At 33.9% G+C, this 124,507-nt stretch overlaps 11 protein-coding genes and 1 long non-coding RNA gene across 17 annotated transcripts; 7 read left to right on the top strand and 5 right to left on the bottom strand.

The window, feature by feature from the left end:
* Positions 1-718: 718 nt before the first annotated feature.
* LOC132604536 (probable protein phosphatase 2C 40) lies at positions 719-5,472 on the bottom strand. Its single transcript, XM_060318081.1, has 5 exons — positions 5,302-5,472; positions 3,094-3,562; positions 2,189-2,787; positions 1,580-1,844; positions 719-1,105 (listed from the first exon to the last, which is right to left on the bottom strand). The coding sequence occupies exons 2-5, from the start codon at positions 3,554-3,556 to the stop codon at positions 978-980; spliced, it is 1,455 nt and encodes a 484-aa protein (XP_060174064.1). The 5' UTR covers positions 3,557-3,562; positions 5,302-5,472; the 3' UTR covers positions 719-977.
* A 6,049-nt stretch (positions 5,473-11,521) lies between these two features.
* Positions 11,522-11,962, top strand: LOC132601978 (uncharacterized). Its single transcript, XM_060315016.1, has one exon. The coding sequence runs from the start codon at positions 11,522-11,524 to the stop codon at positions 11,960-11,962; it is 441 nt and encodes a 146-aa protein (XP_060170999.1).
* Positions 11,963-12,403: 441 nt separating this feature from the next.
* LOC132604535 (WAT1-related protein At3g30340-like) lies at positions 12,404-15,819 on the bottom strand. Its single transcript, XM_060318080.1, has 6 exons — positions 14,589-15,819; positions 14,399-14,461; positions 14,008-14,124; positions 13,520-13,931; positions 12,886-13,037; positions 12,404-12,790 (listed from the first exon to the last, which is right to left on the bottom strand). The coding sequence occupies exons 1-6, from the start codon at positions 14,768-14,770 to the stop codon at positions 12,637-12,639; spliced, it is 1,080 nt and encodes a 359-aa protein (XP_060174063.1). The 5' UTR covers positions 14,771-15,819; the 3' UTR covers positions 12,404-12,636.
* Positions 15,820-18,858: 3,039 nt separating this feature from the next.
* Positions 18,859-22,796, bottom strand: LOC132604534 (heat shock factor-binding protein-like). Of its 2 annotated transcripts, XM_060318079.1 has the most exons (5): positions 22,639-22,796; positions 20,096-20,149; positions 19,617-19,640; positions 19,492-19,534; positions 18,859-19,231 (listed from the first exon to the last, which is right to left on the bottom strand). In XM_060318079.1, exons 1-5 carry the CDS (start codon positions 22,639-22,641, stop codon positions 19,089-19,091), a joined length of 267 nt encoding a protein of 88 aa, XP_060174062.1. In that variant the 5' UTR covers positions 22,642-22,796; the 3' UTR covers positions 18,859-19,088. The 2 variants fall into 2 exon arrangements, 1 of the variants encoding a protein (XP_060174062.1); XR_009568752.1 differs by lacking the exon at positions 22,639-22,796 and adding an exon at positions 21,733-21,808 and having other exon boundaries at positions 18,859-19,534.
* A 351-nt stretch (positions 22,797-23,147) lies between these two features.
* On the top strand, positions 23,148-33,846 carry LOC132604533 (probable histone-arginine methyltransferase 1.3). Its single transcript, XM_060318078.1, has 15 exons — positions 23,148-23,470; positions 25,081-25,143; positions 25,779-25,881; positions 27,146-27,289; positions 27,493-27,596; positions 27,728-27,826; positions 28,007-28,076; positions 28,581-28,677; positions 29,329-29,383; positions 30,161-30,244; positions 31,298-31,375; positions 32,067-32,170; positions 32,254-32,426; positions 32,508-32,638; positions 33,542-33,846. The coding sequence occupies exons 1-15, from the start codon at positions 23,270-23,272 to the stop codon at positions 33,629-33,631; spliced, it is 1,596 nt and encodes a 531-aa protein (XP_060174061.1). The 5' UTR covers positions 23,148-23,269; the 3' UTR covers positions 33,632-33,846.
* Positions 33,847-35,769: 1,923 nt separating this feature from the next.
* On the top strand, positions 35,770-37,617 carry LOC132602688 (uncharacterized). The gene is made up of 3 exons (XR_009567862.1): positions 35,770-36,091; positions 36,513-36,559; positions 37,381-37,617. It is a non-coding gene; the product is annotated as an uncharacterized LOC132602688 (long non-coding RNA).
* Positions 37,618-48,611: 10,994 nt separating this feature from the next.
* LOC132604532 (putative ubiquitin-like-specific protease 1B) lies at positions 48,612-54,875 on the top strand. The gene is made up of 9 exons (XM_060318077.1): positions 48,612-49,952; positions 50,040-50,119; positions 50,201-50,294; positions 50,802-50,900; positions 51,375-51,467; positions 51,553-51,672; positions 51,876-51,979; positions 53,331-53,403; positions 54,304-54,875. The coding sequence occupies exons 1-9, from the start codon at positions 49,011-49,013 to the stop codon at positions 54,364-54,366; spliced, it is 1,668 nt and encodes a 555-aa protein (XP_060174060.1). The 5' UTR covers positions 48,612-49,010; the 3' UTR covers positions 54,367-54,875.
* Positions 54,876-61,837: 6,962 nt separating this feature from the next.
* LOC132604531 (kinesin-like protein KIN-13A) lies at positions 61,838-71,353 on the bottom strand. Of its 3 annotated transcripts, XM_060318075.1 has the most exons (15): positions 71,243-71,321; positions 71,040-71,102; positions 70,040-70,126; positions 69,307-69,540; positions 68,435-68,656; positions 67,292-67,471; positions 66,529-66,633; positions 66,272-66,349; positions 66,033-66,114; positions 65,423-65,585; positions 64,666-64,995; positions 63,879-64,097; positions 63,202-63,796; positions 63,038-63,103; positions 61,838-62,359 (listed from the first exon to the last, which is right to left on the bottom strand). In XM_060318075.1, the coding sequence occupies exons 4-15, from the start codon at positions 69,487-69,489 to the stop codon at positions 62,177-62,179; spliced, it is 2,406 nt and encodes an 801-aa protein (XP_060174058.1). In that variant the 5' UTR covers positions 69,490-69,540; positions 70,040-70,126; positions 71,040-71,102; positions 71,243-71,321; the 3' UTR covers positions 61,838-62,176. The 3 variants fall into 3 exon arrangements, with proteins under 3 accessions (XP_060174058.1, XP_060174059.1, XP_060174056.1); XM_060318076.1 differs by lacking the exon at positions 71,040-71,102 and having other exon boundaries at positions 71,243-71,353; XM_060318073.1 differs by lacking the exon at positions 71,243-71,321 and having other exon boundaries at positions 71,040-71,234.
* Positions 71,354-79,701: 8,348 nt separating this feature from the next.
* On the top strand, positions 79,702-82,916 carry LOC132602686 (universal stress protein A-like protein). The gene is made up of 3 exons (XM_060315482.1): positions 79,702-79,988; positions 81,026-81,242; positions 82,524-82,916. The coding sequence occupies exons 1-3, from the start codon at positions 79,811-79,813 to the stop codon at positions 82,627-82,629; spliced, it is 501 nt and encodes a 166-aa protein (XP_060171465.1). The 5' UTR covers positions 79,702-79,810; the 3' UTR covers positions 82,630-82,916.
* Positions 82,917-84,473: 1,557 nt separating this feature from the next.
* LOC132604530 (uncharacterized) lies at positions 84,474-97,446 on the top strand. Its single transcript, XM_060318072.1, has 9 exons — positions 84,474-85,992; positions 87,419-88,132; positions 89,376-89,873; positions 90,596-90,687; positions 90,781-90,868; positions 90,959-91,073; positions 91,153-91,279; positions 91,354-91,528; positions 96,419-97,446. The coding sequence occupies exons 1-9, from the start codon at positions 84,526-84,528 to the stop codon at positions 97,112-97,114; spliced, it is 3,972 nt and encodes a 1,323-aa protein (XP_060174055.1). The 5' UTR covers positions 84,474-84,525; the 3' UTR covers positions 97,115-97,446.
* Positions 97,447-98,648: 1,202 nt separating this feature from the next.
* On the top strand, positions 98,649-105,974 carry LOC132604528 (chaperone protein dnaJ 49). 3 transcript variants are annotated; one of them, XM_060318070.1, is made up of 4 exons: positions 98,701-98,801; positions 100,238-100,325; positions 100,489-101,672; positions 105,398-105,974. In XM_060318070.1, exon 3 carries the CDS (start codon positions 100,622-100,624, stop codon positions 101,669-101,671), a length of 1,050 nt encoding a protein of 349 aa, XP_060174053.1. In that variant the 5' UTR covers positions 98,701-98,801; positions 100,238-100,325; positions 100,489-100,621; the 3' UTR covers position 101,672; positions 105,398-105,974. The 3 variants fall into 3 exon arrangements, with proteins under 3 accessions (XP_060174052.1, XP_060174053.1, XP_060174054.1); XM_060318071.1 differs by lacking the exon at positions 100,238-100,325 and adding an exon at positions 99,925-99,983 and having other exon boundaries at positions 98,785-98,801; XM_060318069.1 differs by lacking the exon at positions 100,238-100,325 and having other exon boundaries at positions 98,649-98,801.
* A 2,488-nt stretch (positions 105,975-108,462) lies between these two features.
* Positions 108,463-108,828, bottom strand: LOC132601977 (uncharacterized). Its single transcript, XM_060315015.1, has one exon. The coding sequence runs from the start codon at positions 108,826-108,828 to the stop codon at positions 108,463-108,465; it is 366 nt and encodes a 121-aa protein (XP_060170998.1).
* Between the last annotated feature and the right edge of the window lie 15,679 nt (positions 108,829-124,507).

Genomic DNA, 124,507 nt, shown 5'->3' with positions numbered 1-124,507 from the left:
ATTAGAGCTTATTTGTTTGCTAGCTTCACATAAAATAGTACTCCTATCTTTTTCTTTTTTGCTTCATTTATAACCAGAAAAGTACAATGGGTCACATTAGACTAAATCTTTTGATATGTAACCTTCACAAACTGGAAAGGTCAAGAATCATTTTAGAATAAAAAAGAAGGGGCAAATCTAGATGAGTCCTCTTCAGGCATTGGTGATATTTGTAAGCATTAAGATTCTTTTTGTTACTTAAAATAGGAATAGGAACATTTTTTTATTTTAGCACAATATCTGAATAATGGTGTTTGGATTTGCATGCACCTCGTCTAGTTCAGCAGATTCTTGTCATCTCTTCCAAACACAGATATTAAGTAACTTTATTCACAATGACTTATACAAATGGAAATAAATCACATGAATTTTGCATTTTTTTTGTTTTTGTGTCATGAAAGTTGAACCTGGTCCTTCTAGGTTGAGGGTTAGTTCACTTGGTGAGCTCTTTGTCTTCCACGGTTGAGGTGAAGAGTTCAAATCTCATCAGTTGGACAATGCGTAACATTCCCTTCCCACTTCCAACTCCCCCTCCCCGATACAATAAAAAACGACAGCTACTATGTTTCAATTTGAAACAAGTTGGGGTCGATAATATGAATTTTTACTGCTTCATTTAAGCTCAATTTATGTCATCAACGAACCAAATGAAATAAAAGCGACAAACCAAGTCCTACAATGCTCAAAGAAAATCCAACACTTCCTCTTATTCATGAAAATGATGAGCAAAACTATACATATAGTTTACAAATGAAGTGAAGGTCTTTTTTTTGCAGAACAAGTTCGAACAAATCCAGAAATGGTGAATAACATAACACTTCTAAATTCTAATATAAGCAAAAACAATTCCCCCACCCCAAACTTTCCTTACCGCAGTGTCAAACTACAAAATAAAATGGAACAAAATTGACAAAATTGTTCTTCAGATTGACAAAATTTCACAGACGCGTTGATGCTTTTGAGGTGCGTTTGTTCATTCCTAGGATTATCACAATTACTGTCACATCATCATGATATTTCCTCCTCCTACCAGCTGGTATGCTCATCAACTCTTCCTTGCTAAATCCTGCAAATTCATGGAATTAATTCATAATTTTACCGGATCCACAACATCACTTCATACAACCTCAGAGGATAATCAGCTCAAGATTATATACTTTTGCTGATCTCACTGCATAAATTATTAACTAAAAAATGCTTAATATGTGGCCAATGTGCCATGTGGTGTGTCTACTCTAATATAATGTGGTTTCATTGACCTTGTTGTACTTTAAGGAAGCAAGTGCTGACAGTCGAAATAGTAGTCGAATAGGTATTATTTGATTAAATTTAACATAGAGCACCCAAAGAAAAAGAAAGGTGATGTGATCGAATGTAGAGAATATCAATGCGTACGTCACTACTGAAAAACAGGACGTAGCTACGAACAAATTTTGTAGCTAAACAGCAAAATCCGTTGCTAATGCTATTTGGCGACGGATTATCAAATAATTCTGTTAGCTATGACAAAATTTAGAGTAGTTTTTGTAGTGGGACATACCTGCAGAATCTGCTGCTCGCATGACGAGCTGCTCCACGAGAAATTTGGCTGGATCACCGAAAGGGTGATGTAGGATATAAGAATAGACAAGCTTTACAACATCATCATTGTTGAAGAAGTCAAATAGACCATCGCTTCCAAGTACAACGAAGTGATCAGAACTTGATATTTCATGTACAGTCAGAGACGGTTGTACAGAAATATATGGAGGACTAATTAGATTCCGGACACGAAGAATGCCCATCAAAGCATCATTCATACTTTTCTGCAATAAGAAAATGAAGTGTTATCCTTTCTAATAGGTAAGAAGCAAAAAATTTAAAGATTATATCAATTTCGACACCAACACAATGCGACAACTGAAAATCTTCTAGTGTCTATTAGTAACAGAAATTGGCTACATAAATGCTAAATTTCAAAAGTCTAGGTCATTTATAACAAGAAAATGCATTTTGCTTGAGATATTTCAATTGAATCAATTCTCCATCCCAGTATTTAGAGCAAAAATATTGAACCGGTCTGCTAGCAATGCCAAAATCGTTTAGGTAGTGTCAGAACTGTAAGGTGAACTATAAGGTGATGCTGAAGTAAACGAAATAGAAGTTGTACCTTTTTCAAGTAACCGACTCCAAGTGCCCGAGTAACCTTTAGCTTTCCCTTAACTTTCCCACCCACGATTGTTGAGCGATCGTCGGGATGCTTCTTTAATAGTTGAATTTTTTCAGATTCATTATCGACAGTATGACTAATAGTCAGCTGCACAGCTTGCAACTGTCCATCACTATTAGTACCGAAGCCTTGATCACCAGAAGTTGCCAATACAGCTCGACTATCTCCTGCATTAAGCACATACATGTTCTTCCCAAGTAGAAGTACAACTAATACACAGGATCCAATCGATACTAAATCAGGGCGGTTATCCTTTTCTTGTTCAACCATGTGAAGGAAATCGTTCTCAGCTTGAATAAGAGCCTGTTCCATGCTATTAAGTACCCTTTGCTTAAAAGAGGTACACGACTTTTCCACCTCTAAATAAGGAAGCCCATCCCAGTCCAATAAACCGAGGTAATGTCTAATTGTTTCGTACAATGTTCCAGCCAGAAAATCAGCTGCATCTCTTCCATTAAATCCATCATATACGGCACAGAAAAGCGAGTCGTTCTCTTCTGAACAAACAGCCTGAACTCTGTCTTCACCCGCTGCACCGCCTGCAATTAGGAAGGCCAAAATGGTTAAGAAAAAACAAGTAACCTTCCAATCCTACCCATTAGACATGGGCTGGATAACTGACTTTTTAAAAATGGATCAAATATGGATATTATCCACTAAAAGATGGAGATCGAGATACCCATTTGTCTACATGAGTTCTTGCTTTCTTGCTTTCTGAGAGTCTAAGCTTATTTTGGGTGTCGATTAACCCATTTTTTTTTCGTATTAAATATGGGCGGGTCGGATATTTTACCCGTTTTTGTTTAACCCTTTTTCGACCCAACTAGCCTGTTTCACATTCCTACCTGCAATTTTAACTTCTGTTGCATTAAGGAAGCTTTCACACCTAGACGGAGCACTCGTGGATCTCAATGAACATGAATTGTCTTCAGCTAGCTCACTTGGAGAGGATGGACTACAACTTAAGTTTGACAAGCTACTCTGAAAAGAAGACGATAATAAATCCAACTTCGAGAAGGACGGAGACGAGAGTATCCGGCGGAAAGAAGTAGGTGAATCAAGTGCGGGAAGTATCTCAGCCCCGAGCAATCCGTTGCAAATATTTGTGTTTGCTAGTGTGGCATTGGCACTTAGAGCTGCCCCAGACAGGCAAGAGAAGGAACCGTTGGCTCTTCGAAGTTTACTTCCAGGACGAATGTCGCTAACATCTGATTCCTCGCCGGAATCATCCGTGCTGTTATTACAGTGATATCCAAAACTTATTTTGATTTCGCCTGCTGGATCAGTTATTACTTGTCCACCCAACATTTGTGCCTAGAAACAAGTAAACAATCTCCATTAGTTGCCATTCTGACAATACTATGTGAAGTTGAATGGAAAATGGATTCATATAGCCAACTCATGCCACATTTTGAGAATTAAGAACTTCTATATTGAGATCGCCATCGACTAAAACTAACGAAGACAATCTCATTCACTCTCTTCTTTTATCTTCTATAGATTTTCTATGTATTGATAACCGTGGTGTTCAGGCTAGCTTGCCTGCACCTCTGCTAATTTCACAGTGTACGTGCGACCTCCCACCAGCACACCAACAAAGGAATTTTTTATAGATTTTGATAGGTACAACTTCTTCTTTGGCATATATTGTGCACAACCTTTACCATTGCATTTCAAATAAGAGGCTGTTCCACTCCCTAAACTTAATGACCAACAGATTACTGAAGGAGTAACTCTACCATTGAGGTAATCCAGACATGCACTAACAAGCAAAATGCTACTTCCTCCGTATCAATTTGTTCGTCTTTTTTTTTTTTTTTTAGAAACTTGTTGTTTGTCTTATTTTTCTTTTTAGTCCGTTTAAAAAAAAAAAGTCTCTTTCCTTTTATGGCAACTCTTTAACCCAACTTTCCACATGACATTTTTAACACCACAAGACTAAAGGATATTTTGGTATATTCTACATATCTTTAGTTTTAAGACCACAAGATTCAAAATTCCTCTCTACTTTCTTAAACTCCGTGTCCAGTCAAAACCACACGAACAAATTGAAACAGAGGGAGTAAATGCCATAAAAAACAAATCTTTTTCAGAGAATTTCACCATTTTCAGGATTACTATTAACAATCCTAACCCCCCATTTGGATGGTTGTTTCCCGTGGTTCATTAATGTATGGTTTTCTATGAACCATGTTTGTATCCATTATTTTTAAAATTATGTTATATGGTGTTGTAAACCCGTTGTAATTTCATGGTTATATAACCATGAAAAGGTTCAATTTTTGTAACCACGGATTTGGTAGTTTTTGCGTGGTTACGTATTTCATTTCTCCATTATACCCCCACCCCTACCCCTCACCCCAACCCCACTATACCACTCACCCCTAACTATCCCACCCCTACCCTACCACCCACCACCCCAACCACCAACCACTACCCTCACCACCACCCAACCCCACCCCACAACCACTCATCCCCATCCTCATCCCACAACTACCCACCTCACACCACCCAGCCCTCCACCAGCCCCCACCCACTACCCCTCACCACCACCCAACCCCACCCTACAACCACCCACTACCCCAACCCACCACCTACTTATTTTTTAAAGTTCTTATTTTATTCTTTACCTGAGTTTTATTAATATACATAAACTAATTTCTAATAAAGAGTTAAGGATATTTTAGTAAACTTACAAGCTATTATACTTAACCATACCGTCAAACCAAACTACAAATGTTATTAAACCTTAACAATCGATACAATCATGGCACATACAAATTGACTACACAAAATGTGAAACCAATCTCTCATGGAAATCAAACAAGCAAATCCACACTAACCCCATTAATTGTAATAACTGAAAATCATAAAAGAATTGGTAAATTTGCCAAAATAACTAAAATTGAGCCCCAAAAACTAACCTTTCTTGAATCTATTATGGATTACAAAACAAGCAAATTTAAACTAACCCCATTAATTTAAATAACATAAAAACAGCAAACAAATGGTAAATTTGCCAACATAAGCTAAAATTTAAACCAAAAACTAACCTTTCTTGAATCAAAAATGTTAAAACCAGATGAGAAAAATACCCTGATAATTTCTATCAAGTTTGATTCTTTTTTTCTTTTTTTTTTTTTGCAAAGAATAGAGGAAAAATGAGAAGAGAAAAAAAAAAGTTTTTGTGATATAATGGATGGTGAAGAATGGTTTATTAAATGCAAAAATAAAAAATGGGGCGGCTCGATTGAAGAAATTTTTTTATGGATGATGTTGATGTGAGAAAGAAAGAAACAAAAAAAAGTCAAAATTTCTGTTTATGAGAGTCACTTTACTTCACTTGTAATTTTATTATTATAGTATACAGTTGATTGATTTGAGGAAAAATAGATGGAAAAAATGTGTGGACTTTTATAGGTATTAATAGTTTGAGAGTTTGGACTCTTTTTTAAAAATAATTTATATATAACGATTTGGTAACTGATTAAAATTATGCAGATATTAGTACTACATGTATAAGTTATGAGAATTTATGTATGTATTATTTTAGGCTTAATGCATGTGCGGTCACTTAAACTTGTCTTTTTTTTTTATTTTGGTACTTTAACTAAGTATAGTTCCTATTAAATCCTTGAACTTGGTCTCAAGTGTGTCTATCAAACACAATCCGACTTACATAATATATATGGTGAGTTTCAATTTTTTTTTTTTTATCTTGCTCGTGAATATCAATCGCATACTACATGAAAAATTCAACCAATTAAAGTATCCCACCCATTTTAATTATACATCTGATGTGAAAAATCGCATCTAATGTGTATATCTGAAGCCTAATATAAACTGAGTTTAGTGGTCATGAATGGCTTACCTGATCAATCAACTGAGTACTAAGTTTTCTTAGAATAATTAGGAACATCTCTTCCTATTAAAATTAGATATGCAGGCTAAAATCTTGCATATCTAATTCCTCATATGTATGTGCAGTCTTTTTGTGTATAATTAAATGGATGCGATGTTTTAATTGATTGAGTTTTTCACGTAGGATGCGATTGATATTCACTCGCAAGGCTAATAAAATTGAAACTCACCATATATATTATGTAAGTCGAATTGTGTTTGATAGATACACTTGAGGTCAACCTCACGGTTCAATAGAAACAACACTCAGGTACCAAAATGAAAAAAGAGACAAGTTTAGGGGGGCGCATATGCATTAAGCCATTATTTTATGCATGTATTAGTTATGCGGGATTTAGTTCTTCAATATCTATTATATTAGTTATTCAGATTTTAAAAGTACAAATCAGTTATCAATCGTTATATTAATTATGCATGATTTAATATATGGATAACTTCTTTCCTAATTTCCGTGGTAACGTTAATGGGGTGAAGAGAGAAAAGAAGCCAAAATTCTCTCTAATGAGAGATTCACTTCACTTCACCAATGGTGGTAATTTTGTTACGGTAGTTGATTGATTGAAGAAAGGGGGAAGAGAAAAAAGTGCGGCCTTTTTTTATTATATAAATTTGTTGTGTTGTTTGAGAATTTGTCTACGTTTTGGACTCTAATTTCAAAATGGCGGAATAATTTATGCTCTTTCCTATATGGCTAAGCGAGAGAGAGAGATTTGACCCGCTATTGTTTGGACATTTCAAAAATATTTTCGAGTCATTTGCACGAGGTCTTTAATTTTTGTCCTCAAATTGGTGGTCTTTTAATTTTTTTCCTTCGCCTAATACCTCGAGATTCCGGGTTCAATCCCAGCTCAATCAAAAAAAAAATCATAATGCAAAGTTTAGTAGCAAAATTAGGTCTATTGGGGCAAAAGTTAGGTCTTAAGGCAGAATTTTATAAAATTTTAACTGAATAAAAAAAATTACCCTAATGCAAACCTCTACTAAGGTAGAGTTTTGTCTTCAGGTATAAGGCAAAACTCTGCCTAATCAGGCAGAGTTTGAGACAAAATTCTGTCTTGCGAATCCAAACTCTACCTTGCGATTTTTTTTTTTTTACTAAGCGGGGGTTCGAACCAAATAATTTTTAGCGAAGGACAAAAATTAAAGACCACCAATTTGAGGGGCAAAAATTAAAGACCAGTGCTTTTGAAGGGCATTTCGTACAAAAAAATGAAATATTATCGGGCGTATTGATCTTCTAAAATTTGTATATTTTTAAAGGATCTGACACAAGCGCGATAACATTTTTGAACGATTCAACATAGAGTCCGTTTGGATGGTCTTATGGCTTTTGACTTATAAATTGAAATTCATAATTTAGGAATTCTAGCTTATGACTTTAGACTTATTTTGTTATTTTAACTTAAAAACAAGTGCTTAAAAGCACTTACTTATTTTACCCAAGTACTTAAAAACTTATATTAACTTAAAAACACCTAAAAATAAGCCAATCCAAACAGGCTCATAGTGAGGTTGCATTTTTGAAAAATCTTAACATATATTTGACCACATTTATTCGATGTACTTTTGGGATTTTTTTTAATACATCTTGATATTAACACAAAATTTATTATGATTAAGTAATAAGTCATCATGGGTGTCAAATTTACTATTAATTTTATCATAGTAAAAATTGAATGATTTACTCTAAGACTGTGTATGGCATATGGATGGAGAGAAATGGATGAATCTTTGAGAAAAGGAGCCGTGAATGGAGTATAGTTGCAAAAGAGATTGCCTATGTTACGTGTGTTTGAGCCCCAACCAGAATTAGGACCCTAGTACTTAGTTTCAGATTTTAGCTTCTGTATGTTGTTGCTCAATTGTTTTTTATTTAGAATGGCAAGCTGTGTATAGCTATGCCTAGCTTTGTAAGGACTCACTTTGGTGATTAATATAAAAACTTAGTTACCAAAAAAAAAAATTGCATGTACAAGGTGCGTGTCAAATTATCTTGGGTTTGCTATAAATACTTGGTATGTGAAAGTTTTTTTTTTTTTTTTTTTCCGTTCTTTTTACTAGATCGTAAAAAGAAAGGAAAAAGTTACTAGCACCTTGATACGCAAAGGCGGATGCAACGTTGCGACACCGAATTCATATGAACTTAATACTTTTGACATGAAGCTTACGTGAAAAATTCACTAAAATTACAACTAATGATAGGTCTGAACCCATAATTTTAAATATTTACGAACTCACTACTAAAAACTTTAAAGGTCGAGCCCATAGAGCTTAATTATTTTTTAATGAATTATAAATGATTATCAACATCATGATGCTTTTATACTTGCATTTATAGTACGTGTGAGATTTATGTCATCACATGGTTTTAAGGACCTAAAAGTAACATATTTCAAATATCTAGATAAATCATTTGAGATTTTGACAGTAAGAATTCATATCAAGAAAGAAAATAATAAAAAGTATTTTTGATTAAATAAAGATGATGGTGTATTTTAAATGTGAGTAATTTTTACCATTCCCAAAACGATAATTGTCAGATTTATATGCCCCACAAAAGTATGGAGGAAGATTTTATGCCTCTGCCTCCACCCATCCTTCTCAACACCTTTTAGAAGATTTAAGATATTTGTAGCTTTCTATCTCTACCTTTTGTTTTTTCCTTTTCAATAGTTTACTATTAAAACAAAGCCACAACTTCTAATTTAAGATAGCCTTTTTCCCCATTTGGTGTCTGATAGTTGGTCCAATTAAGTTTGAATTCGCGCCGAAAAATTCTACATTGAGCGATAATGCGCTCCACAACAAAATATATACATATGACTTAAAATCAAGATCTCTAGTTAAAAATGAAGAAGTACTTATTAGTCAACCACAACCCTTTTTGATTATTTAAGATAATTTTATTTTGAGAAATATGAGTATATGTTATTTTCAACCAATTAACAATCTTTGTCTCTTTCTTTTTATTTCTCTTTAGTTTTTCTTTTTTTGTCTTTAAGAGTGTATTTGGTATGAGTATGACACCAGTTTTGCAACAAAATATTCAACAATATTTTTTCAGTATTTGATTGGTGCATACAAAAATATCCTTTAGCATATCTTTATATGATAATAATAATAATAATAATAATAATAATAATAATAATAATAATATTACCACCTTGCTTTACATAGATAGTTATGAACTACTAAATGACTAGATTCTCTCGGAATGATAGCTAAGCTAATCGTCTTAGTTCTCTTCAATTAAGTAGACTGGGTTAGTGGGGGAGCGGGGATTGGGGGTGGGGGGACGACCCTCAGAATTCTACTTTAGAAATCTCCAACATTTATCAGCAAATGTGAGAGTGCTATAATAATGGAATTCTTAGATATAAAGATTAATGGTTATATACTAAATTAAACGGAAAAGGCTCAAAAATGCCATCGAACTATCGTAAATGACTCATTTATGCCACTTATCAATAGTTTGGCTCATTTATGCCATCGCACTATCAGAAATGGTTCATTTATGCCACTCATCAATAGTTTAGCTCATTTATGCCATCGCCCGTTACTAAAATGACCAATCCATGCCATTTTTCATTAACGTCGGTTTTACAATACCAGATATGACACGTGGCCTCCAACTAGATTATGGTTGTGGGTGGGTAGGGTGTATGGGTCGGATTTTTTTATTAATTTTGGATTTAAAATTGAGCTGGCTTAATTAAATGACGTAGACCTCTAATTGGAGGCCACGTGTCATATCTGGTATTATAAAATCGACGTTAATGAAAAATGGCATAGATGAGTCATTTTAGTAACAGGCGATAGCATAAATGAGCCAAACTATTGATGAGTGGTATAAATGAACCATTTCCGATAGTGCGAGGGCATAAATGAGCCATTTCCGATAGTGCGAGGGCATAAATGAGCCATTTCCGATAGTTCGATGACATATTTGAGCCTTTTTAAAAAAATTAAATGTTAGTTGTAGCATATAATATGAAGTTAAAAGTTAAGATGCAAGAAAAATGACTTTTGCTCATAGGTGAGGAAAGTCATTTTCTCTCTATTGATGATATTTTCAATAATAGTCTCTTCCAATAATCAAATATCAAAAATTGATTTTCTTTAAAAAAATAATAATCTAAAAAGTTTCTTCAACTACATGAAGCCCACTCTTAAAGTCTGGCAGAATTGAGGGGAAGGAACCATATTGGGCTAATGCTGTAATACAGGCCCATCATTTTATTAAGTAATTGGGCTCAGGTCAGGCTGAGTACAGGCCCAACATATGTAATGCTCTTTTCGTTCTATGTATCAGTTATTGTATTGTAAATCACCACGAGTGAAATGAAACAATGGGTGAATAAATTAATTTCGACCTGAAGTGGAATAAATTAAGTTGAGATACCATGGATGAAATGACTAAATTATTAAACATACTATATTAAAGTTTGGAACTGTCAAGCCAAACTTCAAATATTCATATAAGAAGCTTGCTTCCTCAAGCAATATGTCAAACTTTCGTGAAATTACTCACCAATACAACGTAACATCAGAACATGAGAATGAAAAACAGTTCTAGTTTTTCCTTTTCTTTTCCATGAAGATAGAGTGCAAATTGTAAGTGAAAAAAGTTACAACTTAGCAACCAATAAAATAAAGCTAATAAAGATGCTAAAGTAAGATGCATCCAGTGGACACCAAGTTATCATATCTCTTCTCTAAATTGTGTAGGTACCAGAGTGTGCAACTGTTTTAGCATCAGTGTTTGTTCCTAAATAATAATCTCATAACTCTATGTTCACATTAAAAGACATTAATCTATCATGGTTACACGAAAAATTGAAGTAGTGGCACATGCTAATTGTCATAGTTAAATGATAAAAGTTCATATAAAAGACATGTGACATGTACTTATTGGTTTGGTATAACATCAGACATAAGTAAGCTTTTCCTCGACATAGTTATGTAGTTTATGAACATTGGATATAATGTGTTATATTTAATTCTAAGTCATGTCGAAAAGAGCAGAGGACCTAGTGGTACTTTATACCAACTCACTTAAAATTCGTAAAATTGCGAACGTAGTGAAAGAAATTTGAAAGATGACAAAACCCTTGAACAAGCAATGCTTTTCTTGTTTCTTTTTTTTTTTTTTTTTTCATATCCAAGAATATTAGAAGAAATTCTTATATTGCCAAATAAGTAAGGCATTTGGTCCCTCAAACAACTTTAATCAAACAACATTGTCTTCTTTTCCTCTTTAAAGTCCAAGCCAATTTCAAACTATATCCATTGCATACAAAATTCTTGCTGAGTCTCTCAATTTTTTCCCATTTTGATCAAAATATTAAACCAATGGCTGACAATGAGATCAAAAACATGATATCTGATCTTATGAAACGACTTGGCAGCCTTAAAAATGTTCGTAATAAGGCTGCACCAGGGGACTCGAGCCAGAGTGAGGACGATGATCATGGCACCAGGATCATCACTCTTGCTGGAACTAATGTGGGGGCCAGTATGCGCGGTAAGACGGAGGAAAAAGTTGGCATTGAGGGCGATGCATCGGAGGAAAATGAAGCGTTGAAAACGTATGTAAACAACAATTTTCAATCACTCAACAATTCCATCATGTTGGGGGGTCGATATTGTACTAATGACCCTGGTGTTCATTTTGACATTAGTGATTATATGGAACAACACAAGCCGCCACCACAAGGGCGTGGAAGTAAGAAAGGCAAGAGAAACGTAAGGGAAACCTCCAAAAGTGACCACTATTCAGAACGATCAGACTAGCAGAGGCGGATTCAGAATTTTAATCTTTATAGGTTCAGGGTTCTGAGTCCTTTGAGAATACGAGTTCAAAACATAATATTTGGTAGTAATTTTTAAAAGCTTTCTCTCTCTCTCTCACACAGACACACACATATATATGGGGTCCAAATAAAGTTCAACAAAGCATAAAAGCTGAAATGTGAAGAAGCTGCTAAAAGTTCATTACATGTGTCTTTTACTGTCTCCATGTTTTCCTAACTTTTCACTTTCCTGATCTCTTGGAATGAGAATTTTTTCAATTGAAGTTTATAGATACTACCTTCGAAGTTAATCTGTCGCTAAACTGCTCGTAACTAACAAAATTTGTCCATCGCTAATTCCTGTTTTTAGTAGTTGAGCTGAAAACCATTGATAATAGTATTGCTTCTTGTCATCCTTCTATGCTTTATTGAGTCCAACAAGTATAAAAAAATGCAGAATATTATACATGTATTTTCAAAATGATAATTACAACTTGCTACTAATGATCTTTCTTCTGTGCAAGAATCTCTTATGTCCATCCAATTAAGGTATAGACTTTGATTCTTGAGCGTTGCAATTGACAGTTTAAACAGTTCTAAAAGTTAGTTCTTAAAGAACAAAAGTTGCATAACAAAAGTAGTTCATAGTTACAATAAAACATTGAAATACTGATATCAAGGAATCTCTGGTTCATCATTAGCTTCATGCACTTGGAAATTTAACTCCTTGTCCTTTTCCTCTCCAGTTTCTTCAACTTTCTGTATTTCTTTGGTCTTGCCCCATAGTAGAAAGTATAGTCCGATGATTACAATAACTGATCCCATCACACTGATCATATTCATTTCGCGAAAGAATGAGTCAGTTGTATAATATTTATGAATTGAATTCAATAGTCTTAGGAAATTTTTGAAGTTTTGAATCACCTTCCGAGGTTGAGTTGTTCATGTAGAAGTGGAACGTCTAACATGGCTGCCATAACTTGTACTAAAGGACTAAATGCTGCAGTAAAGACCGGTCCCCTCTGCTTAACACACCACGACATCCCAACGTAGCATAATCCTGAACCTATCAACCCCTGTCCACATGAAGAATTCGCAATTGTTAGCTCGGGAACTTGGACTAATCGATTATGAGTAATGGAGTTGATATCATAATCGGTTACAAGTCATGGAAGGACTATCAATCTATCATTCATCATATAGTAGCTTTGAAGGACTAGATTTTTTCGACTCTTGAAAAACTTCATTCCGACTTATTTATGTTCACAGGAATCAAGAAAAAGAAAGATTGGAAAATCCAATGAGCTTTAGTTTACTTCAAACATTTAAGGATTTTTCCATGATCCTAATGACTGAAACATATTCATTGTACCATTTTTTATGATATTGGTGGACAATGATCAATAACTAGGACATGTTTTAGCATGTGCAATGAACACTTGAAAGTAACATTAAAATTGATTCAAGTTTTCAGGAACGGATAGTTGCCGACTATAACTTGTTTAGGACTAAGGCGTAGTAGTAGTCGTCTTAAAGGAGGAAAATTAAGTGTACTTACCGTATAGACGACACTCAAAATGTCGATGGTCTTTTCCTTTGGAATCCAAATGGAAAGCCTTCTATCAGTGGACAACGTTAAGATAGCTGATTGTATGGCACTGAAGAAGGTCATAATAACCGTGCTCGAGTACTGACATGGATATTTCTTCCCAATCTTCGATTGAATAAGGAACCACGAGGACCACAAAATTGTTCCGGCGAATAGGATCATCGAGCCAAAAATCCATTGTTTATTTTTTTTAGAGGAACTGATAGGTTCTTCCAAAGTTTGAGATAAATCTTGTAAGTGTGAAAAATGGATTAAAGGTATGCCTTTGTAGAAAGTCAGTAAGAAGGCACCTCCAAGGCATATTGATGTACCAATCACTTTGGCTATTCCACTTCTATCTTTTATGTTAATTGTCTCTAATCTGCATAAACGCGTAAACGTGTTACTTTTCAGCTATTTTATTACTTGTTGAGACGAGAGAGGACGGTTTCTCATACCTGAAAGGTAATGCCATGAGGAATGTTACTACTGGAACCATGTTGACAAATGCACATGCAAATGTTGCAGAAGTGTATTGTATGCCAAGAAGGAATAAGTATTGTGTAAGAGATGCCCTGCAAGAAAAAAGGCGTAGGCAATGGTGCTAAATTTTAGCTAAAAAGAGATGTAGAGTAATATAAAGGACTAATCAGCATCTATATTGCTCGGACTCTTCAAAAATGTCGAAAGGTCTTCCAAAAGCAGCGCATTCTTGGAGGATCCGACTCTTGTGCGGGCAGAATATTTGGAGAGTCCGAGCACACATAGCTTAGCATTACTAAAAAAGACTATCTTGAAGATAAAAATGAAAGATGATAGATAAATCTAAATTATTCTTGTTCTACTTACCCAACAATTGCACTCAAGAAAAGATAGCACAAGATTTGAGGTGTGAGTTTTGGTCTTGTATTCCTGCAAAGTTCTCATAAGAAATAGCACTTATGCTAAGCAAGACAATAAGGTTATCATATCGTGAAAGCGTTTCCAAAAGAAGCAACATAGTATCAAATTAGTGAAAACTAGAAAGCATTCTTCATACCTTTCAAGAAAGAAGGCGATTGGGGCTAAAAACACGGTTGAAATGGACTGTCGATAAGTGATGAACACTAGATGGTTCATACCATCCATGATGATCTTCTTGATAAGTATATTACTAATCGCAAAAGCAAAATCAATCACCAACATAATAATGATAGGATACCATTCCGCATAGCTCTTCATCTTAGTGAATTACCCTGTGTTTTTTTAAGAAACTGAGACAAAAGGCAGATATTTAAAGTCTGTTTTAGGACTGTTCATTCCACTAAAAGGAGTGTGAAGAGAAATGGATTAAATACGGGCAATGACATCAATCTTTAACAGATTTGACATTTGTTAAACATTTTACTTTCCTTTTGGTTAAAAGATTGAACTATTTCCCTTTTCTCCTTACTGTTGATTGATACTTTCCAGCAGATGTTAACTGTAAGAGAATCGTTTAAAACACACAAAAATGTTCATAAACATACAGTATAATACTGTATGAATACTTTATGTTTCACAGAATGTTATTTCGGGAAAGAATTCATTTTTCTCGGTCTTAACTTAGCTAGAATGTTAGAACATTTTTAACATGTGAGTCAACTGGTACCTATTTTTCAATCTCTCTTGTTTAGTATATGATAAACAGTTCTATGGCATCTTGTTTGTGGGGTTCAATTAAAGATTTATTCTCTTTTTCCACAGCTCTATATGGCATCTAATGCAATATTTATGAAGTGTAAGAGGCATCTAATTCTACTTTTAGTAACTTGTAGTGAAGAATCTACAGATTACAACATTGAACAGAAAAATTATACCGTAAACATCATATATCCTGAATGGATAATAGCATCTGCTACTAAGGAATTCTTTTTAAGTCAGAAAGCACACACCCTTTGTCAAACATAGTATAATTCTGTTGATATGAATCGATAGGGGGGACGATATGCTCTCCAAGTTAATCAAAATATGCCGTAGGCGTACTAAGATGAGATCAACGTGAACATAAAATCTCATGTGGAAAACGAGGCTGGTAAAAGCTTGTTTGATTTCGATTTCCAGTATAAATATGAACCATGAAAGCGTGGCGTATTAAGCTAGCTCAAGAAATCAAATTCAAGAGTCCAAGACCAGTTGACTCATCAATGGCCCTAGGCAAAAAAGGAATGTAGAGTGTCACACCAATTGAACCATGAAAGGCATAGTTTGACTTAATCCCAAAATAGAACACTTTGTGTGGTACTTAATCCCCAAATAGAACACTTTGTGTGGTATCAACCTTTATGCCATGCATTGGATACAGTGACAAATCTAACAATGAGTTCACGTATTTGGCAGGACCTAGTGTATCATGGTTGAATCCTATATATATGTGCCAAAAAAGAAAAGGTATAGACGAATTAGATAGACATTTCAGAATTAATTAAGAACCCACAATGTCTAAATACTGAACGTGCTCAATGATTGGATAATGAATAAACACATAAGGTAGTGTTAGCATAAGTCATTAATCATTTGGCCAATGAATATATGGCAAGTGCATTGAACCAAATGGATCAAATGTTTAAATTCTTGTACCACTAAAAAGCTTTAAATAGAAATATCCCACTTTCTTAGTAACTATGAGGACTGCCAAGAAGTATTTTGGCTAAAAATCATATCACCAATGATTTTTTAGTAACATCCAAATTCTTTTCAATGGAAAGTAGAATAGACTTGCTTTCATGCATGCATTTGTCTTAATCCATATTCTTCTGTTCCTTAATCATGCTTTGAGCTGGAACCCTTCATCTTTATTAACAGGAAACACATGATTATGTGCTTTTGTGCTTCTACTTTTAGTTCTTTTATGTGTGTGGGACCTTTAAAAGTCTATGCATTATCACCCTAATTAATGGTCGAGAATTAATCAAGATTAGGTCAAGTTCTGCAGGGCTATAGCCGGAAAAGGGTGATCAGTTGAATATGCTTCGTCAGAAAATTATATTATATATATTGGTCAAATATTATCTTTTAATCACCATAGTGAATAGACAAGAATTACTCAAGATTACCAATACCTCTAGAGGACTTCAATGAACAAGTGAATCTAGAGTGAATTCTCTACAGGGGCGAGCTATTATCGGGCAAGGATGGTCAATTGAACACCAGGTCAAATATTTTGGTTGTTCATCCTAACAAAATGGTCAAGAATAAATCAAGATTATAAATACCTTTAGATTACATAACCCTACTTCAATAAAGAAACAGATATAGGGCGAGTTTTATATAGGGGCGAGCTACGATCGAGAAAAGGTGGTCAGTTGAATATCCTTTGTCGAAAAATTATAATCAAGATTACCAATACCTCTGGAGGACATAATCTTACTTCAATGAAAAAGTGGTTCTACGGCGTGTTTTGTGCAGGGGCAAGCTACAGCCGGTAAAGGGTGGTCAGTTGGACACCCTTTATCGGAACATTATACTGCTAATACAGGTCAAATGTTATTTTTTTTCTACATGTCTATTAAATCCTGAACACCCTCAGTGAAATTCCTAGCTTTGTCACTAGTAGTTTAACTGAACTCACCGCTCAACTTGAACTATGTATACATATGCAAACAAAAAACTATATACACATAACGCAACGATACTCGTTCTCAATTCACCCAGTATAAATCTTGAATTCGCCTCGCTTTTACACCTATATTGACATAGTAGATTCTCCACTTTTAGTCCCTTTTTTCTCATATACTTGTGTTTTTCTCCTTTTCCTCATCTTTCATTTAAACAGAATTCAGCGAGTAGTATGCAGTAACTAATTCGATGCCTTAAAACAGAAAAAAAATGTTATTCGAATAATTTGCTTTATCAACAGCCAAATCACCATTTAATGCCTTATTTCTTACATCTATACTTTATAAAAACGGGTCATCATAACAACTTTCTGTTTTAACTCCTTTTATGGAAAAAATACTTAAACATCAGTGTTTTTATTTATAGAGAAAAGTGATTAATTCTACAAAAACGATCATCCTTAAGTAAATCTGCATACACTTAGCTCCAGAGCTTGGTTCAGTGGTAAGAACGCAATATTAAGAATCTTAAAGATTAAATACATTGAATTAAATCCTGGATCAGCCTCCGGCTCAGACTATATAAGTACAAATAATTGATTTTGACACCTAACTACATGCCAAACATGTTTCTTTTCAAACAACCCCATGCAAATTCATCTTAATTCCATGCATAAACGGATATTAAAAGATTCTTTATAGCTGTATTTAATTAAAGAGATGAACTTCAGTATATGGAAAATGAATCATCACTCAATAATTCAAAAATAGATAAGACAACAATAACTGACAAAATAAGCTATAATTGGTAATTAAATATCCTAACCACACAAGTTATAATATCAATCATCTAATCATAGAATGCCAAATGAGAAAAGAATTAAAGCATAAAGATGAGATATATCTAAAAACTTAAAAGCATTAGTGTCCAGAGACGAATTCAGGATCCGAATATTATAGGTTCGAGATACCGCTAAACTAACTGACCATTTGAGTTAATGGGTTCGAAACTTAATATGTATACATACTTATAAGTAGATTGTTTTAGCACATTACATAATATGCAACTTAGTAACATTTTAATTAGCTGCTTATTTCAACTCAAACACCATAATTTGTCACATAAATGCTATAATTTCCTAGCACAGGTTTTGTTATGTTAAATAGTTAATTAAAGTAGTCAATTACTTATCTTAAAAGTAGATGGAATCTTATAAAGTATGATAACGTACATGATCCATCATGGAGTTTAGGCATGTCCTTCAATCAGTACTTGTTCCTGCATTCTTGAGTCAGCATCCACCACAACACTATATACATGCACGAGTTTGCGAGTTCATCATAATTCAATATTTTCTTGTCCGACTCTATATTTATAGGCAAAAAATTAGTATAGATAAACTAAACTTTAGGCCAAATTTGCCTTTGTACTTTGCATGGGACCTTTGCTCCGTTAGGAGGAGTAGATGTGACCCAAAGGCTAACGTCGAGGGCAAATTTATGCGAAAGCTACGGAAGGTAAATATAAACAATCTTTCGAAGTACAGGGGTAAATTTGGCCCGAAATCTAACAGAAGATACAAAGAGAGGAAGATTGTACAAAACAAGTAGAAAAAAAAAAAAGAGAATAACGTGTAGATATTCAAATTTAGCACCTTTACTGAAGGCACAAATCTCAACAAATAACTCTTTGACGGAAATGTATAAATTAAAGTATTTCTAAATCAAATCCACTTGTAAAAGCATATTTTGATAACCTCAACAATGACCAATAACACAGGTCAAAATCATTCTACCTGCGGAGGTCAAAATCATTCAACCCAAGACACCATGTACATAGTATATGTATCATATTACAAACCAAATTTCATAATAGACATAATGGGACAAGACTTTCAAAGCTAAGCAATTGTAACAAACATGGCCAATTGGCTCCAAAGCCAACTTGAAGTATCATCATTTGCTTATGCACTATCATCCGTTGTCTTCGGTTCCTCTTTCGGTTTCAAAGATGCTGAAGGTGATGGAGCACCATCTTGACCCATTTCACCTCTCAAATCATTGATGCTCTGTTCAAGTTCATCAATCCGGTTTCCCATCTCGTCAAGTGCAGCTTTGTCAAGGACTAAACATACTTTGTTCAAGCTTGATCTAATAATAGAGAGGTAGACGCCATTTACAATATAAAGACAAAATTGAAACAGTAAACGATGAGCCACTCAAGAGCCTCAGAACCAAGAGCGCAGTATACACATTCTTGAATTCAGAGTTCTATTAAATGCTACATATAAGTAAATGCATTTTATATGACACTAAAGTTAGCAACTATTGAATCAGATAGGGAACATCAAATTAAAGAAAGGATATTTTTTGAGATAACTGATTCAGACATTGTCTGAAATCTGGTTTGCTGCAAAGAGAAAAATATTGGTTAGATAATTCTAATTGATACTTGTGAAGAATCCAAGGGGTTGCAGAGTGACTGGACTCACCATTTGCTGAAGAAGATTCTGGACCTGGAAGAGAAGGAAGGACGATAGTAAGAGTTAGCCAGCATAAATGCATGTTCTAATTTCTGTAAATGATGTGCTAGTGAAAGCTGTCAGAGACTGAAAAAGGGATAGTGACACCAAACATATAATATGGCAAAGTGCATGAAAATTGATCTAAACGTCATGGCATTAGCATCATGCTAAAGCCATATTATGAATCGAGCTAGCTCTTTGAAGGGACAGGTTGCATGTTGCAATTATAATTTGATGATGAAAAGATCGCACAAACGAGTAATATTCCATTGGGAAAAAAATAACTTTTGATTCCAACTTTCCATGTAATCACGCTTCAATAACTCAGTGGTGAACAGGTTGAGATGACTAAAAACTTTAGAGATTGTTAGCGAATGCAGAAGAGTGAGATTAAGCCGCTTAACATCAATTAAAGAAATTTGAGTCGTCTTTGCCAGAAAACTTACAAACACAGTCATATCAGCAGTGCTTTGTTTTGAATTATCTCCATCATGCCCATCCTGCCAGAAAATTGTGATAGCTTACATTTAGAAGAGTGCCAATAAAGCAGCTCAGAAGCAGATGAACACGCATCTAAATGAAACAAACTACAGATCTAAAGATATGTAAAAATAGAGAGAGAGGAGAAGGGTCTGGATAAATTAATCAAATGACCCGACCTCTATTTCCACATGGACTACTTTCATCAAGATATTCAATGCCCAAGAACATATTTATCTTGACTTGCATGATCACTAAGTTTAATTCTTCAAGGCAGCTGATTAGACATCAAAACGAAGTGGCTCAAAGAGCTTGCTACGCCAATTCTTTTCCAAGTATTCAAAGCATGGAATTGTTATTGAAATTATAACCATGACATAAAGAAATGCTAAACAAAGATACCCAACAAGGGAGTACAAAGTAGTCTCGGGACAAAATAGACATGACGACAAAGCTGCAAGCTATACAAGTTTCAAAATGAACACAAGTACCATATCCCTGACTTCATAAGGAACTAGATGATTCAGAATACACTCCCACAAACCTTTTGACACATCCAACATAGATCTATACTCTTAATTCAGACATTATAGAGAAGTGGTATAATTTTCATTTGTATTAATAAAGTAATATCAGCAGTGCACTGTAAACTCTACGAGTTTCATAACAACCATATTATCCAATATCCAAGAGATAGACTAGAAAAAATAAGTAGGCGATACCAGCTAGTTGAGATTAAGCTTAGAGCCTGTTTGGATGGGCTTAAAAAAGCTGCTTATAAGCTGTTAGCTTATAAGTCAAAAAAAAAAGTTGGTGTAGCCCAACTTATTTTTTTGGCTTATAAGCTGAAAACCAAACGGGCCAAATTATTTTTTTGGGCTTATTTTAGCACAAAATGGCTTACAAGCTGGTCAGCCAAACACTCAAAAAAACTGAAAACAACTTATAAGCAACTTATAAGCCAATCCAAACGGGCTCTTAGTCGTTGCTGGTATACTTACATTAAATCAATTGATAGTCATCAGTCTTTAGTTTTGTTAAAGATTTGAGTGTCAATGCATGGACAATTAGATTAAGTGTGGAAGTTAGAGAACCTCTTATTTGCCTTAAAAGACAATTGACATCATTGCAAATAGAATGATATGGATATAGACAAGCATCCCCAACCCACCCCCGACTGTCCACCCAACCACTCCAGCCCACAGCCAACCCCCCAACCCACACACACAAGAGACGGAGCCCTATTTCCACTAAGGGGTTCAAAATATGAAGAAGTAAACACACGAAGAAGCCAAAGGGGGTTCAACATCTACTATATATACATAAAAAATAATTTTAACCAACAATTTGCCGCCGAAGGGACGAACCCCCTCAACCCTACGTGGCTCCGGCCCTGCCTCCTCCACCCCCCTTACCTTCATATATTTTATTTTACTTTTCTAAATTTTTTATAAAAATGGGAATTTTTTCTACCGCCACCCGCGGAGCCTACCTCCACTTCCCACCCCACCAACCCCCACCGCTAGAAGTTGCACTCCGAATTAAAAAATCTCACAGTGTTTTGCTTCGAATATATGAACATTTACCGTCATACCAAACTCACCCTTAATGTGCTCAATAACCACAAATTCCTTCAACCCGAGTCCTCCTTTAGCTTGAAAAAAAAAAGAGGAATTTTACGGGTTTAAATTTTTAAATCTTCATAATTGCTTAAATTTCTACATGATTAAAACAAATCACACCGAAATAAAAGCAGCAATAGCGTAAATATTTATTCATTCCCATTATATAAAAATAGAATTGGTTATAAACCCTAAATCTGATTTTAAAAAAAGATCAAAAAAGTAACTTTTTTTTCTATTTATTCACTTATTTAAGAGAATAGATCAAAATGCAAATAAAACTGTTTATAAAACCTAAATCTGATTCCAAAAAAAGAGCAAAAAAGTTTTTTTTTTTTTAATTTATTCACTTAATTGAACAGAGAATAGTCAAAATGCAAATAGAATTGATTATAAACCCTAAATCTGATTCAAAACTGAGCAAAAAAGGCAACTTTTTATTTATTTATTCACCTAATTAAGCAGAGAATAGATCAAAATGCAAATAGAACTAGTTATAAACCCTATATCTGATTCAAAAAAGAGCAAAAAAGTAACTTTTATTTATTCACTTAATTAAGCAGAGATTAATATATCAAAATGCAAGCAGAATTGGAGTCAATATAAACCCTAAATTTTGATTCAAAAAAGAGCAAAAAGTAACTTTTTTTAATTAATTCACTCAATTAGGCAGAGAATATATCAAAATGCAAATAGAATTGGTTATAAACCCTATATCTGATTCAAAAAAGGAGCAAAAAAGTTTTTTTTTTTTTAAATTTATTCACTTAATTGAACAGAGAATAGATCCAAATGCAAATAGATTAAAAAAAGAGCAAAAAAGTAATTTTTTTCTTGGATTTATTCAATTAATCTGAAAATTAAAATTGATAGAGAAATGAATTTACCATTTTTGTTCAGAATTGTGATGATAGAGAGAGAGCAATTTGCTTAATTTGGGAGCCCTAAAAATTGTGAAAATTGGAAGGTCGAAATGAAAGGGAGGAAAAAAGAAAAAAAACGATAATTTGAATTTTGAAATGATCTAGCGGGTTATTATGAACCGACCCGACCCGTACAAGTCACTATAATTAGAAAAAAACTCGTTTAGATTCGCTTGCAATAAATGAGAGCAGTGTGGTAGATAGTCGAAATTATTTCGGGATTAATTTATCTCATATAAAAAAGATGGTATAAAATAATTTCAGTATAAGTGGGATAAAAAAGTATAAACTGGGATATTCTAGCACTAATTTTTATATTATATTTGATACAAGGTATAAATTTGTTCCTTTATTAATTAATTTATAACCACACAAAATATATATGACTTATTTTACACTATAAATTTAAAAATCTTTTCTACTTTTTAAACTCTGTAACCAAATTAAAAAAAGAGAGTGAGTAGTATATATATTATATAAAAAAAAAAGAAAAAGAGAATTGCGGCGGCGCCATTTTTATTCCACTCAAAACCCTAACGTCACTCTCCTTTAACCTTTCAATTTTCACTCATTTCAGTTTGAATATTTGTTTTTAATGGAGGAAAATAAAAAACAGCAGCAATTTTTGGTTTTATCTGTATCGGAGCTTACAAGTTCTTCTTCTTCAACTTCGTTGTTTGCGAAAACCGAACCGGTTTTTGCTCGGTTCGGGTTAGATTCCGGTTCAACGGAGCTCCGGTTTGGACCGGATACCGAGTCAAGTGACGTCATTGTGTTTAACCTTCCAACTTGCCAAGTAAGTTTTTATGAAATATATCATTTCCTTTTTATGAATTTTGCATATTTTATTTTTTTTTAAATGAATTTGCATATATCATTTCATTGTAATGAATTTTGCTTATATCATTTAATTTTTATGAAGTTTGCTTATATCATTTCATTTTTATGAATTTTGCATATTTTAATTCGTTTGAGTTTTTTTTTTTTTTTTTTTAAAATGAATTTTGCATTTCTCATTCGAATTTTGAGTGTTTTTTTTTTTAATTATGAATTTTGCATTTTTCATTAGTATTTTTAGGTTTTTTTTTGTGTTTTTTCTTTTTTTACGAATTGTGCATCTCATTCGTTTTTAGTGTTTTTTTTAATGAATTTTGCATTTCTCATTCATTTTTTAGTGTTTTTTTTTTCTTTTATGAATTTTCTTATATCATTCGTTTTTTTTTTTTTTAGTGTTTTGTTAGTTTTTTTAATTGAATTTGGCTTATATCATTCATTTTTATGAATTTTGCATATATCATTCGTTTTTTAGTGTTTGTTTTAAATTTTGCATATTAATTATTGATAAAAAAAAATTAAAAAGCAAACAAGTAATCACATTTTTTATTAATTCAACGGTTACTTTTTACGAATTTTGCATTCATTTTTATGAATTTTCATATATCATTCGTTTTTTATGGAAATCGAGGAGTTTGATAAAAAAATTAATTAAAAAAAGAACTAGTAATCACAATTTCTTTTAAAAGAATTTTGCTTATATCATTTTTTTTTCATATATGAATTGAAATAGGTCCAAATAGAGCGGAACGGAGTCGAGGAATTTGATAAAAAAAATTAATGAAAAAAAACTAGTAATCATATTTTTTTTTTTATGAATTTTGCTTATACTCATTATTTATTTTCATTCATGATATTTTATGAATTTTTCTTATATCATTTGTTTTCTTTCGTGTATGATTGAAAAAATAGAGCCGAACAGAGTCGAGGAATTTGATAAAAAAATTATTTAAAAACTACATAATGTACTGTGTATTTAGAAACTACATAAAAAAATACTACATAGAACCACATTTTAAGTTAAAAAAGGTCGTTTGAATCATTTGTTTTTTTCCATGTGTTAATGGAACAGGTCCAATTGGAGCAGAAAGGAAATCGAAGAGTTTGATTAAAAAGTTAATTATTAAAAACTACGTTAAAAACTATGAATGACAATTTTTTTAATTTATTTTACGTAATCGACTGAATATTTAGAAACTGCATAAAGATACTATAAAGATCATAATTCATAAAGTTAATAAAGCCATTTGAATCACCAATTCATGTTATTAATGAATGAAAAGGATGAAGTAATAATGATGGTGGTCTTTTGGTTCTCACATTTTCTGCATTTTTTGACTAACTTAAAAGGTGTCATGAAGTTGCAAATGCATGAATAATCTTATGAATTTGTTAAACTTCCGGTGAGTTTAACGTTTTATACATTTCTCTCACGTTTTTCTTGTAACCAAACAGAATGACTATAAAACTGAAAAGATGGTATTTTTTTAACTGATACTCATTTGGAATTTAACTGGAGCTATGTGTTTGAGGGGCATTATCTTAGCTTTGGCTCTTCTCTCTTTTTTCCAGTTATTCAAAGTAGGCCCTGCTGAATCTCTATGCATATCTGAAGCTTCTGAAGCCAATAAAGAGGTATGATTTACAGCTCATAAGGTAGTATTATATATTGATAATTGACGGATTAGCTGTTTTCTACCTGCAATTTAAAGTCCTATTCAGTCCTGTAAGGATTTCTAGAAATGTTGCGTTACGTTTTGTCTATGCTGATTATTGTGGCGTATGTTATACCATCAACAGAATGAACAGACCATTGGGGATGCTTCAATGTCATTTATTTTTGATTAGCAAGAAACAACAAAACCTTATCTGGAGCAACTTTTTGGTTGATTGGCCTGACGACAACCTACCATAGTTGCATTACTATTATAAGATTATCTATTAGGCTATGCAGGCTCCATGAATCTCATGCTCATATATTTGTGTGTAGATGACCAAGCACTGCTCTGCATAATGCTGAGAACATGTAATACTGCAAGTTTGTGTTCAATGTAACATTAATAATAACGTGTTGCATTAGGATTAGACAGTTGCTTCTATGCAAAAATATTTGTATTTGTTATACATCACTTATCTTGTCCTGGAATACATCACTTATCTTGTCCTGGAAAAAAAAGTTAAAGGTACTTATTTTAAATTTCTATTGGAATATGTTTGTGGAATTTGATGTAATATTATTGTTATGCATTAACTTTGGTCTTTTGAACCAGAAAACATATTCAAGGGGAATCTCCATTCAATTTAGAAACGAGGAGGAAAGTAGGACCTTCCATTGTGCATTTGAGCAATGGAAGAAGGAAGTGGTTGTTCAAGGTCTGTTTTGGTGTATGTCTGCAATTGCTCTGTACCAAGTTTCCATGCCACATTGTGGAGTAGCCACATTCTCCTCCCCAATAACTGTCTTGTTTGTTGAATTTTCATGTTGATCTTTGCAGTTGTCTGATTGCTGAGATGCTAGTCTCATGGTTCTGTATGGTAAAATAATAGCTATTTGATAGCATTCTCTACGTGACATTTTCTACATAGATACCATTCTCTACGTGACATTTTTTACTTAGATACCATTCTCAACGTGACATTTTTTACTTAGATACCATTCTCAATGTGGCATTTTTTACTTAGATACCGAATTGTGAATGTTTGAAGTGTTTTGGAAAGAATCTTTACTGTCACTGGACTTTGTTTATGGCTTATCCTTTGCTTGTTAATCTTTCTCCAATTATGATAAATAGTAATGTCTGTGTAAGCTATACAAGGTATCACTTGTCAGGAGAATGCAGGTAGTGTTGAGACGGAAGCATAGTTATTGAATTGGATAGACTAGGTAGTTACTTTTCTAACATGTCCTGACGTAGTAAGAGCTTTATAGTCGGCTGAGTGTTATTAACATTTGATTAGTTATTGCCATCAAGCTTCTACTATTGGTCTTCTTGGATTACTGATTCATTTCTTGAGTTTTTCTAACTACTTGCTTTTAATCCCCACAGAAGTTAGAATTTTGACTATTAGTTTTAGATATTGGACTTCCTTATGAGAAAAGGCTGGTTTTAGATATTTGATTGTGTTTATCATATCAAAAAAGAAAAAGAAGATACAGTATTAATTATGTTTAGCTTAAACTAGGTATACAAAGTCAAAAGTTCAAAAATGTTGCTGAGATTCTCCATGTATGTTCTCCTTTTAGTATATAGTTAATGATTTTTCTTTCTTTAGCTCGTATAAATAAAAAGGGAACTTCTTTTACTGCAAATAAGAAAGAAACAAAAAACGTGGTCCTGTCAAAAACTTAGAAATGTTTCAGCATAGCATAACTTTTCCCATTTTATGATGAATTAATTACGTAAGATCAATTGCATTTAAGGACATGTTGTCATACTGCTCTACTCAGTGAGGCTAATTGTAATTACTTAATGAAAAAGAAATCTGTGATGTAACCGCTTTTCGATCTTTTAAGATTTTAAACTGATGTTTCTTACTCCACGAGAAGCACCACAAGAATGGGCTAATGAAATTGCTGATTTAAAAATAAATAATGCTGAACTTGTATAAATGTAACTTGTTTTTGTCTTTCTTTCAGAATGTCCTTTGATAAATGGAGCAGTATCAACTTCAAAAAGCAAATTTGATGACAAAATAGAGGCATCTTCTGCCAAAATGTACTTTCACTACTATGGGCAGCTATTGCATCAGCAGAATATGTTGCAGGATTTTGTAAGGACAGGTATTCTGAACTTTGATATTTTCTATTTTTTCCCTTGCATCATGACCCGGGAATTTCCTTATGGAGGTTCATAATGTGTCAATGAGATGATGTGCTCTCTTTTGTTGCTCCTAGAATATTATGGAACTCTTCCCTTTTTGCATTTCTTAATGTTATGGATCCCATTATGCAGAGTATGACTTGGCAAACATGAAAACTTGCAGGAACCTATTATTCTGCTGTAATTGAGAACCGTGCTGATTTTCTTGGTCGCGTAGTGGTTGATGTTGGCGCTGGTAGTGGCATTTTGTCATTATTTGCAGCCCAGGTGATCTATTTGTAACAAAGCATCTTGTGTTTTTCGATAATGATATCAACCATGGCAGCCAGTTATGCTGATATCTCTACTTTGTATCTTTTCTTTTCCTTACCTCTCTTCACATCCATAAACCATCATAGGCTGGTGCAAAGCATGTTTATGCCATAGAGGCTTCTGAAATGGCCGACTATGCAAGAAAACTTATTGCTGGAAATCCATCACTGAATGAAAGAATCACAGTAAGTGTTCTTTTACTTGTTTAATCTGACTCCACTTAGTATTGGATTGAGGTGTTGTTGATTGATTTATTGATCTTTTGCCTTTTCCTGTGTCTTTTCCAAGGCTATCCGATATTCATATAGTATCTTGGTAGTGCTTCTTATTTTTCTTTTGTTAATGTTTCATCTATGGATGTTTAGGTAATCAAAGGAAAGGTTGAAGATGTAGAGTTACCTGAAAAAGCTGATATTTTGATCTCTGAGCCAATGGGTAAGCTTGTCTCAAAATGCCAATTCTTGGACTTTCTTCTTTAAGTCCCAGAAAAAATTTCTGTTATTTTCTTTCAATTCAGGTTTTCATTTTAGTTATCTGAACAACATGCTTTTTGTTCTGTCACTTATCTACGTCTTTTTTTTTTTTAATAATGAAATTGGTTGTGGGGTGGGGGGGCGCAAAGCTGTAGAGAACTCTAGGAGTGGCTGCTTTGTTCATTACGAGTCGAATGCAGTCCACATTCTGCAAAAAGAAAGCTGGCTGTGTGTGGATGGAGAAGAAGAAAAAAATGGGCTATCATTTATTTAACTGGACATTCTTACTTTGCATGTGATATGAATTTTGTTGCTCTTTTCAGTTTCAAGCTGAAAATAAGATTTTAACCTTCCAAAATGTGGTAAAACGCGTTAATCCAGAATAACCAGAATTCCATGAATAAAATATTCAAAAAAGACATGCTTAAACCTGCTGAGTGAGTGACACAGTCCTTATACCTTACAGGTACATTGTTAGTTAATGAAAGAATGTTGGAATCTTATGTGATTGCAAGAGACCGATTTCTTGTTCAAAATGGAAAAATGTTTCCCGGCGTCGGAAGGTATTTTTTTTTTTTTAACTCAGCACATGAGTAGCCTTGCCTTGTCAAATCAATTATGATGTCTGCAATTTCTTATAAGGTGTTGTTTCTCATAGTCACTTTGTGAAATTGTTCTTATCCCTTTAAATGTCTCTGTCATGCCAAAACTATGAAGCTAATATTCTTTTATCTTATTAGCTTATCTTTCTGGAATATTGGGTTGGCTGTTAATTTTTAGAAATAAAACATGAAATTAGTACATTGTGAATTGCATTGTTAATGATTTCTTTCTTCATCTTGACAAAGTAGTGCAGCCTGTTCCTTAAATGGATTAGTTTGAGTATGTTGATATAACTAATTCCCATCTCTCCCCCCGTCCTCCCCCCCCCCCCCCCCCCCTTCCCCCCCTTTTTTTCCCCCTTTTGTAGAGTTCTTTTTGCCCCTCTTGCACATGCTTGCCTGATTACTCATAGCATCTGGGCTGAATCTAATGCATATTTTCTACCTTTCTTTATTTGTTGCATTTACATTTTCTGTACAAATTCCATCAAGTGTCTTGAGCATGCATTACATAAACCAGCATGTAACCTTTTTATTATTTTCCTTTATTTGTTTCGTATTGGATATGATGTTATTTTCATTTTTAGCTTACATCTCCTTTTATTCTTGTAGAATACACATGGCACCATTTAGTGACGAATTTTTGTATATGGAAATAGCAAATAAGGTACACAGTGGATTATATCACCGTTTCTTCTTGATCTCAGAGTTTGTTCTGTTCTAAAAATTTCTCCTTTCTTCTCTAACTCCATTTCATGCTTCCCTCCAACCGAGAGAAAGAAAACCATGTTTCTGTGCCGTACAAAGGTTTTTGAATGGTTTAAGATGTTTGTTGAGGCGTAGTAGTAGTTGTTGTGGTGGCTAGTAGTCTTTTGTAATTTTGGTGTTCCCAGTGAAGAATCTGAAAATTTTCTTCAATGCATTGTAGACCTCCTGTAACAGTTGTTCTTTTTGCAGTTTGCCTAGGAAAAACACTGAACTCTTTTTCATCTTTTGCTCTTGAGAGAATAAGACCTCATTGCTAAGGGGGAATACCTTATGAACTCCATGGCTGGGTAGATATTAGGAGAATAAGAGAAACAAATTGAATGCCGTCTAAAATCAGTGTCAGTGAGTGTGCCAAATAGAACTTTTGGTATTCAAGCTTCATGGTCCCCGTGGATGCCTAATTTAAATCTTCATTTTTTCTTTTTAACAAGTTTCTATTATTCAAGCAAAGTTTATTGACAAAGATCTCATTGTCCAAAATCAGTCTCCATTTACTACTAGCATTTACCACTAGCTTCTACAAATGTCTGATAGTTTGCACTTCGGGTTTCTTTTGCTTTTATAGACTTTATGTCTTCCTTTTCAATGGTATGATTTAGTGATCATCATTTTCATTATTTATTTTTTTCAACTGCGGGTCAATGTATTAATACTATTTTTATTCCCTGTCATCCAGGCTACCTTTTGGCAGCAGCAAAACTACTTTGGGGTTGATTTGACAGCTTTGCATGGATCTGCTTACCAAGGATACTTTTCTCAGGTCAATATACCAAATACTAGGAACTCTTGATGTAGACCGGCTTTAGTGACCATACTTGTCTGATCCATGAATACTTCACTTTGACTTGACAGCACATTTAGAGCTTTCTTGAATGTTCCATTTTCTTGTTGTGTGGAATTCTCTCATTTATTAGTTACTTTTACTTTTAAATATGCTATGCTAAATCCAATTTGTACTATGGAATCTTCAGAATATAAAGCTGTGTTGCATAATTGTCGCTTTTGTTTGACTTCCATCTTGCTACTACATGTATCTGCTGGTCAGTTAAAAACTATAGATGTTTTGAGGGTAAAAAGGAAATATACACAAAATGTATAATGATCTTGATAGTTTATCAGAATTCCTCGGCTACCTAACATAGTAGAACAGCTAGGGGCCGGGTTTTTGTAAAGCTCCCAACATACACTTTTATGCATTATCTTGGAGCAATTATCAATACAAGTCTCACTTATTTTTTTTTTTTAAAAAGGAGGAAATTTAAAGACATTCATCTAGATTATATCGCATATTTTATGGTCATTGCATTAATTGTTTAGGTGCTGAACCCCGGGGCAGCAGCCTCTCTACCTTCTCAAGATAGGGGTAAGGTCTGTGTACACACTACCCTCCCCAGACCCCACTTGTGGGATTACACTGGGTTTGTTGTTGTTGTTGTGCTCCCCAGGGCAAAGTCCATTTTTTTATGCTTACACTAGTGTTAAATGCAGTTCGGTTTTTAACATGAATGAGAGCGCTGTATTTTGTAATGGCTTTTCAGATATTTTCTTGGGATTTTTTAAACTACCAAAAATACTCCTTGAAAGTTCATTATACTAACACATTATGTACCACACCCCAACCCCCCCCCCCCCCCCCCCCCCACTTCTTTTTGGGTGAGTTGGAGCTTGGGCTTATTCAAAGTCAATGATTTAAGAAACTATTTTGTGATTTATATTCAAAGCTCAAATATTAGATATAATTTTGCTTGAGTTATGCATGCTTCTGACTCATACTCTTTTTCCATTTTCTTTGGATATTCTTGTCCTTTTGCAGCCCGTTGTTGATGCTTTTGATCCTAGATTATTGGTAGCTCCTGCAGTCTCCCATGTGATAAACTTCAGTTCGGTAAAGGTAATTTTGGATCAACATTTTATTTGTATGATGTGAAAATGAAGTTGATGCATTCTTTATTCTTAGCGGGCCTACTATTCCTTTTTTTCCCCTTCTAATACAGGAAAAGCACTATCCAATAAAGGATGGTGATGTTTGATAAAGAAAACACTTTACTGACTTGGGGTTCACTTGGTTAAAATATAAAGGAAATGAACGGGAGGAAACTATACGGATACTGTTTCCTAATTTAAAAATGCATATTTTGACTTAAAATGCACTGCAGATTAGGTCTTTATCTGGCCAAGACAGTTTTTATTGAAAAAAAGAATCTGTATAGAGATACAGTTTCTGTTCTTTATATGAAAATTGAGTAAATGTTTTCTAGAGATTCGATTTCAGGACTTAAGATAGTGACATTCGATGGATAATCATGGAAAGAGATAAAGTTAACATAAACACGAGGTAGCGGTAACCTTTAGGGTGTAGACTATGCTTTTCCAATCTACTATTGATGTGCTTTCCAATTATATTCTTTATGGTAGTTCTTGAAATGAACGAAAAATTTGTTGGAGTGGGAGGTGTTAATTAAGGGAAGATTTAGCTGAAGTGAAATTACACTTTAATTGTGGGTTATCAGATTTAACTCTATCCAGAAGTAGTTGAAACATACTATTTCCATGAAATGATATTTCCCGCATCTGTATTACAGGAAGAGGATCTATATGAAATTGACATCCCGTTGAGATTTCTCTCTACCGTTAGCACTAGAATTCATGGGCTTGCTTGCTGGTTTGATGTACTTTTTAATGGAAGGTAAACTTTTGTTAATGTCATCCTCTTGGTTCTGGCGCTTGGTCTTTTTGCTTTTGTTGCTAAATCGTTTCCTCTTTCTGCAGCACTGTGCAAAGGTGGCTGACCACTGCTCCGGGTGCACCAACAACTCACTGGTATCAGCTTCGGTGTGTCTTACCGCAACCACTTTATGTCATGCCAGGACAGGAGATAACTGGTCGGCTTCACCTAGTTGCCCATAAGGCACAAAGTTATACCATTTACCTAACATTGTCAGGTGGGTCTTTATCTCTAATTCCTGTCAAGTCAAGATTGCTGATATTTCTTCAAGAATCTAACATGTCATTAATTTGTATAGCTCTTGTTGGAGATATGCTCCAAACATCATCTGTTAAACTTGATCTGAAGGAACCGTACTACCGGATGTCCCAGCCCCAGGCATATTCATCAGCACAAGATCAACAACCTAACCAGCTATTACAAACACAGGTATTGCAGCTTTCATAATCACAATTTTCTCTGTCAAGCCCTCTGATTCCACGCGCCCCCTAAGTTTTCTAGGTGTACATAAGCCTTTAGTGATGATTTGAAATTATTTGAGGCATAGAGATTCTTACTGAATTCTTTCAAGCCTCACCTTTACAATGGTAGTTTTAGGCATCGGTTTCTATTAATAGCAAATGATGGCATCTTACCTTTTCCAAAAATAATAATAAAACAAATGATGGCGTGAGTTTAGCCACATCCTGAGCCTACTTCAGCTTGGGTGTTTTTATGCTTGACTGATCTAATTAATTTTTCTTTAACTTTTTTTTTTTATTCTAATGAGCCCCTAAGCCACCATCCTTTCGTCTTCTTGGTTAAACTGATTTTTTTTTATACGTATTTGGATGTTTCCTGGAGGTGCTTAATGTAAAGGCTCTTTAAATTTCTTAACATCCAAAAGTTCAAGTTCTTAAGTAGATGAGGGCAGAGGAGCTTGCCCAATTATCCACCAAGTTTTGAACTGTGCTCCAATAGCCTTCGGGGATTTCTTGATTATAAAAAAAAAAAATTACGTTAAAGAGCAGCTACCTTACTTACTTTAGTCGATACCACACCCCGTCATGTGCGATCTCAACCTTTTTTCTTGACAAAACACATGGAAATTCTTTTTGACTGGGTGGTGGGAGATTTGAATTCCGGACCTCTGCATATGTAAGATCACATTGAAGTTTGTCACTATCTTCTATAAAAGCTTAAATTGTTACACATTAGTTCATTTTAGATTTGCAACAAAAGCTCTAATACTTGTTTGTAACTTTAGCATAGAACTTTATAGGCTGGCCAAGTTCTATTTTATTTTTGTAACTGTTAGTGTGAGCTTAAGTTTACCTTCTCTATCTTGAACAGGACATGCAATTTCCATCTCGGGATGAAGACGGCTCAGTCCTAATGCAACCACCCTCCCCGACTTCAGGCCTTGAGCTACATTCTCTCTGATAGAAAAATCCAACTCGGGAGATGTGCATCTGGACGTGCTCTTGCATGTGTAACATTATTAGTGCTTGGCTAAGCTAAAGCATGCATCTTTATGTTAGTCCAAGTTTTGACTTAAATGATTTACCATCCAGTGTATTTTCCACTAAACACTTGCAGACTCCATGTTGAATGCTTCCATATTAAACTTGACATAAGTGGTTATTAGCTTTTCTGTAGTTTTCCAATTTCCTTTCCTTCTGGCATTTGGACGTTCAAATGCCATTTACGTGAAGGTTTTCTAACGTTGGCTATGTTGCTCAGATTTTCCAAAAATGTCACCACACTGTGTCGATGGGTTCTATAAAAAGTAATGCGCTTTTGGAGGATCGGATGAGTGCGGTGGTATTTTATTTTTGGAGTATTTCTTAGCAACATAGGTTGTGAGCCAAATGTAGGAATTCAAGATTTTGCTTGACATTTAAGATTTTTTTAAAATATTACCCCTCTGTTCACTTTTACTTGTCGTTTATAAACTTTACACGCTTCTTAAGAAATAATAAATGAAGTGTATATTTTACTATGATACCATATTAGTTGATGTATAATTGCATTGGATTTGGAAAATGATTTGGAATGAAAGTAAAAATCTATTTATGGAATAGTGGATTAGCCACTCTATTGGGCTACACAGCAATGGAAGTTCAAGGTGGAACCAAATTTCAATATTCAAAAATTTTCCAAATGAAATCTTGATATAAGTCTTTATAATATGAAAAACTTCAGAAAAAAAGCCAACTAAGTAGGGATTGTTTTACCTAATTCGTTCAACCAAAATACACATTATTTTTCTAAGGAGCCGTTTGGACATGATTTGAAATCATAATTTGAAACCAAGATATGAAATCTTGTTTGGACATGCAATTTGAATTTATTAAGTTGTATTTTTTCTTCTAAACATAAAAACCACAAGTTGTTAAAAGTATCAAAACTTTTTCAATTCTTATACAATCTTACCAAATGAGCAAGTCATTGTTCATAACAGAATTTATTGGGAAAATTTCATAAATGACTAACTTGAAATGCCTTATTTATGCATTTTAGCTACATTTTACCTATTTACATGACGTAGCAAAAGCAAACATATAGCAAAACTCAGCACTTGTTACTCATTGTATTTGCGTCGCTGTATTCATGAATACAATCATTAAAATTTGCTGAATTTTGTATTCAATTTAAATGTATTCAACTCAACTGTATTCATTAGAATTACTTTTACAATTATTCACTTTATTATATTTAATCGGTTGTATACAAAACACAGAATTTTGCACTAAAAAAAGTTAACGAATACACTCAAAAATTGAATACAAAGAAATAAAATCCACTCTATTCATTTGTATACACTTCAAAAATCAATGTATTCATTTGTATACAAGAAATAAAAATTAACGAATACACTCAAAAACATAATACAAGAAAATAAAATACACAAAACACTGAATTGTATGCTAAAAAATTAATGAATACGCTAAAAAAGAAACATGATTTTCCAGATCCGGCACCAGAATATGACCGGAAAAGTCATCGTCGGCTAGATTCCGGCAAAGAAAATCTGAGCAGAACTGAGTGTATCCGGTCAGTTCCGGATCTAACCGAACCTGACTGTCAAAAGCCACCGTCGGCCAGTTCGCCGTCAACAAAAACAACACCGTCGACCAGTTTCGCAGTCAGCAAAATCATTCTCGAATAAAATCTTATAATTATCAATAAAATTATGAAACTCCTAAATCAATGGTATTTTTAAAGTCAAACAGCAAGTTGGAGATGGCATCAATTCAGTTATGAGAAGGTTTATTGTTATACCCCGTATGTTCATACGTCAAATTATCCGCAAGCAAGTCGACCCAAGTTAAATGAAGAATCATTTCCGGACACGAAATAGAAATCTTTTAATCTGCAATTTTAATTAGAACATAAATTGTTTATAAATTTTATTTAGTGTAAAAATATTATTGGGTATTAGGAACTAATTAATTATGATTAGATTATTAAGTAAAGGATTAGTGATTAATTAATTAATTTAATTATAATAAGTGGGCCCCACCGAAAAATAATAATAATAATAATAATAAAAAGATAACACTTCATGAAAATAATTTTGGTGAGTCATTTAGTGGGGAGTACGTGTCACTCCATGAAGAAACACATATAAACATTTGGCTAAGGAACAATTCACATTTAGATTTCATTTTTGCAAAGAAAAGCAAAGTTAAAAAAAAAAAAAAAAAAAAAGTATAACTTCCATGGCTGCTCTCGGCCAGCCATGGTTAATGAGCAAAATAAATTTTGTTGCTTAATTGATCAAGTTCCAAGTGATATACAAGTTCAAGGAGGTGATAGCAACATTGGATATTGAATTGAGGAAGAAGAAATTGCGAAATTGGAACAATTAAGAGTAGAAATTCCTCCGAGAAAATTTAGGTAAGATTTTCTTGTTTTATGGTGTAATTATGTTAATAGTATTGTAATGGAGTTATTAAAATTGAATTGGACGAAATTGGAATTTAGAAAATGCATGAAATCGATGTTATAGGAAATTGTGGGTTGAAATGGATTAAGAGAAGTTGTTGGGTTGTTAAAATTGTTACGGGCTGAATTGTGAGAATTTCGTATGTATATCTCTGTTGTTGGTATTTCTGTGTTAACAGGAGGATAATTGAAAATTCGGGTTAGGCGAATATATAGGGGAAATGCTGCCCGATTTTCGTTAAGCCCTTAACTAATGGAAAACCCTAAACGAGAATGTATAGGTTAAAGAACAAGTTCTATAAAGCGATGGGCTACGGATTTACGAGCTAGAAAGTATAGCTACTGACGATAACGTTACTTTTATGTTAAATAGGCTAAAAGAGCGACAAAGCGAACGACTTTGCAGTTAGTCGTCAACAGGTATGTAAGGCAAACTTTTCTTCCTTTGGCATGATTCTTGTGCTATTCATTCTATATGTACTCCATATGATTCCATTCTTAGACGAGTAAGGTCTAAATGTTTCTTGTGATGACTTATTGATATTGTACTCCTATTCTGTTCCGAAGGGAACACCCATAAGGTGCTAGTTGAGTTATGATTTTACTAATGATTTCGAGGAAATTAGTTTTATACTAAAGGAAACGTAAAGTTAGATTTTCAAAACCACTCCGAAGGGGGTGCGAGATTTTACTATTTCATTTCATTTACGATTTATGTTTACATCCCATAGCATCATCTCTTTGTATTGATATATTGTGGATTAAGTTTGTGTTGACATGATTGTGATATTAAGCCGGAAGCGGCTGCCCGAAGGGGCCATCATTATTAAGCCGGAAGCGGCTGCCCGAAGGGGCCATCATTATTATGCCGGAAGCGGCCGTCCGAAGGGACTATTGTGATACTAGCCGGAAGCAGCTGTCCGAAGGGACTATTGTGATGCTAGCCGGAAGCGGCTGTCCAAAGGGACCATTTCGTTAACATGTCGGAAGCGGCATGTGTGTTAGATTGCATTATTTACTTAAAGAATGTGTGTTGGATTGCATTATTTACTTAAAGATTGTTTTGAGACTTCGTGTATTTATTTATGTTTCTTCCAGCGAAGGCTGCAAGTATTGAGTTAGATTGTGATTTCTTCTATCCTAAATCAAATTATGATTATAATTTGTTACCACCCTACATACTCAGTACATTATCCGTATTGACGTCCTTTTGCCTGGGGACGTTGCGTTCATGCCCGCAGCCCCAGATTGTTTGGCAGGTTAAGTGTATAGCTAGGATGCTTGGACGTCAGCTGGGATTGGCAAGTTCCACCTCATTCTGGAGCTGTGCTGAGTCATGTATAGATATGTATGATTACGGGTTTGTCAGGGTCCTGTCCTGACTCATAATGTTCAGTTTACTTCTTAGAGACTTCTGCAGACAGTGTCTTGTGGTATGTTTGTCGAGGTGTCGACAAAGTGATATCAATTGAGTCATTTATGGATTTTAAAAGAGTATGTATTTTAGATGATTTAGATTAGTCTAAAGTACTTATTGATTGAAAGTTTTCATAATCGTTATAGAGATAATGATTCCTATTTGGAAAAATTTTATGTTCTTAAAAGTTTTTGAAATGACAGGTTTTAATAGAGCGAATGTCTAAGGGTTCGATCGACTCTGATGAGAGTCGGGTGCCCGTCATGCCCTACCATTGCTAGGGTGTGACATTTATGAGAAGAAGGGACGCCAACTGGATGAGAAGGTTGAAAATTGAAAATTGCTTGACTGTTCCTCGCCGGAGAAGACGACGCTGGAAGCTCCTCGCCGGAGCAGTGGGTAGGGGGGTAGAGGAGAGGGGAGAAAGAGAGATGAGAGGTTTAGGTTGGAAGTAAATAATGTGATATGGGGTATTCTACTTTGTATATATATGTAGCTATAAGTTATATTTAAGTATGAAGAAAAGAAGCACGGGATTTTCGGGTTTAAACAATGGGTTGTAGGTGTTGGGATATATACTATTAACCATGTGTTTGGATATATTATTTATTATAAAATAATTATTTATTCATTTTTTAATAAAGAGTTAAATAGATCATGTGCTAGTATGTGTGTCCTTTACTTATATAGTAGATGATTTGGTGTATAGAGTTTAGCTTATACACGGAAGATTAAATCATCAGTTCTTATAAGTATAAAGTTTATGTTCACAATCTAAGATGGAAATTGGACAAAGCCATCAGTATGATTGTAGCACAAGATTAAATATAATGTATCTTCATTATGGGAACGGTATAGTTCCGTCTTCTTGTGCTAGTACATTTTGTATGTATTGAATAGACCAAGTAGAGATAAGTGTCTTTGTAATGAATATATAAAACAAATTCTCTAGTTCATTAAATGTACTTATACTCTTAATCTTGATATAATTATTACGATTAATGTGATTTGTTCATTTTGATTTATTAAAAGGTATGACTCAATTGCGGGTCTATGTATTCCTGGTAAATTGGATAATGGCAAAATACATTTGTGAAATAATAACTAGTTGATAGAATCCATGTCTCGACTTTGAGATTGATGATACCCCTTTATGAATGCTTATAAGTCTCATGTGAAAACCCTGCAGGTGGATTTTGTATCCGTCACATGATATAAGTTAAGCGGAAATATAAAGGATTTGATTAGTATTTAATTGATTGGTATTTGTAATATTAACATGGGGAGTTAAATAAGATTTAATGGAAGATTTCGACATTAAACTGAGGAGTGCAATTACAGTTTTTAGTGGAATAAATTGTAATTTATTGTGGTACGAATAATTCATTCATATTCTGAATTAATATCACAATTGGAAGCCTCGTTATTAAATCTATGGTCCCTGCTATGCCTAATTATTCTTGGACTTGAAAAATAACATTCTTTGGGGAAAAGCAAGCCCACATGTCTTTGAATAGGGTTTGCACCCTAAAACGTGGTTATATATAATATGCTTTTCAGCCCTAAGAGGGACACTTTTTCCTGAGCCGAAATACTTGCCCAAACAAGTATTCTCTGTCCAAAGGCTATTTAGGTTACATAGCAGACGACTGCAGACCTTGAAATTGGAGGATGATCTCGTAGATGGTTTCTACTAGTGATTGAAGGTTCGATTCGCGGTCGCAGTCACAATTCAAGAGATAAGTAGATTTTATATTTGATTAAAATTTGTGATTATGTGTTGTCTATATTATATATAAGTTAGATCCTGGCTATTTGCTTCCGTTGTTTATGCCTGTATTCCATCAGTAGGATGGTTAATGTATGGGAATCGAGAAATAGAGGATTTGGTATATTTGAAATTTCTTTTGTTGACTTCTTTATGTTAATTTTAATTATACGATTATGAGTATATATTAAAAGTGTTTTTATGATTTAACTAAATATTACGTAATTTGATCTAAAATTTTTGATTTAAGCATTCATCGGAAAAAGTATATTCGTTTTTCCAAAAATTGAACACCCGTGGCAAATTGGCTACTCCATTGCTTTCGAGAGCCTCTTTTGTTGGACCTTGTGGCTCCAATCGCAAGGCTAAATCGGGCAATTTGCAGGATTGGCCTTCACTGGGGGTGGTTTTTAATTTTTTCCCCTCAAATTGGTGGACTTTAACTTTCGCCCTTCGCTAAAAATCCCTTGATTTTGGGTTCGAACCCCTGCTCAGTCAAAAATTTTAAAAAAATTTGCAAGGCAGAGTTTTGCAAATTCTGACTGAAGGCAGAATTTGCATGGGCAGTGCGATTTTTTTTTTTTTACTGAGTTGGGGTTTGAACCCAAAATCTCAAGGTATTAGGCGAAGGGCAAAACTTAATTAAAGACCACCAATTTGAAGGGCAAAAATTTAAGACCACCCCAAATGAAGGGCAATCCGCACAAAAAAAAAATGGGCTAAATCCGGCAGAGCATCAGGAATTTCCTTGGATGATTCTCAAGAGCTCGGGTTCCTTATCAAGTCGCTTCAGGCGACATTAAGCAGTGACGTGTAAGTTAGACTCATGTCACTGGTTTAATTGAAACAACAGGGATACCGTTGGCATATAAAGCAAAAGGAAAGATATTTCGGTATTTTAGACTGAAAAATAAAAAAAATTGATAAACTGGTTAAAGGAGCTTATAAACACTTTTTGTCATAAATCAATGACGAAAATTATGAATTGGCACACATTGATACCAAATTCATACAATAACCCTAATTTTTAAACGACTCTGATTCCAATTTTACTCAATAATGCGTTATAATAAAATAGCTCATAACTGGTAATTATATTGTTGCATCACCAATAAAATAGAAAAACAATAATAGGAAAAATAACATCAAAGATAATACACAATGTTCAAATTGTTCATCGATTTTGACGTCTCTGTTGCTCTACGATACTCCTTGACCGTTATATTATAGAGCTCCTTTGGTAATAGATCGAGAAAATTTTCATGTATTGACATGAATTTGTAGCAACGTATCCGTCTCAGATTTAAATTTGATGGGTTCTCCGAGTAAACATATGTATGACTATCCTTTAGGATCAGGAGAGGGGATGACAATGATGATTTTGATGAATCCGCAAGGAATTTTGAAGGGTTATTTGAGGTCGTCGAATTGTAGTTGCGATTGAAGAAAAAGAATTCGACATTTTCAAATTAAAAAAAAAAAAAAAAAAAAACTAATCCTCAACAATTACTTGTCTGTAACACGTGATATGTAAGTTACAATTATATTGTTTTGATGAATACAAAGTTTTGATTGATTATACCGTATTTTTCTTGTTTCATAACGTCGCACACTAGCAATATGGAAAATAAGCATACAATGTTACCAACAAAACAAAAAAAGAGTACACGATAGAATTATTATAAAAATAAAATTAACTTCCCGACACCAATTAACTATGAATAATTAACTTCAAATACCAGCTATAGAACTAATGCCCAAAAATATATAATAGCGAGATTCTGATTTCTCCATTTCTCTGATGAGCTGAAGAAGAAGAATCTGAATTGGGATTTCACCTTTTTTCTCCAATTCTCCTAATAATTTTACCCGTTCCATCGATTTTGATTCCATAAATCGCAATAAAATCAACCAGAAATATTAACCAATTCAGGTAATGTACCCCTACCAAAACAACACCTCAAAATAATCAACATTGGTATAGCACAAATATACACAAATTTCGACTCCTCCATCGTTTTTAACAAAATCGAAATCAGTTTATGGAACTCATCTGGTGTTATGTTGTAGAGATCCTTGGGTAATTGATTGACGAAATATTTATGATATGGAGGTAGTGATGGGAAATATTTATAATGTTGTATTGTGAATTTCTTGCCTAGCAATTCTCGTTTTAGATTTAATTTGTGATGTAAATATCTATCATATTCTACGTGAATATGCATGCATGGTTTTGATGGTTTCTTGAAATTAGGAGAATCTTCTTCTTCTTCTTCTTCTGTTGGAGGAGTCGTTGAGTTAGTACTGTAATTGCGATTGAAGATTAATGAGGAATTTGAGAATTTTGGGACACAAGATATTTCATGTATCGAGCGCTGTCTTTTTTAAAACAAGAAATACCTGGTGTTGTGGAACTGTAATCCTGATTGAATAATAAAGAAAAGGAACTCGACATTTTTGGGTTTAGAGAGTGGTCTTTAGGATGGATGATGCATGAGAATCGAGAAACGAAGAAGAATAAATCGAGGATTTGGTAGAAAATCTACCAGCAAGAAGCCGAAAAGCCATTGCTATTGAACATTTAAGGTTTTAAGTTTTTTTTTTTCTTTCCCCTACAGTTTGCGATAGGCTGCAAAATATATACACATAGCTACCTAGTCCTCAAGCAAATAGGATTTCTATTTCTTGTCTTGCTAAACAAGATATTTTTTTTATTTTTTTTTTTAAAGGGGGGGGGGGGGGTTGGGGGTGGGGGAAGGGTTGTGGGGGGTTTGGGGTTTGGGGGGGGGGGGGTAGGAAAAAAAAGCAGGTGAATTATTCAATATTCAAAATCTTATTGACTTGATTAGTTTAAATTAGCATTGCATAAGGCTTATTGAATGAAAAAGTACCTTTTATCAATTTTTTTTTTTATGTTTTTAAAGCTTGAACCTGTAATTTCTGTTAAGAGCGAATTTTTTTTTATTTTATTCCATCATTAACTTTAGTTACAAATAAATCGAAATTAATATTTTATCGAGAATTGAAGGCTAATTTATTTTGTGAACTCCTCAATTATCTTTTACATTAAAAGTGAAAGATCCAAACCCCGTTAATGACGTACCATTCTATTTCATTATTTCATTTTCCCCGTCCTTCTTATGATAAAAATAAAAATAAAAAATCAAATGAATTTGTCCTAAAAATAATGTCATGTACTTAAAATTGGAGCCCCCAGCTTTGGGCTATTATCAATTAAACACTGATGGGGCATTTAAGTTGAATCCATAGCCCTTATCAAAGGGCTAAAACTGGCTGCACAATATAACCTCCGTCCTTTGGAAATTAATGCTGAGATAGAACGAGAAAATTGAATTTATTAATTCTAACTTATAAGACTTTGGAATAGTTAGAAAAATACAAACACGAAACGATTTAGTTTGAACAGCAAAGGGCGATTAAATAGAGATTGTGGACCCTTCTTTGGTGGAAGTAATTTTTTCTTTTAAAGAATCCACTTCGGAACTCAGGGTGGATTAAATGTTGTTAATGAAAATAGTAATTCATTGTTCTTAATAATAGGTCCTGGATAGGAGAAGCCGCCCTTTATAAAAAAAAAAAAATTATGCTCCTATTATTATATTATTTTTAATAATAAAAGGGGGTTCCAACATATATTAATATATAGTGAAAGTTATCGCACAATAACTTGAAAAAATCTTTTTTTTTAGTCCAACTAGATTTTAAAACTAGTAATTTCTACTCTATTAGATTCCACATTTTATCTTTCTATACTGTCCCATCCTTATTGATGATTGGGAGGTAATCAACCAACTTCAAACTTTATTTGCTTTTGCCTTACCAATCTTTACTGATTGCAGGTATCTCATTCACAAGCTGAATGACCCGGACATCAACCATGTACATAGAGAGCACAGAATATGATCGCTGATAGGCTAGTTTTGGAGCTAAAGGGAGCCATGGCAGCACAAGCATCTTTGATCATCCTCCTCTTTGATCAGGGAGGAGTCACTTCTATAAGGCGTAGCTCTATCGCACGACCAATGCAACAACAACTGCTTTTTTGTAATCCTCCAAAGAGAGGCGGAGCTAAGATTTGAAGTTTATGACTCGAGATTCTAGTTTTTTAAAGTTACTAGGTTCTGAACTAATAATTTATATATGTTCAATAATCTTTTTAAGACGAATACTGAGTTTGAATCAAAATTACTGAGTTCAGCCGAACCCGTATATTGTATACTGGCTCCGCCCCTGCCTGTAAACACCACTAGTAGCTTTTGTAATCCTGGAAACACCACTAGTAGCTCTAATACAAATCTTTGTAAAGCTAATGGTAGTGTAGCAGCTCAATCTAGCACCACTCACTCTGATGGTATAATATGTGATCTCTCATGTACACGTCCTTAATCTAATATACAATTTTTATCTTTCCTACCAAAAAAAAAAAAAGAACTATAAAATTAAAGATAGTAGCATGATATTTTGCTACACGTAGCAAGACATGTATGTTTTCATCTCGAAATATCGCTATCACCACTGACACCTATCCTTTTTTTTGGTGCCTCGATACATTATTCATCTCGAAAAAATTATGCAATAATACATAATCAGACCCTCAAACTTGGCCTCAGCTAGCAAGGATGCCTTCCAATTTTAGGTGTGGACAAGTAGGCACCTCAATTTATCTCCACTTTATCAGTTGAACACTCCAACTTATAAAATGATCATCTAGACACCTTCAAAATTTATGTGTCACATCAGCATTTGTGTTTACATGTTCAACTTTATACAATTTGAGGTGCCTACTTGTGCACACTCAAAATTGGAGGACATACTTGTCAGCTGAGGCCAAGTTTGAGGGTCTGTTTAGGTATTATGCCAAAAATTATCTATTGTTCATGTTTTTTATCTATTCACTTGTCGTGATCTCATACTTATATTTTTCCCTCTTCTGAAATAGGATTGTACCGTGTTGACGAAAAAGAAGAAGATCGGATACTAAAGGTGTAGACTATTGAAGCAGAATTGTGTCTTTAGTTATTGATTTTTAATAGTCGCCTTCAATACTGGGAAATTGAAGAAGAAGCTACTCCATCAAGACAGTGAACATCATATTAACCAATTTAATAAGAGAAGTTCCGCAACTTAACGTATCTTTTCTTGATCTTTCTCTTTAAAAAAAAAAATATTGGTTGAGGATTTCACCTTTGTAATTACCTATTTTGGAATTTGAATGTTTGATTTGTTATTCATACATATCAGTGTTAGTATATTCAACGAATTGTTGGTTCTCCGTATGTTATGTAGCTTGGAAAGCATATAAAAGTTCGATGAAGAATTGAAGTGAAGTTCGACGATTCGAGCTTTGATTTAATTTGGATATAATTGTTTCATTCAACATGTAGATTGCAATAAGCAAAAAAGATGCTAGAGATATAATGATCCGATGGCTTTAAAAGACATATCTTCTCAAACACATAATTACATTTTTAGCAAGTATTTTTGGGTATGAAACATAATTTTTTTCATACAACTTTATGGTTTCTCTATTCAACCTAGCATAACATTTTTTTATGATTACTTCTCTTTGATCGTGGGTACGTATACTGGTATAAATTAAAGTAGAGAAGCACTAAGACTGCTGTTGAGGTTGACAACCACGCATTTCGCTTTAAAATTTTCTCTGGCACTCTTACTTTGTGAATAACTCAGTGCTGTAACTTGCTTTCAGTGTAATATATGCGAGAAAAATAAGCACTCTTTTGTTAAATCTATAGTTCATTGCAAGTAATATTGCTATTTAGAGGAACGTAGGTGAGAATAGAGAAAAAGGATATTAAGCAGTAAGCAGTTGAGTACCCAAAAAAAGACATAGGACTAAATGTTGTGAATGGGCCTGGACAAATATTGACAAAGCAGCTCAACATCGGATTAAGTAGTTATGTTTGGGATTCGAGTTGATAAATAGCGGTTTCTGAGAGCAATTAGGAGTATGTTATTATGAAGAAACTGTATGTTTCTCTCATCCCCTTTCTCAGAGTATAATTTCTCATCCCCATTCTTATCTCTATCCTTCATTACTTGATTTCAGTATTTTCCATTGTAATTCAGCAGTTTGAACATTATAGTTGTAATTTGACTATCAAGTGATTATATATGTTTGCATGTGTTTAGAACTCTGGTTTGTTACATCAATTTCTGTCAATGAATTGTGGGAAAGGCCACCTTGTTTGTTAGTGTTGAAATCTAAAATTTGTGAGGTTGATGTGATTAGATGACCAGGGGTGGAATTCAAGCTGTAACACATTTGCTTTAGAGAAATTCTGTGGCCAAACACTTGTTACAAGTAGTCTCGTGTGTAAATTCAATGATATCCAAAGGGAATTAAGTTAGAGGAAAACTAAAGGTTGATTGGTACGTGGAAAATTTTCAATTTGAGGGACAGGCCGGTGAACATCAGGATTTCCTTAGATTCATTTTCCAAATCTCAAACAACCAACTCGTTCGAACAATAAAGACAACGTTAGTACTCAAAGATTTCTCGATTACAAACAAGATATTTACAACTTGTTATTGTATTATTTAAATGAATATAACGTTTGGATAAATTGTATCGTTTCAGATGCGATCACATCAAATAAGTTATTCCATAAAATAAATACGGTATAATAAATTGAAGTAACAATCTAGACGAACGTTGTATTTAAAGTAACAATATGATTCAATCCAAACTATAAGCTGTTAGATATTATTATATATTAGCCTAAAAGAATAGGCACTTTTTCACATAAACACATGATCAGAAGTACAAGAAGAAGCATCTTATGTAATGATTTAACTCTCCTATAATGACAATTAGACTCTTTCACCTCCTTAATGAGTTGGAAAACAATATTCTGAATTGACATATTGTTACCAATTCCTTAGCAGATAAACGCATATATGGACAATATTTGATGATGAAAACAGTACCTTTTTGAGCCTTTAAATCGACCGAATTCGCGACATGAAAAACCTTGGGTTTCTAATGGAGTGGATGATTTAGTGTGGAAAGAGAGAAAGAGAGAGTGTGTGTGTGGGTTTAGGGGAGAAATGTTTTTTAGGGGTATACGGATTGGGTCCATATAATTTGGGTGAAAACATTATATTCAGGTCGGGTTGGGTTAAATTGGTTGGTAAAAAATTATTTGAGGGAAAAATGGGCTGGATGTCTAGGATGATGCCACGTGACAGTCCGTTTAACATAAGGGTATAATTGGCTTCATAATATAACGGTAAGGGTATAATTGACTCTATAGTATAACGAAGGATATGAATGAACTATTTCCCAAAGTTCAGGGGTAATTTTGACCCTTTTCCGTTCTTGAAATCTTAATATATTTACTCACAGGGTTTAAATTTGTACTCTAATGCCTATTATAAATATTACAGCATTTTTAATAGTGTAAATAAACATTATTTTTTATATATAAGCCTCTAAGGACTCCGTAACCTTTTCCATGGAGATGTAGTCCGTATTTAGTTTAGGAATAATTTCAATAATATACGATCCAACATAAAATATTATATCCACATAGTTATATAGTTTATTTCTTTACAACAACATTTTTACACACGATATATAACATTATACAATATTATATACTTACTATAAACAAAATATAAACCTTGTATAAAAGTGTATGATATTGTATAAAAGGGCCATTTCGGATAATATTAGAAATATAGGCTATTTCGGGCAAATATTTTCTCCAAATAGTCATAAAGTGTTATTTTCCTTTAAAGCCTGTTTGGAATGCTAGTATAATTGGGTGTAATACACAGTTTGACATGTTTATGTGACATTACTTAGTCAACATGGAATTGAATGTAATTGAAGGAGTGTAATTACACTCTTCAATTCTCAAGGGAAGGTGAGATTTGGTGGTAATTACACCTTGTAGTTACAACGTCACTTTTTAATATATTTTTTAAAAAATTGACTTTTTATAATGTTTTTGTTTCTATTATTTGATTCTTATTTTATTTACTTTTTAATTTGTTTTTATTTTTAACATTTCATTTTACATTATTTATCTTTCATTTTCGTTCTTTTCATTTTCCAACCTTTACTTCTGATGATGTCATGTAATTGCAAGTACTTTTTTATTTCTTATTTATTTTATTTTATTTTCTTCATTTAGCGTAACTGCGTTATTATTCTAGTTTTTGAAACACCTCCTAATATTAGAAATAATGCATAATTAACAAACTTGACATCTAATGAGTAATGTCATTAAAGTAGAATTAGTTGTTGAATGAGGTTATAGATTTATTATATCTTCTTTTCTTTTGAATTATATTTACTTAAGTTATATCAGAACTTATTTATATTATGTTTGAAATTGACATGAGAGTATTATGCTAACTTCTTTTTTTTTGAATTTATGTTTTATTTACGGTTCTGACCTGCTATTTCACATTGCATGTTGTTCATTTTTTCGTTAGAATTATAGATTATTTTTTGTCAAATATTTGAATAATCTTATGACATTCTATTTATAAGTATTAATCCTTTTGTTTTTTTATTAAACATGCAGTAGATGATGTTCTTACAAAATGTGTGCTTTTAGTTTTTATATATAATTAATTAAATTATACTATTATTAATTTGAAAAACATACATCAATTAGTTTTACAATAGATTATAATTAATATATTTTTAAGAAACAATTTTTATCTTAAATACCAAATTTAGTATCAGTTATTAAGGCACATATTTGTCAAGTATTAACTTTTAAATTTTGATATTAAATTTATTTAAAATTTAATGTAACTGTATAATTACACTTGTGTAACCAAACAATACGTTTGTAATTACACTGTAATTACGTTATAACAAACAAACAAGTCGCCATAACTATTATACTGTGTAATTACTATCCTAGTACTCCCTCCATCTTGAAATATTTATCGTCCTTACCCAAAATACTTATCGTTTTATTTACCCAAGATAAAATTAAGCTATTTTTTCCCATTTTACCCTTTTATTAATTACATCAATGGATTAATTTTGTGAGTTTACATACCAACATTTAATAGGTTTCATCATTAATAGAGTAACTATGTACTGAGGAGAGAGAACATCGTGAAATTATTAAGAGGGTAAAATAGTAAAAATGTTACCCTTATAAATATTTTCTTAATGAATGTGTAACTGAAAAATACATAAATATTTTGAGACAGAGGGAGTAATTACACCAATTCCAATTAACAGGTGGCTTTCCATACAGACCCTTAGTTTTTTCCAACATTAGCGGACTTTTTACATTGTTGAAACCCACGAATCAAAACCGCGATAAACCCAAAAACCCTTTCCCCCAAAATCACAACTTTTTTACTCAAATTCTCTTCAAAAGTCAGGTATTTTACTGATCTTTTCATTTTTGTTCAAAATCTTGTTATATTCACTGATTTTCTCTTCAATTTCCAGTTCAAAATCTAGTAAATTGAACCCAAAATTTTCCATAAATGTACAAATTTACCATTCTTGATGATTTCTAAGCAAAATCAAGAATCACCATTTCTTTAAAATCCCTTCAAAATCTAGTAAATTGAACCCAAAATTTTCCATAAATGTACAAATTTACCATTCGTGATGATTTCTAATCAAAATCAAGAATCTCTATTTCTTAAAAACCCTTTAAATGGGTGCATTAACAATCAATAAAAAGAGAGGTAATGATTTTTTCTCATCAAATTACAAAACCCCACTTTCAAATTTCTCTAATTTTGATCACCAAATTACCAAAAAACTCAAACTTTCAATAAATCAAGAAACCCTAGTTCCAAGATTACAAAGTAAAACAAGTAAATCAACTGTACAAAGGTTTTTGAAGTACCCGAATCCGATTAACCCGATTCGAAGAGAAGTTCATGGTCCTTGTAGGCAATCAAGATTTGAGTACATTGTGAATTACAAGGGTGAAATGGGTAGTTCGACATCGAAAAAGTATGAGGGAAGTAAAAGAAGTGATTTGGATAAGTTGAGATGTTTTAAGAAAGATAGTGAAGTTATAGATATTGATGATGATGATGATGATGATGATAATGAGGAAGTGGAAGTTAGGGGTTGTGAAAAAAATGTGGAAATTTTGGATGATGATGAGGAAATGGAAGCTTGGGGGTGTGAAAAAAATGATGTTTGGGGAAAAAATGTGGAAATTTTAGATGATGATGAGGAAATAGAAGCTTGGGGTTGTGAAAAAAATGATGTTTTGGGAAAAAATGTGGAAATTTTGGATGATGATGAGGAAATGGAAGCTTGGGGTTGTGTAAAAAATGATCTTTACAAAAAAGATGTGGAAATTTTGGATGGTTACGATGGTAAGGATCCATCAGTGGTAACAACGAGCTTGGATGATGAAAATTTGAAGGAAGAGAGTGTAGGAAAGCTGATAGACTCGTTAGCGGTGGAGCGCACGTCGGATTCGTACTTTTATGTCCCTTTGTATAAGAAACTGCTTGGTTCAGTGGAGAAAATAAGTGATAAGTTGAAAAGGATACAGTTTCAGATAGGATATAATGAGAAGCGTCTTGAAACGAGTAGGTTGTTGCGCCCTCAGAAGAAAGGAGAAAAGGTTAAAGAGGTAGCATATGATGGAATTTGCTTTATGATGTGGTTTGCATGTGTTTATAGTTTAATGTTACTTATTTTGGTGTTTATTGACTTGCAGGATGTGGTTGAAGAAGCATTTGTGCCTCTTACTGAAGAGGAAGAGGATGAGGTTTCTCGTGCTTTTTCTAAATCCAATTGGTATGATTTATACGAATCTCATTTTGTATGAGGCTTGATTTGCAATCTATTCATATGTTTTATCTGTTTTATTCTGTGCAGGAGAAGGGTTTTGGTAAACCATGAAAACTCCAATATTGATATTACTGGAGAAAAATTGCAATGTTTGAGACCTGGCCAATGGTTGAATGATGAGGTGATACTTTATTCCCTATTGGTTTTGTGGGGGGTTAAGATTTATAGTCTGTTTGGCCAAGTTTCTAGGAAGCGAAACATGCTTATTTTAGAAAATTGAGGTGTTTGACCAAGCTTTTAGGGAAAAAATAAGTGTTTTTTAGTAGTATCAGAAGCTGTTTTTCAAAAGCTAATAAGTAGTTTTTCCCCTTGGAACATTGGTCAAGCAGAGTACTACTCTAATATTGGCAAAAGTGCTTTTCAAATTAATTAGCCAAACACAAACTATTGCTCTTCGAAAGTACCTTTTTGAAAAGCACTTCCGACAAAAAACATTTTTCAAAATTAAACTAGGCTAAGTGGAGCACTAGTTAGGCGCTGTGTTTTTTTGTCATTTAAAAAAAAAAAAAAAAATTCAAAATAAGTAGATTTTTGAAACTTGGCCAAACAGTCTATTAGTGAAGCTGAATATGGAAAAGAAAAAACAAAGTAATGAGTTTTGATGTCATGGATGGCTTGTTCGTTGCAGGTTATCAATGTGTATCTTGAACTGTTAAAAGAGAGAGAGAAAAGGGAGCCCCAGAAGTTCTTGAAATGTCATTTCTTTAATACATTCTTTTACAAGAAGGTCAGTTCTTTGACGTTCAGCTGAAAATTTGAGTTCTACAACTATTGTGGCTTGGTCTATACTAGTTATCTGAAAGTAAAAGTGGGGCCTTGCTAATTTATGTCTGTTATATACGTCATGAATGTCCAAGAACAATAATGTAATTTAACAATAAGAAAAATAAGTTCCACCATAGTAAAAAATGATACTAGTCATGAATAATACATTTTTTTTTTCCTAAATTGTGGAAACATCAGATTATAAGATAAATTTAGTACTTATGTTTATATATGTGTGTATAAATACATATAAGTTACTATCCATGACTCAGTCTGCCTCTAATGTTGTGCTTGAAGATAAGATACATGGAAGTTTCTTTGTCTTTCTTTTTAAGGTTGAATGTCAATTACTGATTATTATCACTTACTGAAACTATGTGTTGTGAATTTAAATGAAAATCTGCTCATTTTCGTGGAAATATTACTTCGTTTGCAGTTGATAAGTGGCCAAGGAGGATATAACTATCAATCTGTGAGAAGATGGACATCCCAAAGAAAGCTGGGTTACAGCCTCCTTGAATGCGATAAAGTAAAAGTTCTATCATTTGTTTTGTTTTTTCTTACGTTATTCTGCTATCTGCTCTGTACTAATTTGATTCTCCTAATTTACTTAGATTTTTGTCCCTATCCACAAAGAAATACATTGGTGTTTAGCTGTTATCAATAAAAAGGAAGAGAAGTTCCAATATCTTGATTCACTCAGAGGAAGGGATAGTAATGTGTTGAAAGTGCTGGTAAGTATGGTATCTGTGCAAAGGAAAACTTGTCCAGACATTTTTACCTTGTCTATTGTCAATATTAATATTTTTTGATATTTCCCATTCTCTTGTTTCTTGACCATAATATGCAAAGAAGGATCGTAGAGCAGATCTCATGTTTCTTGATTCTTTTTGTTCTAGCTTGATGGATGTTACAATTTGTTGATATCTATGTGCAGGCTAGATACTTTGTTGATGAGGTGAAGGACAAGAGTGGGAAACACATTGATGTTAGTTCATGGGAGCAAGAGTTTGTTGAGGACCTTCCAGTGCAAAAGAATGGGTATGTGACGCTTCTGTCTAATGATTCCTTCCAAAACTATTGGAGACTGAGATTATTACAGCTATTTTCTTTTGACCTCTTCAGCTGATTGAGTTGTATTGGAGATTGTTCAACGTTCTTATACAAGCTTATTCCTTATTAATTTCTACTTTACATGATAAAAAGGCGTTTTCTATAGGTTGACCCAAGATTTGCACTTCCCCTGCCATAGCTCAACCCATTTCAGATCATCTAAAAATTGGCTGATATGTTGCTCAAATTGGGCTGATGAATAGCCCAAATTGACCCATAGAAATTTTGTCAAAATATTTTTTTGATATGAAGAAAAAAAAACAGTTTTATTAGGTACTTAAAAAATTGTAAAAAAAACAAAGAAAGAAATTAAAACTTAGTAAGAATTGGGTGAGTTGGGTTATGACCAGCTTTTTAGCCCAACCCGTGTCAGCCCAAGTAACTTTTTGGCCCATCTCAGCCCATTTTGACCTACCCAAATCAAGTCCAACCCGCCCATTTGACACCCCTAGACACTTCGCTTTGACTTGCTAATTAGTGCTGCAACCGTGGCTTTCATTCGTTGCTGTATGGAGTGGATCTCTATAAAGCACGAGCAGTTGTCATTCTGCTAATATTGGCCTGTTTTAGTAATGGTTCAGCCTCATATTATAGATGGTCCTTCTAATCCATTTATGACATGTAATTTGGGATGGCCATGAGCTTAATTCTTAACTTCTAAATACTACGCTGCTCTTCTAGTAATGAAGAGTTTTTTCTTTTCATGACTTCTTTGAATCCTGTTATCTACACTGGATGAGAAATCTCATATTCTCCTGGTGTAGATTTACTTAAATGCTAAGTGGATTTCTTTCCACATTAGAATTGGTTACTTCACACAGATTCTTCTTGGAGTTGCACAAATTTTCAGAAGAATGAAATATCGTTTCTTTATGCTACGCCTACATGTAATTACAGTTATTTTGATTAAAGCTTGAATGCATAAAGGTATATACACAGGCTATATGCAAATTAGTTATCTGTTAGTATAATCCATGTTTGGTCGTAATCTTGTATGTGCTGTCCTTAATTTTGCTATGTGAAGGTATTATTCTCCTTCTTGGAAAGTAGTAGTAGTTATTCTCCTTTATGACTGTTGTCAATTGTTATAGCTAAACTGTATTGTGTTTAGAGATGTTCTGATGTTTGTGAACTTGAATTTATAGCCATTATTCCCCAAATATCATGAGGCTGTTGCTAGATTTTCCTTTTTGTGCAAGAAAATTGAGTCATTTCAGATTTTTTGTCAGTTTTTGTTGTGTTATCATTTGATCAAACTGGGAACTTTTGTTGTGAACAGGTATGACTGTGGTGTGTTTATGATAAAAAACGCGGATTTCTACAGCAGAGATATAGGCCTCTGTTTTAATCAGGTAAGCCATTTGCTGCATCATTATCTGAATGAGAAAAAGAAACTATGATTTTTGAGTAGGGATAGGAATTTAAGAGGCAACAATGAATTAATTAGATTATGACACGTTGATTTGGTATACTTATATTTTTCTCCGGGCCATACAATAAATTTAGCTGTGGTAGTCCAGCATGAGATAAGACCATTTGAAGTTTCATGATACTTACTGTTTTTCCTCTTCTAGTGCAATCTGTTCAGGAAAATAAAAGTATTTTCTGCAAACAGTGTATATTTCCATTTCACTGGGTATGTTGTTGTTGTTGTGTATATTTCCATTCGAAAATGTACGACTCCGTTAACTTCTCACAAAAGTTTGAGCAGATTATTATGTTTGCACTTAGTAAAGATCTGTCAATACAAGTAGTTGGAAGTTTGTTTTCAGCAGCCAGATTACTCCCCTGCCTCTCCTCAAAAGAAAAAAAAAATACTCATGTGTTTTATTTGATGTGACACTCTTTCCTTTTAGTATGTTCCAACAAAAAAAAAAAAAATTGACACTTTTCGCTTTTTAGAGACAATTGACATTTTATCCTTAATGACATGATTTTATACCCCACAAAAATGTTATGACATGACATGTTTAAGGCCTCAAGTACCAAAAGCCTTTTCTTTCTTTCTTTAAGTCGGTGCCCAGTGAAACACCTTCACATAAAATGAAAAGGAGTGGAGTAGTTTGTTTGCACCATTTGGCAAGTTGTATACTTTGAAACTCTCAAGGTAGATTAATTGAACTTTTCTCCCCTTTCCTTTTCATGTTGGACTTTGATTTCTTTTTTGTTGCTTTTGGTGGTTGGTGGAGGAGGTTGAGTGTTTTCTGCGTAAACATGCTAATCAGAAGTGTAAATATTGTTTCCTCTTGTAGGAACACATGCCATATTTTAGGTTGAGGACTGCCAAAGAGCTCTTGAGGTTGAAAGCAGATTAAACAATCTTGAGCAGGTCCCTTTTTTGTAATGTGGTATATCCTGTTTCAACAAAGGAATGATTTTGTAGCCCAATAGTTGGTTTTGGTATGATCGATGTGAGGCCAGCTATTCCTCGAAGACCCTTAGTGTATGATATGTCAAAAGTGTGTTATAAATCCTTTGCTAGTTATATGCAAGAAAGGCTTAATTTTGCAGCTTGAATTTGGAAGTGCTTCTCCCCACAGAGCATTAAAATTTCACTATGTTTATATGAATCTAGAGTTGTAAACATGTGCTTCTTTCTCCTTCTGTAACTAGTCTCTGTGTTGAAGCTGGTTGGTGGAAAGATTTTACACCTTGTGCACAGAGGTGGATTCAAGATTTAAGCTTTACAAGTGCAACCTTTAAAGTCTATAGCATTGAACTCATTGTATTTTTTAAGTTATGGGTTCATGTCGATGCGAATGCATCGGATGGATTCAATCGATTGATAAATAGAGGGTTTATTCCAAATAGTCATTTTGATCAAGTCCGTGTCACAACTTCCAGTTTGTTATTCTTATTCTTTAGTGTGTGAGTATGTCAAAGAAGATACATGATTCTGAATTGCTGATCAAGAAAATAAATCGATACTCTTATACAAACAATAACTCAAATACTTAAGAATATATGCGTAGTACAAGAAGAAAAGATATTTAAAAAATTGTCAATCGATTAAGATTTGTGAACAATTTAACAAAATAGGTAAGAATAAATGATACCACATCAAGTCTTGTGAATTTGTCATGACTTGTGGACGATTTAATAAGATATGCAAAGTGAAGATAGTATCGAATCTTATCGATCCGTGATGACTTGTATATATTATTTATCAACATATGCAAGTCTTGTCAATTGGTCAAGACTTGTAGTCGATTGAACATAATCGATAGGATGAAGATATTGTCTTGCCATGCATCCATCAGAAATTTTGAACTTGAACAACATGTGTAATTCTTGTCATGCATCCCTAGCTCTCTAGTAAACTACTCTAATATTCAGAGTTTATTTTTCTCTTAAGTTGAATCGTGAATAAATATTTTCATTGAGAATAGCTCCAAAATTTGAAACATTATTAGCAGATCATTTCAAACAACCATTAGTTTGTTATATATTGATCCATTATTTTAATTTAAACTTGAAATATATAATCCAAGATTTTCTCAAACTCTGATATGTTTAATGATTTTCTTATCCGTTCAAAACTTAGTACTTATTACTTAACCCTGTAAGCTAGCTTGTGTACACACATGGCTGTTCATTTCCAATTCTCTATTTCGAAGAGCATTAAAAGCTTTGTATCGATTTTATCAAATTACATCCCAGTTTCAAATTCATCTAATTTCGACCAGCCAAAAAAAAAAAAAAAAAAACCACTACTCTATCTGTTCAAATTTACTTGACACGTTTCGCTTCTCAAGAGTCAAACTACGTGGACTTTAACTAACATTTTAAGATGTATTTTTTAATCATATTAATATGAAACGAATTGCAACTTCTAAGTAGTAGTATTTTTGGTATACTTTTTGAACATCTAAATTTTAATTTTAAAATATTGATTTGATCTAGTCCGAAATGTGACAAGTAAAAGTGGACGGAGTGAGTATCAACATCTATAAATCTAACCTCAAATCCACCATTGTCCATTATATGAACTGTATGAAGGTTTTTCAAGTGGCAATAAATCCTATTCGAAGAGAAGTTCATGCTCCTTGTAGACAATGTCAAACATTGATTCAAAATATTGTACACTGGGTACTTTTCTCGCAAGAAAGTATGATGAAGTTAAAAGAAGAGCTTTGGATAGTTCAAGTTGCTTGATGAAAGATAATGAAGTGATATATAATGGTGATTTACCCCTAACAAAAGTGAAATATATTGGTGACTTTGAGGACTCAAGTTTTGAGGAGGTGAAACCTACCTGAAGCCTGGGAAAACAGTGATCTTTTAGGCCAGAAGGAAATGGAGGCTGATGGTTTTAATGGTAAAGATTCATCCGTGGTAACGATAGGTTTGGCTGATCGAAATTTGAAGGAAGAGAGTGTTGGAAAGATGTTAGACCTATTAGCTGTGAACCCCACGTCCGATTCGTACTACTATGTCCCTTTGTATAAGAGATTGCTTGGTTCAGTGAAGAAAATAAGTGATAAGCTGAAAAGAATACAGTTGCAGATAGAACATAATGAGAAGAGTCTCGAAACATATAGTTTATCGCTGCCTCAAGAGGAAGGAGAACAGGTTAATGAGGTAGCTTGATGGAGTCTGCTTTATGATGGGGTTTGCTTGTGTTAATAGTTTAATTCTCTTATTTTGGTGTTTGTGTTTTGCTTGTGTTTATTAGTTTAATTCCTTTATTTTGGTGTTTATTAACTTGCAGGATGTGATTGAAGAAGCATTTGTGCCTCTCACTGGAGAGGAAAAGGCTGAGGTTTCTCATGCTTTTTCTGAATCCAATTGGTATGATTCGTATGTCTCTCATTTTTGTATGAGGCTCGATTTGCAATATCTTCATATGTTGTATCTATCTTATTCTGTGCAGGAGTAGGTTTTTGGTGAGCCATGAAAACTCCAATATTGATATTACTGGAAAAATATTGCAATGTTTGAGACCTGGGGCATGGCTGAATGATGAGGTGATACATTATGCTCAGTTTCCTAACCCGGGGGCAGGACTGAAAAGAAGAAAAAACATTTAGTTAGTTCTAATGTCATGGATGGCTTACCTGTAGGATTAGTATTATTTTCAGTCTTTTTATTATTCTCGTATTTCTTTTCCTTATTACTACTTGTTGTCTTCCCTGCTTCAGTTTTCTTGCTATCCTACTATTATTACTGGCTTACTGCTTATGTTTTCATAATTGTTGTGCTTTTGCTTTACTTGAGCCGAGGGTCTATCAGCAACAGACTCTCTACTTGTCAAGGTAGGGGTAAGGTCTGCGTACACTCTACCCCCCAAACCCCAATTGTGGGATTACACTAGGTATGTTGTTGTTGTCATGGATGGCTTGTTCATTGCAGGTTATCAATGTGTATCTTGAACTGTTAAGAGAGAGAGAGAGAGAGAAGGGAGCCCCAGAAGTTCTTGAAATGTCTTTTTTTTAACACATTCTTTTACAAGAAGGTCAGTTCTTTGATTCTGAACTCAAAATATTTACTACATCAACTTTCAACAATGGTATGGTCTATAAAAATTATCTGAAAGTAAAAGCTTGGCTTGCTGATTTATATCTGCTACTCTGCTTCATGAACGTCCGTGCACAAGAATGTACTTCATCAATAAGAGAAATAATTTTTTTGAAGTCATTAATAATATGAGAATGTGTATGTCAGTTTTTGTCTCTTTGTAATGAACTCCTATGCCACTCTTCAAACATTACAGATAACAAATGGTTACAATAGTTGTTAGTACTTCTCCTGATTTGTGCAGATAAACTTAATTTATATGCAGTGTGGAATGTATTGACTTCTGCATGCTCTAAAATTCAATCTCAGTCTGCACTTATTAAAAAAAAAAAAAAAAAGTGCAATCCCTGTCTGCACTTACAACAACAACATACCCAGTGTGATCTCACAAGTGAGGTGTGGGAAGGGTGGGATGTACGTAGACCTTATCCTACCTCAAGAGAAGTAGAAATAAGTTTTTTGTCTTCTCTACCGCAGTCTTCTTATCGGCTCAATAAATTCTGTAACTGGAAGTTTCTCATCAGCACTTTTTTTTCCTAGACCTAATTCTTTGATGAATTATTTGCTTATATAATGATCTGAATATGATAACTTGTGCATTCTCTACAACAAAACTATGATTATTGACACCATATTTTATCTTTGAAGTGGTCAACTGGTTAATAGTTTTAATAGTATTATATAATCTGATTTTGCTCATTCAAGGTTGCGATGTTAATTGCTGATTATCATCACCTTATTGCAAACTCTGTATTGTTAATTTTAAATGAAAATCTGCTCATTCATTTTCAGTTGACTAGTTGCAAGGGAGGCTATAACTATCAATCTGTGAGAAGATGGACATCCCAAAGAAACCTGCGGTATTGCCTCCTGGAGTGCGACAAAGTAAAAGTTCTATCATCTGTTTTCCCTTTCTTACTTTGTTTTGCTATCTGCTTCATACTATTTGATTCTCCTAATTTACTTAGATCTTTGTCCCTATCCACAAAAAAATACATTGATGTTTTGGTATCATCAATATAAAGGATGAAAAGTTCCAATATCTTGATTAACTCGGAGGAACTGATACTAATGTGTTGAAAGTGCTGGTAAGTTAGGCGTCTATAAGAGGAATAAATTGTTGAGAGAATATATATTGAACTTTCTGTTTTCTTCAAATTGATATTATTTGATATTCTCATATTCTCTTCTTTCTTTACCGTAATATGCAACAAGGAAGAAACTAAGTAACTTGTGACCGAGAAAATGGTGTTGACGAGCTCATGCTTCTTGAGGTTTTTCTCTAGCTTGAGGGATGTTACAGCCTGGCATCTTATGTGCAGGCTAGGTACTTTGTTGATGAGGTGAAGGACAAGAGTGGGAAACACATTGATGTTAGTAAATGGAAGCAAGAGTTTGTTGAGGACCTTCCAGAGCAACAAAATGGATGTGTGACCTCTTCAGCTGATTGTGTTTATTCGAGATTGTTCAGCAGTTCTTATTCTTTCCCATGATTGCTTCACTGTCGTTATTTCTTTTTCCGATCTACTTTGATATGCTTGTTTTTCCTTGAGTCGGGGTCTAGCAGAAACAACCTCTCTACCTCCCAAGGTAGGGATAAGGTCGGTGTACGCTCTATCCTCCCCTGACCCCACTTGTGGGATTACATTGGGTATGTTGTTGTTGTTGTTCAGCATTTAAGCTTATTCCGTAATAATTTTTACTTCAAATGAGAAGGCATTTTTCTTTAGGTTGAACCTAGATTTGCACTTCCTCTACATTGATTTTGAGCCATACAACTTTGATTAAACTTATTTCGCCGTTTTTGTTACCTATATTGGAAGGCGCTTCGCTTTGACCTGCTAAATAGTGCTGCAATCTTAGCTTTCAATTGACTGATGTGTGGACTGGATCTCTACAAGGCATGAGTATTTGACATTCTGCTAATATAGTGGGAAACCTTGGCCTCTTTAAGTATAGCAATATTTAGCCTCTTATTTCTAAGACGGTATTCCTTAACCCATTTAGTGTGATATATAACTCCGAGTGGACAGGAGCTTGGTTATTAACTTCTAATTGATTCATTGCTCTGCTAGAAATGACAATCGGAAGTCCAAAAGTATGAAGAATTTCTGTTTTTTCTTTGCTTAGACGCTTCTTTTAAGCCTTCTAGCTAGACTTTGAACTTGGATGATAGATGACATATATATCCTGCTGTTGATTTACTCAAAACACAATGTGTGCGTCTTTTACATATTGCAAGTAACAAGCATGCAGCTTCTTGGCTGTGGACATATTGTTTTTAAAAGGGTGAATTAGATATGGTATGCTTTTTACATCTCAGTGTTTCTTTTGATTACCGTATGAATCCAAGTTAAGAGATGTTTGTGAACTTAAATTTACTTGCCATTTGCTTGCTCAATTATGTTGAGGCTGTTTCTAGATTTTCCATTTTTGCATGAAAAATTAGTCATTTCAGATCCTATTTGGTTCTTAATTTTGTGTTACTTTTTGTTTGTTATCTTTTGATTGAACTGATGAAATGTCACTGTGAACAGGTTTGACACTGGTCTGTTCATGATCAAATATGCTGACTTCTATAGCCGAGATATTGGCTTTTGTTTTAACCAGGTAAACCATGGGTTACATCATTAATGTTAAACACTAGCCTTTGAGTAGACAGAGAAATTTAAGAGGAGAACTTTGAATTAAAGTACCAGTGGCACATAGACATCGTACCAACTTCGAATTAGAAGAAAATTACCTGTAATTTGAGTAATCATAGTACCAGTGGCACATCGATTTTGAATACTTAATATATTTCTCCAGGCTATGATGCAATAAATTTTGTTTTAGCCAGTGCAGTTTCAAGTAGGACCATTTTAAAGTTTCATATGATTCTTTTTCTTCTTCTCTTTTTTGGTGAAGGTTGAACGAACTTATGATCTTCTAGTGCAATTTGTTTCACATGAATAAAACCTTTTCTGCAAGCTATGTACTTTCTCATCCCATATTTGTCCTACTCTATCAACTCTTTTGCAAAAAAAAAAAAAAAAAAAAAAAAAAAAATTGATATGAGCAGATTATTACAACTCCTAAACAAGAAAGTTTGTTGAACAAGATGGGACCGACGTGGTATAATGCTGTAACTTTCTTCCTTTCTATCAACCTATTTCTTTTTGGTTTGTGTACTTGTCATGGATGTTTTTCACTACCTTGATAGTTTACATGGTTGTCTTGCCCATATATTTCTTCCTTTTGGGTTATTACTTCCCATCTAGTACTACCTCTTGAACGTGTTGATCATCATGATGGCCGGAGTCTTTCTGCAAAAATCATGCTAAAAGTTTAAACATTTTTTCCACTTGTAGGACCACATGCCGTATTTTAGGTTGAGGACTGTCAAGGAGCTCTTGAGGTTGAGAGCAAATTAAAAAATTATGAAGTTCAAACAATAGTTGGCCTGATCGACGCGAGGCTAAATATATCTTGAAGACTTTTTATCTGATTTGTCAGTGTGTTCTAAATCTTTAGCATAGTTACTATCCAAGAAAGGCTTGATTTTGCAGGTTGAGTTTGAAAGTGTTTCCTTAGGTGAACTTTATTAATTCAGTCATTCGAAGTTCAATTGAATTCCAGAGTTGTAGAAATGTGTTTTCTCAATGAAATGAAATCTAAGCTTTGTATTGGATAACTACTTATGTATGTGCATGAAGGTTAAGTACGCAACAAAGAAAAAGGATCAAAAAATTCATACTAAGGAGGTGGGAAAGGGCCCGAATCGAAGGGCTTTTCTTTTTATCGCGAGTTTGGCTTGCATCATCTTAATTTTTCTCAATGTCCAAACTCTTACTCCCTCCGTTTCATAATAAGTGACATTTTTAGCTTGGCACACCCCTTAGGCAAACTACACACTCCTAGAAAGTAAGAAATATTTTTACTAATTTGTCTTTAATCAAATGACTTGAAAAAGAAATAAATCTAATGGTTTCTTTGTTATGTAAAACTTCATTTAATTAAATAAGGGTAAAATTGGGAAGAAAAGAATCAATGCTTTCTTGATTTTGTGAAATACTAGTTCTAACCATAGAAGTCATGCAGTACTTAATGAGACACAATAAACACACGCAAAAAATGAAAATACGAAAGCAATGCTAATCTATAGCTTCTTTATTCACAATTAAAACATCAAATCAATTTCGTTGCTGCAAGAAACATATCTTTAAAATGTTTTCTCAGATGTAATCAAACATCTAATACCACAAGCACACTAATACCTTTTGCAATACATACTTGAAATTGAGTCTAATCAATCTTTAGAAGTTTCATATCATGATTGTAACGAATTTACAAGTTCTGAAACACCCGTCTTGCATCGTCTCAGTACTAGAAGGTGCTTAACTAATAACTAGAAGGGCCAACATTAACATCTGTAGTTTCATTAGTTCATGCTCATGAGAGAACACCATTGTTTTTTTTTTTCCTTCTATTTAGTAAAATCTGCACAATGATTCTTCACCTGATTCATTGTTTGTTTACAATTTTAAACCTATCTTGCAAGAATTACAAAGGGACAAGTAAATACAAGTAAAATGGTGCAGTATTTGATGTAGTAACTAGATTTCATGCCTAACGCGGTACCCTCTTTCTACTCAGTATTTCCTGCTCTTTCAACCGATGCTGGAACCTTGCAAGTCGAGCCTGAAGGCTGACCAGACTTGCTGCTTTGCGTGATAGCACAAAGCTTAACTGTGTCACATAATTGTCTATACGACTTCCGGGTTGATCAACTTCTGCCAACAGTTTCATTTCCTGAGAGCAAAAGAATATATGTTATTAGTTAAATAACAGTCTCCTTTATGTTTCTACCAGGTCTAAACTTATCCTTTTCATTGCTCTTAAATGAGAACTCAGAGGACATAAAAACAAATTCACAACAAGCAGCTATCATCACGAGAAGAAAATGGTCAAAATATTGAAACTCAGATGTGTTCTTTTAAACAGCTAAAATCAGTTGGTGTGTGCGTGTCAGAGAGAGAGAGCGAGGAGGGGGAGGAGAGCAAAGTAATACTAACACACAAGAGTTATCCTACTATCCACTTCTTTAAATCCCTCTTAAAAAGCCAAAATACATACAGATAGCGAGATAGAAGATAACTGTGAAAAAGGAGGCAACAGACAAACAAAACAATGGTGAATTATATCACAAGCAAGTGTGAACTCCATAGCCACAAGTAATCAGTCAAAGAGTCGTGCAGGTTCACAGACAAAAGCATCCAACTGTTAGGTGAGGAAGCAGTGCATCCAAGGAAAACACTAAAGAAAATTCAAGAATTAAGAAACACTTGGATTCAAAAAGAATTAAAAAAACACTCAAGAGAAAACAATTTGCAGCTAACGGCAATGCATAACACAGAAATGCAGAAACCTCCCTGGGAACGATACAGGGAGGAAAACAATTAAACAAAATTAACATGGGATTCTGCTTACTTCACGAACAATCTCCATTGTATCTTCGATTTCTTTCCTGTGGGCAGCTATTAGGGCCTCTTCTTCCTGTACACAGCAAGAGGAAAATTACAACATCGTTGGAGAAGTTCACCAGACTTTATAAAGAGCAAAATTAACAAAATGAAAAGCAAAAGGCGACTAACCTCGAGTATTTCATTGATATTTTCATCACGAGGGGGTGAAGAAACTTCATTTTGTCTTGATCCAGTACTTTTTGTGGGGGTACTTGTAGATTGCTGTCTATAACTCGTAGAAGATGAATCAACGCTTGCGACATCTTTTCTTGACCAATTTCCTGGCCGTTCTGGCTTTTCAAGTTTCTCATCCCTATATGCTTTCCTTCGAGGTGGAGACACCTTCGGCACCTTGTCTACTACATCAGCTGAACTTTGCAAATTGGTTGTTGAGTACAGTTTCTGACCAGCTGGAATACCATAGGTATTCTTCACCTCAACCCTGCCCTCCATACCACCAGAATTTGCCCCACTTTCCTCCCAACCGTTGACAGTAAGATTTGAACTAAACCTAGAGGATTGTTTATCAAAATCACTAGATGGAATGTAAGATGTACTTTCTTTCTCCATAGCCCTTCTGCTTGTGTCGGGTATTTTAGATTCTTGAGGTTGCTCATAAACATCTCCTGCTCCAGCAGAAACAGCCAAAGGTGGCGTTGAAGACGGTATTAAACTTGCACTCTGATCTTTCTTTGTGTTTCCACTTTTGGATAGACTTTTCACCCTGTTAATCACAAGTTAGTATAACCCCATACTTAATGAAAGGGAACAATAAAATCAACACACGCTTAAAGAAAAATATTTACCTGTCAGCATATCTCAATGTGTTGAGTGTATGTTCACATGATCCTGCATTAGGAGAGATGCAGGAAATCATAACAGTTCTTGAGTTACCAACGAAGGAGTCACGAAGCACCTCAGTAAGTTTGCTCCCACGGAATGGAATATGAATCTGGTCATTGTCGAGAGCACGGATACACTCTTTAAGAGCCAACAAACTCTTATTGATTTCTGCTCCTTCAATCCTGAAAAAGAAACCAATATGTGAATTTCAAATATGCTACTTGAACAAATTAGCAGCAAGGCCCATAAAGTATGCTTGGGAGGGGGTGGGGGAGGAGAGAAAAAGAAAAGCAAGCATGACATAGCCTTTAATTAAAATTCTCAGAAGAAAACAAGCTTCGAAGTGCTGAATACTCATGTAAAGTACAATTTTAAACTGGCCCAAGTGGAAACTCGAAGATTTGCAACAGTAAAAAGTAAGGTACTTGACATAGCCAAGCTCTTTGTTTCCAGTTTTTGGAAGATCATCCTTTGAGCAAAAAATTCAGAATAGTAACATCAAATATACAACTAAGTTCATGACCTCGTACTTTTAATCCTTATAGAATACAATCGAGAAACATCCTAGCCGTTCCAGCTAGAACTCCCCTAGGACCTACGTTAAAATGGTTCAGTGGCATGACTTTTAAAACAGATGCACAACGTCAAGAAAACAAGTCAAAGGGAAAACAAAAGAAAAATAAAATACCATCTCAGAAGAAATTGGGAAGCATAACGAGATGCAGAAAGAAGTGGGCTACGAGAACATACCTTGTTTGCCGGTCATTATCAGTTGTGTCTGCACCTCTCTCGCTACCAGCAAGGTCAATAAAAGAAATCTTCCCGACAACTTTCCCAGCCTTGGTCTCATTTGCATCATTATTTCTTCTCGATTCCTTGACTTCATTATGTTTCTTGACAACAAGTTGCAATATCGCATGTGATCTTGATGATTCCTCATTTGCTCCAGTTGATCCAGTACTTCTTGCAGCATTTCCCCGCTCAATATACTCTTTTACAATCTGCACATCTGAAACTTCAAATTCCTGGAGTCCAACAATACACACCTGCTGCCGCCCATCTTCCCTCATACAGAGTTTCCTACATTAAAATTATGGACTGGCTGGTAAGAAATGGTGAAGAATAGATGTTCATAGATGAAAAATCATATTCATGAATGGAAATAAAGCAGTTTTTACAATGATTCATCTACTAGTTGGACAACCAAGACGATATGCTCCCAACTACCACATTGACTTAGCCACTAGTCATCAAACCATTTCGGACACTACAAGTTTCCAATGTCTTCCTTTCGGTTTTTACGTTCCTCTATTTTTGCAAGAAATTATTGGAGTGCCATTACTCTCCTGACACCATAGAATAAATTATATGGACCCAATACCAGGTTCTAGGTTATGCAAGTTTTCAATTTGTGTCATGCATGGCATTACCTAGTGCCATTTGAGCATGTGAAATAACCCTCAAATAAGGTGAAAAGAAACTTCCGAAGCATTATAATGATACCAACCTCCGATCACCAAGAAGATCAAACAGTTTCCCACCATATATTTCAAAAAAGCTGAGCCACAACTTGAATTTCTGACTACGATAAATGGGCTGATGCAACAATCTAACAAGATCCTCTGCTGCTCTAAGAGGCAATGGTTGCATTGTGTATGTCTTACCACTCCCTAAATCATCAGAGGAAAAAAGGAAAAGAAAATAAAATGAAATAACCAATTATAAAGCAGTTGAAGCAACTTTAACATTGCTAAAAACAGCATTGACAAAATACTAGTTTTAAATCCAATGTCAAATTACTGCTCCTCTACTTGAGAAGCACAACTATCTGCCAAAAGAGCATGCGAATTTCTTCAGTGATACCATCAGTAGACATGCATGAATATACTTGCTAAACTTAAAGGGAGAATTATCAAAAGACGGAACCAGAACATTTAAATTATGTGGGAGTAGAGAGCAAGAGTTTTTTTTTTTTTTGGAATAAGGTAAGATATTATTGAAGTAGTACCAAGAGAGTACTAGCACATGAGGAGCAACAATTAGCTAAGTGCTAGAAGATAGTAGTAAGCAGCCTCTGGAAACAAAATGAATCAAGCATATGAAGAAATGCAGCAGACCTGTCTGGCCATAAGCGAAGCATGTAGCTTTTGTGCGCTGAAAGATGGTTGGGATAATTGGTTCCACGGTGGCTCGATAAACCTACAAAGCAGCAGATATGGGATAAAGTTACAAGAAACTGGGTGGTAAATCATCTACTGTTGAAAAGATGAAAAATTGAAGATAGTCCAAATCAGTTTTGAAAAGTTTCCAGACAGCCTTTGTAACAAAATCTTCTATTTAAGTATTGAAATGATACCTGATCGTTCGTCACATACTCATCGAGAACAGCGTCAAAACAGAACTCGTGCTTCTCAACATAAGCAGTCAAGTCCACCTTCAATAATACAACCAAAGATCAGTTCCTCCCATATACAGAAAGGTCAAATTAGATGTATCCACCAAAAAAAAAAAAAAAAGGTAAGGTAAGGTCAAAATAAGTCACTATAAAGCCAACATCAGCCACTGATTCACGTGATCCATGAATCAAAGTCTACATGAAAATGAATTCAAAACCTTAAGTTTGGGTTCATGGACTGTGAGACAATCATTGTCTGATACAGTGACAGCATCATCCTCTTTCCGAGCAACTTCCTTCTTGTTTAAAGGTCTCTTACGCACCTGCCAAACACTAATATCAGCTTTGGAAATTGCAAAGAGAAAGAACCAACAGATACATGAACAACCAGGAAACACATAACGAAGGGGGTCAAAGCACAGAAATTTAGTAAAAAGATCTCTTATGAATCTAGAAGGTATATGTTAATCACTATACAGAAACATATAAGGACAAAAATATATGACTAGAATGTCATTTTCCAGTACTCCCAAGTATTCTGTAAAGTGGCACTCATTGAGGAAGTGACTGAAAAATGAATGTAACATCAAGCAAAACTCTAGAAAACAGTCATGCAGTTGAATTACCAAAGACTATGCAATATTATTTAAGCTGAATATCAATTTCAAATAAATGGAGGCTGTGAGAGCCTCGGAATCTTTTGTACGATGTGGGTCCTCAAATAACATCACGTTTCACCCATGTGAAGCAAGTGAGCACTCAGGCTCTTTACGTAAAAGAGCATTTGTTGGCGTAATAGAGCCAATTATCATCTTAGAAATGATAAGATAATGGTAAGGACTTAGGATCTCACAATCCAGTTTACATGCCAAATCAACACAACAAAGATATCTCCATCTCATCATTTCCTACCTACGAAAGAAAAAGAAAAAAACTGTTGCATTTCTAGTAGTGTCACATGCATTTGAAACAGCTACTTACCACTACTTTAATCTTCGCCACATTGTTTTCTCTTCCATTATTTTCTTTTTCAATTGTGGATAATCCAGCTGCAGCATCTGCCTCCGGTTGTGCTTTTTGCTGTTGATCATTGTCGCTGTCAAATGCTTTGTTTACCCCCGACATGAAAGGTGACACCTCAAACGGTTCAGAAATTACATGCTAAAATGAAAATAAGGCCAGAATTAGTAAGAAGAAATTCCTTTCTAATCACTATAGGACAAGAGAGTCAGAAACATTACGAGACATCTTGCCTGGTATTCATAAATAAGAAAGATTTGGACCACCATTAAGCCAACACTTACTAATGTAACTGTTAAGAAATGATCTTGATTCTTAATGAGAGTGATGATTATTGAAGAAAGAACACAGCCTGTTTAAAGCCAAGCATCCACTTAGTTATCCATCGGACTTGTAAAAGAAAGAGACTAGTTACCCAGCGGAAGACGACACGTATTTCAATGGATACAAATGATCAAATAAAATCAACTCATTGGGTTTCATCAAAATGCAGAAAATCATGACATGTGAGTTATTCCACATTTTAGTGCAAGGCAAGGAAGGCAAGCTTTTAAATCCCCCCACCCTATCTCAGAAGTCCAATTCCAGACATAAATTCAGTATTTATTGTCTCATAAGTCCACACTCTTAAAACTAAAACACTTTACTGTTGAATATAATCACGAATATGATAATTACAGCTCTCAATCTATCTAAACATGTTTAACCTAGTGATCTCTGTTTGTACAATTAGTAACAAAGAGAATGCTAAGTAGTTCCTTTACTGTCAAACACCTTTCTAAAGAAAGAATGTAAAGGCTCCACCGGAATGAAAAGGCTCCACCGGGACAAACCATGAGTTTCTTTAAATGAACTGATATTCAGTAATCCTACTGATTCCTTTTTGTCCCTCACTTTCACTTCTTTCTTGGGTAGGGTGGGGGCCGCAGGGCCAGATTAAGACTAGTATGGCAGAATATGTTATCAAATTATAAATATATTTGTATTAAACAAACCAGCTAAAGAATGAGGCCCAGCTGAAAACCCTACATTCTTACACGAGAAGTGGCAGAGTAGAGAAGGAACTCGATACTAGATAGGTCAAGACTTAAAAAAAGACCTTACCTCAGTTAAGAGTTCAGTGTCATCCATGGAATGAAGATCCAATAGCCCAGCTCCGAAGTCTCCTCTGAACTCAGGAGAATAAAAGCCATCCGTGGATCCAAACCCTCCTGGACTTTGGGCTGTTGGAGTATATGGATCAGAAGCAGATTCGCCATTAAGGTTCAGGTTTCTCATCAATTTGAAAAGCCTCTGTTTCTCTTCCATAGACTGTGCTCCATATCCCTTCAAACAATAACCAGGCTTCAAAATTATTAGCAAACTCAATATGGCAACATCCAAACAAACCAAGATTAACATACTAAACTCCGATGGTAAAGAACCACAAGAAAGAGAAGACAGGTAAATTGGGGAGAAAAGGATCAATATCGTTCTGCAAATTGAACTCCATGATCTGGATACTCAATTGCCATAATTGCAAGAGAGGCCAATGGAATTCAGGATTAATCAATGGTTGTTAGAAATAATTAGAATAAACTGGAGAATATGGAGTAATGTGTAATACTTGTGTATGAGTGCATTCTATATAACCACATTTGGCGGAGGGGTAAACCAAACAAAAGAAAAGGCCCTCAGGTACTACAGCAGGACATACAAGGACTAGTAATTTGATTAATACCACAATGTAAAATCTAAAGACAATGTGCGCATCTGAATATACAATATGTTTAAAGTTTTACTTAAAATCTTCTATATACATATTTTCCAGTCTGAGGCAGTGGTGAACTTACACCCACCCACCACCCCCTCCACCCCTGCTTATGACAGCTACTAATTTTGTCAAGTTAGATTCAAGCAGAAATGTACACAATCTTCATCTTGTACTTCAAACTTAGTACAAAAAACACAGGCAATTATAAAGTAAGGTTTTATACCTGCATAAGCAGGTTTGGAAGCATACGCTGATCCACGCCAGTAGATGCCAAATGCTGCAGCCCGGCAGACTGAAGCCATCGCGCCATGACGGCATCTCCCGCATCACCAGCTGGGCCGGCATTGCCCGGGTGATCGTATAGAGCAGTAGCCGCCACATTGCTCTGATGAGTCTGACCACCCATGTGGCGCTGCGATCGGCGTTGCGGAGCCAATTTAAAATCTGTTACTCAATACTTCAAACAACAACAGCAAATAGAGTTCAAAACATTAAAATTCTGCCATTAATCACCAAAAAAATATAGGACAAATCAAAATGGTTTAATAGCACTTTTGGTCCTTCAATTATTGGTAATTCTAATTTTGATCCTTGTGATGTCTGATTAAGCATATTTAATCTCCAATTAATTGTAATGTGCGCTTTTGATCCCTTTGCTTATGAATATTCACAAATTTACCATAATGTTTGGTCGTTCCACCACTTAGTTACGCATGTTTTATGTTAAGCTTGTAATGTTACTCCATATTTGACAGCAATATAGTTCTAAAAGTAGTTCAAATACAACATACTTCTTACATAAAAGGACTAAAACACATATTTCGATTAATTGAAGGTTAAATGTGGTTCATCAGATATTACAAGGACCAAAATCAGAATATACTAGGTATAATTTAGGGACCAAAAATGCTATTATCACAATCAAAACACTTGTAGATTTTGATCCAGGTGCTTACAAGGAGGCGAAAAGTCGAAATCGAAGCGGCACATTCACGTATAAATCCAGCAAAGTTGAAAGCAACCGAAAACCAATCGATTTCGACCTAAATTCAAAAAAAAAAAAAAAAAAAAACGATTACCATAATTCAAAATTCAAAGCTCTAAATTGCTACAATACGGAACGAATCATACAATGTTACTGACCGATTGCAGTTGTACTTTTGAATTCAAACATACAAAGTACCACTCCGCAATCCAACAGTACAACCATTCTTAACACAGAAATGAACAAATCTACGCGATGGAAAAACTAAAACACACAGAACAGAACCAAAAACATATCAAAACTACAAGGTACAACTCCGCAAGCCTATTGTACAACAAATCATAAAAGCATAGAAATGAAGAAATCTACGCCCAGAAACACTAAACAACAGAACATAACTAAAAAGTAGAATCTTAAAATCAAAATTACAACGTACAACTCCGCAAGCCTACGGTACAACAAATCATAAAAGCATAGAAATGAAGAAATCTACGCCCAGAAAAAACTAAACAACAGAACATAACTAAAAAGTAGAATCTTAAAATCAAAATTACAACGTACAACTCCGCAAGCCTACAGTACAACAAATCATAAAAGCATAGAAATGAACAAATCTACGCGCAGAAAAACGAAACAACAGAACATAACCAGAAGCATTACGGAATTGACAATTCAAAATTACAAAGTGCAACTTCTCAGGCCTATAGTACAACAATCCATATCATAGAAATGAGCAAATCCACGCCATAAAAGAAAACCAGAATAACATTGCAGAATCGTAAAAACAAAATTACAAAGTACAACTTCGCAAGCCTATAGTACAACCATCCATAACATACATATGAACAAATCCACGCCAAAAACATTGCAGAATCGTAGAAACAAAATGTACAACTTCACATGCCTACAGTACAACCATACATAGCACAAAACGAACAAATCCACGCCAAAAAAAAAAAAATTCGAAATACCTGAAAAAAATAGAGTAATTCTGATCGATGTTCAGAATTGAATAGAACTTTCTAGAAACAGATCTGAGAGAAATGTAGATAAATTAAACCTTTAATTTTAATGGATTGAAGAATGAAAATTCATTGGAATTGCTTTGAAGCAATGATAATAATAGAAGCGTAAGGCTTGTGATCATATACAAAAAAGAAATTAAATTTTCTACCTTTTTTTGTGAGAGAAATAATACTCTGTCTAATTTTTAATATATCTGTATCTGTAAATATGACCTTTTTATAAAATTGTTGACAGGTGTGATATTTTGAAAAGAAGAAAGAAGGATTAAACGGCTAAATTTTGAAATATTTGGGTGGACTAATATACCCTTCAAATGATGATAGTCTCTGATATAATACATTTGTAATTTGGTACTCTAATCGTTTCAATTTATGTGACACGTCTTATTTTTATGTCGTTGTTTTGAAAAGATGCATATCTTATTTATCTACGTGGTAGTTACTACTCCTTTTTTTTAGACTATTTTATTATGATTTTTTTCGCGTTCGTTATTTTCATTTTCATACTTTTTAAAATCGTTTGTCCTTATCTGACCTTTTTTTATTATGTTTTCTCTTGAGCCAAGGGTCTTTCGGAAACAGCATCCCTACCATCCAAGATAAGGTAAGATCTACGTGCACTTTACCCCTACTCAGACCCCACATTGTGAGATTTCACTGAATATGTTATTGTTGTTGTTGTTGCAGCAAATGCATAACTAAAATTTGTGATATTGGATTTACTAATATACCCTTCAAATGATCCGCATGTTTTCTTTTTCTCTTTTTGGTCCTTTTCAAGTTATTAGATACATGTTTTCATAGTAATTTGAATAGTCTTCCTAATTACCTTCTTATACATTTTATTCACATTGAAGCCTCATTAAGGCAATTGTCACAAAAAAAAAAAAAAAAAGCCTCATTAAGGTCAAAGCAAAATGAGACGCGATTTAATAATTTTTTTGCAACCAATGTGAATATTACCATTAACAAAACAGAAACATACAAACTAAAGAGCACCCATCCTCACTACCACCTTTCGGGAAGGATGCAGTGAGATGATAGGCCTCAAGCAAGACCAAGTCTGTTAAGTTTAAAGTCCACAAATGCATTAAGTGAGGGACTTTAAAGGTGAAGTATGAATTGGGAAATGAAGGGAAACAAAAGTGGAGGGAAATGAAAGTTTGAAAAACAACCTTTCAAGTGAACACTTCTCCCACATTAGTGGTTGAAAGTGTTATGTGTGTGTTTATATTAAGCAACACATTCTCTAGCTCATAAAGGGTTGAGAAGAGGACCACCCCTCGCGCCACCGTCGTCGCTTGGCTTCGGCTCCGGCTCAACGGAATTTTTCCTTCCAACGGACATAACGATGACCAACGGTCATCTCCTTCACCGAACAGGCACTTTCATACCTGTTCAGATCAAAATAAGCTTTAAGAAGGATTTGATGGCCACATTTATGTGGTGCAATAATTTACCATAAATGAAAAGCAAGGAATTGGACAAACTTTAAAGGAAGAGCTGTACAATACACTGAAATGGTAGGCAGAATTACAACTGAAATTGCAGAGAGGATAGAATTTTAAGGCAGAATTACAACTGAAATTGTAGAGAGGATAGAATTTTCGAGCCCACGGAAAATTGTGTTTACTTAAAGAATTTAATCCAATTGACAAAATTTTTGCCAGAAATCTCTACACCTACATGCTCTCTTTGTTGTGCTATAAAATTCTATCCTCTCTGCAATTTCAGTTGTAATTCTGCCTACCATTTCAGTGTATTGTACAGCTCTTCCTTTAAAGTGTGTCCAATTCCTTGCTTTTCATTTATGGTAAATTATTGCACCACATAATGCGGCCATCAAATCCTTCTTAAAGCTTTTCCAGTGCTTCACACAATAATAACGAGGATATGAATAGAGTATAACTAAAGGTAAAATTATAGTATTTTCACACAATAAAGAGATGTTTTTGACCAAATGGTAAAATTATAGTATTTTCACACAATAAAGAGATGTTTTTGACCAAATAAAATAAAAATAAAATGCTCTACAACGTCCAAAAAGAAAGCCACTGCTACCAAGACAAGTTAAAGGACTGATGACAATGGATAGATGGGGTGCAACCTCATCAGATCAATCAAGAGGAAGAAACATGAGATCTTATGGGAACCTCCTTAGTTAACTAGTCTAATGTCTACGTTAGATATAGTTACGGAATTTAGTAAGCTTGAATTTCTTGTTGTTCATCTTAATGACCAAAGATTCAAGCTCAAAATTACATTTGTCTCTTAAGATAGAGGACTTCTTTCATATCATATTAGGAAGTCGTTTCCTGTGGTAAACTCCCTCAGATCAAATGTAAGCTTTTGAAAAGAAGAACAAAATGCGAGACAATTCGCTTCTCAACTTTCGTTTAGAATAAAAAAGCTAAATGCTTAAAATATTAGTGGAGTTCACTATTTTCATGCTAAATTAGATTGTTTAGCGTACTAAAATCAAATTTCCACTATTCAATTGCTTTCAAATAGTGATTGGCTCAAATCAAAGCTCGCAAAATACATTTCCAATATTATTCATGACTGTACTAGTTTCTGAATCTTTTTCCATAGTAGTTCCTAAGAATTAATTACCCAAACACAAGGCTGTATTGGTCAATGTAATGGAATGTTATGGACAAATATGGATATTTAATCTGTTAGTAATAACAGGACTAATAATTATCTTCTTTTTTTTATCGTTTTCGAATTTTGGCCCTACAGATCTGGCAGAACAAAGAAGACACTTCTGCACAATATCTTGTTTAGACAGGATTATAGATTTTTTTTCAATTGGCATCCAATGTTCAATGCATCTACTATATAAGAAAAATCAAAATAAAAAATTTAAGTAGTAGTATTTAGAAAGTCAATTACTAATATTTTTAAAATATATTTTAATACTTTAATTATAAATTGATTATATAGTAAGTACAGTTTTTAACTTTTTATGTAATTCTCAAACATAGAACTTTTTATTCTAAAATAAAGTTTAGGGGTCAATTTCTTTTTGGACAACAAAGCAATTTACTTCATTTCATGTGGGAAAATTGTCAAAAATATCCCTTTATCGTATGAGATATACTAATTATACTTTCTGGTCTACTCTTTTTTATTTACTAGTAAATCATCTTGTATTTGTCTTAACCTAAAATACATTAAATATTAATTTTAATTTATAATTAAAAGTAAATGATGAGCATATTTGAATATTTTTTATACGTTTTGGCATGACTAGAATAGTACCCTGCCACGGTACAGACTCGGGTTCATTTCCTGCTGGTGCATGTCCTCTTGCCGAGGGTCTATCGGAAACAACCCCTCTACCCCACAAAGGTAGAGGTAAGGTCTGCGTATATCCTATCCTCTTCAGACCCACTTGTAGGATTACATTGGTTTGTTGTTGTTGTTGGCATGACTAGAAATCTGCTTTAAAAAAAACTAATACAACACGTCCTCATAATAGTTTTATTTTATTTTTAAGATCCGATAACTTATGCAGGAACTTTCCAATAGATCTGTTGTTGCTTCCACATCTAAGAAGACTTTATTGAAAGCTTTAAAAGAGCAGGAGAAAGGGAACGCATGAACATTATGCAACGAAAAGAATGTAGTATTATTCGGAACTTAGTAATCGATTTCTTTTTATCTACTAACGACAAAAAATATGAATGAATTAAAAAGTATAAATTTGGATATTTAGCCTTTTTCTTTTTTAAAACGTCATTAGCATACACATAAATCACAATCTAAGTAAATAAAGTTATAATAATGTGACTGTAATTCCCTTCACAGTTTAAATTTATTTTTATACTACATTATTTGTGAAATAAAAGTAATTAATACATGTAAGAAATTGACCCGACCATAACTGGAGTTTGTGTCATGATGGAACAGAGCCCCATTTATTCTGCATTCTGCACGGCAAGTCAGTTGCCTCAATTTACTCCAATTTGTAAGGTAGTCACTAAATTTTCCCAACAAAAGAAATAAATAAAGGGGACAATGAATACTTGTTGTAAAAAAAAAAAAAAAAAAAAAAAAAAAAAAAAAACTTGCTCTGTCCCATTTGTGTGATATTTTTTTAACTCAATTTAAAAAAAGTGATACTTCTTTCGTTTTAAATTTGATGTAACGATTACTAAGAATAGTTATCTCAAATTATTTGTTATTTTACAAATTCAAGGAACTATTAATTATTTTTTCTCATTTTGCCCTAAGTATAATTTTGTGATTAGTGGAGATGGTATGTAAATAGAGTAAACAGTTAATTGAGAGAGATTATAACTTAGATATAAGTAAGGTAAAGTTAGTCAAATACCCCTTCTAATTAATAATCTTTTAATGTGCATGTTAAACAAAAAGGCGACAAATATGAGACCGATGGAGTACATTTTTATGAAATACTCCATGCGGTTCAAAATAAGTATCCACTTTGCTTTTTTATTTTGGTTCAAATTTAGTGTCCACTTACACAATCAACAAGGAATTAACTTTATTTTTCAGATTTGCCCTTATTAAATGCTAAGTGATCAAATTCCAACATGTCAAGTTACTAGTAATATGCAAATTTTAAGTAAGGGTAGTTTAGTAAAAATATCTATTTTTTATAGGAGTTAGTATTTTCTTAAAGGGTGTGCTAAAGGTTAAGGAAGTAATTTAATTTTAAAATTTTCATTTCACTAATCCCTACTAATAAGATGATTTATAATCATACAAAAATCTTATAATTTATTTTAGACTGTGTCCAATCAAAGTTCATCATATCAATTCAGTGGAGAGTAGATTTTTTAGCAAAATTTGTAATTAGGCATAAAACGCACTCGTCGAATGCTCTTTATATTAGAAGATGACATTAAGTTAAAAATGGAAGCAGGATTTTTTTTTTAATTATTATTTTGAATCTTTTGAGACAATTAATAGGAAAGTGGGAAGTCAATTCCAGATTTAGTCGGTGGCTATAATCGAAAATGCTTATTTTTGGAAGCAGTTGGTTAGGTTATATTTGATTTAATGATGAGTTTGATACCTCAACATGAAGTCAAATCATATACATTGATGGACACATCCTAGAACCAAAAGCACTCCAACATGTTACTTAAAAAATAAAAAATATTCATTTAGTCCGTTTTATTTTGTAACAATATTACATAAAACAATTATCTGTTTATGTTAACTATCATATATATGTTATTTAATATGCAGACTAATTGAAATAATTTATCCGTAGGAATCATTAAAAAAGAAATATTTCCTATTTGAAATTTCATCATTCCTGATTCAAAGTCAAAAAATCTGACTAATTAAGAATGAAGAAATTTCATCTGTCTACCCAATTAGAATTTTCATTGCTCGGTTATCCTTATATTATGTTTATATAATAGGATTAGTTAAAAGTTAACTATAGATCATAGGTGTCAACTTTAAGCATAAGCATGTAATTTAGAAAAAGTGATGATAATTAGTACTCTATTGAAATGGATTAATTTGTAACATATTGAACGTGTAATATCATCTTTTTACTGTGTCAATATGCAAAACTTAAAAACTCATTGAAAGTTATTACTATCATTCAATCACTTTCACCTTCATGAGAATAACACAATAGTATATTGTATATATTATTATAATCTATAGACTATTGCACGTGAACTGGTCTCTTTATCTGACATCAACAAACATATTATAATTCTCCCAAGTCAAATATGGAAAAAGTAAACAAAGAAATACGCCCTCGCGAACTAAGAAATAATATAAAACACAATTAGAAAAACTATTAACATAATGTGGAAGAGACAACAATAATCATATATATCTTCATATTCGTATGAAATTAGAAAAAGATTTTTAAAGAAATCATCATATCTTGAGTTACTAAAACATATTAAGCACTCTTCGCTTTGTTCAATTCCTCATCTTTGTTAAAAGGTAATTAAAGATTATTATATTATTATATTATAAAAAGTGAAATTACGATTTGATAAATAAGACTAGTAACTTTATTATTGCGTTGATCGCATAATAATTTATTTATATCATCAATTAATATAAGTTAAATTCTTATTTTTTTTTAATTACTATATAATATAAGAGGGAATGTGAGGACTTTTGTAGTCCTCACAAGAGTTTCCCAAATTTTTAAAAACTTTTTAATTAATTACTTTTATGTCCTAATTTTATTTATTTAAGTAAATTTTTTGATTTTTTATTTTTAAGGTCTACTTTTCAAAAGCTATCGAATCTGGGGACTTTTGTAGTCCTCACAATAATTTCTAATTCTTTTAAAAAAAAATTAATTACTTTTAGGTCCTAATCTTATTTATTTAAGTCAATTTTTTTATTTTTTATTTTTAAGGTCTACTTTTCAAAAGCTATCGAACCTTCTACCTCATTTTTCATGTTCTTTGATTTTCTGGTTCGTGCTCGATATCCGCATTTAAGCCCAATTAATGTAGATAATTAGCACTGTATCGCGCCTATTCGGAGGGAACGCTTCCTCCAAAGATTTTTTCCATATCCATGTTCGAACCCCTAATCCCTAATTAAGAGAGGAACATCTCTATCCGCTGCACAAGTTAAATTATGTATTTGTCTTAAAAGTTCATTAACTATGTATAGATTATTTATTTAGAACTAAATAACTTCAGAAAATTAGGATACATAAGTTATAAATGTCAAATTCTGGCTCCGCATTTGATTTGAGGTAAATAATTTTATCAAAATGGAAGTTAAAATATTAAAGCAGTGGAATGAAAATTTTGCTTTTATATAATTACCCACTTGTGGGACTACAATGGGTATATGGTTGTTGTTGTTGTTGTTGTTGTACACTTGTACTAACACAGATTGTATTTTTTTAGTTAAAATATCTACTTTTATATCTTGAGTTTGGGCCCGGGCTTAGCACGGGCCTCACATAACTAGTAATATAATAGATACCATTGAAATGACAAGGACTTGGTATTGACATTTGACTAATACCTCTAATTAATTATTAAAATCAAAGTTATTCATGCCGAGAAATTATATATGAGAATAAAACGTTTTCTACTAAAAGTGACTTCATTCAAAGCTCGAATCGAGACTTCTAAATAAGAATGAAATAATTACAACAATTCTTGTCATCCCACTATGTCCTTTGATGCTACGTCTCATAGTGTTTATGTTATGTTACATATACAATTTTTGGCCAATCACCTAAAACAAAAGGCAAACTTTTATCTACTTGTTGCCTTTCAATGAGTTAGAAAAAAACACACATGCATGAAGTAGCATCAATCAAATTTAATGCAACCAAATATTTAAAAAATATTTAACGTAAAGCTGAACACACTATTAGTAAAAAAAAAACACTTTTCAAATGTTTAGCAAAATACTCAGTTATATTCTCTTAAAGTATTTTTCAAAAATCACTTTTAATAAAAAAAAATTGAATTCAACAATTTAATTAAACAGGCTGTTAGTATTTTTAAACAGTACTTTATGACATGCTTAATTAATAAGTAGTTAGCAAATTGTAGTTATATATGTACCACAAGTGAGTAGGAGCTACCTAATGTATGCTCTTTATGTTTGGTGCTGGTCATGCCTTGCATCCTACTTTTTAATTTGAAATCCCCTTTTGCTTTATTTTAAAGCATGCTCATGATGTGGAAATCCAACAAGACTTTAACTAATCTGATATTTATAAAGTAATTATATGTACTATATTTTTATAATAAGCATTCATGTTAAATTAGATTAGAATAAAAAACTATAACTAACCTATATAATTAGTTAAACTGTACAAATAGTTTAGATATATCTTATACTATCATTAGATATATCTTATACGTACTATCATTATATGACTTAGATATTCGTATGGTATTTGCATATATATTTTGAGTTACCATCAAAGGATGTGGTGTAGTGGATGAAATTGCTCCTCCCTCAACCAGAGATAGTTGGTTCGATACCTAGATATGAAAAAATCTTTGGTAGGGAGCGTTTCCCTGCGAATGGAGTCCTCCGCGGCGCGAATCTTGATATAGTAGGGTTCCAATGTGGATACCGGACACCGAATGGAAAACAAAAAAAATATTTTGAATTAAAGTCTTCATCGTAAATTAAATCATTAATCGTACCTTGAGGTCGATAATCATCTTTATTTTATTTAATTAAAAATATTATATGCACGTCTAAGTTCTAACCCATGCCTCCGAAGTTTGGAATAGTTCATCTATAGCCCTCGTATCAATAACACCAATTTAGTTAATTAATTTGATTAAAGTAAAAGATCCTCATTAAGCAGAATTTTTTAACATCTAACAAACCAAATTTATCTTAACAAATTCATTGAATATTGAAAATATATAAAACAATAATTAAAACCTGATAACTTAATATGACTAGAATTTCAAACCCATAAACTCTGTCTCGCGCAAGGCCACGATATGTACAAATTAAGACCAAGTCTTTTGCCTTATTAACTACCTCAGTTAATTAAGTTTTGTGGTGTCCACATAAAATAGTGAGATCCATGCTTGACGGTCATATATAGGGAGTAGTAGAAAACAAAATAACCATAAACTCCACTAATGTGAATACATTAACATTTTTATAGAACCAAAAGCAAAATTAAATCTTTTCTTTGGATTCCATAGCAATATAGAAACAGAGAAGGCAATTGAAAAGGAAATAACAACACAAAAAGAAAAATGAGTGAAAAATCAGTGCTGATATTTGCAGTTGATGATAGTGAACATAGTTTTTATGCACTTGAATGGACACTTGATCATTATTTTAGTTCTCCTTCAACTTCCATATTTAAGCTTGTTATTATTCATGCAAAATCTAATGCATATGCTGCTTGTGCCGTTGGAATGGCTGGACCAGGTATAATGCAACTCCAAGATCTAGAGTCAGTACGTTCAAAATGAGTGTAATTCTATGTATGCATTTGATTTTCTTGTTTTGTTTTTGCATATAATGCATTAGAGGTGACAAATGATAAGCCTAATTTTTAATAACCTGGCAAAGTTTAAACTGGTTAAGTTATGACCCATTTGTTAACTTGACCCAACAGATCAAAATGCATCTCAATTCCAAATATAGAAAATAAATTTGGAGACTGGAAATGATGTGAAGTTGGAAAAATTTAAGCCAACAATTTACTAGAAGTACATTCACTTTTTGTTTTTTCTTCCGAAAAGTAAAATAAAAAGGAAATATTGGGTCATGTTAGGCAAGTTGGGTTATGACGATATTTGACCCAAGTCATTTTTAGCGGGTTGTGTCATGACTTGATTATTGATTTTGACTCATTATGATCTGTCCAAATTTGATCCAACTTACTCATTGCCATATTTGTGTATAATTCAAGTGAAAAATATAGGAGTTTAGTTGAATCCATACAGGTTAGTTGGTAGAGCCACTTGCAAGGGAAGAAATCCTTCGTCGGAAAGTTATATTGCGTAAATAGGTTAACGTAATCTTTTTGTATATATAAAATTTTGAATCTCTTTATTTTAATAAAAATACATGTTTAAATCTCAAATATGACATTTTCGGATGATCTCCTTATTAGAAAATTTCTAGATTTGTTACAAATAGAAATCACCCTAAATCGGCCTGTATGTTGAACCTAATGGCTAATGTTACTATTAATTCCACATAGATGTGTTTCACAAAGCATAATCAATTCTAAGCTCGGTAGAACACAATGGATCAAGAGGATTCTTCTAGCAAATACAACAATAATAACATATTCAATATGATTTCACTGAGAGGGTAGTACGCAAACCTTATCCCTACGGAGGTAGGAGGTTGTTTCCAGAGAAAAAAAGAAAATGAAGAAGTCATGGAAATAAGATTCTTCTAGCAAATAAGACATATATCTGATTTATTTTTATTTGTTGGTTATTTTTGTGCAGGGAGAATTGATGTGCTTACACTTATAGAAACGGACATTAAAAGGGGAGCAGAGAAAGTAATTGAGAAGGCAAGTGAATTATGCAAGAGAAAAGGAGTAACAAATGTATCATATGAAGTATATGAAGGTGATGCTAGGAATGTTATTTGTGATGCTGTTGACAAGCACCATGCCTCTCTATTGGTCATGGGCAGCCATGGTTATGGAGCTTTCAAAAGGTATAAAAAAACATGGTCACAAATACGATAATTGGTTAATACATAATTCATCTTGGTTTATTGAGTTTAAGTTATATACACTGATAATATAAGGATTTTTATGCTATTACTATGGCTTTAGCCGATTATAGTATGTTATTGTTCTACCTTTATGTTACCCTATCAAACTTGATATGGATCGGACAGTTAATTACATATTATTTTATGTTAACTTAATATGATAGGGTATTAGTACATAAAACACACACTATGGTTTTTTCTTTCTGAGAATGTTGATTGAAAAATCATTTCAAGAGGTATAGAAAAAGCATGGTCTCAAATATGATAATTAATTAGTACATAACTTATTCTGGTTTATTGAGTTTGAGTTATATACACTGATAATGTCAAGAATTTTTGGCTGTCAATACAATTTTGATAAGTTATAGTTTAAGTTATTGTTCTATTATAGGATCACTTGATATGAAGAGTTAATTACATCTTGTTCCTAACTAAACATGATAGTGTAAATTAAGTTGTTTATATTGGTAGTGCATAAAACATATGTTGCTCGGATTTTTCAAAAATATCGAGGGGTGCGAGTCAAATTCTTTAAAGTTGGAGTATATTTTTGAAGAATTTGACACGACAATACCTTTGGATAATCCAAACAACATAAAGTAACATATGACATAAACTCTGTTTTTTCTTTCTAAGAATATTGATTGGAAATTCACTTGAAGAGGTATAAAAAAACATGGTCACATATATGATAATTAGTTAGTAGTTAGTACATAACTCATTTTGGTTTATTGAGTTTAAATTACATACATTGATAATTTAAGAGTTTTGTGCTATGAATGCAACTTTAGCTGATTATAACATGTTATTATTCTATTTTTCAAGTTATCATGAAGTTACATGCTATCGTAGGTGAACTTGATCTGAGAGTATAAAAATATCTTCATACTAGCAATCACAAAACATAAATCTTACTCCCTCCATTCCAAAATAAGTGTTCTTTTAGGCTTTTTATTTTGTTCCAAAATAAGTGACACTTTAGGATATCAAGAAGAAATTAACCCTATTCTTCCAAACTTACCTTTATTTATAATCAAGAATCATTAAATAACTTTTTTTTCTAAGCATTAATTAGGGGTAAGTTAGTAAAAATACTCATAATTTTCTTAAAGTAAGTAATTTCTTAAAGGGTGTGCATGAGCTAAAAGAGACACTTATTTTGGAATGGAGGGAGTATTTATTTTCTGGAAATATTGATTGGCAATTCTTTTTGCAATGCAGGGCTGTATTGGGAAGTGTAAGTGACTACTGCTCTCACCATGCTAATTGCTCTGTGATGATTGTGAAGAATAAGGCAAAACCCCAAATTAGCAACAAACAACATTAATTGGCTCGGTGGTGTTCAATTGTTCAGGTTTCAGGGTGATTTTTTTTTAAGATAAAATTTCAACATATTGTATTTATTTTGGATTCTTTTGGAGTTAAAACATTTTTGCTAATGTACCCGTCTATTTAGCTCTCATGATCAAATTGTACGTTGATACATATACACATCTCTGTCTTGCTATTATTATAACTTTAGGATTGTTATATGCAACCAAAAATAAGCGTTTCGATTAAGTCGATATGTACAATTCAATGCGACACTAGAGCATGTATTAAAAGATCTTGAGTTTGTGCCATAGCGTTGATAATCTTTTTTCCTATCATGTGAAAAATTCTCATCGATACGAATGCATTACAAGCCTTATACTGCAAATCATATTACAACTCATATATCCACGTGCTTGACCTAATTAAGAAGAAGATTCAAGAGCTCAGGTGAGTGGTTGCGTTGTAGACCTACTTTGTTCGCAAAAACTTACTTGAACTCAATAGATGCGTGACATGTATTTACGTTTAGTCTCTTATCACTCAACTTTCAAATAATACCTTTTTTCTAAGTAACTTCAGATATTACTTTTATTGCTCAGTTCATGTCCAAACGCTTACTTAAAAACTTTGGAGCGGAAAAAAACATTTAACTTAAAAACTCATCTTCAAAAACTAACTCATTCTGATGTATAATCAAACAATGTTTTGAAAAAACAAGAAAAAAAAATCTCATGTCAAAACGGACCCTTAGTTACTTGGGGCTGAATGCCCTCTAGTTTTAGTGACATGGAGTACTATTTGAATGAAAACCCAAATTTAAAGGATTATTTTGTAGTTTGTACTAGCTTTTTCTCAATTAAATAATTTTGGACAACCAATTGAGCGGGAAAAACCAAAAATTCAAAAAGAGTAAAATCTCTATACAGATTAGAACACACATTTGACCAAAAGTCAAGCTTTCAAAGAGCCTCAACAATGGCTTCCAAATTCTCCATGAAAGACACAATACAAAGAACAGTAAATCAACTCGAAATTCAAACACCCATTTCAGAACAATCACTAAAAGACTTACAAAACCTTATTAGATCACGCTTTGAAAACCAACGATCCAATAGATATTAACGACTTTTACGATGAATTGTCTTCAAGAAATCTCTCACCCACTTCATTAATCAATTCAATTGCTTCAACAATGGATTCTTCACCTTCAAATGTTTCAATTTTAGCCTCTAAAGTTTACTTATCTCTACTTTTAACCCCCTAATTTACTTGTTTTCACACTTTCACTCCTATGACTTTTCTCTCCCTTAAAAAGAACAAGTTACGTTAAAAAGAGTGAAATCAAAGTTCACGTAATTTTCAATTACTATATACTTACCATTTTGACGCAATTTAAAAAAGAATGTAGTGAAGTGCCTTATTTTTAATTATGACTATCCAAATATCGTGCTATTCTCCCAGAAAGAAAATTAATTCCTGATAACAATTCATCTCGTTTTCAACGTTCTATTATGAAACTGAACTCTATTTACGCTTTAGAGTGAGGGGTAAATATAACACGACTTTTCTTCTGAACTCTATAAGGACAAGGCTGCTTTTTCCGTTCAGTAAAAGCAAGACACATGACTTTTTAAAGCTGAAAATGATGGTTTAATGGGTGAGGGGTAAATATAACTAGTTTTAACCGGCGAGAGTTAAATATAACTCTAAAATATAAATCTTAAAGTATACTTATTGAAAAAGTATAACAGATGACAAATATAGCTTATTTTCGACGGTAAGGTACAAATATGACCCTTTTCCAATCCTTTTTTAAACATATTCAATTGAGCGGCAAAACCAAAAATTCAAAATCACAAATATAAAACACACATTTGACCAAAACTCAAGCTTTCAAAAAACCTCAACAATGGCTTCCAAATTCTCCATGGAAGACACAATACAAAGAATAGTAAACAACCTGGAAATTCAAACACCCATTTCACAACAATCCTTAAAAGACTTACAAACCCTTTTAGATCACACTTTGAAAACCAACGATCCAATAGATATTAACGATTTTTACGATGAATTATCTTCAAGAAATCTCTCACCCACTTCATTAATCAATTCAATTGCTTTAACAATGGATTCTTCACCTTCAAATGTTTCAATTTTAGCCTCTAAAGTTTACTTATCTCTACTTTTAACCCCTAATTCACCTGTTTTCACACTTTTTAGTCCTATGGGTTTTTTATCACTTCTTAGATCAATTAGACAAGGTTTTAAGACACCCTTTAGGGTTTCTGAAAATGGGTTAGGTACAAATAGTCAAGGAAAGAAGAAAAAAGGAAGGGCCCGAACGGGTAATAGTCGAAAAAGTGGGGTAAATTTTGAAAATGAGAGTGAATTTGATGTTAGGGTGTTGTTTATTGTGCTAGAAAGGTTGAAATTGGTGTTGGGGTTGGTTCATTTAGGTCGATTTCCGGATTGTTTAAGGAGTTTAGTACAAACTGTGAGTGAAATCGCGGTTAAAGCAGTTGATTTATGCGCGAATTCGGGGAATTATATGAGGTTTTGTGAGTTATGTAATGAGATTTTGAGTGAAGTGTTGAAAAGTGAACATGGTGATCAAGGGGTATCATCTGTTGAGATATTGAAGTGTTTGACACCTTTGATTTTATTAGTTAAATCACCTGCAAGAACTTTAAGTTTAGAATTTGTGGTTAATAGAATGATGGGGTTGGGAAAAGAATCAAATGATATTAAAAAAGCAGTCTTGAATTTGCCTAAGTATATAGTGCAAAAGGCACCCGAAAAAGCTGAGCCAAGGGGTGCAGCTGTTGAAGCTATAGTGGAAATTGTTAAAGTTATGGACTTTGAGGATCAAGACGAGTTTGCTAGTTATGTGGTGAAAATGAGCCAAGCGAAAGCGCAGTTGAGGTTATTAGCTGTGGACCTTATTTTAGCGTTAATGATGTCGTTAAAGGATCCGTTCGGGTGGGATTTGGATGTTGAGGTTGAGAATTCTTGGGGGTTGAGTTGTTTGGAGGTGTTGATTCAGCGTTGTTCGGATGCAACTGCTGGAATAAGGGCTCGTGCTTTGGCAAATTTGGCTCAATTGGTGGGGTTTTTCTCGGGGAATGATAAGAGCAAAGCTGTGCTGAAGAAGTTTATGGGGTTTGATAATAAGCCTGGAAGTGTAATGAATGATATTTTGAAGAAAAGGTGTATGGACGAGAAGGCTGCAGTAAGGAAGGCTGCTCTTCTTGTAATATCGAAGCTGACATCTCTTTCAGACAGTGCTCCAGATGAAGATTTTCTTAAGACATTAGGCATGGCATGTTCTGATCCACTTGTTAGCATAAGGAAAGCGGCAATTTCAGCTCTTTCAGAGGTTAAGTGATTTATGTGCAATTTTTATATTTACTAAGCTTGTTTATCTCAGTTAAGTAATCTAGCTAAATAGATGAAGTCAACGTTTAGAATCCAATTATGTCAATTTGCTGATGACTTTCTGAGGCATATGTAATTGTTGACAAGGAGGATCACTTCGAACAAAATAGTCTCGACTTTTTTGCTCTAACAGTGTGACATGAGATTGACTTTTGAGTCTACTTTATATTAATAGCATAATATAACAAAGTACGTGGAAAAAAAGAAGTATAACAAAACATATATGAGAGAGAGAAAGAAGTGGATGAGGGGACGATGCCCAAGACATACATTTTTTTTTTTTTTTTTTTTTTTTTGTGGTGGTCTAATCTTTAACTAGTTAAAATAATTAAGAAGACACGGGTTCAAGCTGTGGAAGCAGCTACTAATGCTTGCATTATGTTAGGCTGTCCACATCACACCCCCCCTGGGGTTGCGGCCCTTGCCCTAACCCTGCTAATGCGGGATGCTTTGTGCACTGGGCTGCCCTTTTTTGTTATCTCATGGTGGCCCCAGTTTGTTCTTTGCATGTGGACACGACAAGGTTTCTAAAATGAAGAGATTTGACTTAGAACCTAGCATCTGTTGCTTAGAGAAGTTATAAATGTTCTAATTTTTCAAGGCACAATGGTTGATAGCAAGTTAGACATGTTAAATGTTTTCAGTCATATAACAATTGGTTTGGATTTCAGGCTTAGTTGATTGATTGGTATTGATGTTGATAACAGTTAAGTGGGCCTCCACTTAGTTTCTTGTGTTTCCTGGATCATCGGTTAGATAATTTAAGTTAATTATGTACAAAATAAAAGACAAATTGGGGGACATACTATTATGCAGCTTGTGACAGATTCTGCTCACACTTTCCTAAACATACTTAGGTTTAACTTCCATTCTTCTTTAATTGGCAGTAAATACGCCATTGATCCAGAAATGGAAAAAATGCATTACACTACCATTATCTCGACATGGTCATGGAGCAAGTTTACTCCCCTTATTTGAGGAAAGAATACCGATGTCTCTTCTTCAGCTACTTCTAAAATTACTTGTGGTGCCTTTTTTTTTGCCAGTGTCTGCAAACATTAGTTCGCTTTTGTCTTTTCCACTTTTACGTATTATGATTACTTACTTGACTTGAGAATGACATGAAGCAAGCCTGCATCATTCTCCTTTTGTCTTTCCAGGTTTCTGTCGCCTTTCAACCTTTTTTTAGGAAAATGGTCCACTCTGTGCCTTCTGCTTTTCCTTTAATTCTAGCTTTCAAATGTCAAATTAATATATATATTCTTCCGTATTTATTATATTATTCACTTCCCTCTCTGCTCATTTTGTGATAATATAGCATCTATTACCTGATTTGGTCTCATTCGACGTCTACATTTGCTTTACAGGCATTTAGGATATTCACAGAAGGCAGTGTAGTTAAGGAGTGGTTACATTCCATTCCCCATCTAATAACTGATAATGAATCTAGCATACAGGAAGAGTGTGAGAATCTGTTCCTAGAGTTGGTCCTGGATCGCATATCTAGAGCTGGATCCATTAATTCAAATGGCAAGGCAGCAGCTTTAGAGACGGAAATGGAATTGTTATATCCTCAGGGAGCTCTAGGTATATTGAGAGAGATAAGTGACGGAGAGGTGACACCCTGGGTGAAGAAGATCTGCACAAATTTAGGAAAGAAGAAAAAACTAAAGCCTAAGATTGTTACTACACTTCAAAATATCATAAGGTCGTCCGAATCTCTGTGGCTGAGCAATTCCATGCCAATAGATAAGTGGACAGCTCCTCCAGGTGTTTGGTTTCTACTCTCAGAGGTGTCAGCATTCCTTTCCCGAGCTACGGATTGGGAATTCCTCCATCATCATTGGCAGCTCCTTGACAAGTATAAAGGCACCACTGCAGATCATGGTAGCTCATGGGATCCAGGTTGTCCGGAGGAAGGGCTAAATACAACATCAAGCACTTTTTCATGGGCTGCAGATCGCGTATATCTTTTGCAAACAATCTCTAATGTTTCTATGGATCTGCCTCCTGAACCTGCAGCAGATCTAGCTCATAACCTTCTTCAACGTTTAGAGGAGTTCAACATGCATTCGACAGAGGTATCTGCCATCAGTAACATCTTGCATTATACTTCCATGTGTCCTGCCCTTCTTGCAATTGATAAGAAATTATATGTACTCCCTCTGTTTCAATTGTCTTAGTTTGACTCGGCACAAAGTTTAAGAAAATAAAGCAAGCTTTAAAATCTTGTGTGCTTAAACTAAAGATGTGTATAATGTACCAAAATGCTTTTGAATCTTGTGGTCTTAAATATGCCATGCAGAATGTTGGATTTAAAGAGTTAGTACAAAATATAGAAAGTGACATTCTTTTTGAAACAAACTAAAAATGAAAGTAAGACATGTAAATTGAAAAGGAGGGAGTGATTTGCACGTGAGTTGCTTCATCCGACTTCAAACAAGGTTGACAGGTCTCTTTATTATCTAGTTGTTTCATTTAACTTAACTGATTTCCTGCAGTTTGATTTCAATTTTCTTGAAATAAAGCATTGATATGAAAGTGCTCGACTAGATTCTTGTTTCTGCTTCCCTGAACTTTCAACATCAAAATGCCTAACCTCTAGCGATCGATATATTGTTCGGTATTTCGGAAATTCCACCAGCTACTATGGTATATTACATATGTCTATGCTCTAATAGTCAATTGAAAGTTTTCATTTATGAGAGATCATAAACTTAAGGAATAGTGCACGAGGGAAAATGCCTGGAAACTTTTGATTTGCAGAGGATAATTAGGTGCAGACTGCAGAATTAGTTCTATGACTTGGTGTAGCAACTTTGCATAATTAAGAGATGTTTTTTTATCTGTGAAACTCTAAAGGAGTAAAATTGAGTTTTTGTTATTAGTAAGCCTACTTCAAACAGTTAACGATAAGACAACAATAGCATTTCCTAAAATGGGAGAGAACTTGGTTGGTTGTGTGCATTATATTTATTTCAAATTATCATCAATAGTTGTTGTAGTTTGAGAACATAAATTTGCAGTTTTGATGGATAGAAAACAATCAAATTACAAATGCAAATGTAGCCGGTTTGGTGTTTAATAAGATTATGCCTTCCGAGGATGGGGATCAGTAGTAGAATAAAAGTATTCGGTGTACTATATCAAAACTTCCTGAGCTTAAATTAACAATTTATGTAAAAAATCCTTTATACACCCCTCACCCCCCACAGAACAAGAAAGAAAAAAAAAATCATTTTCTTACTACTTACACTTTGCATCACTATCGATCATTTTCTTATGACTTACACTTTGCATCACTGTCGCCCTTGACTGTGGCAGGTTAATGCTCACGTGAAAGCACTCAGAACTTTGTGCAAGCGGAAGGCTCTGAACCCTCAAGAGGGTGATTCCCTTGTTGCGAAATGGGTAAATCAGCTAATATCCAAAGCTTCGAGATTTCTAGATGCATACATGTCAAAGAATGTGGAAGAACACGGAAATGATATCTTTCTCACACCACTTGGGGGTACGACTGGAAAGGGAAAAAGAGCAGTGGCGTCAAACTCTAAATTGTTACCAGAAACAATAACTGCAGTTCATACTATTGGATCTCTTGTTATTATTTGTCCTTCAGCTAATGTATCAACCATTGTTCCCATTTTACACACGATTATCACTTCCGATACCAGTAACACTAGAGCTAAGAAACCAGCAGAATCTTCGATTTCCATAAAGCGGACTGCTCGTTCCTTGTATATTCAAGCTTGGCTAACCATGGGAAAGATCTGCCTCACTGATGGGAAACTTGCAAAGCGCTACATTCCTCTGTTTGTCCAGGTATGACTGTTACGACATTGCTTTACACTCAAGGTTCTGAATGACTGGAAAAACAACTATTACAGAAACTAACAATTTGGACGTGAATGGAAAGCAAATATATGTCTCTCACTTTGATTATTTTCTAGGTATTTCTTGAAGGTGAATATACAGTTATATGTACATGTCATCACTGTCACTAAGTTCTTTTAGCTATATAGAGGGACAAACGGGTTTGATGAAACTTGGATCCCTTTGGTTCAGAGAAAAGGCCAACCACCTCTTTGGTTCATATGGATTCTGCCCATCCAAAAAAGTTACTCCAATAGGAGTGTCAAACGGGTGGTTCGGGTCGGATATAGGCGGGTCGAAAAGGGATAAAATATCTGACCCGCCCATATTTAACATGGATAAAAAATGGGTTAACCAACATAAAATATGGATATCCATATTATCCATAGTTTCAGGAATCGTCAAGTGAGAACACAAGCTAAAAGTCAAAATAAGCTTAGTCTCTTAGAAGCAAGAACTCATGAAAAATAACAAGCAGACAAATGGATGATAACATGGACATCCATATTATCCATCTGGATATCCATCTTATAGTGGATAATATCCATATTTGATCCATTTTTAAAAAGTCAGTTATGGATGGTTACCTGTTTTTCTTAACCATTTTGCCAGCCCTACTCTACAATATAATTTCTGCTACTGACAACGTTCTCTATTGTTGTGTTTTCCAGGAGCTTGAGAAGGGTGATTGTGCTTCCCTCCGCAACAACATAGTTGTAGTGATGGCAGATTTCTGTGTACGCTATACTGCTCTAGTTGACTGGTAAGTCCATTGGTACTCATAAACATGTCTATATCAGCTTGCGCATATAGTTTTCCCTGACATAATTTTTATGTGCAACTCTTAATCAAAAAGTTACCTATCAAAGATCACCAAATGCCTACGTGATCCATGCGAACTTGTTAGAAGGCAGACATTTATACTACTATCCAGACTATTGCAGGTACACTCCTGAAGTCATTCTCTTTCTAAATTTTAGGCAAGCGATATTGATTATGCTTTTTAACTGTCATCTGTCCTTTCTTGTACTCAGAGAGACTACGTCAAGTGGAGAGGAGTGCTTTTCCTTCGGTTCCTGTTATCTCTTGTTGATGAATCAGAGAAGATAAGACAATTGGCTGATTTTCTATTTGGAAATATATTAAAAGGTGAATCTCCGTAAATTTAACAATTAAAAGTATATTTACCTGCTAAACTTATTATTCCCTTTTTGCAATTTCTCTGCAGCCAAAGCACCACTTTTGGCCTATAACAGTTTTGTAGAGGCCATGTTTGTGCTGAATGACTGCAACGCTCATACTGGATCCAGTAATCCTCAGAATTCACGAAATGAGACCCGGATTTTTTCTATACGGTAAGGATGTCGTTGTCTATTGTTATTTTCTGGTTGGTAACAAGAAACTCTTCTAACTTTTAGCTTTTGTACAGAGGAAATGATGAGAAGTCGAGGTCTTCAAGAATGCACATATATGTGACATTACTAAAACAAATGGCTCCAGAGCACCTACTAGCCACATTTGCCAAAATATGTGCGGAGATCCTTGCTGCTGCATCTGATGGTTTGCTTAATATTGAGGATGCGACTGGACAGTCCGTTCTGCAGGTACCAATTCCTAACCAATGACCTCAGCCTCCATAAATTGTTAAACGAGAAGGACTCACATAATGTTTATTACTGGTTACGATCAGTATTTATTCTTAAAGTACTGTTTCTATTGTTCCAAAACAGAGGATTGCTTAAACCGACCTACATATAGGTTCAAGGTTTAGGGTGTGTTTGGTATGAAGGAAATATTTTCTAGACAAGTGGGCTAGGGGTGGGGGTCGTGGGTGTTGGGTGTGTGGGCTAGCAAAACATTATGGGCGTGTGATGGTGTGGGAAGTGGGGGTGGAGGGGGGTGAGATGGTCAAAGGGTGGGGGTCGTGGGCGTTGGGTGTGTGGGGAAGAGAATGAACTTGGATTATCACTTATTGAACTTGTTTTCCCTACTTTCATTAGGGAAGTCATTTTCCTCATTTTGAAGAAACTTGTTTTCCTAAAGAAAATGTTTTCCAGAATATTTTGACCAACCAAACATGGGAAAATTGGAAACCATTTTCCTCCATGCCAAACACCCCTTAGTGAAAAACAACGTAGCCTTTAGATTTATATAGTGCATATCACTTGAAACCACAATCCTCGGCTTTCCTTAATTTTGGACTACAATAGAAGATTGTCTTGTGTTCACCAATATTGAGCTTAAATCTCATGTCTTTGCTCGTTTGTGTGAGGATTATGAGGATTCCTTCACCGATTGGTGAAATTTTGTTGGTTAATAAACTTGTTTTGGGGAGAGGTGGTGTCACGACCCAACCCAGTAGGCCGTGACTAGTGCCCGAATTGGACACTCATGTCACTTGTTAACTATAGTCATTTACAGCTAGCATATCATGAACTCATTTGTTTAGAAAAGACAGGACGTTATTCTAAAGCTGTCACAATTCTGTATGTCATATGCACATGTCTTCTGAGGAGTTAAAACTTTTCAACAACAACACATATATATATATATATATACGCAAGCCGACAAGGCTGCCACTACACGCAACATTCCAAACATACACACATATGCAAGCCGACAAGGCTGCCATCACGAATGGGTACGCCCCAAACATAAGTCATGTTCATACAACGCAACAACAACTATATACAGACCCACACAGATGTCCACAGACCTCTAAGAGTAGTGATAGTATCATATGACGGGACAGGGCCCCGCCGTACCCCGAGTAAACACTTATATATACCATAAAAGGAAGTTATACCACAGGCTAGGCTCCGGAACAAAGGAGCAGTCCAAAATAGCTGAATAGGTACCCTAAGCTGACGGATCTCCAAAACGAGCGTCTGTACCTGCGGGCATGAACGCAGCCCCCCGAAGAAAGGGGGTCAGTACGGAATATGTACTGAGCATGTAAAGCATGAAATGTAGTAATAGACTCATAAGGAGACAAAGTATGTAGGACCCAATGCAACAATCAGAAATTCATAAAACTTGCCTTTGGACATATTTCATCTGTATCATTCTCATATCAATATCGTTATAGAGTTTTGTAATCAAAGCTGCATAATCATTCTGTATATAACATATATATATAACGTGTCCCGGCCCTTTAATGAGGGACTCGGTAATTAAAATCATAGCATCATAAACATAAACATAGACGTGTCCCGACCCTTTAATAAGGGACTCGGTAATAGGGAATATGCCCTCCTGGCCACCATCTCCATATCATCACATCATCATATCATCATATCATCATATATATATATATATATATATATATAACGTGTCTCGGCCCTCTAGTGAGGGACTCGGTGATTAATATAGTAAATATGCGCACGAGAACGTGTCCTGGCCCGGGACTCAGTGAAGGATATAGCGGTAAGCACGAGCAGAATAATAAGCAACCACATATATGCAATTCATCTTTTGAGACTCAATAGATAAGCAACTAACCAACTCTAAAGTATTGGGATAATAATCATATTCAATTCTTTTCAACTCTCATTATAAGTTATAGCAAGGAACATTTCAGCTTTCATGTACATGTATCAAATTGACATGGTGTAGTTTTTGAAAGTCAAGTATGCTTCTGTTCATGCCATTCTTTTAAGAGTAAGAACTTCTATACATCATTCATTAGTCAATCATGTAGTAGACTCGTGACAATAGCAAGGGATAATAATCATATTCAATTCTTTTCAACTCTCATTATAAGTTATAGCAAGGAACATTTCAGCTTTCATGTACATGTATCAAATTGACATGGTGTAGTTTTTGAAAGTCAAGTATGCTTCTGTTCATGCCATTCTTTTAAGAGTAAGAACTTCTATACATCATTCATTAGTCAATCATGTAGTAGACTCGTGACAATAGCATTAAGGAAATATAGAATCATAAGTCATGCATGGAACTAGAGAGTAGAATTTACCCCAAGGTTCATATCGTTTCATACTTACGTCTAGGACATGCCAAAAGAAAGAAAGAATAGGCTTTACATACCTTTAGCGTTTAGTCGTATTATACTTGTACTTGCTTCCCAATAACACTTATCCTATATCAAGATATCAAGAGCTACAATTAGTCTACAAAGGAATTTAATATGTATTTTGACGCTCACAATCCCTTTCTAACGTTTAAACGACGTTTCGTTCGCATTCAAACCAACTACATGCAACCAATCCAACATCAATAATCATATGTTCAATACCAATCCGGACAGCCCACATAACATTCCAAATACAACATTCCATAACGATTCACATACGGCTACTACATTCTCAAGTTACTCCTAATAATCCGTAGCCTTAACGTTTTCGTGTAACAACTTTACAACAACCCAAACAACGTAAATACAATATATATTCTTAACTATCATTAGTCTTTCCAATTTAAAGAAGACAACATTTCCAAAACAGTCCCTAACCACAACACGCCCAAAACAGTCCCTAACCAATCAACACGCCCAAAACAGTCCCTAACCAACAACATAAAGGTGCCCGGAATTCTTGCAAACGTTTACGAACATACCAAGCAAACCACATATGATTCTTACACATTATTTCATGTCTTCATTTCATATAATTTCAGTAAAATACGACCAGCAGTCACACAATAAATATATCACCAAATTCGTACGCGAATAGCTACATTGTCGACACTAAAACCTTACAATGACAACAACATGTTTAATGACATTACTTTCATGATTCTTGGAACTGTTTTAGCATCATTTCCATTCTTATAACAGCCCACAAATCCTTCCAATTTCGACCTGAATCATTGCACTTCACTTTCACTAAACGTTCACAACAAGAATCAACACTCAACACATACAAATTCACTTCTAGCACTAAAACAGTCCACTGTTTTGGACTGCTTGTATGCTTCAACATAATTCATTTCTTTAACACCTTAATTCACATATTCAACATGCATACAATACACCACAATGTCCATAACAACAACAATCAAAATGTGACACAAAACAGTCCATAATCTCCCCTAAAACAGTCCCTTTACACGGCTTCAACACTATTCCAACAACTTCATGATTTTCATCCTTTTATCCAAACTACAACACATTCAATCCATTTCCAATACATGTACAAGAAGATTAAACATGATTTCATTAGAGTCTTCAACACATGGCTCATTTTAATTTTTAGAAAAACAGTCCAATATCCAACATGCCACATCACAAACAAACTTCTACAATCTTTGTTCATTTACCTATGTTGATACATATTCAATTCATCAACAATACAAGCAAAATGAAATCAACCATGACTTCACCAATACTCATGGCTAACTCTCTACTTCAACTACAACAACAATCCAACAACAACATGCATGAACTATACATTCAAATCGTCATGAAACACAAGAACAATAAGCATTCTTACCTTACAATCTTGTTCTTCACTTTGGCCGAATCTTCAACACTATTGAGGTGCTACACTTCTTTGTTTCGTTTCAACAACTACTACATATTCTTGTACACTAAATGAGGAGTTGATTTGAGGAAGAAAACTGATTTTTTTTTTGGAGCAAATTTGGACCTCACTCTCGGCTAGCTCTAGGTCAAGAGTTTCCCTTTCTCTCTCTATGTGTTCTTAACTTGTAAGTGTTGAAATGATGTAGTGAGTTGTGGAGTGAATCAGATTTTTCACTATGTGTATTCCCTACAAGACTTGGACATGTGTACCACACTAATCTTGGGTCAATAACCTTTGACCATGGCACTAATCTACACGGCTACACATGGAAAAAAATATGGGCAGATTTTTTTTGTTCCCAATCCCACTTATGGTTAGTTTAATCCCAATTTTCCATTAATATATCAATGCCAAACGAAATTGTAGTTAAATTATGACTTGAAACGAAACCGGAAGTTAAAATCTCTACTTCGTATCTTAAAATAGTCTTGTCTTTAACTTGTCACGTTTAGTTTAAAACGTCCCAATGTATGAAAATATGGGATATAACAGGTGGTTAGACAGGACATGGCACAATTTTAACTTACCGAGGACATGACCTTAGATAGGAGGTTGTGGAGGACTCAGATTAGGATAAAAGGTTAGGAGGTAGTCTCGCTTACTTCTTTCGTCCTAGTAGTTGTAGTTTGCTCATTCGTTTATTGCCATCTGATTTCTACTTATATTGTTGGGTCTTGTACTTCGAGTATCTTATTTATTTATGGTAGCTACTGTTTATCATGACTATCTCGCTTTTGTTGCTTCTTGTTTCATATTGTTTTGTTATGCTTGTCCTTATCTGCTCTTTTGTCTTGTTCTCTTTTGAGCCGAGGGTCTTTCGGAAACAACCTCCTCACGGTAAGGTCTGCGTACACTTTACCCCCCCCCAAGACCCCACATTGTGGGAGTTTACTGGGTATGTTGTTGTAATAAACTTGTTTTGGCACTCATTTCGAATTGTATTATGATCAGGATGCATTCCAAGTTCTTTCTAGTAAGGAGATCCGAATTTCCACTAGCCGTGGGTCGACCACAGAATCAGCAGATGTGGAAGAAGATGGGGCAGATGGAGGAGCATCCTCAGCAGCAAAGGGAAGAGCAGTAACACAAGCAGTCAAGAAAAGCTTAATCCAGAATACTATCCCCATTTTTATAGAGTTAAAACGTCTACTCGAGAGCAAAAATAGTCCTCTCACTGGTTCGCTCATGGAATGCCTTAGGAACCTCCTCAAGGATTACAAGAACGAGATTGATGACATGTTGGTTGCTGATAAGCAGCTCCAGAAAGAGCTGGTTTACGACATGCAAAAATACGAATCGATGAAGGCAAAGTCAGCTGCTACTGAGGCAGTTGCAACCATGCAAAGATCAGATCTTTATCGGTCACCAATTAATACTAAGGCAAGTTCAAGCTTCATGAACAAGAAATCCGATGAGGGCAATACGAAAATTGCGTCAGCCATGGCAGATGCAGTGGCGGCTGTCACAGCTCGATCGGTGCTAAGGGAAGTTAATAGAGGAACATTAACTCCACCACTTAGTGCAATGAAGGCACCTAGGCTCAAGTCTCACTCAGGTGGTGGAGGACTAAGCAGAGGAGACAAGCCTCCTGAAGTGATTGAATCTTTAAGAAGAAGGCAAAACTTTGATTCTGATGAGGAAGATTGATTGCTCATTCACATTCCATCATACATTAATGGAGATTAGTAGGATTAGAATTCGGAGCTGTACAAAAGTTAGTCTCATTCTTGAAAGCTTGGAAGTTTAAGTTCTTTTGCTATAGAAGTGTAGTTGCTTTTAGCCTTTCTTTTTGAAGAGGAAGAGAGCATTGTAAATTCTTTTGTAGCTCAGCCTCACTATCTCAGTGTGATGCTGAAACATTCCTTCTGAACAATAAGAAGAAAAAACTTCTCTATGGCTAAATTAGGTAGAGGTTATTTCTTTTCTTCATGTAATATATATTCTTAATATTTAGTAGTGTTACTAGTACCCTCCTAGTATCTTACCCTCCAATTTTATTACTAGTCGCTTTTTTGCTTCGTTTATCTTACTATTTTTGCGGCCGATAATTTTTCTTTCTAACTTGATTTGAAAGCACTTCTTGAGATGTGGGTCTATCGGAAACAACCTCTATCCATGAAGATAGGGGTAAGATCTACGTGCATTCTATCCCTTAGTGAGATTATACTGCTTTGTTGTTGTATAGAGGCAAGTAGTGTTAGTAGGTTCTTTTGACAAAAATGTAGCCAATAACAGGGTTAAAAAATAAAATCTTAAGGCGCTATAAAGGTTTGAGGCTTACATGCTATATCAGCAGAAGGATATACTATTAGGGATCGCTTAGCTCTTAACAAACAAGATTATCCCAATTATAATTTTGGAATTGTAATCCACCTTCTATACGGAACATATAATTCTTAAATTTTTGTCCTGATTTTAGCTAATATATCTACAAGAAAACATTGGACAGATTCAATACCAAATTTTACTTTGGGATAATCCCCTAATCAGGGATTACCAAACGATCAACAACAACAACAACAACAACCCAGTGAAATCCCATAACGTGGGGTCTGGGGAGGGTAGAGTGTACGCAGACCTTACTGCTACCAAGATAGGATGACTGTTTCCGAAAGACCCTCGGCTCAATGGATTACCAAACGATCCTTAAGACAAAATATGAAATTATGCCTTGAAAGAAAAGTATATTACAATGCATATATGATATAACTACTGTGGTGTAACTTTTTAAAGGGCTAGTTTTGTAAATGTATATAGGTGGTAAGGTAAACTACCTTATTCCTATTTCCTCCAAAGGTAAATGAAAAAATATCCCCTTAGTTTTTTTCTTCTTTCCTTAAATTGCCGCTAAACATAGTAATATATTCCCTCCGGATCAAAAAAAGTGTTCACTTATCAAAAAATTAACATTATTTTTCTAAATTTGCCCTTATTAAGTATTATGCGATCAAATCTCAATACTTATTTAATTAGAGACAGTTTAGTCAAATTAAGGAGTTTGCATTTTCTCAGGAGATGTGCGAATGACTAAGTGAACACTCTTTTTATTCGGAAACAGTATGAAATATCTACATGATTTAAAAAAAATCAAAAATATCATGAATATCGTCATCATTAATGAGTCTTTAAACTGACGTGGCTTGTGTGAATTGGTTGGGACTATAAAGACCCCAAATCTTCTCCCACACACATTGAATGTATCATCATCATCATCATCATCATTTTGCCTCTTTTGCGACTCAACAAAAAAGAGACGAAAAACAACCATTTTCTTCTCTCGCCTGTCGGGTCGGGTCGGGTCGGGCCGGGTTCCAGGGTTCACTTCCGGTAGCAGGTGAGTTGTGCTCCACAGGATGTTTGTGTTATTTTCAGATGAGATTCAATTTGCGATTCAATATTCATACAACTCAAAGCCCTAATTTTCAATATCTCATCGAAATTTTTGCTTCATTACATGTTTTTTGTATATGTGAATTTGAGTAATTGATTGGCTAAATTTCGTAATTAGGAATATTGAATTGCGATCGCGGCTCATCTCTGTGTGTTTCGTGATCTCTAGTAGAGTAACCACTTTTCAGTCGATTTAATTCATTTGTAATACAGTTAATACTCAAAGCCCTAATTCTCAATATTTAATCGCTTTTTTTTTTTTTTTGTTGCTTCATTACATGTTTATATGTGAATTTGAGCGATTTGTATGGTTATTTCGTAATTAGAGAAATTGAATTGTGATCGCGGCTTATGTGTTTCGTGATCCTTAGTAGAATAAGTAATTTTCAGTAGATTTAATTCATTTGTAATACAGTTATTGACAGTTCAAGCCCTATTTTTGTAATATCTCATCAATTTTTGCTTCATTACATGTTTATATGTGAATTTGAGCGATTTGTATGGTTATTTCGTAATTAGAGAAATTGAATTGTGATTGCGGCTTATGTGTATCGTGATCCTTAGTAGAATAAGTAATTTTCAGTAGATTTAATTCATTTGTAATACAGTTATTGACAGTTCAAGCCCTATTTTTGTAATATCTCATCAATTTTTGCTTCATTACATGTTTATATGTGAATTTGAGCAAATTGATTGGATATTTTTGTAGATTAGGGAAATTGAATTGCGATTACAGTTCCTCTGTGTGTATTGTGGTCCTTAATTTAGTTCACAGGTATTGACTGTTCAAGACCTATTTTTCAATATCGCATCAATTTTTGCTTCACAACATGTTTATATGTGAATTTTGAGCAATGATTGGGTATTTTCGTAATTAGGAAAATTGAATTGTAATCACGCTCCTGTGTGTATCGTGATCCCTCGTAGAACAAGTATTTGTCAGTAGATTTAATTCATTTGTAATACAGTTATTGACAATCCAAGCACTGTTTCAAGATCTCATGAATATTTGCTTCATTACATGTTTTATGTGATTTAACGTAACTGGTTGGTGTTTTGGTAATTAGGAAAAGTGAATTGCGGCCACACTCCTCTGTGTATCCTTAGTAGAACAAGTATTTTTCAGGTAGATTTAATTCATTTGTAATACAATCAAGCACTAGTTTTCAAGATCTCATCAATATTTGCTTCATTACATGTTTGTGTGATTTGAAGTAATTGATTGGTATTTTGGTAATTAGAGGAATTGATATGGCTTGCTTCTGTGTATCGTGATACTGATCCCTATTAGAATTTCTATTTCTCAGTAGATTTAGTTCATGCGTAGTACATAATAGACAATTGAACATGTTCCGATAATAATTTTGAGTGATTTCTTAGGTATTTTGGTAGTGAGGTGAGTTGAATTGCAGTCACGGCTTCTATGTGTATCTGTTGTCGGATGTCCATTTATTGGATCTCTAGTCAGGTGAATTTTTCATCACTTGCATCACTATGTGTATCATGATCTCTAGTAGATTAGGTATCTTTTTCTGTTTTGATTGATCGGATACTAACCAATACTGTAAAGTGCTCATTGCATGTTTATGTGTGATTATTTTGAGTAATTTGTTTGGTATTTTGGTAATCAGGTGAATTGAAATTGCAATCGCTTGTTTCTCGAGTATCGTGATCTCTAGAAGATTGTGTTTTTGTTTTGGAGCTGATATTCAGTTTCAGAATTTCTTGTCAAGTTGAGTTGAAGTTGTTGGTTTGAACGATAGAATGGATGGGAACAAGGATGAGGCTTTAAGATGCATTGGTATTGCCAAGGAGGCAATTGCATCTGGCAATAAGCAGAAAGCGCTCAAGTTTATCAGAATTGCACGGCGCCTTAACAGTGATCTGTCTGTGGAAGATCTTTTGGCTGCTTGTGAAAATCTGGATTCGTCGACTCCCGGGTCCTCAAGTGAGGTTAGAAACGTTGAAAATACGAAAAATGCCCGGATTCATGTCAAGTCTGATGAGGTATCTGATGGGGAGAGGAACTATACCGAAGAACATGTGCAGTTGATTAGGCAAATTAAGACTAAGAAGGACTATTACGCGATTCTTGGTCTAGAGAAGGGCTGTGCAGTTGAAGAGATTAGGAAGGCATACAGAAAACTGTCATTGAAAGTTCATCCTGACAAAAATAAGGCTCCAGGCTCTGAAGAGGCATTTAAGAAAGTATCCAAGGCGTTCAAGTGTTTGAGTGATGATGATTCGAGGAGGCAGTACGACCAGACAGGTTTGGCTGAGGATTTCGAGTATAATCAGCAGCATAATGTTAGGCGCAGGAGGAGAACTGGGCACAGCTATTATGATGATGATTTTGATCCTGATGAGATTTTCAGGGCATTTTTTGGTCGTTCTGATATGTTTAGGACAGCTCATGTTTACAGGACAAGAACAAATGCTGCTTCCCAGAGAGAGGATTTAGGTTCCACTGGGCCTAACTTACTTCTCCTCCTTCAGTTATTACCATTTTTGCTAATCATCTTACTTGCTTATCTTCCTTTCTCGGAGCCTGAGTATTCCTTGCAGAAGAATTACCAATATCAGTTTAGGAAGATCACAGAAGAACATGGAGTAGAATATTTTGTTAAATCATCTGATTTTGATCAGAGGTATCCTCTTGGTAGTCCTGATCGAGATAACATTGAAGACCATGTTATTAGGGATTACAAAAATATGCTTGGTCGTTACTGTCATATAGAACTCCAGAGGCGACAATGGAACAGGAAGTACCCAACTCCTCACTGTGACAGGCTTCAAACTTTTGGAGTAGCATGAGGTTAGCTAAGTTCCATTTTAACTCCTATGTTTTATTTTTTCTGTTGAAAAAGCTTTGCTGCTATACTGAATTTGTTCACTTTACTAAAAATCAGTATTACATTCTGGGAAGTTTTATGTCATCACTAGGACCTAGACTATTCTATATTCACTCATATATTACGCGAATAGTACCTTACTATTCGTACCTATGTCACCCAAAAAATTTGTACCCTTTTTTTTTTAGTTCACCCCAGCTTCACAGGTATATAGATGATGCATCCCCCCAGAAAGATATATTTTGCATCGAGGTCACTTCAAAAATGAAAATAGGGGAAGAATGAAGCTTTCTCTCCTATCTAAGATAAAGAGAAAAATAAACTTCCCTCAACTATAAATTATAAAAGACCGATGCAACATAGCTGTAATCGGTCCTCACCCACCCAAGCTCCTGTCTAACTGGCCCTAGCCTCAGACCTACCACTAATGTACTTCTCGTCGAGCATTGCTAATTTTTAAGCAAATCTTATTACTCTTCTAAATGTTGAGGGGATTTTGAGGGCTTACAACATGAGCTAACCTTTATGCATTCAGGACTCCCATACTTTTGACCATTAGTATTTTTAAGGCATGGCACCATTTTTAGAAACTCATTGTCTCATTCTGTGGGGAGAGTGAAGGGGAAGGGGGAATATGAAGGTAATTTGTTGATTATCTTAACTTATTTGTACCGAGGCGCAGTAGTAGTTGTTGTTGTTTGTAGGGATGGCAACGGGGCGGGTGTTGGGCGGGGCGGGGCGGTTCAACTCTATGCGGGGAGGGGCGGGTTTAAAGGTTTGCGGGTGCGGGGCGGGGTGGTGCGGGTTGAAATTACTTTTTTTTAAAATTCTTGGTGGGGCGGGGCGGTTCCGGGTTTGGTCTCTCGGCAATCTCCTCCTCTCATTGAAGCTCTCGAATAATACAGTAACGTATTTGTAACCCAGTCTTTTTTTTTTTTCCTTTGATAAGTAAAAGGGATCCGACTTACAAAGACTAATCTTCGCCTGGGTTTGTAACCCAGTTTATATTTGTAAAAATCATGAATGAGAAATATATAATTTATTATATACATCCAACAATTTCCAAGATCTCAAAAAAGAAAAATGCATATTCCAAAATTAATCAATTAACTATCTGAACTCGTCAACTTCTTAGGTGTTTTTTTCTTATTTATTTTATTCAGATAATTTTAGAGTAAACTCAAGTTTGGGCATGTGAAGTGGCAAGCAGTAGAAATTAACTTCTATTCTACTGAAATATTTATTTAGATACTGCATTTTAAAAGTTTAATAGTGGTCTTGCAAGAAAAATAGTATAGTTTAATGAGGACTTATAGCCTAAAGGAAGTTTACCAAGATCAATTGTACTTTGCGCCAAAATTTACTTATAAATCTGATACACTTACACATCAAAAAGCAAAATAAAATGAAAGCGATAGGTGGAGCGGTTTTGACAGGATTTTTTTGCGGGGCGGGTTTAAACTGAACCCGCAACCGCAACACCCCCCTCCCCCCCATCAAAAACCAAAACCTTCCTTCCCGTTGCCATTCCTAGTTGTTTGACATATCATTTCCTCTCAAGAGTTATTGTATGTGGTTATTATCAAACTTATATGTGTTTGGTGGATGCCAACTTTACCATGGATAAGTGTAAGTATCAATGGTGAGTTAGGCATAAATTAACTTATTTATTTTTTGTGGTTGCTCATGTTCAACCGCCTCACGTATCTCCTTGGAACAATAGGATGAATAGATTGTTTGCTGGGTTGACAGTTATGATTTATGTCTTTGCTTGGTCCTATTTTGGGTTTGAAGCATAAATTAACTTTGTTTTATGTGGTTGCACTATTTACCCCACCTAACTTATCTCCCTGTGAAGATAGGTAATATAGATTGTTTTGCTGGATTGACAGTTGTGATGTGTGTAATTGCTTGGTCTATCTTGGCTGCTGTTTAAGTTGGTATGAGTTGTCCTTTTGTGAATGAACAATCCATAGCAACTCAATAATTTTCTTAATAATAATATATATATATATATATATATATTTTTTTTTTTTTAATTTTAACTGTGCATTTTTTTCATCTTCAACCTGCCAAATACAAGGGCTCTGAGAGGGTTTTTCAAGGTAAGTAACTTTCTTAGACGAAAGTAAGTCCTATCACTGGAGAATAACAAGATGAGGTAAAAGTGTTTTAGCAAAAGTACAAATTCTTGACAAAGAAATGTGTTTGAGGTCCATCCTACACAAGAGGTGAGATACCTCCAAATATTTAGAACTCTACAAAAAGAAGCAATGCCATTGTTCATGGAGGTTGGAAAGTAATCTCAGCGTTCTTCTTCTTTGACACTCGAATATTTGGTGTGTTCCATCTTTCCACTGTGATCAAGCCTTTAATAGGACCTGGAAGTTCATCAAACGTGTTGAAGCTTTGATCTTGTTCCTTCTCATGATTCATAGAGGCAAGTTTATCAGCTACCTGATTGGCTTCCCTAAAACAATGTTTCAATCGGAAATTGGTCTGAACTTTGAGCTTCCTCGGTTCTTTAACCTCACTCCATATTCTCCAAGGGGCCTTGCTGTTACCATTGACAGCATCCACTAGTAATTTCGAATCACTTTCAGCTTGGAACTAATGAAACCTGCTGCGATGCACCAACTTATACCTTTAAGTAAAGCTGCTGCTTCAGCAGTATTGCTGGTGCCCTCCCCAAGCTTCAAAGTGTAGGCATAAATAAAATGCCCATTGCTATCTCTGATAATACCTCCTCCTCCACACACTCCATTTTTACAGCTACCATTTACCTTGACAAAATCGGTAGGAGGTTTTCTCCTTTCTACAATAAACCAACTTTCTATACAAAAAATTGTTGTTAGCAAGCCTCATGATACTAGGCCAGTTAGGGGAAACATAAACCTTCTTGTTGTTGAATACCTTCTTGATTAACAGAGAGATACCCATAGAAATATGGGCCAAAGAATTGTCAATGTTAATAGTCTCACTCCCATAGTTTGCTCCACATCTAGCTTTCCAATTTCCCATGAAGCCATAATTGGAATGCTTTTAGTGAGTTACTTAGTAATAGGATTGGAAGAGTTGCATCTCCACCATCTGATCTAATGTGGTCTAAAAGAACCTCGAGAAACTGGAACACCAAAGGGACCACTCACAATGGTCCATATCTGATGAGCTAGTTCTCCAGGATAGAATAGATGATCAATTGACTCTGATTCTGGAGCTTTACAACAGCAACATCTAGAAGGCATGGCCAGCTTCATTTTTGCTAATCTGGCATCAGTAGGGATCTAGTCTCTTAAGTGCTGTCCAATCATTGCAACACATCTTAATAGGGATTTGTTTCTGCCAAGTCCATTTATCAACCCAATTAACCTGACCTTTAGCCCTTTAGAGAGACCAAGCAGAGGCCACAGCAAATGAACCTTGCTCATTTGGCTTCCAAAAAGTTTTATCGGGATCTTCTGGATTGACAGTTGTGTTGCCACCATGAAGGTTTTCCGCAATAGTTAGTAGCAGCCCAGCCATACTTTTCTGGATAGATAGAATTACAACCCATAATTATCCTGTGCAAATTGAAAGTCAAGGCATAATAGTTTTTCCGTAAACATGTTTTTTAATACATACTACCTAATGCTCAATTGTTAATGGGGACTGCCAGTATAATCTACGTTTTGTTCTATTGATCTTGCAGGTCTGTTGACTAGATGGATGGAGCTCTTTCATTTGGGAGTTGAATATTTTGCATGCTTTGAAGAAGAGGCTTGGCAGATAAGGCGATTAATGAAAGCTTCATTTCCACGAGTTTTGATCAGCCATCGTTCTCGTCTTGTTAGGATGTCTGTTCACTTGACAACACACAGCTTAGTAACTAAGAAAGAATCGAGGCTGCTGACTTCTTATTTACACTTTTCTTTTAGCAGTATTGTTATTCTTGCAGTGCCCGGTACTCCATCTATTAATCGCTTCCACAACCTGCTAATACAGCTGGTTAGTCACAGGAAACTGAAGGATTGCAAAATATAATGAAATAAGCTTGGCATGTTTTCTGGTGCTTGGAATACCTTGCTTCCGAGATAAAAACCTTGTAATCTTGTATACTAGCTAGTCATGCATATTCACACTGTTCACCGTATAATGAGTGGTATACGCAGGCAATTTTTTTTTTCAGAAGTTCCCCATTTGCTTATTTGTTTTAGAATCTAGCCAATGCTCCCCGAGGTTTGTATACACAACATGCACTTTATTATGCTATATGAGTGTTGTAATCACGTGCCTTGTCATCTTTGACGAAGATTATGATGTGGTGTTAGTTCTATAATGCACTTAATAAGATAACGTCGAAACTCATGGGACAGTCGATGTTCCAAGTGTCCCAAGATTCTTCGTAGTTATACGAAGTTTTTGGTGACAACACCATTCGGCATGTTGAAGGCAATTTTAGTTGCTTTAAGGTCTGCAGAAATATCGAAGTTTTAGCTTCTAGCTCGCAGTATGTGCTAAAAGATCATTGAACTGTGCAGTATCTTAAATCCTTATCAGTTCGTTTAGAAAAGAATAACACATTTCTATGTTTGAAAATAATTTAACTTTACACTTTCATTTTACCCTTGATGAGTGAGTAGTTTTTATAGTCATGTTTAGGGCCATAACTTTCAAAAGTTTTATAGTCATATAAATGCTATAATGTGTTTAAGATCACAACTTTCAAAATTCTCGTCATTTTTTTTTTAATTCTGTGTTGATTCAAATCATATCATAGTGGAAATGAGGGAGTAATTACTATGAGGCTAGTTAAATTCAAGTAATGTACACTAAAAAAGGTCTACATTCTACTGGTCTCCGAAACCTAAAATAGAGGTGACCACACTCAAGCTATCTACAAACACAGATGTACTAACATCCACAATTACCTTTAGTTTTAAACAAGTATGGGTTGACTATATAGATTTTTACGGTTCCATTTAAATTCAACTGATCACATCATCACACTAATTAAGATATTGAGATGAATCACGACCTTGAATAAACAAAAGAAGAGAATATGGGGTTAATTATAGTACTATTTGATTACTTTATCTCAGTAACTTTCTTGGTTGATGCAATACGGATCTGAAATGAAATAATATTGTAATGGTTGGTGCAATACGGATCTGAGAGCTTTGTTCTCACATGGCGTGTCGCCTAGATCTGATGAATAACTCGAACTTTAGAAATTAGAATCTTGGGACCTATCAGGTTATAGCATACAAAAGTTGAATATTTCACACTAATTGTCTCCTTAACAACTGTACTGAACTGACCATTTCTTTCACTATGCTACAGTTTACACTATTATTTCTGTCATTTATCTTAGCTATGCATATTAACACAACCAAGCTACATTTTTTCTCACTCCCAGTATCTGTTATTCGCTTCGTATTCCGATTAATTTGGAGTTGCATAAAATAAAATATTCTTTTCGGAGCTAACGCGCACACGCAAAAGGCGACTCTAGCACAACTAAAGTACTAAACGACACATACTTGTTTTGCTTCATTGCAATTTATTTATTTTCTTTTGCTCTAAAGAGGGGATATTGTGATGCGTGCAAATTGCTCGAATACCACATTTATAAAAGATCGATATTTTCGTTTGACACCAAATCTTGTTATTAATAGTTTTTATTTATTTATATAGGAATAATGATCTTGTAATTTTTTTCCAAGTCCCTCTTCTATGACTACGTTGATATCATGATTCTTGTTACACATTGAAAGAAGACGAGGGTCTTTAAGTAACTTACAAAAAATTGAAAAAAACTTTTCGCACCAAGTGTGCTAGTAGGACAATATTTCACAGTGTGGAGTTCTCTATGACAGGCTAGTATTTTATTTTATTTTATTTTCTTAATATAAACCTGTCAATGTTTAAATTGATTTACTTGACTTTAATACATAGAATGGGACAAGTGTACAAGCATTTTGAAATGTAAGGACAAAATTCTACAAACTGTATCTTTCAACTGACGTGTAGAAAAGTAAACTGAGTGAGAGTACGATTTATATATTTTTATTTTTCACTAATTAGTTGAAAGAGTTGAAAAGGACTAGTTGTTGTTACTCGGCTTTCTTGAGTTGGAAAAGGGTACAGTTATACATGTATAGTTAATTTTAAGTGATCTAATCACGTGAAAAGTCTATGCAAAAATCACTATCCCAAACAAAAAATAGGTTAATTTACGCTATGGACAATCTTTCTACGTCCATACAATACAATAAAACCCTCCAAAATATAAAAGAAAAAAAGAAAAGAAAATTCTTAGTGAAAGATCTTGTAGATCTAAAAATAGGACGCTGAGATCCACCTACCATGAAATATTCGTCCAACCTATCACAATTAGTTCAAAATGCAGTATTTTCAACACAGAATATAAATATTACGTAAAAAGCAAGGGAAATTTCAATTATATCAAAATTTGAACCGATAATTTCAAATATACAGAACATTAATGCTAAGAATCTTAAATATTGAACCCATGGACGAGGAAAGTATATGTAGCTTATAGGTAGCTATGTAATGTATTAGAAAAATCCACAAAAAGATATGACAAAAAGATTTCAAACCGTGTAAATCAAATGGGACGTGTTAGAATCCCGAATCCGAACTCATGATACTCAAATCTTGAATCCTCTGATGTCGAATCCCGTTGAGTTTAAATTCTGAATCTGCCTCTGACTGAGTAGTAAAAGAACAATGCTCTCAATAACTCTCAGTACTTCAATCATCACCATCATCATCACCACCAAATATAGAGAACCGATTATACAAAAGAAACAAAACAAGAAGAAGAACAAAAGCAACACCAACAGGTGAACCACCAACACGATGTATAGAGTTAGGTTCACCACTAGAAAATATACTATACACAAAAGAACCACTATCAGATGACAAAAATTGTATTATAAGCAATAATATTACTGGTAAAAGAAGTAAACCAATAGGACTAAGTAGTTCAGCTATGAATTCAGTTATTGCTTCACCATTTTCACCAATCATTGATGGAACTATCATCACTGCCACCACCACCACCGCTAATAAGACCGCGTGTGGCGGTCCACGACGTTGTTCTTCGATCACATTCATGTGAATATATTGACAGAAATGTGAGTGAATTTGAAGAGAGTTTTGTAGGTTTTTGTTGTTGTTGCTTTGTTTTATTGGTAAAGAGGAAATGAGTATATGTGTGAGGGACTTTTTGGTCTTATAATATTGTTGAGTACGCGTTTAGTGTCGCTGTGTGTGTTTTTTTTTTTGGTGGGGTGGGGGGGGGGGGGGGGTTTGAGTGTTTTGCGTGGGTGCTCGTTTTGAATTTAACTTATATATTCTGGCAGTGATTCTTTTTAACAGTCTTAGTGTATTTTAATATATTGTAGTAGTACGTAACTGTTTAATTTTTCATGTTACCGGTTTCACTCAGACTCTGTATGTGTTGACAGATTTACTAAATATATACATATATAAACTGCAAATCCAGTAACATCAGTGATTGCCCTTCCCTGAAAAATTACATTATAAAAATGAGTAAAAATAAATAAATTATGTATATGCATTAGTGTTGGATCCCCATGATTTTTTTGTATGTTTACTTAATTATATTTTGACACTTCTTGGTAAAAATTCAGGTTCCGCCACTGACTAACATAAATAGATTGTGTGTTTGGTGACAAACGAGGAGTCGACGGAACCCATAAACTTGAATTTTGGATCTGCCTCTGCTTTTTTATGAATTGGAATGAGTGTTTAACATAGTAGTAACTTGTTTTATTTTCCATGTTGCTGATTTTACCTTTTATGGACGTTATTTGTGTTTTTTATTTAACATAATATGATAGTTTAAAATTTCTGTCAAGCTTTTTAGTTTTTCCTTTCTCATCTTGTGATTTCTATGAAAGCTGGAGATGAGATTTGCTGCCGGCCTTTTATGGTTGGCCTTGTATTTTCTTTTTGTAAGAGGAATAAAGAGTACTAGATGGGACCTTTAATTGGGTCTTATAACATCAACTAGTGCATTTTGAGAGAGATGTGTATGTGCATTTAGTTTGGAGGTGTGGGTGGGGTCATTTGTTTTGTTTTTTCTTCTCCTACAATGATTTCTATAAAGTTGGATATGAGATATTTTGACATCTCACTATGTATACACACACAATCTAGTACTACAAATTTTCTCAAAGTATATAACTATACAAATTTTCTGCAAGAATTTAAAAGTTAAATTTAAGAAATAAATGAAGAAAGGGGCTAATATTGGTAAGATTTAACATCACACCTAAGAGCTGGAAAAATTGGAGTTGCAACCTCTAAGTTGTTGCAACTTCAATGTCATATGTTGTTGTAATGTTATTTTTGTTAAATTGAAAGATCAAATATTAAAATTATTATAGCTTTAAAATATTTCAGGCACTAACATGATGAAATTATACCTAGGCATGCGTAGTGCATTATTTATTCTTAAAGTTTATAGTAATATTTATTTTTGTGGCATTAAAAAGATGAAACAACCACCGAGAGTTATGATGGGATAGGTAGGATTCGTCCACCTTTAACTAGAGACTTCGGATTTGAATCGTGAGTATAAAAATCTTGATATGGAGCACGTGCCCACCTTATGCAGTGCTAATCCGACTTAGTCCCAATGCAAATACCAAATATTGGGTGGGCAACAGAAAAAGATGAATCACTTTTTAAGGCGTTTGTTTGAATATAATATGCATACAAAAGAACCTTCACGTCAATATGCATGACTTATACCTTTCATCCCTTGTCTATATATAAGAATTTTCCCCCCTTAATAACCCTTTTTCTTGAAGAAAAGCTCTATTTTCTTTCTTATAAAGGGCATGTTCACATTCAAGAATGACAACATGGGAGAATCAGTCTTGGTTTATTGTGTGTGTGAGAGAGAGACAGAGATGGCCAGATGGGTGGATTAATTTCTACTGTAGTGAATGTGGGACAATGAGATCCCACCAGCCATGTAATGTGCCTGGATTTATTTAATTTCGAAGTAATAGGGATAAGAGGTATACAGAGCATCCCACGTTCATACAAAATCAGAGAAGGATCGTATCCTAAAAGATTGTGATATGGGCAATCTACTTGACGTAAACATTAATGACTGATTACACGGCAAATTCATGATTTGTGGATCGCAGAGAGAAACAATTTTACTGTTACTCCAATGCTCCTCTTCTAATTTCAAAGTGTACGTATATTAGTATATGTGAATTGATTCATATTCCGCAATCAACACTTCTGATCTCCTTCGATTAGATCTAAAATCATCATCAAACGACCACCCAGTCACTGACAGTCTATCCACCTAAACTGGGAACATGGCCATGGTTTTATATTGCATAGCACTTCAAATAATTCTTGTTTGTTCTAGTTATATACACTGTTAGGGTAAAGAATATTTATACTATTACTATAATCTAACTGATTATAGCAGGTTTTACTCTATTTTTCATGTTGTCATATCAGGCTTGTTGCAAGTCAACCTTAACTTGATCGTATAAGAAATATTACACTGCAACGAACATAACTCTCGAGAAAAATAAAAATCTAGCACACTTCATGAATATTGTTCCACAATCTTCATAAACAGAATAGAAACATTTAAAAGATAGCCATTTCAACCACATAATCACAAATAATTAGCACATGCCATTCAGGCTAAGGTGTCATTTTGAGTAGAATTCCCCACCTTCTGAAGTGTTTCACTAAATTGAAACTGGTACAGGCATTTCATTTTTAGTACATACAATCGGTAACCAAGGAAACTGCTAAATTACATAATACAGGGTGCGAATAAGTAGCTACTCGAAGATGCACAAGACAGAGAGATGTGGCAAATTTCTTGATTTGTTCTTAGACCGACTTTGGGAATGTCATAGTGCTCACTCATGTTTGCCAAGTACTGATTGAAATCTTCAATTCGGTCATGATGTGATTTATTAGCAGTCTTGGCCATCTTATGCATGTCGAGCCTCTCTCTTTGCTCTATGTAGCGCCTCTCTGCAGGCAGGGGCGGAGCCAGGCATAGCGAAGGGGGTTTATAGATGACTAATTTTTTTATTTTTTTTTATGTATATTTAGTAATATGTTGAACCCATTGGACTTCTTAGTGTGTTCACTTTTACAAATTTTGAACCCCTAAATGAAAATCCTGATTCTGCCACTATTTGCAGGGGTTAGATGATCATCCCAGCGACCGGCATTCTCTTCACCAACTGATTTAGTGGCATTTCTGGTCTCTTCCTTGGTGGGAGCTGTTCATAAAGTAATCTGTATAAGTTTAAATAAAGTTTCAACACAATCTGTAAAACACTTAGTAAAAACAGACTTAAGATCAGTAAAGTACAGAAACTGGAAAAATGAACAGAAACAGTGTTGGAAAAATAAAAATATTTTTCAGAATATAACTGAGCCCACTTAGTTCATAGTGTGTCCTTAAGGAAATTATTCCCCTCACAGTACTCGAGGTTGATGGAATATCCCCTCCCAGGATAGAATGATTATTTTACCAGAATAGTAGTACCCAAATTCCGGTAGCGGCGAACCACTCAACGGTAGTGTATCACACAAAATAAAACAAGAGAGTTTTGGAGAGAAAGGTTTATTTTGTTGCAGAAAATTCGTACTGCAACAGTGTACATATAAATAGGATTATTAAATTTCGAGGGATTTTCATTTTATGTTGTATTATTATTGTTTGACAAGAGCTGAATATGTTGATTGTGTTGATTCTATTTTGTGATAAATGATTACTACTCCTTGATACCATATCATTTCTTTTTTATTTTTTGTCACCATTTCCACAAATTTCCGATTGAAAATGATGTCAATCATTTTGATGATGGTGATTCCAGGACTGTAACTTTTGACATGTGAGACACTAAAACCTTTGAATATTAATCTCACGCGATTTTGTTCATAAGTTTTACTTACAATCTCCAAAGTCATTGCTTGCTTAATCTGGTCAGGTAATGAAAAGCTGAAGAAAAATCTACAACTATGTAATCAATAAAATGGATTCAAAATTGAATTTTAATCTATTTTAATTTGGAAACTGAAAAGAATCTTAATATTCAAATATTAAAAGAGATTAGTTTGTAAAATTGATGAGGTTTATTATAATCGCGCAAAGCGCGGACAAGTTATTAGTATAATTATAATGGTTGTCGTTGAATCTAATTTCCTGTGGTGGCAGTTGTCCAACTTTAAGGCCTAAGTGTCTCGTGCAATGGTCACGGTGCTCTTCGAAATTAGCAACCTCCATGGAATTAAATTAAACGTATGATGATGTGGTCTCAAGTACTCCTGTAATGTTGTATATATAGATGAGATACAAATCCAAGATACCAACTCAAATTAGGATACAAATCTAAGACCAACTCAAATCATTTTTTTTGCGCGGATTGCCCTTCTTTTGGGGTGGTCTTTAAATTTTGTCCCTCAAATTGGTGGTCTTTTAGTTTTGCTCTTCGCTTGAAAAAGTTACCGAAAATATTGAGGTTTTGGATTCGAACCCCCGCTCAGGCATAAAAATAAAAATAATTTTGAAAGACAAGGCTTTAAAAAAAAGTCTGCCTTATGCCGAGTTATGCGGCATAAGTTGCCTTAAGGCATAACTACAGTTATGCCGGATCCGGCATATGTTGTCTTAAGGCATAACTAAAAGTTTGCTTTATAAGGCAACCTATGTTGGATTCGGTATAACTTTAGTTATCTCTTAAGACAACTTATGCTGTCTCAGGCAAAGATTGCCTTCAGGCATAAGTAAGCCTTATAAATTTCCTTAAGGCATAAAATTTATGCCGGATTCGGCATAACTTTTCCCAAGTCTTGCCTTGCGAAATTATTTTTTATTTTTATGTCGGAGCTGGGGTTTGAACCCAAAACCTCAGGGTTTCTACACGAAGGGCAAAAATTAAAGATCAGCAATTTGAGAGGCAAAAATTAAAGATCACCCCGAATGAGGGACATTCCTGCGAATTGCCCACTCAAATTAGGATCGTAAAATACTAAATATAAAACCATTTTTCCAGTTAAACGAAAAAATAATTACTCCTAATAAGATGATGATGATCGGTCAGGAGATTATGCTTTGTTTCTCGGATCAACTTTTGAGTGCCATTGGGGAAGTCCCTAGGGTATTATGGCTAAAAGGAAAATGTTTTGAGAGAATTTTTAAAATTATAATTTCAAGGAAAATTAAGAGGTGGGGTCCACTGGTGTTAGGGAAAATCAAAGGAACCAAAAGGCGTGAAAATGGAAAAAAAAGATGGGCCCTACAGCATAGAAAGTTGAAGTACCAGCAGTGTTTTAAAAGACAATTTTAGGACTCGCCCCGGGTTCGCCTTGGGGCGAGGTATAGGCAAAACACTGGGGCTCACATTTGGGACTTAGTTCCTGTGAGGCTTACGCCCTAAGCGCCCGACTGTACGTCCTAAACACGCCTAACGTCCAACGCTCGGGAATCGCCTAATAGTTCTTACACAAATTATATGTTAAATTCCTTAATTAAAATCGTTGACCCTCATAAGTCTTCAACAAATGAATGATACTTAATAGTTTTTCATCTATATAAATAAGAAGATTGGGTGTAACTCAAATAACAAGTCGTAGTATTGCATATTTACTATTTGAGAACATCGTGACGGTGAATATCACTTAATATTTCTTTTAAAAATACATAGCTGATTTGTACATTTCACTTAACATTAGTCTTTTGTCCTATGTATCAAAATTATCATATTTTATTATTTCGCTATTTGAAAGTAATTTTAATTTTATTCATGAAGGAGTTAAGTTTTAATTATAATACTGATAAAGTTTATTGATATAAAATGAAGAGTATGATAGTAATATTGTTTTAAGAAATTGTGATTTTGTCATTGTTTGAAAGTTAAGATGTTAGAGTTGATTTGTATTTCGTAATAGCTTTTATTTCATTATATTGTTTATACTTGTAAAATTATGTTATATATAATTACACGTTGTAAGCAGGGGTGGCTAGAGGGTGAGGCTAGTAAAGCTTTTGCTTTAGGCCCCAAAACTTTTGAGGCGCCAAAAAAATTTACCGATGAATTTTTTGGTATTGAAAATTGTAAAAAGAAGTACAAAATATATATAACAAAAGAAAGAAAAAACACTATCTACGTTTTTAAGAGGAATATTTTAAAACTTTGAACTAAACTACTCAAATCTTCGTATTATTAAATAAAACTTTTACAATAACATCCTAGGTAATGTCTTTAAAACACATGGCTAATATCTTATTGACTTGAATTGATCCTCACTAATATAAATATTAATGTTACTATATGAAGTAAAAGACAACAAGTATGAAAAATAAAAAGGCAACACTAAATTTTTTGTATATGTGTTTATACTTAAGGCCTCATATTTAAATTTAGCTTTAGGCCACTAATTTTTATGAAATACTAAAAATTAAATACCCATGAGGCTTACGCCCCGTGTCTCGAGGCTTACGCCTCACCGAGGCAAATGTAAACCCGGAGTACAGCTTTTCCAGAAGCTTAAAGTTCTAACATATACATCAAGTAGAAAATCACACAATCTTATTAGTCAATGCTGTGTTCCTAAACTTAATTTACGCCTCTTTGACGTCCGACCATCTGTTGGCGGGGGATTCCTCAGAGTTGAAAATGGGAAGAAAACATTATGATAAAAAGGGAGTAAGTTCATTTTTTTTTTTTTTGATCAAGTAAAAATATGCATCATCCTATATCAAAATACTTGCAATTTATAGCACAAAGATCAGAAAATCAGAAGAAAAATATATATAAGAAAATCATTAACTTACCATAGAAGCAGCAGGCACCAGGCTAAGGATTGGAGGTGATGCATTATCCTATATCAAAATATTTACAATTTTTAGCACAAAATTAGAAAAAAATAAATATAAGAAAATCATTAACTTAGCATAGAGGCAGCAGGCACCAGACTAAGAATCGGAGGTGATGCATCATCCTATATCACAATATTTTCAATTGTTAGCACAAAAATAAGAAAATCAGAAAAAAAAAATCATTAACTTACCATAGAAGCAGCAGGCACCAGGCTAAGGATTGGAGGTGATGCATCATCCTATATCAAAGTAATAGTGGCGCTTGCATGGGCCCAATGTTCTAACAGTAAAACAAAATTATTATGGATCATATACTTTCTTAATTTTTAATGGGAAAATGATCTAATAATACCTATTTAAGACTCTATATTATAAAATATAAGGATACTTTTTATTTTACAAAACATACCAACAAAATTACAAAGTATATCAGATTTGGGCTTAATGGGATACCCACAATTTTAGGCTTTTTTAAGGAAGGAAATCTGATTTTAAGTGTGGACTTAATTCTAGGATAGTTACCATTCAACTTCTTCTTCTTTTTAAAAATATTTCTCTCTCCCCCCCCCCCCCCCCCCCTCTATGATAGACACCATTTTCATACCTAAAATCCAGCTTCTCTCCTAATATAAATTTTCAAATCAATATTACAAAGTATTTTTTATTACTAACTTGCGTATTAATTGTATATAAATTTTGATTTGTATCGTATTGAGATATATATGATCATTGTGTATTTTAAAAATCTGTATAAATTATATAAACTGTAGTTTTAAAAAATGTTGAAAACTAATATATGTATGAGATGTGTATGGAGTTTGCTATATGTCATTTTTTAGATATATGCGACACAATATGTATGAAATGCGAACAAATTCGATATCAATTAGTCTTAAAAATGTTGAAAACTGATATGTGTATGAAAAGTGGATGGAATTTGGTTTGTATCAATCAGAAAACTTATTATATATATATATACTTTCTCATAATCTATACATACTTTGATAAGATTTTATACAATTTATATGTACTTTATCATAATCACAATATACATACAACTTTTATACATATTTCATACATAGAAATTAAAACGAATTTATACATTTATACATATTGCATACAAAAATTAATATATATTTATTTTCTGGTGTATGAACTTTGTATGGAATCTGGTTTGTATCAATTACAAGTTTATTATAAATATTTTTTCTCAAAATTTATACATACTTTGATTAGATTTTATACAATTTATATGTACGTTATAATAATCAAAATACACATACAATTTTTATACATATTTCATATATAAAAATTATAAGAATCTATACAGTTATACATATTGCATACAAAAATTATACATATATGTTTTTTGGTGTATGAACTTTGTACATAATAATTATCGATTATAATGGACTTTTTGAGTAAAAGTTGGAGAAAATTAGGTAACAATATCTCTTAATTTTGAATGGGGAGAGAAAAGTGGATGAAATAAGGAAGTAAAAGTTGGAGAAAATCAGGGAACTATATCTCTAAAATTTGAATGGAGATAGAAAAGTGGATAAAATAAGTAAAAACGATTTCCTTACCTTATTTAATGTGTTTTATTTGTTTCTTTTTAATTTACCTAATTCATATAGATTTTGTCATAAGTTTATTGATATATTTTGTAAACTGAAAAATATTGTCATGGTCTGTAAATATACCCTCTTACCATCTACATATATGTTTTTTGCCCATTTTTAATTTATAAATCTATTTCTAAAAAAAATTTACTTAAACTGTTTGTGTTGCCTATAATGAGAAACTTTTATAGACGTACAAATTATAAAGTGTTTAGAATTACATGTTTCAAAAGTTAAATGAATGTTATTGATTTGATTCCTCTCCATTATATTTCTCTTCATTTTCTCAAGTGCATGCTTGAATGATTAACACTGTTTTAATTTTAAAGGCTTATATTAAGTTGACTTACAAACAGTCTAATCACAGTTAAGAATTTTCTTAAGAAATTACTCTTCAGGATAATCTTAACTTCCGAAAATTTAGGAACATATTAATATCATTATTTTCAATTATAATTTTTGACATCTAGATATAAATTTTCTTAAAGAAATGAGATCTTGTACGTTAAATTATACAATTTTTTGCCCATTAATCAAAAGAAAGCTATCATCTTCCGAATTTCTTTTGGTAACTTACCTCTGTAAATTAAAATCAAGATACAGTATTTGTTATTTGAGGGTTTCTGACTAATTTTATAAGCTTAATTTATCAAAAAGTCCCACTGGTTTATGAGCAAAAGAAACAAAAGGATGGTTTCAAATGTCAATAAATAATTCATTTTATAAACAATTTTATAGTGGGATAAATCCATTCAACCAAAGTATGATGGTGCTCCTTACATGTTACATGCTTGCACGATATAAGTAATTAATCAGAGGGTTAGTAGACAAGAGGCAGAGAAGATGATAAAGTAGGGAAAGCAATAAAAAAGATATAAACTGAAAGTAAAATAAAACGGAAATAATGTCGTTAATGGTTGCCTTTAAAATTTAAAACAGACAAGTGTCACTCACCCAAGCATGCACTTCATGAAATGGAGAGAAATTGTAATTGGCAAAAAAGGTAATTCCAAATGTTATGACATGTTTAAAATCACAAATTTTAAAAATTTCATTTCTTTCTTAAACATCGCACATCCGCACCTGCTCTTTAGAGGAGTATCTAGAGGATAATCTTTCAAAAATTTCTTGACCCTCAATTTGACCTTCTCCAAATGCATGAATTGTGATGCATACCATCATTTCTAAACTAAAATCAATTATAGATTAATCTATTGTTTGGCAAATGAATAAAGATAACAGTTACAATAGATGAGATTATATCATGATACTGCAATATGATGTCCGCAATTGTTCTTCCGAATTAAATCATAGGAGTACAAGATATATTCAAAATTTTATAGAAGTTAGAATTAATTATCTTACTTTAAACCTTTTTTTTTCTTTTCATTTCCAATATAGCACATAAGAAAACATCAAAATATTACACGTTATAGTCGGTGTTGTAGTGCAAATTTAATAAAAGTTAATAGATGAATAAACATAACATAGAATTTAAAACAAAAAAGTTTAAACTTTTGATAATCCAAAGAAAAGTTTGTAGATGTCCTAAAAATGATATACTCCTATTAAAAATCGAAGACACAATTTTTCTGTACTTTAAGACCGCCTTTTTCTCGAAAAATGCATGTTAAGAAATGACATTTCCCGCCTTTTCTTAGTCAAGCTGGAAGAATTATTATGACTTTTCTAAGAAATATTACTTTATGATTCTTGCAACATTTTAAATATAGAAACCGCAATTCTTATTTTTTTCATGTAGTCTCTAAACATTGGCAAATCCATGTCGGGAAGTGTAGGTTCAACTGTTATATATGCTTTCTTCCCTGGACTATAGTAATATTATACTTTCATTAAAGCTACTTTTTAAATATATATGTGTACGTAGAGGAAACTCGGGATTTAAAGTTTATATATTCCTATTAATCATAAGTTAATATGTAATAATAACTGAGTTCACAATAAAATATTTATAAATATCATATTAAATTTTTGAATATATACATATATACAAGATATGGATAGAGGCTATTGGATTTCCGTAAATTCGTAATGAGCAGATGGAAGGTAAGAGGTTCAGCAAATTTGTGAAGGTGTAAAAATGGTTTTAAACTTTTAAAATGTAGTTCTGAAATTATTCATTATGAAAATGATGCTATATTTAGAGAAGGATACTTTATGAACAACTAGCAAATTATGCCCTTGCGATGCACGGGGCCCAACATGATTAATTTGTTTACGCAATTTAGTTAGTCTTTATGGTTTGTATATTTTGCAAAGGATACTGCGATTCTCCATATTTTTTTTTCTTTTCCTCTTATTTTTCCCCTTAATTTCTCAATTGTTGTTAAAAAAATTCTTATTTTGATTATGTCCGCCTCTTTTTATATTTAGTAAGTTGACAATTCAAATATCCTGCATGTCAAGTTTATAATCATAAGATTCAAAGGATATTATTATATTATACACATTTTTAATTTAGAACCACAAGATTCAAAAGTTTATCTTTATTTCTTAAACTCCGTGTTTAGTCAAACATAGACACTTAAATTGAGGCAGAGGGCCAAATGAAGGAAATGAAAGGACAATTGAGACATTGCGGACACGTGGAGACTTAAAAAGTAAACACACAAGAGGTAGTATTAATGTTAGACTTCTGAAATGTACACATGTTAGTCCCGGCTTAGAGTACAATTTCAGTTGCTTTTTGTACAACTTATTGTTGTTGTGTTCGTCCACCTTGGACGTTTATATAAGAACGTGAAAAGTCAAAAGTGAACAAATAAAAGTGCACGGAGGAAATAAATTTGTGTAGGAGAATTAAAATTGAACTGTATACGTCTATACATCAGAAAAGAATAAATATTCAGCAAGAATGTGAAAAGTCAAAAGTGAACAACTAAAAGTGCAGAGAGGAAATAAATGTGTCGAAGAATTAAAATTGAAGTGCATACGTCTATACATGGGAAGAAAATAAATATTAAGTACTATGGCATATGTCCACATGGGATAAAAAAATAGTTGGTTAAATTGTACAAGTTATATAGCTTTTGATACAAGCATTCATTGCATGTACAATTTATAAAGCTTTTTGATACAAACAGTCAATGCTGTGTTGGTCCCCCTTCCACACTTTTAATACATATAATAATAAAATTCAAGCCTTGTTGGGCCTATGCAACCAAACACTTAAAAAGAAAGCATGATGTGGAAATTTCCAAGTGTCAGTCCTTCTGATTGCACGTCAGCTCCTACAATGGAGTACCTGTCAGCTTATGATATAAAAAGGGATGTACTATGATTTTATTTACGAAATTATACAAAGGGATTGGAAAATAAAATGGACAACCAAGGGCAAAATCTAACCTGCAAAAATAGGAGTGTACGTGGGAGCCACTGCAATAGACATCACAAAATTATAAAAAGTAGAAAAGAGCCCATGTAAAATTAATAGCGATGCAGTTGGTTTTTCCGTCAGTTGACAAAAAGATACAATTGTTGAAAGCTCAATTTACAACTATCCTTAGCGACAACTTTAGCTAATTCCCCAATTACCCTCATGTTAGGCAGGCATGTTGACCCTCAGCTGCCTGGTTATTCCCACTTATATATTAGTACCCCCCACCCCCGCCTTTTTTTTTTTCTTTATTTTTTTTTTCACCCCCTCCTCCTCGCAACCCCGAACCCCCCACCCCACTCCAACCCACCCCAAAAAAAAATATATTTTTATTTTTTTTTATTTTTCGGAAAAGGGCCAAAATTACCCCTGAACTTTGAAAAATAGTTCATCCATACCCTTCGTTATACTTTAGGGCCAATTATACCCTTACATTTATACTATGAGGTCAATTATACCCTTATGTCTAACGGCTGCCACGTGGCATCATCTCAGCCCTTCAAAATTATTTTACCCTCAAATAATTTTTTACCCACTAAAATAACTCAAAACGACCCGAATTTTTTTTTCCAGCAAAAATAATACGGAATTATTTTTATATTTTTTCTGGAAAAATAATTCCGTATTATTTTTGCTGGAAAAAAAAATTCGGGTCGTTTTGAGTTATTTTAGTGGGGAAAAAATTATTTGAGGGTAAAATAATTTTGAATGGCTGAGATGATACCACGTGGCAGCCGTTAGACATAAGGGTATAATTGACCCCATAATATAACTGTAAGGGCATAATTGGCCCTAAAGTATAACGAAGGGTATGGATAAACTATTTTTCAAAGTTCAGGGGTAATTTTGGCCCTTTTCCGTTTATTTTTTCACCCCCCCTTTCTCCTCCTCACAACCCTCCCCCCACCCCCCACCCCCACCCTCCAAATTTTTTTTTTTAATTTTCTTTATTTGTTTTTTCACCCCCCACCACCTCCTCCTCGCAACCCTCCCCCACCACCCCCTAAAAAAGTTTTGATTTTTTCTTACCAGCCTCCACTCCTCCTCCCCCCACCACCACCCCCGACCAATTTTTTTATTTTTAAAATTTTGTTTTTTTTTTTGTTTTTTCACCAGCCCCCGCTCCTCCTCCCACCCCTCACTACCACAACCCCAAAAAAAAATTGTTTTTTTTTTCACATCCCCTGTCCTCCTCCTCCTCACAACCCTCCCCCCTCCCAAAAAAATTTAAAAAAAGTTTTGATTTTTTCTTACCAGCCTCCACTTCTCTTCCCATCCTTCCCCCCACCCCCCAAAAAAGATTAAAATTTTTTGATATTTTTTCCACCAGCCGCCCCTCCTCCTCCCACCCTTCACTACCCCCCACCCCTCCACCCGCAAAAAAAAGTTACTTGTTTAAAGAATACTGAAAAGAAGTTTTGATTTTTTTTTCCGGGGGTTTAGGACAAGTTTAGTTAAAATTTAGGTTGTTGTTGTAGTGTGTTTGTAGTGAAATAGATAGTTTTTCTGTTGTTGTCCTGGTATGGTTCAGGGTTTAGGAAAAGATATCCAATAAATGGTTTTTTTGTTCTTGTCCTGGTATTTATCTGGTTCTGTTTATAGAAGATATCCAACGGATTTATAGTTGTTGCAACAAGTTCTACACTTGTGGCAACAAGTAGACAATCTGTTCCAACAACTACAAATCTGTTGGACATAACTTCAGTTATTTGGTTCTGTTTGTAGAAAATATCCAACAGATTTGTAGTTGTTGTCCAAGCTGAAATGCTCCATAGTTGTTAATTGAACTGTGTTGTAATAATAGTTATTTGTTGGAACTTCATGACATTTTAATGTTATTCTTTTTTAGAATGGTAATTTCTGTTCTTGGTGCTTGTGAACTTGATTTATATGATATGTTGATCGTGTTCAAATCACAAATGTGTGTATTGTTGTTAATAAATTGCTGGACAGTTTTCAACAAGTAATGAATCTGTAGCAACAACTCTATTACTTGTTGGGTTTTATCCAACAAGTAATGAATCTGTAGCAACAACTCTATTACTTGTTGGGTTTTATCCAACAAGTAACAGCACTTGTTGCAACAACTAGTAACTTGTGTTTTATCCAACTGCTAAAAGATTTCCAGCAAATAAGCAATCTGTTGCAACAACTAACAGGCCTTGTTGCAGCAACTAAGTTACATGTTGGGGTTTTTCCAACAAGTGGAGTGACTTGTTGCAGAAAGTGGGCAACTTGTTGTGTTTTATCCAACAAGAGTAAGGACTTGTTCAACAACTATGTCATTTGCTGCAACAAATACTACAGTTGTTGCAACAGATACTACACTTGTTGCAACGGATGCTACTTGATTCATCCACATTTAGTGATCAACAAAGAGAATCAATGATATTTAGTGATAAACAAAGGAAATCAACAATAAGTAGTGATAAATATATAATACTTAATCAATTTGATATGTCATCTGTGCCAGACGATGAGATGAGATCAAGCTAGTAAAATCAAATAAGAGATGTGAAATGACTGATTTACCCCTGACATGCCAGACAGGCATGTTGACCCTCAGCTGCCTGTTTATTGCGGCTTATATAATAGTAGTAGATATTAGTATAGTAGTAGAAGTAGAAGTAGATAGTTAGGGTCTGTTTGGAAAGCCACCTGGTAATTGGAATTGGTGTAATTACTAGGGTAGTAATTACACAGCCTAGTAATTACACATTATTGTAATTACAACGACCTGTTTGTTTGTCATAATGTAATTACAGTGTAATTACAAGCGTGTTGTTTGGTTGCACAAGTGTAATTACACAGTTTGTTTAATTTAAAAATAAAATTTAATTATCAAAAATTTAAAATTAATATTAAAAAATATGTGCCTTTATAAATGATATTAAATTAGTTATTTAATAACACGTTGTTTCTTGAAAATATATTAATTAATAATCATATATTTGTAACTAATGTTGTAAAAAATAATTGATATATATTTTTTGAATTAATAATATTTTAATTTTAATTAATTATAAAACTTAAAAGCAGACTTTTTTTCGTGAGAATATCATGAATGGGATGTTTGACAAAAAAAATATTTATAAATATAATGCCATAACATTATTCAAATGTTTGACAAAAAAATCTATCAACTGTAAGTGAAAAATAAACAACATGCAATGTGAAATAACAAGTCAATAATACTAAAGCAAATAAATTAAAATAAAAAATATAATTAACCTAAATTCAAAATTCAAAAGAAAAGGTTTAACATAATACTTTTATGTGAAATTCCAACATTACATAAGTAAGTTCCAACGTGACTTAAGTAAATATAATTCAAAAGAAAGGAAAAATAAAGTCTATAACCTCATTCATAATGAAATTCTACTTTAATAACGTCACTCATTATTTGTCAAGTTTGTTAATGACTCATTCTTTCTAATATTAAGAGGTGTAGTTTAAAAAATTAGAATAATAGCACGGTTATGTTAAATTAATAAAATAAAAAATACGAGCAATTACATGGAACCACAAGAAGTAAATGTTGGGATTGAGAAGAAACGAAATGAAAGATAAATAATATAAGAGAAAAATATATTTTAAAAAATAAAAATAATTAAAAAGTAAAAATAAAAAAGAAATAAAAATAATAGAAATAAAAAATAAATTAAAAAAGAAAAGAAACTAAAATAAAACAAAAAAACAAGAAACTAAAAATTAACTCTGGAATTACAGGGTGTAATTACACTCAACTCTCAGCCCTCCCTTGAGAATGGAGAGTGTAATTGCACCCAATTCCCACTTAACTGTGTAATTACTTGGTCAAACAAACAGACCAAACTGTGCAATTACATCTAATTACACTCAATTTTAATT

Source organism: Lycium barbarum, chromosome 7 (assembly GCF_019175385.1).
Source record: "Lycium barbarum isolate Lr01 chromosome 7, ASM1917538v2, whole genome shotgun sequence".
NCBI lineage: Eukaryota > Viridiplantae > Streptophyta > Magnoliopsida > Solanales > Solanaceae > Lycium > Lycium barbarum.
The sequence above is the reverse complement of the archived record's forward strand: the minus strand, read 5'-3'. Positions and strand labels throughout refer to the sequence as shown.

Excerpts from the sequence above, each read along its gene's own strand:
- LOC132601978 (XM_060315016.1), top strand. The coding sequence starts at position 11,522 with ATGGCTGACAATGAGATCAAAAACATGATATCTGATCTTATGAAACGA.
- LOC132602686 (XM_060315482.1), top strand. The coding sequence starts at position 79,811 with ATGAGTGAAAAATCAGTGCTGATATTTGCAGTTGATGATAGTGAACAT. Across the intron at positions 79,989-81,025 it reads CGTTGGAATGGCTGGACCAG|GGAGAATTGATGTGCTTACA; the intron begins GTATAATGCAAC and ends ATTTTTGTGCAG. Across the intron at positions 81,243-82,523 it reads GGTTATGGAGCTTTCAAAAG|GGCTGTATTGGGAAGTGTAA; the intron begins GTATAAAAAAAC and ends TTTGCAATGCAG.
- LOC132604533 (XM_060318078.1), top strand. The coding sequence starts at position 23,270 with ATGGAGGAAAATAAAAAACAGCAGCAATTTTTGGTTTTATCTGTATCG. Across the intron at positions 23,471-25,080 it reads TTAACCTTCCAACTTGCCAA|TTATTCAAAGTAGGCCCTGC; the intron begins GTAAGTTTTTAT and ends TCTTTTTTCCAG. Across the intron at positions 27,827-28,006 it reads CACTGAATGAAAGAATCACA|GTAATCAAAGGAAAGGTTGA; the intron begins GTAAGTGTTCTT and ends ATGGATGTTTAG.
- LOC132604534 (XM_060318079.1), bottom strand. Across the intron at positions 19,641-20,095 it reads CTGCTGATATGACTGTGTTT|GTCCAGAATCTTCTTCAGCA; the intron begins GTAAGTTTTCTG and ends CTTCTCTTCCAG. Across the intron at positions 19,232-19,491 it reads TGAATCAGTTATCTCAAAAA|TTGACGAGATGGGAAACCGG; the intron begins ATATCCTTTCTT and ends ACAAAGCTGCAC.
- LOC132604530 (XM_060318072.1), top strand. The coding sequence starts at position 84,526 with ATGGCTTCCAAATTCTCCATGGAAGACACAATACAAAGAATAGTAAAC. Across the intron at positions 85,993-87,418 it reads CAATTTCAGCTCTTTCAGAG|GCATTTAGGATATTCACAGA; the intron begins GTTAAGTGATTT and ends TTTGCTTTACAG. Across the intron at positions 91,280-91,353 it reads ACCCGGATTTTTTCTATACG|AGGAAATGATGAGAAGTCGA; the intron begins GTAAGGATGTCG and ends GCTTTTGTACAG.
- LOC132604531 (XM_060318076.1), bottom strand. The coding sequence starts at position 69,489 with ATGGGTGGTCAGACTCATCAGAGCAATGTGGCGGCTACTGCTCTATAC. Across the intron at positions 66,115-66,271 it reads AGTATGTGACGAACGATCAG|GTTTATCGAGCCACCGTGGA; the intron begins GTATCATTTCAA and ends GCTGCTTTGTAG. Across the intron at positions 65,586-66,032 it reads CTTCGCTTATGGCCAGACAG|GGAGTGGTAAGACATACACA; the intron begins GTCTGCTGCATT and ends CTGATGATTTAG.
- LOC132604535 (XM_060318080.1), bottom strand. The coding sequence starts at position 14,770 with ATGAAGAGCTATGCGGAATGGTATCCTATCATTATTATGTTGGTGATT. Across the intron at positions 14,462-14,588 it reads ATCGCCTTCTTTCTTGAAAG|GAATACAAGACCAAAACTCA; the intron begins GTATGAAGAATG and ends AGAACTTTGCAG. Across the intron at positions 12,791-12,885 it reads GAACAACTCAACCTCGGAAG|TGTGATGGGATCAGTTATTG; the intron begins GTGATTCAAAAC and ends GAATATGATCAG.
- LOC132601977 (XM_060315015.1), bottom strand. The coding sequence starts at position 108,828 with ATGAATGTGATCGAAGAACAACGTCGTGGACCGCCACACGCGGTCTTA.
- LOC132604528 (XM_060318069.1), top strand. The coding sequence starts at position 100,622 with ATGGATGGGAACAAGGATGAGGCTTTAAGATGCATTGGTATTGCCAAG.
- LOC132604532 (XM_060318077.1), top strand. The coding sequence starts at position 49,011 with ATGGGTGCATTAACAATCAATAAAAAGAGAGGTAATGATTTTTTCTCA. Across the intron at positions 50,120-50,200 it reads GCTTTTTCTAAATCCAATTG|GAGAAGGGTTTTGGTAAACC; the intron begins GTATGATTTATA and ends TATTCTGTGCAG. Across the intron at positions 50,901-51,374 it reads ATACATTCTTTTACAAGAAG|TTGATAAGTGGCCAAGGAGG; the intron begins GTCAGTTCTTTG and ends CTTCGTTTGCAG.
- LOC132604536 (XM_060318081.1), bottom strand. The coding sequence starts at position 3,556 with ATGTTGGGTGGACAAGTAATAACTGATCCAGCAGGCGAAATCAAAATA. Across the intron at positions 2,788-3,093 it reads AACAGAAGTTAAAATTGCAG|GCGGTGCAGCGGGTGAAGAC; the intron begins GTAGGAATGTGA and ends TCCTAATTGCAG. Across the intron at positions 1,845-2,188 it reads GAGTCGGTTACTTGAAAAAG|AAAAGTATGAATGATGCTTT; the intron begins GTACAACTTCTA and ends TTCTTATTGCAG.